The sequence below is a fragment of the Amyelois transitella genome, chromosome 4, assembly GCF_032362555.1.
Source record: "Amyelois transitella isolate CPQ chromosome 4, ilAmyTran1.1, whole genome shotgun sequence".
Taxonomy (NCBI): Eukaryota; Metazoa; Arthropoda; class Insecta; order Lepidoptera; family Pyralidae; genus Amyelois; species Amyelois transitella.
Window position 1 is genome coordinate 4,532,852 of NC_083507.1, and position 115,815 is coordinate 4,648,666.

The 115,815-nt window shown below is 35.9% G+C and overlaps 17 protein-coding genes and 1 long non-coding RNA gene across 25 annotated transcripts in view; 9 read left to right on the forward strand and 9 right to left on the reverse strand.

Moving 5' to 3' along the window:
* The window catches only part of LOC106129332 (probable ATP-dependent RNA helicase CG8611), an 11,120-nt gene extending 2,908 nt beyond the window's left edge, over positions 1-8,212 (reverse strand). Inside the window, exons 1-8 of the mRNA XM_013327862.2 lie at positions 8,076-8,212; positions 7,479-8,005; positions 7,117-7,285; positions 6,362-6,519; positions 5,964-6,237; positions 5,642-5,885; positions 5,024-5,550; positions 4,592-4,765 (exon numbers count right to left, since the gene is read on the reverse strand). Coding sequence (XP_013183316.2) covers positions 4,592-4,765; positions 5,024-5,550; positions 5,642-5,885; positions 5,964-6,237; positions 6,362-6,519; positions 7,117-7,285; positions 7,479-8,005; positions 8,076-8,114 — 2,112 coding nt within the window. The 5' untranslated portion in view covers positions 8,115-8,212. The remainder of the gene's footprint in view (positions 1-4,591; positions 4,766-5,023; positions 5,551-5,641; positions 5,886-5,963; positions 6,238-6,361; positions 6,520-7,116; positions 7,286-7,478; positions 8,006-8,075) is intronic.
* A 2,026-nt stretch (positions 8,213-10,238) lies between these two features.
* Positions 10,239-13,112, forward strand: LOC106129360 (dynein axonemal light chain 1-like). The gene is made up of 4 exons (XM_013327894.2): positions 10,239-10,393; positions 11,105-11,216; positions 12,038-12,184; positions 12,969-13,112. The coding sequence occupies exons 1-4, from the start codon at positions 10,239-10,241 to the stop codon at positions 13,110-13,112; spliced, it is 558 nt and encodes a 185-aa protein (XP_013183348.1).
* A 12,107-nt stretch (positions 13,113-25,219) lies between these two features.
* On the reverse strand, positions 25,220-36,610 carry LOC106129440 (ATP-binding cassette sub-family F member 1). Of its 2 annotated transcripts, XM_060954475.1 has the most exons (18): positions 36,279-36,610; positions 34,542-34,652; positions 33,751-33,849; positions 33,281-33,406; positions 32,451-32,549; positions 32,110-32,210; positions 31,290-31,370; positions 30,998-31,184; positions 30,415-30,702; positions 30,138-30,214; positions 29,650-29,798; positions 29,262-29,345; positions 28,889-29,126; positions 28,312-28,492; positions 27,665-27,843; positions 27,052-27,285; positions 26,362-26,520; positions 25,220-25,995 (listed from the first exon to the last, which is right to left on the reverse strand). In XM_060954475.1, the coding sequence occupies exons 1-18, from the start codon at positions 36,505-36,507 to the stop codon at positions 25,894-25,896; spliced, it is 2,724 nt and encodes a 907-aa protein (XP_060810458.1). In that variant the 5' UTR covers positions 36,508-36,610; the 3' UTR covers positions 25,220-25,893. The 2 variants fall into 2 exon arrangements, with proteins under 2 accessions (XP_060810458.1, XP_060810459.1); XM_060954476.1 differs by lacking the exon at positions 34,542-34,652.
* Positions 36,611-37,592: 982 nt separating this feature from the next.
* On the forward strand, positions 37,593-39,149 carry LOC106129321 (TNF receptor-associated factor family protein DDB_G0272098). The gene is made up of 2 exons (XM_060954709.1): positions 37,593-38,625; positions 39,124-39,149. Exons 1-2 carry the CDS (start codon positions 37,602-37,604, stop codon positions 39,147-39,149), a joined length of 1,050 nt encoding a protein of 349 aa, XP_060810692.1. The 5' UTR covers positions 37,593-37,601.
* A 492-nt stretch (positions 39,150-39,641) lies between these two features.
* Positions 39,642-45,957, forward strand: LOC106129448 (uncharacterized). Of its 4 annotated transcripts, none has more exons than XM_013328010.2 (7): positions 39,642-39,719; positions 40,834-41,024; positions 42,749-42,868; positions 43,509-43,924; positions 44,479-44,613; positions 45,196-45,447; positions 45,690-45,957. In XM_013328010.2, exons 2-7 carry the CDS (start codon positions 40,915-40,917, stop codon positions 45,818-45,820), a joined length of 1,164 nt encoding a protein of 387 aa, XP_013183464.2. In that variant the 5' UTR covers positions 39,642-39,719; positions 40,834-40,914; the 3' UTR covers positions 45,821-45,957. The 4 variants fall into 4 exon arrangements, with proteins under 4 accessions (XP_013183464.2, XP_013183463.2, XP_013183461.2 ...); XM_013328009.2 differs by having other exon boundaries at positions 39,690-39,774; XM_013328007.2 differs by lacking the exon at positions 39,642-39,719 and adding an exon at positions 39,726-39,952.
* Positions 45,958-46,052: 95 nt separating this feature from the next.
* LOC106129322 (uncharacterized) lies at positions 46,053-50,971 on the reverse strand. 2 transcript variants are annotated; one of them, XM_060954398.1, is made up of 4 exons: positions 50,828-50,971; positions 48,011-48,164; positions 47,061-47,713; positions 46,053-46,510 (listed from the first exon to the last, which is right to left on the reverse strand). In XM_060954398.1, exons 2-4 carry the CDS (start codon positions 48,144-48,146, stop codon positions 46,262-46,264), a joined length of 1,038 nt encoding a protein of 345 aa, XP_060810381.1. In that variant the 5' UTR covers positions 48,147-48,164; positions 50,828-50,971; the 3' UTR covers positions 46,053-46,261. The 2 variants fall into 2 exon arrangements, with proteins under 2 accessions (XP_060810381.1, XP_060810379.1); XM_060954396.1 differs by lacking the exon at positions 50,828-50,971 and adding an exon at positions 48,837-49,189.
* A 26-nt stretch (positions 50,972-50,997) lies between these two features.
* Positions 50,998-52,959, forward strand: LOC106129395 (anaphase-promoting complex subunit 15B). Its single transcript, XM_013327948.2, has 3 exons — positions 50,998-51,304; positions 51,566-51,662; positions 52,021-52,959. Exons 1-3 carry the CDS (start codon positions 51,185-51,187, stop codon positions 52,194-52,196), a joined length of 393 nt encoding a protein of 130 aa, XP_013183402.1. The 5' UTR covers positions 50,998-51,184; the 3' UTR covers positions 52,197-52,959.
* Positions 52,960-53,741: 782 nt separating this feature from the next.
* Positions 53,742-54,388, reverse strand: LOC106129397 (DNA-3-methyladenine glycosylase 1-like). The gene has a single exon (XM_013327952.2). The coding sequence runs from the start codon at positions 54,351-54,353 to the stop codon at positions 53,781-53,783; it is 573 nt and encodes a 190-aa protein (XP_013183406.2). The 5' UTR covers positions 54,354-54,388; the 3' UTR covers positions 53,742-53,780.
* Positions 54,389-56,169: 1,781 nt separating this feature from the next.
* Positions 56,170-56,849, forward strand: LOC106129398 (nucleoside diphosphate kinase). The gene has a single exon (XM_013327953.2). It carries the CDS (start codon positions 56,199-56,201, stop codon positions 56,730-56,732), a length of 534 nt encoding a protein of 177 aa, XP_013183407.1. The 5' UTR covers positions 56,170-56,198; the 3' UTR covers positions 56,733-56,849.
* Positions 56,850-57,445: 596 nt separating this feature from the next.
* LOC106129396 (zinc finger protein 391) lies at positions 57,446-65,143 on the reverse strand. Of its 2 annotated transcripts, none has more exons than XM_013327951.2 (11): positions 64,785-64,903; positions 64,415-64,603; positions 63,725-64,034; positions 62,800-62,925; positions 62,411-62,554; positions 61,623-61,763; positions 60,797-61,100; positions 60,531-60,621; positions 59,846-59,922; positions 59,294-59,451; positions 57,446-58,787 (listed from the first exon to the last, which is right to left on the reverse strand). In XM_013327951.2, the coding sequence occupies exons 2-11, from the start codon at positions 64,556-64,558 to the stop codon at positions 58,669-58,671; spliced, it is 1,614 nt and encodes a 537-aa protein (XP_013183405.2). In that variant the 5' UTR covers positions 64,559-64,603; positions 64,785-64,903; the 3' UTR covers positions 57,446-58,668. The 2 variants fall into 2 exon arrangements, with proteins under 2 accessions (XP_013183405.2, XP_013183403.2); XM_013327949.2 differs by lacking the exon at positions 64,785-64,903 and adding an exon at positions 64,995-65,143 and having other exon boundaries at positions 57,447-58,787.
* Positions 65,144-66,227: 1,084 nt separating this feature from the next.
* On the forward strand, positions 66,228-67,625 carry LOC132903965 (uncharacterized). Its single transcript, XR_009657541.1, has 2 exons — positions 66,228-67,284; positions 67,324-67,625. It is a non-coding gene; the product is annotated as an uncharacterized LOC132903965 (long non-coding RNA).
* Positions 67,626-69,880: 2,255 nt separating this feature from the next.
* Positions 69,881-76,067, reverse strand: LOC132903962 (piggyBac transposable element-derived protein 4-like). The gene is made up of 4 exons (XM_060953719.1): positions 74,378-76,067; positions 72,883-73,017; positions 72,717-72,803; positions 69,881-72,524 (listed from the first exon to the last, which is right to left on the reverse strand). Exon 4 carries the CDS (start codon positions 71,908-71,910, stop codon positions 70,324-70,326), a length of 1,587 nt encoding a protein of 528 aa, XP_060809702.1. The 5' UTR covers positions 71,911-72,524; positions 72,717-72,803; positions 72,883-73,017; positions 74,378-76,067; the 3' UTR covers positions 69,881-70,323.
* A 47-nt stretch (positions 76,068-76,114) lies between these two features.
* Positions 76,115-78,643, forward strand: LOC132903961 (piggyBac transposable element-derived protein 3-like). 2 transcript variants are annotated; one of them, XM_060953713.1, is made up of 3 exons: positions 76,115-76,284; positions 76,540-76,820; positions 77,000-77,106. In XM_060953713.1, exons 1-3 carry the CDS (start codon positions 76,251-76,253, stop codon positions 77,042-77,044), a joined length of 360 nt encoding a protein of 119 aa, XP_060809696.1. In that variant the 5' UTR covers positions 76,115-76,250; the 3' UTR covers positions 77,045-77,106. The 2 variants fall into 2 exon arrangements, with proteins under 2 accessions (XP_060809696.1, XP_060809689.1); XM_060953706.1 differs by having other exon boundaries at positions 76,540-78,643.
* Positions 78,644-78,980: 337 nt separating this feature from the next.
* On the reverse strand, positions 78,981-81,860 carry LOC106129450 (cyclic GMP-AMP synthase-like receptor). Its single transcript, XM_013328014.2, has 2 exons — positions 81,729-81,860; positions 78,981-80,185 (listed from the first exon to the last, which is right to left on the reverse strand). The coding sequence occupies exon 2, from the start codon at positions 80,179-80,181 to the stop codon at positions 78,997-78,999; it is 1,185 nt and encodes a 394-aa protein (XP_013183468.2). The 5' UTR covers positions 80,182-80,185; positions 81,729-81,860; the 3' UTR covers positions 78,981-78,996.
* LOC106129451 (general transcription factor 3C polypeptide 6-like) lies at positions 81,738-83,677 on the reverse strand. Its single transcript, XM_013328015.2, has 3 exons — positions 83,062-83,677; positions 82,542-82,706; positions 81,738-81,920 (listed from the first exon to the last, which is right to left on the reverse strand). The coding sequence occupies exons 1-3, from the start codon at positions 83,210-83,212 to the stop codon at positions 81,751-81,753; spliced, it is 486 nt and encodes a 161-aa protein (XP_013183469.2). The 5' UTR covers positions 83,213-83,677; the 3' UTR covers positions 81,738-81,750.
* Positions 83,678-85,245: 1,568 nt separating this feature from the next.
* Positions 85,246-86,089, forward strand: LOC106129358 (endothelial differentiation-related factor 1 homolog). Its single transcript, XM_013327892.2, has one exon. The coding sequence runs from the start codon at positions 85,420-85,422 to the stop codon at positions 85,858-85,860; it is 441 nt and encodes a 146-aa protein (XP_013183346.1). The 5' UTR covers positions 85,246-85,419; the 3' UTR covers positions 85,861-86,089.
* Positions 86,090-86,235: 146 nt separating this feature from the next.
* LOC106129330 (probable nucleoporin Nup54) lies at positions 86,236-99,998 on the forward strand. The gene is made up of 13 exons (XM_013327860.2): positions 86,236-87,052; positions 87,145-87,258; positions 87,687-87,785; positions 88,423-88,667; positions 89,478-89,622; positions 90,209-90,365; positions 90,450-90,558; positions 92,231-92,414; positions 92,682-92,770; positions 93,222-93,389; positions 93,952-94,071; positions 98,609-98,696; positions 99,352-99,998. Exons 1-13 carry the CDS (start codon positions 86,989-86,991, stop codon positions 99,483-99,485), a joined length of 1,716 nt encoding a protein of 571 aa, XP_013183314.2. The 5' UTR covers positions 86,236-86,988; the 3' UTR covers positions 99,486-99,998.
* A 1,248-nt stretch (positions 99,999-101,246) lies between these two features.
* Positions 101,247-103,009, reverse strand: LOC106129347 (zinc finger protein GLIS3). The gene is made up of 4 exons (XM_013327879.2): positions 102,818-103,009; positions 102,492-102,712; positions 102,189-102,336; positions 101,247-102,006 (listed from the first exon to the last, which is right to left on the reverse strand). Exons 1-4 carry the CDS (start codon positions 102,944-102,946, stop codon positions 101,275-101,277), a joined length of 1,230 nt encoding a protein of 409 aa, XP_013183333.1. The 5' UTR covers positions 102,947-103,009; the 3' UTR covers positions 101,247-101,274.
* Between the last annotated feature and the right edge of the window lie 12,806 nt (positions 103,010-115,815).

The window sequence follows — 115,815 nt, forward strand, 5'->3', positions numbered from 1 at the left end:
ACATTCCCCTACAACAATGAATTAAATAAAAGGATAAAAACTTTATTACGCATTGTGAAAGACAGAATACTGGACAAAGATAAAGGTCCATTGTGTACGAGTAAGTTCCCGATTTTCTCTTTAATTTAACGAACTCTTTTTTTTAACTACGCTGTTACAATAATTATTTATATATTTATTATACGCTGTTAAATACATTAATAAAGCTGTGGCGAACATAAAACTAAATTAATGTTCACGAGAAACAATATTTAGATCTCCAAAATTGTAGTCCGTACAAAAAAAAAACAATTGCGGAAATTTTCATTTGACAAAATATTTAGCAACTAGCTTTACATAAAAACTTACACTTTTTATTATAAAAGTGTAGTGTAGATCAATTTGGATTATATAAATTACTAGCTGTAGCCCGCGACTTCGTCCGCGTAACCCACACTAAAATGACGAAGTTTCATACAAACTTGCAACCCCTATTTCACCCCCTTAGGAATAGAATTTCCAAAAATCCTTTCTTAGTGGATCCCTCCTAATTAAAATCTACCTTCCTGCCAAATTTCATCTTTATTGGCTCAGTAGATTTCGAGATTTCGTGATTCCCAAGTGAGTGTTTTTCGCTTTTATATATATTAAATTGTTAAACTTATCAGATTTATGATAAGTTTGAGTAAATTATTATAATCCTTTTCCCAACTTCAATAAATAAATAAACTTTCTTTAAAAATATTTTTAGTAACATAAGTATGTCTGTAATAATATCTGTACTTTTAGCGTTTTGTGGTTATGTAGTTCCCGGTAGAAAACGGATGGCGAGCGGTAGCGGCCGCCCGCTGTGACACAGATTGGTTGAGCACGGAGGCGGAGTGATTGCCTCCATGTGAACCATTGCCGATTTAATGTAATTATGGACTTAATTTACTAAAACATTAACACTTCATAAGTTCGAAATGTCTTGTCACAGTAGGTGAAACAAAAAATCAACAAAAATAGCTTTAAGAACGGGTTTTTGCCGTATTGGAAAATACGAACAAAAACCCGTTATCCTCAATCATCGGATTGTATAAATGCATATAAGATGCAACTCATCATCTAGATGTTAAATTGAGGACAAATTAAATACAACTATTTTTTCTTTGTATCAAGTGCGTCATTCGTTAATTGCAGCATGCACAGAATTAGCGCAAAAAATGATTGAAGAACGCATATTCCAACCACGCTTCTTCTTCTCTCACGCACTTTGAATTAACCAGTGCGAAAAAAACGATTCTAAAAAGACAAAGCAGAATTTAAAACCATTTAGAATCGATAGCAATGACATCAGGGGTGTATTTACCCTAGGGCCAGAAGGGCTATAGCCCGGGGCGGCAGGCCGCGAGGGGCGGCCCAGGGCTAGGGCTTTGGTTTGGAAGTTTGAAAAAATAAAAAAAATATTTTCAGACTTAAGCCTAGAACGCCCCTGAGCCACCTTTCCACATGTTGATTTAATGTCTGAAGAAATTTGAAATTCAATTAAAGTATGAAAGCCGCCCCTTGTCTTGTGCGTGGATATCATGTCTGGAGAAATTCGAAATTAATTGAAGTATGCAAGCCGCCCCTTGTTCTTTCCTGAACCGGTTGAACCGTCTATTTTTTTCCGCCTCGGTTTTTTTATTTTATGTCTGAAGCAAGTCTGAAGCAAAAAAAATAATTTTAGTATTTAGCCTAAGTCGCCTTGCGCAAGTTAATTTCTAGAAGTTCTAAAAGCAAATTAATTTCTAGAAGTTCTAAAAAGGGCAGCACCTCTTACTTATCATTTGCAACATATGAAAAAATTATTAAAATTATGGCTGACAAAGTTACCGAAACAATAATTGAGCAACTACAAAAAGCCAAATACTTTTCTTTTAGTGTTGATTCTACTCCGGACATAACCCATGAAGATCAACTTTCTTTAATTGTGCGATTTGTTCAAGATAATGCAGAACCAGTTGAACGTTTCCTTTGCTTTCTGCCAAATACTGGTCACAAAGCAGAAGACATGTTGCAAGCAATTTTGAAGACTTTTGACAAACTAAATATCGATATTGCCAATTGTAGAGGTCAGTCTAATGATAATGCAAGCAACATGTCGGGGCAGTATAACGGCCTGCAGGCAAAGATTAAAGAAAAATGCCAGTATGCAACATATATACCTTGCGCCGCACATTCCTTAAATTTGATCGGATCTTCAGCAGCTGAGTGTTGCCCAGAAGCTACAAAGTTTTTTGGAGTACTGCAAAATCTGTACGTATTTTTTACAGGATCAACGGAACGTACAAAAATATTGCAAACATTTTTAACGGAACCTGAAAATGTAACCGTTAATAGTTTGTCACATACGCGGTGGTCGGCAAGAGATGATGCTTGCTCGAGCCTGAATAAAAATTGGGAACAAATAATTAAAGCTCTGGAAGCAATAAAAAGTAACTCTTCGCAACAAAAAGCCTTAATCAAAAATGAAGCTACAGGTTTATTGGCTCAAAAAAAATTCAAAATTCAAAATTTTTTATTCATTATTATAGGATATTATTATATCGCTTAATAATTGTCGTATGGTTTAACAACTTGGTTGACGTCAAATAAATTACTTAAAAACTAAGTTTACTGCCGCTTCCAAGGCGTCAGTGCAGAAGAAGCGGTAACAAACTGCACTGCAGCATTTTCTTCAACAACGTCAACTTCACAATATTAAATTATACTTAGAATAGAATATGGACGGGAGAATACATTGCTCACGGGAGATTTATATATTTATGAGATTTAATATTGAAAAAAGAAATATATATATATATATATATATTTTATGGATTGCCAATTTTAAAAAGATTTATGTACAGAGTGTACTGAAATTTTGATATAAGTTCAAATTAAACTACTGCTCAACTGAATTCCTTAGAAACAGCGATATTATCGGAATTCTGGGGATCAGTTCTAAAACAATTTAATACCGTTTCTAAAGTTTTGCAAGGTGTGGACACAAACGTTGAGGTAGTCTCCAACCTTTACGATTCCCTGATTACTTTTGTGAAAAATCAACGCGAATTATTCGATGCATTTGAAAAAGCTGGAAAAGAAAAGTGTACTGAAGATTACAAAGATAGCCGGAAAAGGATAACAAAAAGAAAAAAACGAGACGATGAGCAACGCGAAGGAGAAGTAATTTTACAAGGACGGGACTATTTCAAAGTGAATACTTTTTTGCCAATATGCGACCAATTGTTGGGCGAGTTAAGGAGGCGTAAAACATCCTATGACGCTGTAACCGCAAAATTTGCATTTCTATCCAATTTAAGTACACTATCTGAGGCGGAAATTAAATTGAACGCATTATCACTCCAAAAGTCTTATCCTACTGATCTTGCGGATGATTTAAAGGATGAATGCATACTATTAAAGAATTTTTTGCCGTCTCAGGGACAAGAAACTGAAACAAGTTTACGCGAACTAAACTTATTAATTAATAAAAAGGATCTGAAAGTGGCGTTTCCTTACATTGAAATTGCGTTGCGCATATTTCTTTGTACTGCAGTAACGAATTGTAGTGCAGAACGCTCATTTTCGGTACTCAAACGGTTAAAAAACTATTTAAGATCGCGTCTTATCGAAGAACGGCTTAATAATTTGGCAATTTTGAACATCGAAGCCGATTTAACAAATAAAATTGATTATGACGATGTAATAAACGAATTTGTCAAAAATTTTGTCCACAGAAAAAAAATGTAAAATATAAAATCGATAACTTTTTTTTTTGTTTTCTTTCATTCCTTGATGGGGCGGAAAGCTGCAGGAGCCCGGAGCGCGCAATCTTAAAATACGCCCCTGAATGACATACATAATTACAAGTGAAACCGTGTTATTGTATGCAACTATTTAAATTACATGACCAACAATAGCAAACGAAATGTACGTGTACCGACCGCCGAAGCGGCTCCACAGATGTAATAAATACATATAATAGTGTTTAATCGAGGTGCATTGTCGGCCGTGATGTGGGAGCCGCCGACGCAAATGAATGACCAACTAATAGCCAGACAACATTAGGTATCGACATACAAAGCGAGCGATGTTGGAAGCCGCCTCTGTTGATGAATTAAGAAAGTGATGTCTGTAGGTGGCATCAATCTTCGAATGTTGTTCGAATTAGTAGCAATATAGAAAGCGGAACTGGCGGTAATAATTTTGAATGTTTGAAAACAGCGAAACATAATAGAAAGTGACGGTAATGATTATGAGTATAACGTTATGTAGTGAGACAGTTGATTAATATACATATATTATGTTGAGTTCATTTAAAAATTTATACACTTTATTCAAAAGTTGGTTATCCCACATTTGACTTATCGTCTTGATTTTTATTTAGATCTCCCTTCGATTCTTGGTGTGTTACTTGATTATTTATTCAGTTTATGTTCTCGACATAATTTACTGTGTTAATGACACAATACATGAAAGTACACAGACTTAATTCAGTGAAATCTTTAGGACACTTCGAACAATCTTTATAAATAAAAACGAGGGAGCCGCATAAATTTTTTCCATACCTTTATTGCTGGATTAGGGACAATGTGTGACTTACCGTACATATTAGAACCCCATTTCTAGCGGCCCGGAACTGCTTAAACACTTCCATTCGCTGGTCGTGTGGCATCGACCCGTGAAGCCTGAACATTTCTATATCAACCGGAACTAAACCACCCTCAGATGGTTCTTCATAGTCTACTTCGAATTCCGACTCAGATGATGACTTATCCTAAAATTAAACAAGACACTGTACAACACCATAAAAAATATACAGCCACAAACAATTCTTAGTGAGTTCTTCTACTCTTTATTTTGTAGTCTCCTTTTAAGTAAAGTACCTACAGTATATCAGAAAATCAATCTCGTCCATATACGAGTAAATCTTGAATTGTGGTTAGTTAACCACAATTCAAGATTTACTCGTATAAGTGCTAAGTGGGTAGAAATTTTATCATTGTTTGTGTTATAATTATAATGTTATAATTACCTCATCATTTTTTCCATTGACTCTCTTTTTATTTGTTTTAGATTTCTTATCCTTCTTCTTTACTCTGACATTTTTACCAGTTAGTACAGTCTCAATCAACTCTGAATGATAATCCACCATTTCTAATGTTGCCATGAAAACAATCATTTTACCACCTTTCTTGTTCAACACACAATGTTCCACAATATGAGAACAAAGCGTCACAAATCTTAGTTTCATTGGCACTATAAGGAATGTCTGATTAACTGTTGCTGGTAATATTAGTTCATCTTCAACTATGGCAGTTTTGACAGCCTCAACAAAAGTGTTGCCCGTCTCAGCGGGCTTGATTACTTCTTCCTCTTCTTCTTTAAAGTCTACTACTTTACTTTTATCATCTAAGTCATTTTGAACTTTGAAATATTCGTAATCTGAATCACTGTCACTTTCTTCATGTTTTTTAGAATTGTTCGGTACTTGAACATTTGAAGTTTTATTTTCATTTTCAAACAATTCTGGATGATTAATTCCATTGAATGATTTTAAACCTGCAAAATTACACATATTTTTAAACCTTTATTAAACAGATGTTAATGTAAAACCAAAATTATTATATTTTGGTATTAAATGAACACTCACCTCTTTTAGTTTGTTCAGATTTAGCGACTAAATCTTCTTTACCATTTTGACGAACCTCTTCCAATTTTTGAGGAACCGCTTTTATACTTTTATCTTTATTTAATGTTCTTACTGGTAAGTTTGCTTGAGCCAATAAATTTTCGCCATGATGGGGTTTAAGAGAATCAGCTACAAGTGCTCTACCTTCAGATGTATCCACAAATACAGGATCCACCAAAGTGATTCCAGCTAAATTCTCTACAGCCTAAGAAATACATACAATTATCAATTTTGAAATAGAGGAAAAAATGCACAATACTATTATAAGTACATAAAAACTTACTTTAGTAAGAGTTGCAGAAAGCAAAATAGTTTGCCTTTCTGTAGACATAAACACTTCAGTTAAATGATGTTTATAATTTGAGTTTTTCTGTTCATTAGAAACTTCTGCTTCTACAGTACTATTTTCATCGACTTTCCTGATACTCTGCTTGGCTAAAGCTAGTGGATCATATGTAGCAGCTTTTTTATGATCCTGAATAGCTTTCACTATAGCTGCTACATCTTTTTCATAGCCCATATCTAATAATCTGTCTGCCTCATCTAAAACTAGGCAACTAAAACAAAATAAAATAACTATTAGTAAGACAGCATTGTCAATATACTTAAGGGTGAGAAAGATGCACAAATGTTTTACATGATAAAAAGATAATTTTTATTAATATATAACATAAAACTTACCCAGTTTTAGCAAAGTTCAAAGATTTTGTGTGTCTCAAGTGGTCATTTATTCTGCCCGGAGTTCCAACTAATATACTGAGTCCTTTTCTGAGCCTTGCTTTTTCTGCTTTTCGTTTTTGTCCACCACTCAACAAACCAGGCACAACCCAAGTAAAAGGCTGGCAACAAAAATTTTCTTAGATGAATTCCCATACTAAATATTAGTAACCAATAAACATAAAACATACTGCAATTTATCAATCAGTCGCTCCGTGACAACAGAACGCAACATGATTATAAACTTCCGAGATATAGTAAAGTTATATGTTATGTGTGTGTTTAATGGCTCTAGTATTTATAATTAAAACTGCAATTTTTTATTTCACTCATATTCTGGTTGTTTCAGTAAAATCATTTCATTAAATACTTACAATAATTTAAATAAATAAATAAATAAATATATACGGGACAAATTACACAGATTGAGTTAGCCTCGAAGTAAGTTCGAAACTTGTGTTACGAGATACTTACTCAACAATACTATATTTTATAATAAATACGTATATAGATAAACATCCAAGACCCAGGCCAATCAGTGAAAGTTCGTTTCTCATCATGCCCTGGCTGGGATTCGAACCCGGGACCTCCGGTGACACAGACAAGCGCACTACTGCTGCGCCACAGAGGCCGTCAAATTTTGTTGTGGTAAGGCAAGTAAAAATATGTATTCTGACACAAGTACTTTTATAATAAAATGTCACACTCCTAAGCCTTACCTTTACAAGTTTTACAAATAATTCATAAGTCTGCACAGCTAACTCCCGGGTGGGCACGACAACCACCACTCTGATGCCATCATGCCTGTTTAATTTTGGTCGTATTTCTTGTAACCCTTCTACTATTGGTAAGGCATATGCGAGGGTTTTACCTGAACCAGTCTGTGATCTGTGACAAATTATCAAATATTAAAAATTGAGAATGTTAACAATGTTGAAAATTGCAAATGGTAGTTGTTTGCGGTATAATATTTATATTAAGAAAATGTTATGAGGTTAACAGAGCCAACAGTTTAAAAAAACCTGAATGGCTACATACAGGGAAAAATGTTGTCTTTATCCATTACAAGAAAAAAATTTACCTGATCAATACATCTCTTCCCTGCAATATAATCGGAACAGCGTTTTGTTGAACTGTCATCAATTCTTTCAGACTTAAATTTTGCTGCAAGTTAGCAACAGAGTGTGGATGAATATCTATATCTGCAAATGTTTTACCAGCAAATACTTTTTCTACTAAAGGCTTTACAGCTCGCTGGCCAATGCGAGGCACTTCAGGATTATTTTTAAATAATGATGAAATCCAACCTCCACTTCTAGGTTTATTTTGTTTGACTTGTAACTCATCATTGATCTCTTGATAATTTTTGCCTTCATATTTGCCTTTATTTTCACTCAAATCTCTTAAATTAGAAGCCAAGTCTGGTTTATGGGATGTCTGTTCTGAGGATTTAAAAATTTTCTTTTGAGGCCCTACTTCGTCATTTTTGTGAACTTTATCAAACATTTGAGGTCTCTTTCTGGCTATAGTTTTTCCAGTGAACTTTTGTTTAGATGTAAATTTATATTCTGAAGCATTATTAGGAGTAACACTTGGTTTCTTGTTCACCTATAAAAATAAGAAAAATTGTTTAAATCTTGATTTATTTTACTTAATATTTACCAGTTTAGGAACTTACCTTCTTAAATGATGTAATATTAAGCTGTAAATCTTCCATTTTTACTGAAAACTAAATATTTATTTCAATCTTTTTAGGTTATGTTTCGCAAAAGCAAGGAACACACAATGCACATCTGTTTATTGTCATAACAACATGTGACATTGACAGAACCTTGTTCTCAGTGCCAGTTATATTTTTCATGTAAAGACTACATACTATAAAATGAATAAATCAAGAATTTAATTGAAGAGAAATTAAATACGACCGTTACACAGCTTCCACTTCAGAAAATAATTAGATATTGCTTACTTACACAAAAGCATTTTCATTGGAATTATGGCACACTGTATTTTGCCCCCATGCAATTGAGTTTTCTGGGAATGCCCACAGAATGCAAAGGTAGCACTCCCGAAAGTTAGCATTGCTAACCGCAGATATTATGAATTTATGGTTAAGATTGATAACTTAAGAACCCTTTAACTTAGCAATCTTAACCATAAATCCCTTTAAGCTCCTCCAGTGAATCTTTGGAATTTGGATCGAAACTGAATAAAATTGGTATAAGTACCTAGAACATCGATTTTATTATAAAGATTAGCCTCTCTCTTTTTTGTATTGGTGCCGTGTGGTTCCCGGCACCAATACAAAAAAGAATAGGACCACTCCATCTCTTTCCCATGGATGTCGTAAAAGGCGACTAAGGGATATGCTTACAAACTTGAGATTCTTTTTTTAGGCGATAGGCTAGCAACTTCACTATTCGAATCTCAATTCTATCTTAAAGCCAAATAGCTGAACGTGGCCTATCAGTCCGCTCAGGACTGTTGGCTCTGTCTACCCCGCAAGGGATATAGACGTGATTATATGTATGTATGTATGTATGTATGTATTAGCCTCTAAACTTATCGTCTGTTTGTATATTGTTATGCATGGTATAGCGGTAGATTTTATGCGCACGTGCCATGGCTGCAAAATCCTATGAAAGCGTAGGCCGGCACGTGGCCACTTGAATGCTGCTTTATGATGTCTATGGGGTGGAATAAATATTTGTGATGTATTAAACAATCTTGTTTATTACATTTAAATCCCTTGTAAAAATGAGTAGATTTGTTCCCATTTCTGTTAAGGCAGCTACTAAAAAAAAATTCAATTTACCTATTAGTACATACCTATCAAATTTTCCAAAGAAAAGAACTGGCCTTTGACTGTAGCTCCGACCGCAAACATTTCAGTTATAGAGAAGAAAACCTTCATAAGCCCTTGGGGAATGTAGGGAATTTTCCTTTACTTGTTTAACTTCCTGAAAAGAAGTATCTAGTTTTTCCGAATGAAATGAAAATCACGTACAGACAACGGAATAATAAAGGTAGACTACCTAAATATTGATACCTACCTAGATATGTAAGACTTATAACACAAATAGATAACTAGTTATGTATTACTGTTTGTATGCTCCCGTGACGAAGGGCACGGGGTCGTGGCAGTCGGGCGACGTAATCACGACGCGCCCTCACGCCTACCCTCGAGGAGCCCTATCTCGGACCCTTGTAAAACCCTGTATGTATGCCGGTTGAATTTCAAGTGAGCAGATTTGGCGCCCAACAGTCACTTAATATACCTTACTGATGTACATTCACTGGCAGAGAAACCTGACCCATCTATGGTTTTGGATTCGCTGTTGATGCTTCTCTGAAATTGACTGTACAAGGGATGATGATGAGGATGAAGGTTATGCATCCTTCTAGACCAATTAGGTATATATGTATGTAGGTAGTTTATAACCATTAACACTGAGAAAAATAATAGTACGAAGTACTTTTATTTGTTAATTAACCTCATATATTTTACAACTCACACTGTTGGCAATATCCTCTTGGATGCTTTGCATGCATGTGGGCAGAGACATCTTTCCACATGCCACGATCCCTGCATACTTTTTTTGGTTCGTCTACATTCTTCTTACATAGGTCGATATTTTCTTTTTCCTTTCCCTAGAACGTCCATATACTTAGTAACTGCTATGTTCCGGTGACGGAAAAGGTTTGACTCATTACAATACTATCATCCCAAACTTGTCAAAATTTAAGTAATAAACTACAACACAAGTATCAGCTGTAAACAAATATTTGACGCTGCTACAAAACATTCCCCCAAAAAAGGCTAAAATTTTAAAAGTTTGCGATGGCGTTGAAACCGACAACTTGCAAGGAGGCTATTGCAAGGTGGGAGAAAGAAAAAGGTGAGAATGCAGCAGAGGCCACAGTCATTGAGCTGCAGTTCCAATGGCCTCCTATTGAAAAGATGGATGGTGCTCTATCTACGTTAGTCGCATGCGAGTAAGTAAAATATGTTAGAGCAATAAGCACTTTACAGACAAAGTTCTAGTTAAATAAAAATAAATAAATATAAAAATACGCGATAAATTACACAGACTGAGTTAGCCTCGAAGTAAACTTGAAACTTGTATTACGAGATACTTACTTAACAATACTATAGTTTATACTTAATACTTATAATGATACCCAGGCCGATTAGACGTTTCTTTTCTCATAACGGCTGGCCGGAATTCGAACCTCGGATGTCACAGACAAGCGTGCTATTGCTGGGCCACAGTGAGGCGTTCATGTAATTCATATTTTTAGTTAGGTATGCTATATTAGAATACTGTATATATGTCTGCAAGTAAAATCTGCCAAAAAAATCGTTGAAAAAATTCCGTAGGATCCATACTATTGTGGTAAGTACAGACAGGCTACTGCACATTTGCATGTTTGGAGTATTCCATAAATTTTTGAGAATGAAATAAGAATAGTGCAACGAGTTCAATTCGTGTAAGACATTTTTATTATTTTTATTAATTTCCTATAATTACTTCAATGAAAAGACATCAACGCGGTTGACATCAATGTTCTCTTTTATGTTGTGTAGGTATAAAGAATTAGTTAGTGCAAAAAAAAAAAAATATTTCAGAATGATTGATAGTACCTACTAGATAAAACCAATAATTGTTATTTTTCTTACCTTCTAAAGAATTTCATATCTTTCAGAAAACTAAGCCTTTCGTCGAACATGATCGACAAGATAGCTGGAATAGCAGGGATGAGGAGTCTTAAAATATTGTCTCTGGGTAGAAACTACATTAAGTCACTAGCTGGCATAGTAAGCACTTATACTTTTACCATCATATATTATAATGCGTTAATATAGCACAAAGATACCTCCAGATGCAGTTGCTTTTAGGTACATCTGCGGTTTGCTGATACTGCAGAGAATAACCTAAAGTAAATATATTTATATTTTATTATGTACCTATCGATTAAGTACGGAACTTTAAACCCTTACTAATATTATAAATACGAAAGAAGCTCTGTCTGTTAGGTATTCACGCCTTAACTACTGAACCGATTTTGATGAAATTTGGTGGTTTGATAGAGTTGACCCTGACCGACCCTATTAGCAATAAAAAAAGGGGTAGAAGGGGTTAAAATTTAGGATGAAAGATTGTCAGTTAACTTTTACAGCGAACGAAGTCGCGCGTAACAGCTAGAAATTTAATATAAAGTCTTACCTCTGTCCCCGCGGCTTATAAGGTTATTCACGAACATCTGTCTTCCTCTTATTATCCTCAGCTATATCCCTATGATAAGACACACAAACCTAGTCAACAATTGTAGGTAAATTACTCTGTTGGGACGCTGTAACCTCTCTTTACTCGAGCTCTACATAGAGTTCAAAATGGCGCTCAAAACATGAGGCTTTAAATGCAATAACCATTAAACTCGGTATAATATAACAATAAAGAAATATCACTGAAAAACAGGTGCTAAAAATTATTTAATGTTAAGTACTTTTGCTACTTTTTTTACTACTACTTACAATCTATAAGGAGTTATTATCTATAACTGACTTGGGTGGATATATGTACATATCTTAGTATTAGTAGCTATTGTCATTTATAATATGTATATTTATATTAAAAGGAAACGGTAGCAGACACTCTTGAAGAGTTGTGGATCAGCTACAACCCAATAGACAAGATGAAAGGCATAGGATCACTGAAAAACCTTCGCGTGCTCTATATGTCTAACAACTTGATAAAGGAATGGGTAGAATTCAACAGGCTACAGGTAATTATTTAGCACCTATTTGAATACGCCTATTAGAAGACGTAATATTATAATAATAAGCGTAGGACGGCCCCCCGCGAGATGAACCTATGATCTGTTGAAGTCCGTGGGGAAACGTTGGATGCAGATCGCCTCCAAGAAGTCATTGGGGGAGGCCTATGTGAACGTCCTTCGGCTGAAATGATTTCAGTCAATCCGTCTGATAGTGTCTTCTTTTATTTTCATACTAGCGACCTGCCCCGGCTTCGAACGGTAGCATTTTAGATACTTCGTCAGAAATCGCTGTTTACAATATTTCAAATAGGAACAAAATCCGTCCACAACATTCTGAAATTAGCGCATCCAGACAAAAAAAATACACTTTATATATATATTGTGATAGTGACGATGTTTATTTTTTTTATAGATATCAAGAATATAAAAGTAGGAATCTGTGTAAAAGGCCTTGCTGTCTGCCTTTTTTCTGTGCTTTTTCTTTTAATTGCGTCCCAACCCAGCTGCTGTCAGCTACTTCGATGATCGCGGTTATGAAGCCATTGAGTTTTGCTTCTATCAGGATCAAATGCAGATTTAAAGCTGAACAAAATCACCTTAGTGTTATCAGAATGTATAAATATGAAAATACAGTTTCACAAATTTTATAATATCGCTTCGAATCTACCTATACCAGTTATTGTTCTACTCCCAATATAACAGAGGTACCGAACCTTTTCTACAGCCCCGTGGAATCATACAAGTAATGTAATGGTAAAGTAATGGGGCTCATACAAGTTCTATTTTACAGGAATGTCCAGCTTTGAGGGACCTGGTGTTCATTGGAAACCCTATTTTCGATAACCAGCCCGACGTGGACACCTGGCGCAACCAAGCTGCCAATCGTTTGCAGCAAATCACCAAGCTTGACGGAATACCAATTCTGAGAGAATAAGATGTATGAACAATTTAGTTACATGTTACATCTGGAAGTAGGGGTTTTCAATTTTCTCCTTAAGCTCTATAATTATAGATTTCTGTTTTTATGTAAAGGTAGGTATGTAATATATAATCTTTACCTACGGAAATACATACATTAGTTTTAAATTTATAGACATTAACTGTATCCAGACAACGTTGGCATGTTCACGTTATTTTGTTAACCTAATTGTCATTCTGTATCCGACATATGAATAGACACAATTTTGTGTCATTATCATGATCCCAATTCATAATAAGTCAATTACAGAACTATTTCGGTCGAGAAATCGTCCCTCAAAATTTATATTCCGTAGATTATAGTCGTGATTGCGTGACACTTTCTGTAACAATGGCTGATAGATGCCCACTTGTTTAAGCTAGGAATTGAATTGACGATAATATTTGAAATAATAGTGGCGTCGCATCGCCTCACTCACTTGACATTTATGACAGATTATGATTCTGGCAACACTAATAACCGCCGCACACGCCATCTATCTATTAGGTGACGCAACTAACATATGACGGCAATAAGATTGAATTCCATTAATCGAATAATGATTGCGATGGACAGATTGAAGATTATAGTAATAAACTGACTCTATATACCGATAAATTGCCTTGTTAATTGATAAAAATCACAAGATTCACAAAATATATAGGAGTTTTTGTTGTTTTGTGATTTAAGTCAAATTAAAAACAGTGATACAGTTCAAATCCCTAAAAAAATAATCTGTCAACATTAGAATTAGCCCCCTCGGAAATTGCATCAAAAAGCCGATCTGAGCACAAATCGGCAAAATCTTCATGTGAAAGTGTATCCATTGTCCGTTCGGCTTTATGATTCGTCATACGTCTCAAAGCCGACTTAATAGCCTGCTTAATTCGTGCCAAAAGGAAATGCGAATTGGTGTGGGGGACGCTTTTGCTTAAAGAAAAGTCCCTCTCTCGATCAACGCACGGATGGCCCGGCATTGTGTTGCCACTAATAAAATTTAATGATGTAAACGGATAGCGCGAATTTATCTTACTCAGGATGGGAGCGCTTGGGGAGATGGGCGCTGAGGGGAAATCAATTAACGACAATGTATCAGTTATAACACAAATTGAGTTACTATTGTGTTACGTGATATTCTTGTAAACTTGATGATTGATAATGATTTTAAATACCTATGTCTCTTATTTATATTTTTATTTGTAAATATTAAATCATATCAAATAATAAGTCACAATCTCGTGATATGCCAAAAGGTGGACTGTTGCCTAAATAAGGACCACCTTGTAATTTATCAAGACTACATTTCACTCGATCTTCTGTATGCCAAGCCTGGTGGTTTTGGTGGTTAAGGCATATTATGTCTTATCTATTCATCCTCCTCCTTAGAGAGCTCTTGAGATGTCTATAGACGTTTTTGAAGTCTCTTAGTGATTCATGGATGTATAAAAGGCAAATAGATAGCCCCCATATAATAACAGAAGATATAGGAATATAAAAAAATATATCAGAGTATAATAATGCCACTTCATATCATAACGTATAGATATTATATAGTGGCCTTATTATACTCTGCTGGAAAACATACGACCAATATTTCATATTGTATAATATGGATAAGTCCACATTTTTATCAAAAGGCCCTAGTTTAGGAGAACATTATGTCAATCTACACCATCCGATCAAAAACTTGTCCAACTTGTCTATTAATTTAATGGATAGCTAGTCAGTGTATTGTATACTTTATGTAATGGACCGATAATTGTCCATCCAAACAGAAGTAACTCTGTTAATCACAATACAGCTCACACCTTCCCTTCATACAAATCAAGTGTATTGTATAGCCCCGTAATGCGCACATATGCGACCGCCTGCCACCTAGACCATCATTATTTAATTATTAACGCTACAATCGACCTAATTTTGATTTCTATTTGACATTTCGATTACCCACCACGTAGCCGGCGGCGAGCAGCCATTTTGTGACATCTGTCCTCGAATGTGTTACCAACTATAAAATTCAATTTCCCTCAATCGGCCAGCTCGACACATTTATTATTCATAGACCGGTACCTTCAAGCCCGGCCACTAACAGATGTGATCTTTTACGTGAAGGAATATCAAAAAAGAATTTTCTATATAAAGAGCGAACAACTTTCAGTCATGAATTTAATATAAGACCATGTTGGATCCACATGATCTTATATCTACCTACATTTATACATATGTTATTATGACGGACTTAAAATAATACATATGTATACGTATGAAATGATGAAATGGGATGCCGCCGCTGCCGTAACATGTATAATACTTAATGTCTGTAAAAACGTTATTAATTAGATTGACTTATTTTATGACGTGATAGACAAACCATAATGTTAGCGACATACCTTCTATGATTGACAACAAAAAATCATCCATGAAAAAGACAATTTTCCTCCTATTTTCTCCCTTGCAATATAATTATTTCAGTAAATTTGTTTATTCGGATTACTACATATAGACAAAATTCCTTTGGTTTTCCGTTTCATGCCTCGGATCCCTAACAGAAAATTCAATCGCGTGACAAGTGAAGGTAGTAGCAGAATATGAGTTTTGATTTCAGTTTTGATTCTGATGGGCATCAATTCTGCATTACCACTTCAGAGCTACCTGAACGTAAGCAATCTACTCCGGGTCACGCTACTGATCGCTTTTAATGTTTAAACTGCATTGACCGATGTCCATTCCCGTAATGACTGTATCGTAGCAGCTGGCCGTCGTCGCCATATTTGATTTAAATAATGTATGATTGAAATTGAAGGCTCAATATGACCAATAAATCAATCTATGTCGTCGGTAATGCACAATCCATTTGCTCGCTTGTAACCTAATTGCTGTAAGCGCCGCCCAATGGTCACATTAGCCTGAAACGTTACGCTCGCCGCCCTCGCCCCGGCTCTATACAGGGAAACTTGACTTGGCCTTTCGGCAATAATGGCTGATTTTCTAGCTCACGAGACGTAGCCTCGGCAAACGACCGCGCTTACGCCACTGAAAGGCGGAGAAAATGGCTTAAGTGCTTTCTCTATTATGCTTAAGGTCGTTCGTGAAAAGGATAATTTTCAACCTTCGAGCGCCCCGCCCTAAAGAATGCTAGATTTATATGGACATGGGCATTACTCATGAGAATCGTACTCATCCAAAATTTTCATTTCTAGATTTAAAGGGACAAACTTAAAAACTACTGGACCGATTTAACGAAATAGAAAGAAAAGAATTTCAGGAGAAATAAAGAGTATATAAAGATATATAAAAAAAAATACCTATGTTACCATACTATTGCCTTATATAGAATCTCACTAGAAGATCACTGATTTCACGATTTCAAGAGACTTGAAAATTCTGCATGTAGGTTTCGTAAAAGGTCAAAGTGTTCTAAGAGAGAATTTTCAAAAATTTCCATGGGATGATGAATTAACACGATTTACTTTTCGCTTCAAGAGGGCGGATTCGTCACCATACTCTAGTTTAAAATATCTAGACACTTTTAGAATTAATTAAACTAATTATGACATGTTCACAAGTTTCTAATGTTTACTAAGATAATATATTTTTAACTTGGGTAACCTATTGTCGCGGCAAGCGGCGAGGGTCGCAAAATAAAGCTTTCCTAACAAACAATAGTTCCGGCCCTTTGTCGCGTTCCGAGTTGAGTAAACATTAGTAGTTGGTATTGTGAAGGGCCTGCCCGCCCTGCCTGTACAGTAGGCTACGCATTTCAAGTAAAATTTGATCCCTTATCCCGGTCTTATTGCGTTAGAGTAGGAACGTCCCCAAAGACGTAGCGTTACACTTTATATTTGATAGATCTGTACTATGGTGCCATGCGTTTACAGGTCTAAAGGCCGACGCTGCTAGACCGCGTCGGTTGTAACTTGAGAGGTTACGGCTAGATAATACCCACTTGCCCTTAATTACCTTTTGTTTACTTGATATATTTGTGCCTTTACAAATTATTTATTTACATTTCGGTTTTTAACAAAATATAGGCCTACACTGTTTCAATCTGGCTTTTGAATTAATTTAATAAAATAGTTATGTATACAACTTAAAAATTGTTTAATAATTATTGTCTCTAATTAATCACAAAATACAAACTTACAAAAGCACGTGTCATATTTTCTTCCAAAAGGATAAACAATCTTAGGCAGATTGATAAATACTTACAGAAAATCCGTTTAGAAGGTTCCGTTAGTAAGTAGTATCTAGGTAGTAAGTTCATAATAAGTTCAAATAAATAAGTTAACAAAAATGTCTACTCAAATTTCTCGACAGACTAGATTCCTCCAATCTCCCAAACGAAAAACTGTATCATAATGAAAATGAGAAAACAATCATTACATGCCTATATATTTCCTATAACTTACCTATTACATATTAATAACTTTAAATAGATGCAAAGTGTAGGTATATCAGTTTTTATCAAATGTATAGGTACCTAGAGCCTATAGGTAAGCTAAATATAGTCTCTAGATGAATTATTACACAAACATAACACCCTAAATTAAAAAAATCCGTGAAACCTCACTGAAAGCAAGGAAGTCACGATCTCACCATAAATTACTATTTCAACATTAACACCTACTTTCCATAATAGCCGATAAACCAAATTTAGTTTTCATGTAACGCACCCTCGCAGCTACTTATAATAAGCAATGATCAATGAAGAATAATCCTATTGTGTCGCAGCCAGACAAAAAACCATGTCTGAATTATTCCGCTACGCTTTCGCGCTAATATCTCCATTACATTAGCAGTGTGGAACCTCATTGTTGCCGCTTCTCCACATCTACATGAAAGGATTACGCGCCAAAATGTTGACAGTTGTCGATGAGACAAAAGATACGCGAATGCATTCCGAAATACGCATAATAGCTTGTGTTTATTTAATTTAAGTCACTAGCAACACAGAATAATGGCGTATTTTAGCCAACGGCGCTCTGACTTGAGCCGGAGCGCCTCGGGGCAATAAAATTAATGAAGCGTGGAGATGGGACCATTTTACTTGTATTATTCGTCTCCTGCGGGCTGAGACTGAAGCGAATGTCCATTAGTTCTGTTTTAACATGTTAGCGAGGTTGAAACGTTGTAAATGCGATTTACTTTACAGAGAGGGTGGAAAAGTAGCCAAAGAGATTCGGTCACGATCAATAGTCAGCGATCGGAGAGATTTAAAATATTTATCGGAGCTAACGCGGGAGTCATAATATGTACATACTTACTAACCTATACATATGTATAATGAGGGGTGGTTTAGCAAAAGATACCTACTGTAGGATAAAGAATTCAAGTTGTTCCTAATAGCACAACTAAACACAACTACAGTTGCAAATAGTTGTGCCATCCCTGATAAGTATTACTAATGGTACAACTAACAAAAAAAAATACGATTTGTAATAATGTCCACCGTTTGTCATTTAAATAATTTGAAAAAAAAAAGAACCCGTCTTTTTTACAGGCTAATTCTCCGAAACCTGGACAGAGTCTGAAAAAACTGTTTTATAAAGCTACTATGTCTAGACAACATAAATGGTAGATACTTATAACTAATTGGTGTTCCAGAAGTTCTAAGTAATAAACATTCTAAGCCATGTTATAAACTAGCGTAACTACAAGAAATCTGAAAATAGCGCCCTAGCAAACATTGTTCAGCCTAACTTAATCAGCATTAACGTAAAATACATACATATATATAATAACGTCTATATCCCTTATAGGGGTAGAGTCGACAGTCTTAAAAAGCCTGACAGTCCACGTTCAGCTGTTTGGCTTAATGATAGAATTGAGATTCAAATAAGTAGTGACAGGTTGCTAGCCTGTGGCCTTAAAGAAGAATCCCAAGTTTATAAGCTTATCCTTTAGTCGCATTTTACGACATCCATGGGAAAGAGACGAAAACACAAATTCATATATTACATTATTACGGGGTAGCCTAGGCCACGTTTAGCTCGCTAGTTTACTATTAAGTATAGCTCATTCTATAACAGCTTATTTTTATTTTTTGCTACCAGAACAGCGTTTTACGAACGAGTTTACGAACTACAGATATGGAGCCCACCATTCGCTACCAATATTTAAGCGATATAACTACAAATAATGGCACAATAATAAATTAATTTGACCACTTTGCTGCGTGAAATGTTTGCCTTGCCATACTATGAAACATTGGAACAAAGACAACAATATGCGTATTATAAACGCATTAGCGGTTAGCTGATACACAGAAACTGATATAATAACTTACAATACTTACCGTTGCTGGGCGGCTGCCGCTCATCTGATAACATCTTAATCCGCGTATTTATTCGCCCCTTACTTCTAATATTAACAAAGATCTATAATAAGTAATATTAACAAAGTCCCAGGCCTTTTAATGAGTTCATTTATTGAACGCTTCAAGCTAATAATACAACTTCATATATTCGGGAAATTATTTAAATAAAACTTACTATGTGAAAAGAAAGGGCTAGTTTTCAGTTTTGGGAAATGATACTTTAACGGTTAACCTTCTTGTTTTTCGCGACCGACGCGAATAAACTACAGATTGTAATTTTTTTTTTTTTGACAAATTCAATAAATTAACTTAGTAATTTCTTGGCAAAATGTAAGGGCAGCTTCACCGAAAATGGTAAGTGCAGGCAGGCGCTAAACCGTCGTACGCTCATTACACGAACATTTGCTTCTACATTAGCATATCAAATGTTCCTTATCTGATGTTACGGCTGCTCGCCTCGCACTTTGCACTCACCACTGCAAACTACATAAGACAATAACGAGATTAGTGAAATAAATACTCTAACTGGAAGTGAACAAGGGATTTATTGATGCTTATCAAACACAAAAATAATAGGGTACTAACATTGAAAATTGAAATTATCAGCAAATGTGATCTACAACATAGGAGCCTTCGCTTTATCCCGAAATAAGCGATAACTGAATTTTTTTTAAAATCCAAGCACTTGTTCTTTTAAATTGCTCTTTTAAAATTTATATTTGGGCACCTGTGTACGCCTAATGTGGGATAGGCGTCATTAGCGAAGGTGAAAATTAGACCCCAAAATAAGCAAATAAGTTGTAAGTAACGTAAACGTAGTAGACGTAGTAGTTAACAGTTTTCCCTTGCGATTGACAGTAAACCTGCGCGATAACGGGTCTGAGGTACACACGCTCCTGTAAACTGATAAATCTTTAAAAAAAAGACAAGGAGAAAATACTTACATGTTTAGTTTGTTTTAGTCAATCTATGTCTGCGAAAACATCCGCATCTGATTTTACATGCGAATGATAAACTTTTATTAGACCGTTACATAACAACAATAGGCAGAGAGAGCCCCCGCGCCCGGGGCTTTAGTGCGTCCGATTTCCATACAAAAACTTCTATTTCCCGAGCTAAATGGCACGTGAGAGGACATAAAACTGCGGGAAAACTACGCAGCCTCGCTACGAACCACCCATTCGCTTTTATTATTTCACCCTTTGAACGAACAAAAGACTAAAAGGCAACTAAATTTTGGGCTAAATTTAAACTTATTTGTTCATTTTTGTTATTTTGCTAAGTAATCATTTTTTTTATTAGAAGGAATTGTAATATAATGGTCGTCTTGGTTGTAATAGCTAGACTCTAAACTATCGCTCTACGTGTAGGTAGATATATACACCATGGCTCTACCTTCAACATAACACAGCTAAAACTTTGTATCATGCTAAACGATTACTTTTTTACATTACTGAACTTTTTATTTAAAAACAATATTGCAACAATGCAAGAGTGCCAAAAGGCATTCGCTGCCAGTAGAAAACTTGAAATTGATTTTATTTTCATTCTTGAGATATACCTACCCCTCATTTAAAGGTACCAAATGATCGTAAAAAGTTTCAAAGACGCCGTGGTGACAGACGACGTCGGAATCGGGAAAGCAATGTATCCCGCACACGTCAAACCAACTTGAGCCCACCGACTTATGCCATCACCCGAGGAAGTGATTTGTCAGAGCCGCCCCCTCTCGATTGAATAATTCAAATAATCGAGGTATTTATATGTAAATAGCGGGCTATATCTCCATACGAAAGGGCCGATCGGTACATAAATTTGGCAAGACGACGAGAAAACTGCGACGCACCACCGATCTGATTTATTCGCCAAGTTTTGGAAAAATTGGTTCGTGTGAGGAAATATTTGTCTAATCGCGTTTATGGCTCGACCCGGAATTTTGCGCCCCGCAGCACATAGGGTGAGCGTGTCTTGCGGCGCGCTGCGGCCAAAACAAGTTTATTTTATTGTTATGTCATATTTTGGAATAACTTAGTAGCTCGTTATCATTAATGTCACAATGTTGAGGAAAAATGTCAATTAGACAAGGATTCAGCTAAACACTTATCTCATTTTATTAAATGTACTGATTTTTATAATGAAATAAAATATGATTAATATTATAAAGAGAAATAGGTACATACAATACATACAAATCCATTTACGGGTGATTTTATTTATAAATTCGTTATAAGTATAAATAACCAATTCTTAATGCTGTGTGGTTACCAGCACTATAGAATAGAACCACTCCACCTCTTTCCCATAAATGTCTTAACAGTCGACTAAGGGACAGGCAAATAAAATTGGGATTGTTTTTAGACGACGGGATAGCAACCTGTCTCTTTTTGAATCTTACTTCCATCATCTAATTACATCCACCATCATTAAGCTGTACAGCTAAACGTGGCCTTCACGTCTTGGCGAGACTGTCAGCCCTGACTACCCCGTAAGGGATAAAGACGTGAGTATGTATTTATGCCTTATGTACTTGTGTAAGTTTTTTTTATTAAAAGGCAACACAACAGACGCTAAGTAATAATATTATAAGGTTCTGCTCTGTTTTCCCCATTGCGGACCGGTAACAAAAAGTAAAATTATACCTATTTAGCTTAGAAGCTAAATACCACCCCCACTAACTCGTTGGCTCGTTCGGTTCAGACTCGCTAGCCTCTAAGTGGAACATTTCGCAGACGCAGCCTCCATTAGTGGTGTTCGCCCAGTGTTCGCCGGACTGTCACAATCATTTTTCTTTCCCGCCGCCGCTAATTCTCAGCCCCGGTTCGCTGAGCAACTACCGCGACAGACACGTTTTGATATTTTCGCATTTTAATTTAGGGCGAAAGGCCCACAAAGTAATCACGTATGCGGAACGTTTTGATTGGACAATTTCATGATTAATGGATGCGTGTAATTACAGATTTTGAAATTAGGTCTTTAAAAATTAATACCTTATAAGTCTATCATACAGAATTATCCTAAGAACGTCTATTGACGTACTTTCTGAGGCATATTTTCTTGATCAAATTTTTAAAATGATGATCAAGAACACGTTTTTCTAGTTGGACTGGTTTTTCCGAAAATTCTGCTACACCTTATTTCGACTTTATATGTTCCGCGAAAAAAGTTATACGTTTAAAATTATGCTAGAAATTAGTTTCTTGGTCCATGAGTCCCTATAAATATTGATAGGCGACGAAATTGAAATAGTATCAAGAAGCCGCAGTCGCCAAGCTCAGTTCGGGGCTGATATCGACTTTTATTACTCTAGAGGGGTTGGTCATTAGCAGGATAAAGCGACTGCCACCTGATAAAGTGCGTTTTGTTGCTCACTTATTTATTTCGCCTTGCAAATAGGTGGCTGATATTTTGAGCACTATTAAAAAAGATACAATGTAATCGACAACATTAATTTTGAAATCGACGAGATATGTATATATCCGTCTAGAACAGTGCGATTATCGAACTACCGGTATGACCTAATGGAATAAACGGAAACTTTTAATACACTAGTTCACTTATTTTTCATTCAGTATAAGTAAAATTAATTTAATTACCTGTCTAGTATTACTTGTTTAGTCGCTTCTTTTAACAAAGAGAGGGTATTAAGTTGATCATTACGAAAATGTTAGCATGCCTGCTAGTCGTTTCGCTAAAGGTCTGTAGTTTTTGAAAAGAAAGTTATATTTATTTCTATTAGATACATGAACGAACAGAGGCAGAACAGAATAGGCTATACATTAAAACCAAATTATATTCCTTAATTCGTCGGCAGCACGAAATAATGTACAATGTGGTACCGTGGCGGCATTGCGGCGATTATTAACACTTTACCTAGCGCGCTGTATGATTGATGACGACGACTCCCGGTGAGTAATAGAGTGCCACAAACATATGATATTCGTTACCGCAAACCGCCTCGGAGCTCCTCTAATTCATGATTATTGTTCCCACGAGAACGGTAAACTTCACCAATGGAATGGAATAAATGAAAGTGTTAAATTGTTGTATTACATCGAAAAACGTATAGGTGTGGTGTGGTTCTTATTTGCAGCCTGTCAAATGAATAACATTTTCCACCCTAATAATATCACTTATGGAATATTAAAAAATCACAATTCATTTAAAAAAATCTTCATATCGATTCATCTTCCTAAAACCCCATTTTCAATATAATCGACATAATTCAGACATACGAGGCCTTTATGCCGCCCGTTAAAACACTAATCTGAAGTTTGAATATGATCTTAACTGAGATAACACTATAACAGGGTGACTATCTGATGCACGTATCTGCTTAAACTCGAATAACCATTATAATGCACGAGGGCAATTTGAAACAAGTCGGCAATTGCAGGCACCACCCCTACAATACAACACTCCCCTTACAAATTAAGTGTAAAACAAACCTAATGAAATTTAAATATCTCCGGCGACGCAATAACTGTACAAATAAAATCATGTCGCGGGGGAGAGTAATCGCTTCCATTGTGTGCACATTGTACGAAATATTCTCGTCGGGGGCTTTACGACCCTGTCACAGTAAAGTAGGGCTCTTTTCTCGTGTATTTAGTGGGATGCAGCGAGGAGTGTTATTACGACAGGGTAGTAAGAGCTCGGTATAATGTAAGAGGGGCGGGGTTGCTCTCTAGACAGTAATAGGCTCTTGGGGTGATAGGTAAACCTCTCATTGTTAGCTCGTTACGTTATAATTTGCAGTAACGCGTTTAGTTAGCCGCGTATACCGAAAACAAATCAGATTGCGGTTGTGCTTGTATTTGCAATTTTATGATGTAATTGGTTTTGGATTCAGTCCAAATTGTATTTTATTTTTAGCTTTTTCAACTTAAAGCACATAACATAGAATAAGTATGTAATATGATAATCTATGTCTTTTTATCCATACTAATATTATAAAAAAAAATCCGTCTTTCACGTCAATGCCACTGAACCGATCTCCATGAAATTTTGCATAAATATCGTATGAAATACGGAGAAAGACAGGAAGAAGCGGGCGCAAGCTAGTTTGCTTATAAACAGAGTAGAAATACATTTTCGACCTAATGAATGAACTTGAAAACTTTAAAAAAAATCTACTTAATTACATTCAGCGATTTATTCAGCGGAACCATCATTATTCTAGCAGATTGAGTTGAGTATCCAAACGAACCACTTAAAGCGCGTTGCCGCCCCTCAAAGGAAGGATACTAATTTTCTTTCAACTTTAAAAGAAGCTTCCTTTCAAGAGTGGAAAAAAGTTACAATCGAAAAGGAAATTTGCGTTTTAAATCCTCTAATGAAGCTGAGAAGTTTGTAATGGAGGGGCGAAAGGCTGCGCGCAAATTGAGGAAAACTTGGGAGCCACTTCGATGTTCGCTAGGTACTAACTTAACCTGTACGTGATGTATATTCATATAAGTAAATTCTTATACTCCAGGATGGTGTTCATGGGCGGACCCTGGACTTTCTTACAGGGAGAAGACACAACAATGACTACCTAACACCAAAAAGGATGATGATTAAATAAGCTATCTGACATTCCAACGATTCTCCGAAAATTTATAATATCCTTTACCCTTCTACTGCCTTTAGTCTCGGTAAAATCCTCAGCACCATTAAGTGGAGCCCGAGGTTCAACAATGACCATAGATTCGGTAAGTAAAAATCGACGTCCATAATCGTATGAAGAAAATAAATTGATTTCATAACAAAATTTATTGTATAAATACTAATACATATTTTTTATATTACAATAATAAACATACACGGGAATTAACTATGTAAAGAAATATTATTTTCATATTAACAATAGTACAACCATATTCGAATATAATTTATTTATACTAGTGATCAGTTCGACTTGTGATCAACATAAAATGGAATAGAGGCACAATTTAATAGGTATTTGGAACAGCATGCACATTATTTGATTTCATAAAAACTTGGACAGACACGACATTTCATTATTGTGATTAACGATTTTTTTAAATGAATTGTGAATTTTTAAAATTCCACAATCAAAGGACAAATCAAAGATTCTCGCCATTTTCAATTTCTTGATTTGTACAAAGATAAAGATTTACAGAAAGGACATTGGTTAAGTACTAAGCAATATGCCAATGGGAGCCACGATCAGACCGATATTAGATCGTAAAATACCGTTAAAAATCGCGCAATCTTTATACTTGTAATAAAAAACTGTAATGTTTGCAAAATCCGGGCACAATTCGGGGACTTAAACACAAACGTTGAAGGACCATGTCTTATTATCTCTTTTTCTAGCTTTGAGGTTAACTGGAGTGGTAAAAAGAGAGCTAAGATAACACTGGTTGCCTTTAAACTCGTTCGTGGATAAGGAGGCTGGTCTCTGTATAAGAGAAGCATAAAAATGTACCGAGCGGTGATCTACTGTAGCACGGCCGCGTTGGCGATGATGGAAGGAGAGTTGATGGTCTCGCCGAGACTCTCCAGCAACTCCTTGCGGTAATCGTCGAAATCTCCGTCCACCTGCAAACAATCAACACATGTAATAAAACAAGAATAATTTTATCTATTATTTACCTGCTTCATAGATAATTTACCAACTTCATTGTAGTGTAATTCAACTTAAGTGTCACTGTCACTGCACCATGTGATTCCCTACGCAGACCATTCCATTCTTTGGTTTGTACTTCGATGCATTAACAAGCGGCAAATTGAATTAGCATCTAGTACAACAACCATAACTCCAAGCAGGATTAGGTTTTGCAAGGTCAAGATCAGACGATAGCTTCGTGTAATTATCACATTATTCCTGGTCGGACCGCGGAGTCCTCCGATCTATACTGACTTCCTAAATGATGTCCATTACCAGATATGACAAATGATGCCCACCTCATTGATAGTCTGGTCCTCGATGACATAGAGCGCGCAGTCAGTCTCTCTGATGAGGCGCTCGTCGTGGGACACGATCACCACGCCGCCCTTGTACTGGTTGATGGCTTCGGCGAGAGCGTCTATACTCTCGATGTCCAAGTTGTTTGTAGGCTCATCCTAAATCAGACAATAACAAGGTATACTTCTTTTATAAAACACTCAATGTCAATTCAATGAACTAACGCCATCTGTTGTCACTTTAATGTAATAGTTAAGATGAAAGCTAACGCCGAAAGCATGAACAAAATGTAGGAGGGGTAAAACTGCTTTCCTTATCCTACTTATTGTTTCAAATTCAAAATAAGATATACTTATATTAACACTTATATCACACTGTATCTATTAATTTGAAGGCTAACCTGAGATTCTTATAGGCGATGGGCTAGCAACCTGACACTATTTGAATCTGAATTAACCATACAGCTGATCGTCGCCTTTCATTATTTTTTATACTGTTGGCTCTGTTTACCCCGCAAGGCATCTAGACTAGATTATATATATGTATAAATTCAATTTGAAACTATTTTCCTATATTCTGAATTTATAAAGTTAAAAAAATGTAGGGCTTACCCAATCAACGCAGTATATTCTTAAAAAGCATTACAAATCTTACCAATTATATGTACTATATGATGTATGTAATCTTACCAATATAACAACATCTGGCGCCATCAGTGTCAACTCTGCCAAAGCCACTCTCGCCTTCTGCCCTCCGCTCAAGTCCTTCATCTTGATGGTGTGAGCGTGGCTCGCTAGACCGAACGTGCCCAGGGCCTTCCGCGCCTTTTCGTACTGAAGCCCGAACAAGCGCTGGAGGTACTCCGCCGGCGATTCTTCGGCTGTTAGATGTTCACCGGAATGCTGATCGAAACGACCTATTCTCTGTGTGTACCAAAATATTATTGAAAAATAATATGATAATGTAATGATGAAAAAAATAATAAGATCGTCGATATGAGATCGTAAGAGGGTTGGCTTATATATAAAATTTGATCAGATTAAGTTCTCTTTTCCACATCATAACACTTTCCGGTTGCATTCTTTTGTGATTGCTTCAAATATTGGGCTCTAATACACAAAAAATATATCTGAAAAAGACAACATTATCATAGGAAAAGTCTAGAATGACCTAGACTATCAGATAAATAATTATGTGCGCATATTTCCTGTAACCTAACCATGCTTATTATGAGATATTTACCTCTCAATAAAAATCATAAAGAAACATAACAAAAACAAAATCAACAGTAGAGCCACTTACCAATCTATGATTCCTAATTAGTTCACCACGAATGGGACTAAGTTCACCCACTAGTAGTTTGAGGAAAGTAGACTTGCCAACCCCGTTGGGGCCCACTATCGCGATACGCGAGTTCAGATCTATACCGAAGTCCACGCCTATGAACAAAGGCTTCTGGCCTGGGAAGTTGAAGTCTACATCTGTGGAAGAAAGCAAGGATTAGTACATAGTCTTGCGCGATACATGACTGTGGTAATCTATATTCCATTAACGTACAACCTATCGACTTTGGATAAAATTTGCCAGTCAAAATTAGGCATATACCGAACCCGTACTGGTGCTGCTAACCAGTACAGGACGAATTATTCCAGTTTATATTGTGGCAACTAACATAATGCACCGGTGTTGCGGGAAGATTTACTAGCTACAACTGTTTTAAACGTCCGCTATTGCTCCATAGCAATTTTGTTAAAGAAACTCCCCATGCAAGCCAAGTATATATACCCTTTCTGACGCCGCAACAAAGTCACCAATGCCGCACCGATATCTGCGTTCTTGCGAGAACTCCTAGAACTCTTACTGACTACAAATTGGTTAAATTATTCGCCATGTTTCGGGAGAAGGCATCTTTTCTAAGTTTTTTAAACCTAAGAAAAAATACGACTCACCGTGCAAGCCTAGTATAGGCGGCTGAAGAGGCGGTGGGTCGGGGAAGCTGAATTTGACGATATACTCTTTGGGCCGCTGCAACAAAGTCACCGGCGCCGCACTCTCGTCCGCCTCCTCGCGCGACGACTTGCTGCGATTCTTCTCTTGCTTGCGAGTTAACGCGTCTTTTTGTTTCTTTTCCTGCACGACAATTATCGTATATGAGCCAATATTCCGGATTAAAAATAAATTCCCTGGTGTTATTTACCTAAACGGATAAAAAATATAGCCACGATCTCCTTACTGGACCGCACCATATAAATATTACGATGTGGGTTTTTTTTTGCTGATCATGCATCAGTCTATAAGCAGATTTGTTGTAGGTAAAATTGGTGATGATGTGTGGTAACTCACATATTTTATAACGCACAGGCAAACCGCTGAATGATCAGTGAAATATAATTGACTAACACCTTCTTAACATCCAATGAAAATTGACAGCATAGAACGCTAGCATGATTCCTAGTGCAAGCAACATGTGTCCTTATTTTCAAAGATTTTCTCAACAGTTCGTGTATTTATAAAACAAAGACTTACGGCCTGTTTCTTCGACTGTCCGTGCGCCTTCAAATCTTTCAACCTCTTTTCTTGCTTCTCATATTCTTTTATCATCTCCTTCCTCTTTTGTGCGTACATTTTCTTGAACATAGAATAATTTCCTTTGTAGTAGAATAATTTCTGTTGATCTAAATGTATGATCTCATTACAAACATTGTCTAAGAAGGACTGGTCGTGAGATACAACTAATAGTGTCTTTTTCCAGCCTTGAAGATAACTAAAATAGAAAAGAAGAACATATATGTGTAAAAAAAGTTAAGATTTAACAGAACAATTAATTACAAAATGAAACCTTTAAAACGACAAGCATGCGTGTGTCGTCAATTTGACAAAAAAATAGATATTCACTTACTTGTCTAACCAAATAACGGCGTTAAGGTCCAAGTGATTTGTCGGCTCGTCGAGTAACAGAAGTGTAGGTTCTATGTATAAGGCCCTGAAAAACATTTAACATTAAAGTATTGGAAAACACAATACACTACAATTATTTTGAAACCCCAACCCCTTCTATTTTTTTCCTGTAAGTGTCTCTCAGCCGTCTCGCTTTTCACCCAGCTGTATCATTTCTAATTCCGCCGGTACACGGACGAATTACACAAAGTCCCAAAAAAATTACAAGACTTGTAGTATGGAGCTTATAGAGCGTATATAAAGATAAGTAGGTTATTTAAAAAGTCCATAAAAAATATTTAACTTCTACCGAAATTATCATCTAGTTGCATTATATCTATGATAGCTACCTGGCTAGTGAGACTCTCATGCGCCAGCCTCCAGAAAAGTTCTTAGTGGCGCGGTCCTGCATCTCGCGACTGAAGCCCAACCCGGCCAAGATGCGCCGCGCGCGGGGCTCCGCGGAGTCTGCGCCGATCGCCTTTAACTCTGCGTACACCTGAATACAGAGGTCGTATTATATAGCACAGACAAATTACTATTAATAGCTTTTGTCTGCAACGTGATATATGTATGACGTTATGGACAAAAACGAGTTAGTATTTTTTCCTTACGATGTAGTCAGTCTCAAATAATGGCTAAATTATGAAATTTAAATTCAGACTGGTTGCTCGCCCAACTCCCAAAGATAGAACCCCTCTTTTAATATAATCTCCTCTATTGATTGGTTTTTACAGTCTGCACGGGAAGAGATATTAGAATGAAATTGTTTAAAAATTCATACTTATATAAGTACTGTGTATTTTGATGATGAGAGAATGATATGACAGAGTCTTACGTCATTTAATCTGTCCTGTTTCTTGAGATCGCCTTTTTCTATTTCAGCTTCTAACTCTTTGCATTCTTTGAGTAACTCTGAAAATAAAAGAAATTAACTCAGCTTTTATGTGATGATGATAATAAAATATGTAAAATTTTATTTACATTGATATCACAGTTTGAGTAAATAAAAAGTAAAAGCACTTTATTTCACGGAAAATAAAAACACTTAGAACATAAACAGTACAACAGTGAATAGTATACAAAAGGAATCTTAATTAGTAAAAAGTACTCACCAGTCCTCTTAACATCAGATTCTAGAATAGTGTCGACCGCGCTCATATCACTAGCCGTGACCTCTTGCTCGCACAGCAGTATATCTATATGGGGTGGGAGCGGGAAAGCACGTTGTGCTAAATGTCTTAACAAGGTAGTCTTTCCGTGCCCGTTCGGACCGACGAGGCCGTAGTGACGCCCGTTCGCGATCAACAAGTTCGCGTTCACGAACAAATCTTTGCCTTTTGCTGCTATCGAGAAGTTTTCAACTTTGATGTCCACTGCGTTCTCTAGTGCTGCCATCTGACCTGATAACAATAAAATGAAAATCAATATCAAATTTCGGTACAAATTATATGTAACTAAAATAGTACTATGACAAGTATAATAAAGTTTAGGCGAATTATTTCGAATTTAAAGACAGGCATAAAACTAACCATCACACTGTAAAATGAAATTTCCCGGGATGAATATCCAAAATAAAACATTGTACTACAACCAAACTACCGATTATAATGATAGAAGATTCTTTATGCTTGCTGCTTCACTTCAAACTATGTACAAGAGAAATTCATAAAATATTAATTATAAAAATAACTTTACCAGCAGATTTTTGCGCTTGGCTAACAGTGAAATTGGCGTCCAAATCGCTGTGGCCCTGGCCTCCTTTTTTGGTCAACATCTCAACTTGCTTCTCATACTCTTGCTGTTTCTTCAACTTTTTCTTCTCTTTGTGACTTAGTTTTTTCTCAACGGTTTCAGACAACTCTTTGCTAGGAAGTTCCGTAGGCTACAAAAAAAAAGATATTGCCAGATACAATATATTCTCACTTTTATTGGTTGTGTAGATTAATAAGTCTCTCAAAATTAGAAAATATTTTTTTGTAATAGGTACCTTATCATCAGTCTCTTTGGAAGCCTCGTCATCCGACATGTCACCATCAAGATCTTCTTGTTTCACTTTACTTTTTTTATCCTAGAAAAATATCTTAGTGAGATTATTATGAAAAAATACATGATTTTTTTAAAGGGAATGCACTATGCACCAAACAATGTGTATGTGTAGTGTATGTAATTATGCAAGTGTCATTGGGATCTTCAGAGTTAGGCTGCCTGTTCATTGGCGCGGAGCGAAGCGGCGACGCGGAGAAGCGAGGAAATATTGACTAATAGGATTGCGGAGACGGCACTGTATGCAAATTGGTCCGCCGCCTCGCTACGGAGCAATGGACAGGCAGCCTTAAGAACTGACAAAGCCAGTTTGCGACATCACACCTCTCCAGAACATGTGAATTTATTTGGTCCTACATACATACATACATATGGTCACGTCTATATCCCTTGCGGGGTAGAGAGCCAACAGTCTTGAAAAGACTGAATGGCCACATTCAGCTATTTGGCTTAATGATAGAATTGAGATTCAAATAGTGACAGGTTGCTAGCCCATCGCCCATAAAAGAATCCCAAGTTTGTAAGCCTATCCCTTAGTCGCCTTTTACGACATGCATGGGAAAGAGATGGAGTGGTCCTATTATTTTAATGTCTCTATGACAATAGCTCACTCAATGTGCCAACAGACAAAATTATTTGAGCTTCTTCGTACTACCATTCTACCACCTTATCTTAAAAGTAACTTATATTTTAAATAAAGGTTAAAGACATAAAATTCCAAAAAATACCAACTATGTTGTATTTGAATCAACTTCAATACAAACCTTTGTTTTATTCTGCGATATTTCAGGTTCCTCTTCCTTTATCTCAAATTTTTTGAGTTCATTTTCAATGTCGTCTATATTGTTCTTTTTTCTGTTTTTGCCTGAAATTGTTTGAAATCAAAGTTCAATTAGAAAGAAATGGTTGTTTATGCATACATCCACATATCACATGTCATGATGTAAACAAAGCTAAGTCTCTGAAAGTACTAAGTTAAGACTAAATGTATTTGCTATTTCTTTAGTTAGCTTTTACGTCCATGGGTAAGGGAAAGAGTGGTCCTATTCTAAAGTGGTGGGAACAAACTGATACAATCATAAAACTTTTTTCACTTTTGTCTCACCTTTACTTTTAACTGGCAATGCTGGTAGCTCATCATCATCAGATGATGGCATTTTTAATTCTTTGTCGCTGTCATTATCAGGCCAGTCATTTTTCTTACCTGAAAACACCATACCTTTTATAAATGTATGTATCTTCAAGTAAAAATAACACAAAACTCTATTTTCAAACATATATGTTTCCATGTTGTAGGTAGGTAAACTTAAAAATTTGCTTGACACACGTATCCATAAAACATAACATCCTAACAAAATAAAAAATACTTTGGGATTTCAATTATTATGAAATCATACAAACATATAGTCACGTCTTTATCCTTTGCGGGGTAGACCTACAGTCTTGAAAAGACTAAAAGAGCTATGTTCATTCAATATGACTTTATGATTAAATTGAGATTCAAATTGTGACAGATTGCTAGCATCAACTACCGACTACCAGAGGAATCCCAAGTTTATAAGCCTATCTCTCAGTCGCTTTTTTCGACATCCGTGGGAAAAATATGGAATGGTTTAATTCTAATATGATGGAAACCACACAGCACACACATGGAATTACACATGATTAATATGTATGGGAAAATTTACACAGATTAAGCTAGATATCTCTTAGTATGTTGTATTTAAAGCTTACCCTTCTTTAACAAATAACACAGGTATTAAACCATAACACGTATTACGATACATGTTATGGTTTAACACCATACACCTTTACTTTTTTATCATTGTAACATTATTCGAAACCTCAGAAAAAATTAAGGTACGTTCCCTGCGCCTTTAATGCTTGTATTATTTATAAATAGAATAATGCAACGCAAAAGTTTAAATCAATTACCCTTTTTGTTCTTTGACTTTGAGACAGGTTTAGCCGTATTACTGGATACATTACTAGTAACTGATTTTGAGTCATCATGCTCATCATCAGATGATGCAGCTTCTACAGTTTTCTTTTTACTTTTAGCTGAAACAAATAAAAAAATTGTCTTGAATGTAAGAAAAGAAAATTCGTGAAAACGAAAGTGATTGTATTGCACTTTTTACCTTCATCAGAAAAATAGGTATATTATATAAATTAAAATAGACCCCTTCACAGCATTCAGGACAGAGTTATTAATCTCCAAAAGACTTAAAGCCATTATCAAAACAATCTAAGGAATAGAATTGAGATTTATAAAGACATGACATCGATCATCGACATAGCCTTAAAGAATCCAGGATAATTATTTAATTTTATTTATATTATCTGAGCAGTGCAATCATTCATCGGCTCCTATTTATTCTAACTAGTAAAGTTGAGAAAATCACCTTTCTTTTTCGAGACAGGTTTTGCAACTTCTTCTTCTGATACTTCCTGTAGTTCCACATCACTTTCATCATCTGACCAGTCGTCTTTCTTGCCTTTGCCTTAAAATTAATTATGATAATTTTAACATAAATTTCATATTAAAGACAAAGAAAGTGTTTATTTACTACTTTTGCTCACTGCTAGGGAAAAGTACCAGAGATGTCATACCATCTCCAGCACTCCACACAATACGTAAACAAAATTTTATGGATATTGGTTTTAATGTGACAAACTAACAACAAACACATTTATAATATAAAATATGGACATATTCCTTTATGCTCATGCCGTGAGTTTATTTAAATGATGATAATTTTTTTATTGGACCAATTTTCATGATATGAAGTTTAAAGGTTTTATTGAGTCAAAACAAAGCTATTGGTGACAGTTATAAGTAAATTGATCATATACATATTGGTATACTCGAATGCGAAACGGCATTAAGTCTGCCCTTTGTACAGTTTTTTGTGCAATAAAATTTTAACATAAATAAATAATTAAACAAATACATACAGGACAGAAAGAAAAAAAATAACAAATTTAATTATTAATATTCTTTTTAAATGTGTATTTATGGCATATGTTTTATCTTTCCTTTTCTTACCAATACTAATACAAAACTGTTCATTGTGAATTTTATATTTAAGGATTTTATTAGTTATTTAGTTTAAATACATTAAGATCTATTTTAGAATGGTTTGAATCTATATAAAATACATATTCGTAACAGAGGGCATCAATTGGCACTTACCCTTCTTTTTTTTGTTTCCTTTACTCACAGGTTTTGATGCGGTACTAGGATTACTTACAACTGATTTACTATCTTCATCTGAAAGTTCAGGATCTTTTTTTTTATTTTTTGCTGAAAAATGTAACTTTGTCAATATACATTTGATAAAAGACAATAGGCTATTTGACAAAGTTCTAAAAACTATCTTAGGGTATTTATTTGTTTATAAGGAGCCCTACAAAAATACTTTTCTGCCTTTATTACAGCTATTTTATTAAAAAATCGAAAAAGAAAATGAAATATTCAAATATGCCGCCAAAACGCGACTTTTAGCAATATGGCGGCCATGGCATGCAGTGACGTAAATTTCGTGTAAATATCATACAAAGCTTGTTGGTGTTTCGAAAAGTATTGATTTTCTCTTGTTTTATTTAACTTGTGCCACGTCATATGTGTGAAAATTATTAAAATGAGTTCTTATAAATGTTGTGCAGTGCCTCAATGCACTAATACAACAATAAAATCTCCTACGAAACTGTTTTTTTCTATGCCGATGGATTTGAATATTCGCAAGAAGTGGTTTCAGATCATGATCTAAGATCAGTGGTTACCAAGATATACTAACATTGATGTTTTCACATTCCTCAGTTCGGCAGCATAGAAATCTGAATTGTCTTTGAAGAAGACAATCCAGATTTCTTCTTCCAACCATTATTGCGTCCACTTTTGGTAGGTTTCGACTGTCAGCTTTCGCGGAATTGGTTTCCATTATTAAATACCTATGTTATCTGAGTAATCCTGAGCGATCAAACACTAATAAAATCTTGAAAAATAATAGCGAACACTAAGGAACGGTACGATCCACAGTCTGTTTATGGATAATTGACGTCATAATAGAAATAGCCAATCACGTTCGTTTTTAGTCACGTGACAGCTGCATATAAAAAACAAATTTTCTGAGACGGATTTTGTTTAAATAATGCAATATTTTTATCTCGCGTTATTACAAATCGCTCCAAAAAAATAATATTAGGACTGATGACATAAAAGAAATGTATATTTTTAATACAGTCAAATAGCCTATTGTATGAAAAATCTTTTTTTCTGTAATTATTAGTATCTAAGTAACTAATAATTAAAAACAATTGGATAATATGGAGTGTTGCTTTGATAATATTGATGTATAGTTGACAGACAGGAAAAACTTCACAAAATTGGTATAGTTGGAATGTGAGAAAGGGAAATGATTGTATGTCCTCTGAACTCTTTCAAGTTTATTAAGGCAGACTTGCAGGCTCCACCATATGATGTTATACAATATATCAATGAAGGATAATCAAGGACTGCCCCAAAGCAATGTAAACCATTTTTACTGTTCATATTTGGCTGTTCTACATCATGTTGTTACTTTTGGAAGTAACTTTTTGAAGATATAAATTAGCTTGTGAATTCTTTAGGCGATGGGCTAGCAACCTGTCACTATTTGAATCTCGGTTCTATCATTAAGCCAAATAGCTGAACGTGGCCATTCAGTCTTTTCAAGACTGTTGGCTCTGTCTACCCCGCAAGGGATATAGACGTGACCATATGTATGTATGTATGTATGAATTCTTCCCCCAATAATATTAACATATGTATAGTGTAATAATTTTATGTAATATTAGTATTAGTATGTTTCGAGTCATCGAGGATATAATAAAGTCAAAGGAGCATCTTGTACTCAGTTTATTTAAGTGCGAAATAAAAAGATAAAATTACCTTTCTTTTGATTCTTCTTGACTATTGAAGCAGGAACATCTTCCTCATCAGATACTTCTAATTTCTTAGGAGTGTCTTCCTCGCTATCACTCCAATCACCTTTACCTTTCTTTTTTCCTTTTACTTTTCTTTTAGAGGTTATATCGCGATTCTCATTAGACCCAATAGATTTTTCTTCAGTATCTTCATTTAGTTCGATATTCTTTTTGCTTCCCTTTTTTTTAGACATTTTTAACCAGAGTTAAAATGGAATTGAGGAAAGATTTTAATTTTCTCACAAATGATGTGCTGTAGTACGAGCTGTTATAAATTATGTATAAATTACGATGACATGACACAGACAGAGCAGATATAGACATCAGACACCACAGATAGTAAATTTGACACACAAATGTCAAAAAAAACAGGACAGTAGTGTTGCCGATCAATAGTCTGTAGCGGGAGCGATGATTCGGCTCGACCGCCACCAAAGGGAAGATCTTCCGCCAGGCTAGGTGTTATGCCTGGGGAACCGCGGCTCCGACGGTGTTGTGTCGGAGGTTGTATAATTATATAGCTCCAATCCGTGAAATCTTTGGAATCGAGATTTAGATTCTTCGCTGCTATTGGTTGAGCGCGTCAATTTCTTAGCGATGATTGACAGTTGTTGTGAGATTGGATGTTGTGACGAGTGGCGCAGAGATGTCGCCACAAGTCCACTATCGATAGTTTATCGGTTCGATTTTTACAAATAGGTAGAAAAGTGAATTTAAAAATAAATATATAAGTAACAAACGTGATAATGGTACGGGTGCGCTAGTTCGATTCGCAATGGGTCAGTTTTCTTTAATTTTAATTGTAATTGCAAAACGGGTAGTGCACTTATTTAGTTAAAAAAAAACTTTTAAAAAAATATTCAGTTATGTACCAGCAGCTGAATTGGAAACAAGCTAACGATAGTTTAGCCTGCAGAGAAAGAAACATTCTGACGATGCGTGCCGTGTCCAGAAAAAGGTACCTACTGCCTTCCGCATGTGACGCAAAACCAGCCATCTAGCGACAGCCTCTTTAGATGGTGGTCGAAACTGTAGTATTATTATTAGCAGTATTAATATTCTTTTATAAATTCACTTTCTGCTGAATCTCTCAATAAGATCTCTCAGTAATAATGGTTATTTCGTATATATGGGACCTAACAAACTTAGTTAGACATGAAAGAAAACTGGCTGTTTTTAATCTAGCAGTCAAAATTGAGATATGAAAAAATTTTAAATTGAAAACAAGTGACCCGACGTCGAAAATCTAGAATTTTTTCCTGTACTAGAAGTTAAAAAAATTATAACAATGAAATACGGGTTTACTTCATATCGCCTACTAATTTTATTAGCATTTTTGTTTGGATATATATGTCTGTGTGCTAGTGAGAATGTTAAGAAAAGCATTGATGATCTGCAAGATGAAAGTAATGAAGGTAACGATGATACAAAGGAGTCATTAGATATAATGCCAGAAAATGAGAATACTGAACAAATAAATAGTAATAGTAACAACAGCAATAACTATAACAGTAACGAAAATGACAGTAATAATAAAAACAATAATTCCACAACATGCACTAGAAGAGCAAATTCTCAGATGCACGAGATACTTACAGCAAACCACAAACAATTCCCTTTTATGGCAGCTATTATGTCCCACCAGAATGACTATTTGTGTGCTGGTTCTGTGGTATCGAATGGTGTAATCTTGACTTCTGCAGAGTGTTTACAAAAGCCTGTCAATTATGTCCTGTTGAATACTACTAAAGCTAAAAAAGAAGATACTGCTGTTATGCTGTACATTAAGAATCGCGAAAAATTTCCTTCATTTGCCGGAAGTCGTGGAAAGGATATCGGTATTATTTTCACAGAAAAACATAACAACAGTGTGGCGTCAAAAATCAAATTAAGTAACATGACAAGTTTAAAAGGTCTTACAGATTTTGAAGGTCTTGGTTACGGTTTGAATACTGAAGTTAATCAAATAAAAGAGTTACAATATATAGGGGTAGAGTATCGTCCATTTGAGGATTACCCTGATTTATTGGAGGGTTACTTTGATTGCGTTGATACCAAAATCCCTACTTGCTTTAAAGATTTCGGTGGACCAGCAATTTTTGATAATGAATTAATAGGAGTTATTAGCTCCGGTCAAAATCAATGTACTAGTGAAATGTCTTCAAAGTATGCTGTAAGCAAGAAATTGGTAAGAGTTGTGCCTACCTACTCTTTTAAAGCTTGGCTAGAGGAGAAAATTGCAAAAGTTGAAGAGAAGCAACCTGCGGCACTTGCGACATATCCCTCCCAACCTGCAGTCAATAACGTTACTAGTAAGCTGACCAGTCATTTGCACAACAAAGGAGAAGGATACAAGCCCTCTGCTTTCCTATTTATAGTTTTTATTATAACTTTAATTGATATGTAATATTTAAGATTTTCCGTTGGTAACTTAATGTCAAAATTTCATGTGATGTCCTGAATAGAGTTATTGATAATATTCTGAATTTTTTTATTGCTCAAGATAGAGAAAAGTCTAAAATAAACATACATATAATCACGTCTATAATCTAAATCCCTTGCGGGGTAGACAGAGCCAACAGTCTTAAAAAGACGTGGCCTATCACGTTCAGCTGTGCTTATTGCTACTTTTATGATAATATCATGACGGCCTCTGTGGCGTAAAATCACAATCACATTGAAGAGTAATAGATACCCAAAGCATTGCATCCTGTTATTTTCATGACCAATATAGGCATGTGCTCCATCACAACACAACACACAAATTGCATACTTGCTTAGCCATGTGTTCTGTGTTTATGTTTACCCAGAGAATACTATGTGTCATATATTATAATTTAACATATACGATACCACATAGTGACTTAATTATAGAAGATCCAATCAAAACCTAAATTTGTGTAGTACATTGTATGCATATACAATAAATCGTGTGGCCGGCGCACGCGACCAACGATTTTTCAAATCGCGTTTATTCTCAGATTACTTGATAAATGTTGATTTATGTCTGAAATTAATTAAATAAATAAAAAAAAATATGTGCCTATAGCACTTTCGAATAATGAAGCTTTTTAATGGTGGAAGTAGTTCTTAATCGGGTTAGTAGCTTTTGAGTTTATTCGTTACAAACATACAAAAATACAAATTATTATTGTGAATGAGTTAAGGAACCATCTTATTCGAGGTTGTTTAAATAATTTTAATTTACCTCTTTTAAATTAATACAAGGAAAATTAGTTCATATTTATACATTATGTTCGTGAACAAGCATGCGTTTTGGGATGTTTAATTAACAGAGGACGGATTTAGCGTCTTCTCGTCGGAAATAGTTGGCAGCACTGGTGGGAACTGGTTGTGGTTGGTGTGTCAGTGTCAAATCAAATCTGTCGAATCAAATTAAAAATAGGTATATCGTATATATTAATTTATTTACTCTTTGGGTATATCAATATGACTACTAAGTGGGTACCTCTTTTTTAAAATAATATCTGTGAAATTTATGGAAAATGGAAATGCTGGTGTGAAGTGCATGGAATCTTTAAGAAACGAGATTTTGTGGCAAACATTAATTGATTTTGCTTATCGGCAAAAATCTGTGTTTTTTATAAAATTTAAATGAATCAGGAATCCGTAAATAAAGTATGTACTTACCTATGATTTTAAAGTAAAATCAATAGATGGTTAAAAAAAGATTATTACAGAATGTCATTGTCTTTTCCAAGTATACACATGTACATGTTCAATGCACTTTAAGCAATGCAATAATTTCATTTACCTTAGTCATACTAATAAATAGTTGTGGCATTTGTAGGGGAAGGATTTTCTTTTTCATTACATTGTCTTTATTACAATACGTGTCTTTTTATCTTAAGCATGGAAGAGGGCAGTGAGGGATCTTAATATGTCGAAATTACAGCTATTATCAATAACTTAATATTGTAGTGTAGAGTTCATGTAGGAAAATTCCTTACCCTTGCTGTAAAGGGGCCTGGAATCTGGCAATATGAATTATGGCTCCCAAAACTTATCTTTTTGTACTCCTAACATAGAGAGAGAGAATATATAACCAATAGCTATTTCGATGTACTAGCCACACCAATGGATCAGATAAAATCTATACTTAATATTATAAAGCTGAAGAGTTTGTTTGTTTGAACACGCTAATCTCAGGAACTACTGGTTCGAATTGAAAAATTCTTTTTGCGTTAAATAGACCATTTATTGAGGAAGGCCTTAGGCTATATAACATCACGCTGCGACCATAAGGAGTAAAGAAATAATGGAAAATTTGTAAAAATAACGGGGAAAATTATTCATCCTTAGGCTTCAATAATGCCAAAAATAACTATTCCATACGAACAAAGTTGCGGGCACAGCTAATATTTTTATATAAAATATGTTTTATATAAAAATACTAGCTGTGTTCAATGTTCTATGTCAAAAACAAACCCTGAATATGTTCAGGGTTTGTTTATGACATAGAACATTGTGCATAAATAATATAGAATTTTATTTTGCAGTCGGGGGGGCCTTCTATAACACCATCTGCAAGAAGGAGTATTCATAGCCACAACAATTGCATTTTTGCCCATACCCCCATAATGGGCAGATATGGATTAAAAAATGAAGAAGTGGTTAGAAGGAATGAACACAATACAAAATCTCTTAAAAAAGTTGATGAGGGATTTGATGAGGTTGATAATGTAATGAGGTAATTGAATTCTTTCTATTTTAAACAGACTTTAAAAAGGAAAAATTCGCAATTCAACTATATTTATTATGAATGTTAAAAAATATCACTGGCAGTAATAATCAGATTTGAAAAAAAATTTTTGCATACAGAAGAATAGAGTCCCTGTGTGGTCACATAGAAATTTTATTATGGCTGGTAATAATATTGGAAGATATTCCAGGGAATGCCTCAAACAAAAACAGAATAAGCTCTTAGTTGAGTTGTTAATATGTTACTAATGGTGTATATGGCAAAGATCTCACAAGGAAAAGGAATGAGCATTATATGTAAATGAACCCACAATATTAAAAAAATTAAAACAGACTTAAAAAAAAATGAAATTAACACTATATGTTGTACCAAGGCGATTAGTTTTTGTAGAAGTCTGCTTCCATTGTCTTTATTATATTTTTTCATTTTTGTCATCAATTCATATTATAAAATCTATTAATAATATGTTAGGGTGAATATTGTGATTTGAAAAAGGAATTGTATGTTGCCCATGTGGGAAATTATATTATGATTATATGTATAGTTCTTGTGGGAAGGAAAATTTACAGGATTTTTCTTTTTATATGGATGTACTCTAGTATAACATGAGAAGTGTTAATTAAGTAGGAAATTTAGTTCCAAAGCAAAAATCCAACAACCGCTTCAAATAGTGCTTCTAATTAAGTGACTCTGTCTACCGTGCCGTGTGGTTCCCGGCACCAATACAAAAAAGAATAGGACCACTCAATCTCTTTCCCTCGTAATCGGATGTCGTAAAGGGCGACTAAGGGATAAGCTTACAAACTTGGGATTTTTTTAGGCAATGGGTAAGCAACCTGTCACTATTTGAATCTCAATTCTATCATTAAAGCAAATAGCTGAATGTGGCCATTCAGTTTTTTTCAAGACTTTTGGCTCTGTCTGCCCCGCAAGGGATATGGACGTGACCATATGTATGTACTGTCTACCCCACAAGAGATAGACATGTGATATACATAATTGGCATGATAACAAATTTTGTTTTGGTGTTTAAATATTTAGTTCCATAACAACTTAAACCATCACATCAATAAACAAAAAACTGCCTGAGATATAATAAAATACATATCACATTAATGCCTCATACAAAATGACACCAAGTCGTGATGTCAAAGCTGTATTTGGTTTACATCCTAAACTTAATTTTTTTTGGCAGCTGACTCAATTTAGCATTTATGGATATGGATATTGCCTTATAGTTGTTCCATATTTTTTTTAACAATGAAGGCAAAGTTATTTTTAAATAATTTTAAAAATTAACTTTGGCACCTTATTTTGTATGAATATACTATAGAGTCAAAATTTAAACTTAAAATCATGTTATGTATTTTTATTTTATTTTCCCCTCCGGGAAAGAGGCGTGATTTTATGTATGTATGTATTTTATAAATGTATTCTATCATGTATGTACTAATTTATATTGGCGACTTCGTCAACATCCTAATAATGTGGGTGTTATTTATATGTTCTTAACCTCCTTCAATTTCTTTAAGTTTGTAAGTAAAGGTAAGTAATCTTTTAAAAATTTAAGTTACATTTTTATGTCTATAAATACATTTTAAATTATTTCACTAACTTAATTTTTTAATAGAGACATTTCATGATTGTTTACTTTTATTTAATTACCTTATCAAATCGAAAATAGAATTTAAGTGAATTTGTTTTCATTTCAGCAAACTTTGCAAACCATCTTCACCATTAAGGGTGACTCAGAAAACATCACCTAGGAGGTATTCCCTTAGTGTGGAAAATAGACAGGACCCTCCTGTTTCTGATGATGAATCTGATTTGAGGTAGGTATGCAAATATTGTATCTTACTGCACTTTGAATTGTGTTTAGTAAACCTTTTTCAGACTTAACAGTAATTTGTTTTTCTCATAACTAAATCGATCACTTTGAACTGTTTCTGTGGTTAATAAAATTTTTAACCGCCAATAATGTAATAACGATATGTGGCGTCATACGTGTGAAGTCACATATCGAGCAAATTTTCGTGTTTGCGCGTTTTTCTACGACACCGACACTTCTCATTCATTCAAGAAGTATTCAAAAATTAAAAAAAATTAATTTTGATCAATAACACATACAACTTATATAAAATAACGCAATGACTTGCTAAGTAGATGACGCCAGGCTACAAAATTTAAAGGTTTTTTTTAATTATGAATGTAAAACTATAAATCACTGAAAAAGGTTTTCCAATACTATTTACTTTCGAAAAAAAATCGAAAATAAATTAAATAAAAAAAAAGAAGCCCAAGCGTCAAGCATGTCTCATTTCCTTTGTTATAACATTTTCACAAATTTCTTTGTAAAAACATGCTTTTTAGCTCATTAACCACTTCGCCAATCACAAGTCAATTCATTTGCATAGGTATACACGTCATCAAATGTGGTTGAAATATGAGCTGTTAAAGTCTGTTTCTTTGCAGCAATGTACTTGCTAAGTCATTACCTGCAACTCTTCCATCAAATTGCAGTGGTGAGTTTGGAGACTGGTCAGTACAAAGTGATTTAATTAATTATTCCAACCAACGGCGTACACCAGAGTCTTGCCGAATTAACCATCACGAAGAACGCCCAAATAGAATATGCACAAAATATAATTATGAAGAGGAAAGAAGAGAAGAAGCAAGGGTCCAAAACAGTAGGAAGCCATCCAAATCTTTTTTATTTGTGCCTGCAGCTGCAGCCTTCGGTATTATAGCAACGTTGTTCAGTGGTTTACTCAGTGAATCACAATTATCAAACATAATTGTATATGATGAGTTTGAATATTACAACGATCTGAGTGATTTGGGCAGAAAATATAAGGTTACAGATGATACAATACTACAAGTGCAAACTGGTAACATTTTTTTTGTTTGAAAATAATTAGATTTTGTTAGTAACTTTTTAGGCGTAAGAATGGGATCAAAGATTATGTAGGTAATCACTAAGTGGCAGGTTCTACTATGTTGTATCCGAATGAAGCATGACAACAACAAACTAAAGACAGAGTAACTACTTTGTAGTATGTTTGTATTGTTACCTAAATTATTGTATATTGTAAGTGCCGTGTGGTTCCCGGCACCAATACAAAAAATAATGGGACCACTTCATCTCTTTCCGATTGATTTCGTAAAAGGCGACTAAAGGATAGGCTTACAAACTTGGGATTCTTTTTCTAGGCGATGGGCTAGCAACCTGTCACTATTTGATTCTCAATAATAACATTAAGCCAAATAGCTGAACGTGGCCTATCAGTCGTTTCAGGGCTGTTGACTCTGTCTTCCCCGCAAGGGAAGACATGATTATATGTATGTATTTTTATTATCAGCAAATATACACAACAAACTCACTTTCGCCTTTATAAGTTGCGAGTGGAAGAGGCATTCTTATTTATAGGAATCATTTTTGCAGGAATCTCAACAATTTATAAAAGACAAGATGCTGGTTCATTCGTTTTTGCATATAACAGCAATTCTGATAGATTTGATCCAGATCAGTTCAACAAGTTTATGGACGACATAGCTTTAAGTACCGCACGATATTTACGTAAGTACCTCACTTACCATCCTATCATTGGTATACATTTGAAGAAAATATAGGTGATATGACTTTTCTGTTAAATAATAAATTGAAGGTAGTGATAATTTCAAATTAGAAAAATTATACCTAACGTTTTCTGATTGGCGCGGTTTTTGGTTGGCATAAATGTTTAGCAAATGTACAAGGAGAGAGTCAAGGCAAAGAAACCGTTGAGCGGAAAGGCCGAGACGAACGTGCCTTGATCAAACGGGACATCCTAGCGAAACATCAGGTAAAGAGTGCCCGAAATTAACGAGCTTGTATGAAGAGAGTTATGAATGTGGACGGAGCGATAGAAGTGTAGGTACAGGGATCGTGGCAAATGGAAACATGCAGTCTCTGTCTACTCGGAACATAGGTATGATTTTACGTATGTATTGATATTTGAAACTAGCTTTGATTTGCAGCTTCACTCGTTTTAAATACAGGCCAAGTATGTAATAGGAGCCACGTGTTCCTACAGTTACCCATCACAGTAAAACAACCTTGTGTTATGAACGGCAACTGCCCACGCAACTTTTTTGTATTAATCTGATATTCTATTTTCAGGTAATGATAGTGCATCCGTAGGTCACACAACCGTTAACAGTTTAGCTTTAAAAATGGAGTCGCACAGTGAACTCATAAAAACGTACAAAGACGATGTGGACAGATCTGGAGTAATGTTGGTGAAAGAAATTGATACAGTGCCTTCCAAACTTGCCATGGCTTTTCATTACTATTGTGATGAATACAATCCGCTGGTTAGAAGAAGTGCTATATTTTTTACACTCAACATGGCGAAATGCTCTGATATGTCAGGTACTTTTGATACTTACATAAATTTTCTTGGTTGTTACATCTTGAGGTTATAGCATTTATATATAACTCGGGTGTGATGTTGTGCTGTAAAAGCGAGAGCGGAAACGGCAGACTAAAATTTTGGAAAACAATATCTTAACTCAGGTTTATAAAATTAAAAATTTCTATACTTAGTTTAGGCTGGGCGTTGTCGCTCAGTAACGGAAGAGTTTTATATGTATAGATTTCCTTTTACTTTTCAGATTCAAGGTCCATCTTTGCTCGAATAGAAAAATGTCTCAAGAAAAAATGGAATGGCGGTGTTCCCCAGGACAATATAGGGCCTCTTCTGACTAGAGTTGTGGCAAGTGTAATCGATGTCACTAATATTTAATCTTTTTCTATTTTTTAGACTTACATGAAATAACAGGTCTAATAATTTTTTAATGTTGCAGTATTCGAAATTATATTTATATACATTATTTAAGAATAATTTAAGTATTATGAAGGAATTAAATTATGTTATTACTACTTTACTTTCGTTTTGTGATATTGATACAGTACAATTTTCGGATATACATTTACGTACATACGTGAAAACTTAATTTTTCTACGCATTGTCCTTTGATCCCATCTGCAATTATAACACATTCGAATTCACGATTATACTACTTCATAAATATTTCAGGGTTGTGTGAATACACGGGGAACGTTTTCTCTGTAAACGTTATATAACTAAGATGAAAAGTTATCCCGACAAGTTTTCAAATTTGAACTGGATTTTAACAAAACAAACTCATTTCCAGTTTTAGCATATTTTGTATGAAACATAATTTTAATCATATATGCTTGGTCCATTAATGTTTAAGTATCCTGTGCATATAAGCCATTTAGGACCACCGTAGACCCTGGCGAGCTTCGACTGGTGGTTACATCTATGTGGTTTGATGTATCGTCTAGTTTCAGGACCCGTTACTAAACTCTTCATAATTTTCATATTTCGGTCGCTGAGCGTACCCTCTGCTAATTGACGCAATAGTGGCAAATATTCTGGCTTTGACAATTCCGCCGCAATACGAGATACCTGGAATAGTAACAAATAGAAACTTTGATTCATTACAAAAAAAAAGTTAATGTCAATTGAAAATTTATATCAAGCACTGCTTCAAAACTTTGAAACAGAGGTTAATGCGATTAAATAAACGTATTTAAGAATTTCTACTTTGTTTTGCCGAAATCAATGAAGACAAGCTTCACTCGTTTATTTTAGTTACATAAAATCTCAATAGATGGCGTTAGAACTCACTACGATTATTTTTTCGCATGTAATTGTATAACAACCGGCAACTCTATTAATTTATAGATTTAGATAATTGTATTTTCCATTGGTTATGCGGGCAACAGCTATTCTGTAAAGTCGCCTATGTTCTATTTATTTTTGAGATGCATTATAAAAACGTTGCAATTAAGTGTTTATTGTTACTGCAATGACCCATTCATCAACACTGATTAAATCTGATAATAATTCGAATTTTGTGGCACTTCCCATTAAAAATAGAAAGGGGATACTGACTGCGCTGCGATTGTAAGATTCAAAACAAAAAAAGTTAAATATAAAGTATGAATATACTTACAACAAACTTTAGTTGGCCATCTGATAAGGGACTCGTTATCGGTCCCAGCAATAAAACACTACTGTTCGTTGCTAAACTATCAGGATCCACTGATATAAGTTCATCACTAACATTACTTTTGATTTCATCATTTACAATCAAAAATATGTAGTCATTAGGCGCCGTTTCCGGTTCCCTGGACTTGAAATGATATCTAGAAGGTTTTATAGGATTGCTTTTCTTACAGCATAAAGTTTTTAATTGTGATACGAGAACGTCAAAAAGCTGTCCCTTTTTGTCCATATCTTCGGTGCTTTGATCTACATTCAACGTTTGTGGGTAGTTATATAGGAAGTTGTTTAATTTTTGTAATGCATTGTAATTATGGTCATTATTACTCCCGACAGTGTCTACTGCCTTATGATCCAATTTAAAAAAAGCTCCTGGAGAGCCTTCTTTTTCAACATTTGAAACCTTGTTTCGGATTTTATACGACTTATTGTCTGACTGTAATTTTATTGGATTTATTTCAGATTTAAATTTGGTAGATTGTGTGCTATAAACTATTTTGGCAACATCATTTAAATCGTACTCTGCTTTACTGGGTTGATTATTTAGCAATTTTATCAATTCATCATCTGACAATTTTGAAATGAGATATGCTACATCATCATCTGAAAAAAAAACTAACTAAACATGCAAAGAAGATAAGAATGATTGCTTAAGTATTAAGAACAACCCGGATAAAAGAGACTTATAGGTAAATAATCATGACCCCGATGGCCATATAACTATTCTGAGTTCAGGAAAGCATTTATATGGTCATTTAAATCATTAAAACGCGAAGCTCAAGACCGAGCGGGATGGCGACGCACTGTGGATGCCCTTTGCCCCAGCTAGGGGACATAGGATCTTAAGTCAAATAAGTCAAGGTCTGCTAAATGTTCGAACCTTCATAGATGTAATCATACCTGGATCTTTAACAATTGTGTTTTTTGGCAAAGATTTTTCTTTGGGATAGTAGGATTTCGAGTATATTAAATCCGTTAAAACATTTTCAGCATTATTCTTGTCGAAAAAGAACGATCGTCTATTTAATGAAGACATAGATAGTGTCCTTTGTGACTGAAACAAAATCAATACGTTGTAAATTATTAATAACGTTATTTTGTTTCTCAGCACATCCTTGTTATATAGATGGGTTTGAGGTAGAGACTACATATATCTTTCCACTTACATAAATTGCTTCTTTATCTCCCAATGATTAGTCATATTAGATTTAAAACTAATTATAGAGTCATTCAAACCACAACTAGGCACTGAGCAGCTCATGTTTTATTTATCTGATATGATCACTTTCATCTAAAGGGGCTTCAGAAGGACTGGCCGTATACATATGACTTTTTCCTTATCTTCTTTCTCCTACCCCCGTTGATTGACACGCGCGACGCTGCTTTTATCGCTGTTTCGCTTTTTATTATGACGTAAAAAGGGACGGTCATAGTTGTCGCGAGATAAAAGCAGCGTCGCGCGTGCCATGACTACGGGCGCTGGCGTTAATCCTGATCCCACCTCACATCTCAGAGGAACCATTACTGCATGATACTGGGTAGAGTAATTCAGGTTTTTACACAAAGTGATTGCCGTCAGACCTCCGTAACCTTTGCAGGGAAACACATATTTGATCATGGTCAAGCTGCACTAGATGAATGTGATTTAAGCCTGTTAAACAGCTTTTTACCACATCCATTGGAAAAAGATTAAGTGGTCCTGATATAAATCATAATATCTACATACCGAAAAAGCCACGTATATAATACAGTAAATAGAAGACCACCTTGCAACCATGACTGACGTTTTTAATATTAAATCTCGAATTCACAGATTTTAATTTCACGGGTGAATGCTCACACAATTTCCCCAATCAAACCTAGTCTAATAGCTTTTTGCATGGTATCTTTTAGAATTAACAATGCAAGAAAGATCGTAAAATCTTTGTTTACAATCTCGCTTGATAAGATGTAGTTTAAATTCTTTTTTTCGTTTATTCTAACTGAATCATTCATTCTACGCTAAAGATTTCATCCAAATAAACGATCATATAACGCATACGGTTCTAATAAATCCATATCTAGCAATATGCCCGTACATATACCTACCTACATACATATAATTACGTCTAGACACCTAGCGGGGTAGACAGAGTCAACAGTCTTGAAAAGACTGATAGGCCTCGTTCAGCTGTTTGGCATAATGATAGAATTGAGATTGAAATAATGACAGATTGCTAGCCCATCGCCTAAAAGAAGTTTATAAGCCTACGGCAAGATGGTGGGCAATTCCTTCATCTTGATGGGGTAACATGGAAACAATAACCTGTAGTACCTGCATATAAGAAACAATGTTAAAATAAGAAAGAACGTATTTAGTAATAATTTGTAATTCAAAAGCAGTAATTGTTCCGTGACATGTTGTACAGTTGCATTCGATATGTAACATTCACACCGAAACCATCATCGATAGACATAATCCATATAAAACCAGCACTTATTAACAGACAGAACAAACCAATTTGGATGCTGCCTCTCTTCCCGTATGGATAAAAAAGCGAGAAAATTTTAATAACCTGTAGTGTAGAAAGATAGATTAAAAAAAATCTTTACTGTACCATAAGGCTGCGTTTCCACCAGAGATGTGGGATGGAAATGTGTTGTGCGAGGTTGTCCAGGTGCTGTGAAAATGTGTGGCGGTTTCCACCAAAGCTTTGCGATGAAAATGTGTTTACGAGGATGTGTAGCGGAGCTGTGAAAATGCGGATTATGTGTGGTGCGATGATGCATTGTGAAGCTGTGAAATGTGTCGACGAGGGTGCGGTGTAGTGGGAGTGGAATAACGCGAACGCCTCCCTGCCGCTGACGTTTCACTTTGCTGTCAGCGCTTGTAGTCGTACGCACTTCTACTTCCAACAAACTCCGTCTATGGACTGGCTGGTACAATATGCACAAACCTCGTAACACTTCCTTTTCAACACACATCCTTCGCACACATTCCTCGCTTGTTTTGTATGCGCAAAAATCTAGCTCCGCTTAGCCGTTTCCACCAAAGCTGTGCTGACCGACGTGAGGTAAATAAAACGATTCTATTGGTTCTTTACAAACACATCCCTCGCTATGCATCCTCCCACAACTCTGGTGGAAACGCAGCCTAAGAGTAAAACATACAAAACAGACAGAGATGGTACAAAGGCGGACTTATCGCTAATGCAATCTCTTCCAGTCAACCTTGAATGAAAGGAAATCAGTTGGTGATGTATGTTTCAAATTATCTTCTAAAACTTATTTCTTGTGTCCGTTTTCGAAAAAATAAGATAATTTACAAAAAAAAACGATTTTTTCTAAAGGAATGTATGAATATTGTTCTCGGCGGGGATCAGATGAACATGATCTTAAAATGTGAATTTGCACGTCATTAATACTATGATGGTGTTTTTTTAATATAATCCGAAAAAATATCACTTGTAATCGGCATACATAAAATCTTGCCTTTTTCCTGGAGGGGTAGGCAGAGACTACATCTTTCCACTTGCCACGATCTCTGCATTCTTCCTTCGCTTCATCCACATTCATAACTCTCTTCTTGCAAGCTTTGCCAGGACGCCCTTATTTGATCAAGATACGTTAGTCTAGGCCTTCCCACTCCGACTTTTCCCTCCACACTCTCCTTGTATATATGCTTAGTCAACCTGCCTTCACTCATCCTCTCGACATGACCAAACCATCTTAACATACCTTTTTCTATTCCTGTTAACTTCATCTTGTAATCTACACCGATACTAAATACTCGGAAGGCTAAAGGGCTTGTGTCCATAACAGTAATAACTGCTAAACGAAACCATAATGAACCAAAAATTTACTGTCAATGTCATGTCCATGCATCAATTTTAGAATCACAACACAACAAAACATTAAATTTTTATACATCACTTCATTACAAAAGATTTTTATTGATTAATTTTAATTAAACTTAAGTAGCTATTAACAATACATAAAGAAAATCAAGTACGACTGTTTGTTTGCTTATATCTAAAGTGACAGATTTTACGATAGACAAGACATTTCATTTACTTACACAAATTGAATAACAGCATGAATATACCATTTCCAATATTAACTCCACGGTTAATAGACTCAAAATGGTTTAATGCAGATAGCCCGTGCGATGAAGAACAAGAACTGTCGGCGTTAGAACAAGAACATCAGCAATGGGTAGGTGTTGTGGCGTACTTCTTACAATATTTTAGTACTAGCTTTTGCACAAAGCTTCCCGTCTGTGGGAATTTCCATTAAAAGTTCTCTTCTATCTCTGTGCTAAATTTCGACAAAATCTGCTGTATTTATTGGTTTCTAACAATAAAAAATCTTGTGACATTATCTGTAAATGGCAAACACCTTCTCTTGCCTCCTCACACTTTAAATAATTTAATAATATATTATAAAAATGACTCTTATTCAAGTTTTTGGTTGTAGCTAAATTCAATTGGGCAGCAGTATATGAAGCGTGCTCCACTTGGCAAAACTGACCCAGAACCAATGGAAGAAGAAGCAGACACTGACGAGGAGGAAGGTAAACATATGAGTGAAAATATATTTCTCATTGTGCCATAAATAAAAAGAGATGCATTAAGTTATTGCACCTGTTTGTTTAGGTTAAGGTCATAGTAAAAGGTCTATAACAGAATGTCCTGTATCCTGTACTATGATTTAAGATTGTAGAAACATTGGGTGGTTGATTCAGTAGGAATATCAGAAAAGTAACTTTTCAGGGCACATTTGTTATAATAGTAGTATTTCCAGATAGATAAATAATTTTTTTTTGGAAATGATATCCCTATCTCATCTCTGGTGTTCTCCCCCCTTCACCATAATGTTTTGGGGCCTGGAGTGCTTTTCTACATTTTTCTTCCATTTGTTTTCTTTTTAAGGAAATGATGAATCAGATGAATCGGAGGAATCCCATGATGAGGATGAAGAAGAAGAGCTCAGGACTTCATATTCCCCTGCAAGAAATAACAATGAACTTGAACCTGACAGTTTAGATGATCTCAATGATGCACCTGACCCGGACTTGATTGCATCTGACCAGAGTGCTATGTATTAGTTTCTTAAAAGTATTTAAAAAACAGACTGTGTAACGTGATACAGACTTAACTCTCACTGAAGATGTATTATTTTGATGAGTCATCCTAAATTGATATTAATTACCTATTTATTTATTTGGTCAATAGTTAAACTGAGTAAACTTTGCTTTGGACTGTTGAGGGGTTATAGAAAAACATAACTTCTGGGATTTAGTCTGCATATTGTATATACATTTATATGGAAAATAAGAAGAACCACAAGTTTATGGAAGAGATCCCACTTAGGGATAAGCTCGACTTTGTACTGTACTACTGTTTTATATTTGTAATGTAATCCTTAAGTGAACTTACTTACTTTATTAATTTCTTTTAGGATTCTATTGAGTTGTATTATCATCCACATTCCGTAAATTGATAAACTTATAGAACTCACATGTGAAATAATATGAAGCATTATCTTCATATTATTTCACCGTCTTCATCTTAAAGTATTAAACACTCACTGAATATATCTATGTAAAGCCAAACAACTTAAGAGATTGGAAATTAGATATGTAGGTTCCTAATGTGGTCCATAATGCACTAAGATAGAATATCTCAAAATACCCACAAACTTGAATTATGTAACAAAATTTTTTTTTCTTGCGGGTGGAATTTTGGGTATAGTCTTGTTCTATTATTTGCTGTTAGTCATCAATATGTTTTATTATAAAGCCCTACTACAAAATTATAAATGCTTAAGTAACTCTGTCTATTACGCTTTCACCCCTAATTCAAAATTTTTGTTCATTATTATAAGATACTTCATAGTCAAAACTTTTGGTTTTACAACATTGGTTGACGTCAAATAAATTACTTATAAACTAAGTTTACTGCTGCGTCCAAGGCGTCCTTGTAGAAGTGGTAACAAACAGCACTGCAGCATTTTCTTCAACAATGTCAACTTCACAAATATCCAAACTTAGATAGAATGTGGACGAGAGAATACATTGTTCAGATTAATATATTGATATGAGTTTTAATAATAAATATATATTTATATATTTTTTATGGATTGCCAGTTTTAAATAGATTTATATACAGAGTGTACTGAATTTTGATTTAGGTTCAAATCAAACTACAATTCATTACAAGGTTCCTGTGCCAAGCTCAAGCCAGATGTTTGAAACAATTGTGATGAAATTTGTTACAGCGATAGAGTTTACCCTGAGGAAGAATAAAGGCTACTTTTTATTGCATGAAAAGAAACCATGAATAAGCAGTCGCAGGCATAAACTAGTTTATCATTCATTCATTCATTTAGTCACATCGATATCCCTTGCAGGGTAGACAGAGCCAACAGTCTTGAAGAAACTGATAGGCCACATTCAGCTGTTTGGCTTAACAATAGAACTGAGATTCAAATAGTGGCAGGTTGCCTAAAATAAGCATCCCAAGTTATCATAAGCAAGTAAAGTTTATATAAACTTATCCGTTTGTTGCCTTTTACGAGTGGTCCTATTCTTTTTTATATTAGTGCCATGAACCACACGGCACGCCATTAGCTAGTCTGTTATATTTATGAAAAAATATTAAGAAAATTTGAAAAAAATAAAATTTATTAACTATTTTCGGCTTAAACAATATATTAAATGGTCATTTACTAAACCACAAGCTTGCATGAAAGCATAACAAGTTTTAGCACCCACAAATTTGAACCCTCTTTTTTTTAAAGCCTTGGAAAGTTCATGAGACTTAACACTTTCAGCAGGAATATCTCCTGCATGTTTCCAATGATTCAAAATAGGGTTGTAATTGACAAAACTCCAAACAAATTTTGAAAAGTCCTCTTCATCACTTTCCATTTTTAAATAACATTTGGCATTGTTAATTATGGCATTAATTTTCCCCTTGTGTCTCACAATCTCTGAATTCAACATCAGATTATTGATATCATTTTCTGTTAGGTTTATTATTTTATGAGGATCAAAATTAAAAAATAACTTTCTATAACTTTGTCTCTTTTTCAAAATAGTAATCCATGAAAGTCCTGCTTGTTGTCCTTCTAAGCAAATCATTTCAAATAAACGAAGTTTATCACGCTCAGGTTTACCCCATTCTTCATCATGGTATTTAATATAAATTGGATCTTGAGAAACCCATCCACATCTGATAAAATTCTCTTCTTTAACTTTCATCTTAGAATATAAGTCCTTGTAATCGCCTTAAAAAAATTTAAAGTTGAAGTAATGTTTCAATTTTCATCTACCATTATAAGGAACTTCAAATCTGTTGCTTCTTAAAAATATAGAAACAGGCACTTAGTTGTATAATATTGCAGATACTGGTAAATGATTTTGTATCCTTTTTATGTAAAAGTTCAAAAATATACAAAGACTAAAGTAGGTACCAAACATTCACTATTTAATTTATTATTACTTTTTCGTGTCAATCAAAATACAAGAAACAATAAGCGCATAAGGGGAAGTCAGTCGCGAAAAGTACATGAATCGTGTTTGAACATCAAGTCGATATTAAAACAAAAGTTTCGATATCGATTCCCATTTGGGGGCCGACTCGTCATATGTACCTATCTGGCTATGATCTGGCTAAACCATTTTAAGCGTAAACGATATAATTAATACTTGCTATAATCCAACCAAAGCATCAAAGAGCATTGTCAATGTCAAAAGTTTCATATCCAGCGAGCTGTTCTGTCATAACAATCGTATCAATGTTGGCAGTCCTGTCTATCAAACATGACAATAAATTTATAAATAAGTCGATACTCTCAAACTATCAATCCAAAATCAATATTAAGTTTCAATTGGTTAATTGAAACGTTATATTGATTTTGGATTCCCTTGCGTCCCTTGCCCCCTTCTCACAGGGTTCCGTGAGAAGGGGCAAGGGACGCTTGTACAGCATGCCCCCGTCTTTGTACGACCTGGGCTAGGTCGTACCGACTGACTAGCGAGCGACTGATTGTCAGCCGTACGATTCAGTGGCCGTCTATACTTAGTCGTTGGCCACGAACTTAGATCTCGCGAATACTTTAGATTTTTTAAAAATCGTGATAATCTCAAAAACTGTAACTTATTGTGATGTGATACTTCACATATTTTTAAAGTCTATTGGTGGATCCTACGCACATTTTAAATATCGAGATCAGTTCGAAGTTTGGAGACTGTTGGCTCTGTCTACCCCGCCCAGGAACGTGGACGTGATTATATGTATTTTCGCCCCAAGTTGATTGGTAGACTTCACTCGCTCGGTCGGTATATAATTGTTGAGAAGGCGAGCGAAATGTATAGCCCTGAGTAGCAGCCCCACATCACAAACACACAGACAATGCGAAATGTATTAGTCAAGATAGAACCCCTAAGGTTATGAGCATTGCATCCGCTCGCGAGTTTGCTTTGCTCAAAGGCAAAGTCCAAGGCCGAGATTCGTCCACCTGAGAGCCCCTTGAGCGCTTTTGCCGAAAAGGCTGTTGGAGGAGCGTAAAGCCCTCGCCTGAAACTGTCCCGCTGTAATAATACCTATGCCCTTAAGGCAAACTATATTCTATAGACCATAGACCAAAATAAAAGAGCAAAATATAGTGCGGTCCACGCGAGTGTAGAGCCAAGCCAACAAAAGTCCTCGTCTTTTCTCGCGTTCATCGCACCTTTGTCGCACACCAAAAATCCGACAAAAAAAACAGTGAACGCAAAGAGAAGGCTGGCAACACAAAATAATATCGATCGATAGGAGCAAGCAACGTGCCACCGATCAAGGAATACTACTAATTTGCTATCACTACGTTTGACGGTGACTAGCGAAAGCGACAAGCGGTCGGTGGCACGCTACGCTACGCCGTTATACACACGTTCATTTAGCCACATTATTTATTAATATCTGTGAATCCAGTTTTTAGTCTGTCCGAGTAGATCAGTCAGACTTAGGTCGGACGAAGTCGGCGGCACGCTTCACGGGTCCTAAGACTATCGAGTGGCAGGACAACACTAATGTGAACGCTTTCAAAAAGTCGATTTTGGCGTATGATTGCCACTTTGTCCGTTCTCATAACCTATCTCGCACGTATCATTGCTAACTCTCTGCCGGCCTTTATGATGGCGGAACCACGTGAAAGAACTTTTATCATGATAAAACCAGATGGTGTCCAACGTGGGCTGGTCGGGACTATTATCAAACGCTTTGAGAAGAAAGGCTTCAAGTTAGTAGCCCTCAAGTTCATGTGGCCATCTGAAGAACTCCTCAAGAAACACTACAGTGACTTAGCATCACGACCTTTCTTCCCCGGTCTCGTGAAATACATGAATTCTGGCCCAGTTGTTCCAATGGTATGGGAGGGACTTAACGTTGTGAAGACTGGTCGCCAAATGCTGGGCGCTACAAACCCAGCTGATTCTCAGCCAGGCACCATTCGCGGTGACCTGTGCATCCAGGTTGGTCGTAACATTATCCATGGGTCCGATAGTGTTGAAGCTGCCAATAAGGAAATCTCACTTTGGTTTACCGAGAAAGAGCTTGTTGGTTGGTCACCAGCTGATGAGAACTGGGTTTACGAATAAAGCATTTACTGAGCATATAATTTATAACCTTTTTTTATGTTATCAAATACATTATGTGTATTGCAATTTATGTAAAGCTTATGTACCTTATAAGTTTCAATAAAATTATTTTATGAAGTCTGTTTATTGATATCAACCTACACAAAAAAATTAAAGGTATCTTGTCCTTCAGGGTCTTTTTGCTGTAATTCACCCTTTACTGTAACTAAAAAACTAAACTTAAAAAGGCTCCTGATTGTACAATTATTCATATTGACTTCTTTATTAGTTATTTATTAAAATAGCAAAGAGATGATAATGATCAAATATTTGGTTAGATCAAAAGCAAACTGTCCACATTTGAAATATAAGAATAGAGAATCTGTGGGAATGTTATTAAAAAAAATGGATGTGCATATCTACTACAAATATGTATAATCCCTTTCTCATGACATAACAGACATTATTGCTGCTTGACAAAGGCCTCCACAGATTGCTTGTTCAGTTTCAAGTAGCATGCTTTGTGATTAAAATACTGCAACCTAATTAAAAGCTCTCAGCACTTTAGAACCACTCCATATGTTTCCCATGGATGACGTAATAAACTTGAGATTATTGTAGACAATGTGCTAGCAATCTGTCACTTTTTTAAATCCAAATTTTCAGTCTTTGAAAACTATTGACTCTGCCTATCCTGCATGGGATATATGTAGATGAGACTATATGTAAATAGAAAAATAAAAAGAAAAATCATTGTTTAGACAAATTTTCCTATATTTCTAGTATTTTCAGTGAGTAGTAGTAAATTCAAGTCTACCTTACAAAATTACATAATAATAGAGAATTATAGATGGGATGTACTATATTTTTTATTGAAATGTAAATAGTTTTAACCCATTCAATCTATCATTATCATAAATTAATTACCATAATTTATCATTGGATATGCCAAGATACTAAATCACATACGCTGCTAATATAAAATTCATTACATCTAATATGTACATGTGTGAAAAATTACAACATAAAGGTAGTAAATTACAGACCAAATAATCATCTACAATGTCTGTACTGTAGTAAGTTACAAGTTGGAGTTGTTCAGACAGCAAAGTGACCTTTCTACCTACTATGATAAGAAACTAGGAATTTCGTCATTAGCACAATAAAAATTAACTTCCCTTTATACAATATGTTTATAAAATCATTCCACCAATAAACTTCTTTATGGTAAAAAAATGTTCCGATCTATAATTGCAAAGTCGATTAACCAATGGTGTTTGGTCTTGAGTCTTCAAAAATAAAATTTATATGCAAAATAGCTACTTCCAAAGTCAATCAGGAGACCTTAGACAAAATGTGAAAATAAATTACAGTCAGTAAAACAAGAATATAACGGATACCTTTAAAAAAACCACATATGATTATTTAGGGAAATAAGTCCACTCTATCAAATACTGTATATTCAATTATTTCACCAACAATAAAGTAATGGCAGTGTTATGTTAACATATTCCTTTACATTTCACATTTACAGGAGAAACAAGCATTTTAACATGAGTTACACCAAGTACAGAGAATTATGTAAAAGTAACAAAAAAGCACATTTCATAAGCATTGAAGTTTAATCATTTGTGCATTATGATGGGATAAACTTGAACCGTTGTCAGAGGCAATACAATTATTTCATTACAATTCCTTACACAACTGAAACTTATGTGACAATCTGTTTAAAGAAATTTGATAAAGTTTGAAATACTTGTCTCAATGTGGACTTTATCTTTTGTAATCTCGAATAGAGAAAAATAATTGGTCTACATTCCTCCATTTAAGATTATAAATCACATATTGTGAAACTATAGCAACGTCGCGCTTTACCTCGTTGCAGCTGAGAGTGCAATTCAGTAGTCGCCCTTTTTGTGGGTGGATGTTATTAAATAACTTAAAAATAATCCTAGACTCAAAGTGTCTGTTCAGAATGATGCTCCACCTCAACTGCGGGTTGTGCGTTTTGCTGTTCACTATTTGTTTTCTGCGCAGTTTGCTCTTGAAGTCTCGAAGCTAGAGGCGTAGTTTGACCTGTATAAAGATATGGTTAGGTTAAAAACTGTTTGCTTTATCCAATAACTACTAACCCCTGTTTTTCCTGTTCTCCTCAAATATCGTGTCTCTGCAGCGCGTATATGTCTGTACGAAATAAACTCAAATACGAATTGGTTGTCCAGTGCTTTTCTCAATAGTAATTCTTGTAAAATAAAGCTAGTAAATTAAAATGGTCGAAACAGTAGGCAAAACCTTGCAGTAGCCAACAAGTGTTGCCTTGGCTTTTCTTGCACATTGATATTAATATTAGGAAGAGAGTTTATGACCTAGATACTTTTTTCCATGTATGGCAAACAGGCGACGCCCGATGTATAATACATCTAGTTACTATAAATTAAAAAGGTGTGGGACAATTTAAGCAGTCAATGTTAATTGACACTGATGTGGACGGTAAGTTTTTACAAAAGAACGGTAAGACGCGCAATGATTTTTGCGAAGCGTTACAGCTACACCATACGATAATGGTTATTAATGAAACTGACCATATTTATCGTGTATGCCTCGATGCCTCTTGAGTGCGAATCGATCCGCGAAAGCGGCCGTACATATGTCGCATTTGAAGGGCTTCTCGCCGGAGTGCACTTTGGCGTGGTTCTTCAAGTGCGCAGCTTGGCTGAACGCCGAGCCGCATGTTTCACATCTAAATAAACATTGGGATACATGAATACTCCTATTTTTTTTACAATAATACTAAAACTAAGTTACACTTAACATTAACTTTTACAGTAAAATAAGTAGAAATTAATATGAATAAATGGATTATTCTAAATTAAATTATTCTAAAATATGCCGTGTGGTTCCCGGCACCAATACAAAAAAGAATAGGACCACTCCATCTCTTTCCCATGGATGTTGTAAAAGGCGACTAAGGGATAGGCTTACAAACTTGGGATTCTTTTTTAGGCGATGGGCTAGCAACCTGTCACTATTTGAATCTCAATTATATTTTACATATATTTAAATTTCTATAGATATAGCTTTATATTCACGCGTCCCAGTTTATTATAAAACATTCTAGTTATAAGATTACTCACTTGTAAGGTTTCTCTCCTGTATGAATACGCCGGTGGTTCCATAATGTAGCGTGCCTAGCAAAGCCCTTGTCACATACCTACAAACAAACATAACTATTATCTTATGAAAAAACGTAACTTTGATTGTTTCCTGCAATGCTGCTGACTATACCTCTTTTGTTGTTGACATAACTCAAAAAAAAAATTAGCGTAACTAATTTTTATTCATTTCATGTAATATATATATAAGTTTTAAGTGTGTTTGTTGGTCCAATTTTCATGTCAAAACAACTGATACTGTAGTTATAGTATGGTGTATGGAAAAGGGTTATTGTTACGGGTGGAGCCGCGGGCGAAAGCACGTTGATAATACATTTGTTTGTTATATCTCATGAGCTTAGAGTTGGTCCTTCTAAGACGTAAGACGTCCAATCGATACACTTAAAATTCCTCTGGGGTTTGTGAGACCGGGTTTCTGTATGTCCAAGAGGTAATATTTTTCTAGATGCTTAAAGAAATAATTGTCATTTAGTATTTATGTCATAATGTCCAACAGATCATAATCGAAAACGTAGCCCGGCCTCTGATGAGCTTCAGTTGAAGAAGTAACTTTTATTGATGTTTTGACTATTGAACATTTGGACACTTCACCTAACTTGGGGAGCTTAAAATTCTGATTGCTGCTGATTGATATAAAAAAAGTTACCTCGCAAACATATGGCTTTTCTCCAGAATGAGTCCTTTCGTGATTTTTTAAATGCGGCGATTGTGAAAATTGCATCCCACATGTGTTACATCTGGAAATAAAGAATTTGAATTTTTCTTTGAATAAATTGAACTAGAGGATTTGCTGGCTCGATTATTGAATATTAGTAATAAGCAAAATTGTATCTTCCATAATTGATTTAAAGCCAAAGTCGTAGGATAGTTATAATACACAGGTAAGTAAGAAATATTTTCACGCTAGTTTACCTGTATGGTTTCTCTCCCGTATGTATTCTAGAATGATTTTTAAGATAGACCGCTTTGGCAAAAGCAATGCCACAAATGCCACATTTAAAGTTTTTCTCCCCTGAATGTAGCTTTTTATGAGACCATAAGGAGGAGTATCTCGAAAATGAACCACCGCAAATATTACAGTGGAATGGCTTGTCTGCATTGTTTTGGTTAAGTTTGTTTTTGTTACCGCCAACAAATATTATGCCCGATCCATTGCAATTTTGACACTTAGTAACTGATGCCAAGTTTCTCTTTTTTACGGGATGATGGCCAGGTACTAAAAAAATAAGATATAATTAATAATATAAGACACCATTTAGACGTAACTGTATATATGTAGAACAAAAATCAGTGCCCCATCCGTGAATGGGATATTGATTTGAAAGTGTTTAAAACATTTACATTTTGTTGAGTCTGGTTTATACCAGTAAATGATAGCTATATTGCCTGGGCTTGCACATCATTCCTTTACACCACATTTAGTGCAAGTCCCAAACTTTTTGTAATACATCGTGCAGTATGGTCGTGCTCTGGCTTATCCCCACCTTTTATCCATATTAAGAACTAGCTGTTCATTGACACTCTTTCATCCCTCTGTCCAGGGGCAAATTTCTGTACCTAATTTCGTGAAAATTGCTTTAGTAGTTTGGGTATGAAAGTGCAACAAACAGACAGAGTTACGTTCGCATTTTTATTTTTTTTAAGGATCCTTCCTTAGCATACTCAGACTAAATACCTAAAACGGCCTGTGATAAAATTGGATGTATTACAGTTTCTGGACCAAAAAAATATAACTTACAAGGTTTTTGTTGTTGCTGTTGTTGCGTTTGTTGGTTTGTTTGTGCATTCCCCAGTGGATCCGTCGGCTGCCCTCCACTAACACCACTTACTTCAAATTTCACATTCTCTTCGGACGCAACGAATATTTGGGTTGTGTTAACTGAAACATTTCACATAATATGAATAGTCTTTATTGCAGATATCAACTTAATATGTATAATATATTAATCTGTTTTATCTATGGTGTTGCATGCTAGAAGACATTGCATAGTGCAATCTCTTCCAGCCAATCACAATCCTATTTCTGCACAAAATACGTATTTACTGCACTGTGAAAGAGGACTAGATTTTGATTCGCATGCACATCTTAATTAAATAGGTGTATGAAGTGTCACCCAAATATTCATACATCTCACTTTGGATCCCTTGTTTAAAACAAGAGCAAACCATCTATTTCTGTAGTCGTCGTAAAAGGCGACAAAGAAAACGTTCATTCAGATTGTAATCGATAGTGTTAATGTAAGAAACATGTTGAGGGAAATTGTATCATGTAATTCAAGAAAAATAAAGCTGGCAACTTCAAACCACAATCTGTGTTTCCAACTCTAGAATTAAACTGTTACCAATAGTCAAAAGAATGGAAAAATATATTATGAAATACATTAAACATATTAATTATTCAATTCAATGGGTCACTGGAAGAGATCACTGAAAGGGATAAGTCCGCCATTGTATATTTTGTCTAAAAAATGTACTGCATTTTGTGTTCTTTGGTACAATAAAGATATGACAAACAAATATACTTACTTTGATTATTCCTCTGTTCCACATTGTCTTGAGCAATACAATTCTCACAGCGGATTAGTTTTGGTCCTTTTCTCTTAGGGTTATTTGCAATGGGCCCGCCACATGTAATGCACTTCTGTATTTTGTCTAGAATAACTGGTTTAGCTGCGAACAAAGTACAAATTTGTGTACTAGTGGAGATTATTTTTCATGTGTATCAAAATAAAAAAAGCACAATAGCTAGAAAATAAGTCATATTTCATTGTAAAATATAATAATGAGTAAAAACAAGTTTTACAATTTTTTTTAAAGAATACATAATATATTAATAGAATATTTTCATGAACCAAACCATTTAAGGTATTTACTTATTTCAAAAGTAAAATACTATATATTATGTTGCTACTCACTGTCCTGAATCTGTACATGGTGTTGCTGTTGTTCATTGGGGTCTGATGACATAATCTGAATGTGGGGGGGCATTGTCACTTCATTGTTAGTGCTCACTCCCGTAGCCACTACAGTGATGTTGCTATCTAAAATCAACCATTTATTGCACTTATTGATTGTCAAGTTTACAATGATGATTACTATATTACCATATTACATACATAAAGTCACACCTCTTAAAGCAGAGTCTACATCCCTGCATACTCTTTATAAATCCACATTTATAATTCTTTTCAAGCGCATTATACAATCAATTTACATCAAAGTGTGCTTTGATTTCAGTTGACGGGCCACCTGCCTGATGACAGCCCTCTTAGGGAGTTCTCCATTTGCACTAAGTCAGAGTGCATATTCTCTTAGTCGCCTTTTACGACATCCACAGGAAAGAAATTTAGTGGTCTTAAAGTTCGGGAAACCACACAGCACATCAAGTAAATACTTCTATATATTATAAACCAACAGGGGAGAGGTGAAGCACAAATATTGACATATAGGTAATACAAAAATTCAATACAAGAGCAACAAACATATCAAAGATCCTATCTCATTTATTTAAATTGAAATAATTTTCTCCATTTGCCACTAGTAACTCTTTATGAAACTTTAACATACATACAAATAATCACATCTATATCCCTTGCAGGGTAGACAGAGCCAACAGTCTTGCAAAGACTGAATGGCCAGGTTCAGCTATTTGGCCTAATGATAGAATTGAGATTCAAATACCTAATAACCTGTCACAGGTTGCTAACCCATCACCTAAAAAAGAATCCCAAGTTTGTAAGCCTATCCCTTAGTCGCCTTTTACGAAATCCATGGGAGAGAGATGGAGTGGTCCTTTAAAATATTTTAACTTCTTTTTAAAAAGGATAATATTTAAATTACCTGTATCTTGTGCATGTATCCGTTTATGAGCATTAAGTAAACTGAGATGACCAAACATAAGTCCACAAACATCACACTTGAAACTGATATTGGATATAGTATTTTGTATGCCATTTGGGGCTATCTGCATTTGGTTTACTAGGGCATAGTTGTAAGAGAATGGTTGAGCGATGTAGCAAGTCTTATCATCACTTGTTGTCAATTGTGCAATGTTTACACTTCCAGCTACTCCGCCGGCTCCACTAGTTGCACCAGTGCCGATCTTGCTGAGCATATTAACGTTTGTTGTGTAGCAAAATGTAGGAAACTCCTGAAAAATATAAAAAAAATAATATAAACTCAAAGCAAATACAATAATTTAGGCTATTATTTAAAAATAGACTAGTGGGTAGGTAAATCAAAAGTAGTGGTAAAAAATCAAGATTACATACTTTCATACATATGGACACATCTATATCCCTTGAAAAGACTGATAGGCCACGCTCAGCTATTTGGCTTAATGATAGAATTGAGATTCAAATAGTGACAGGTTGCTAGCACATCGCCTAAAAAAATTAATCCCAATTTTGTAAGCCTATCCCTTAGTCGCCTTTTACGACATCCATAGGAAAGAGATGGAGTGGTCCTATTCTTTTTTGTACCTGGTGCCGGGAACCACACGGCACAAAATCAAGATTGCAGTCAACTTACCTGCTGCTGCTGGCCTTGTTGAGTTTGCTGTGCATTTTTCTGCTGAACAGTCTCGATGGTTTTAGCCTGAACTTTTTGAGCTGGATGCTCTTGGTACTGCAGTGTCGGCACTGTGCCGGTCTGCACGGCATTGGTAGTGAACATCTTTCTATCACAATTTCACATAACCTTTCCCTTCATAATAGAAATCTACGAACAGAAAATACACTTTATAACGAAACAATACATCTTTGAGTACATACCTACCTATCCTAAATTATTTTCCCAGTTTAACTTAATATTTTAGCGCGCCTAATCACAGACGAAAGAGAAATACAAAACAAAGTGCGAGGGCAACGGGATATATTTTCTTATCAGCTACTCTACATACTCAGAAGATCATAGCTGCGAAAGCTGTGTGCCTTCAGAATAGTCGATATAGGTATGTAAGAAAAGGATGACGGAATATAATTAGACGCGCTTCGAGTAAACGGACGCCATTGCACTCTTCATTTTAGTAGACGCGATGTCAGAAGAAATATGCAACATTCATTGTTTCACTTGAGGTTTTCATCACATCATATAATAAACAATAACATACCAACATTAAATCAGGCGTTAGTAAACTTAATTACAACAATGTTTTACTATTAATATTAAAAAATCTTAATTATTTTATTTCTATCTCACTTTACAACTTTACAAATTCTCCATCTCATGACAGAAATGAAATGGCGATAGAAATAAAATGGCGGCCAACAAACTTAATTTATCTTTATACCGGCGTGGCTACTGGGTTTTTTGCTACTTCTGAAACCATAGGTATGAGCTATGGAAAACGGTTTAATAATTTTCGAGATGGGCGAAGAGATTTTTTTAATGCTTTACTAACGTGGCGGCGTGAAGCTATAACCAGCGGAGGATCAAGAGGCTTCTAACGTCAGCTCATTTATCTAGTTATATAATAGTGATAACTAGTTAAATAAACAAGTCAATTATAACCCTCATTTTTGCTTCGCCTTAGTCGGGTAAAACATGTATGAAATGGGCTTTTCTCAAGGCTCTCAGTTGGGTTGTATAAGTATGTACATAATTTTCTCATAAAAAAAAATGTTAAAAAAATTTATTGTGACGAGAATCTAAGACACGATTTCAAAGATTTCACGGATTAGAGCTATATATACAACCTCCGACACAACATCGTCGGAGCCGCGGTTCCCCAGGCATAACACCTAGCCTGGCGGAAGATCTTCCCTTTGGTGGCGGTCGAGCCGAATCATCGCTCCCGCTACATACTAATTATGTAAAAGTAGTTAAAAAGTTACTTTTAAAATGTAAATAAATTAAAATACAAAAAAAAACCTAAACCTGAATCCTGATAATGCAAATGACAATGTATATGTATGTAGTGTTGCCGATCGATAGTCTAACGATAGGCTATCGATAGTGAGTAAAAGCAACAGTATCCATAGCTCAGTTACCGTCAATACTATTGACACACAACAATTATCAAAAGCATTATTAATGTTATCGATAATATTGCTGCTGACTATTGCAACTAGCGATATTATCGTTAATAACTGCAATTATTTATACTACAGCAGGAATCTATATTTAAATTAAGGATAATATCTTTGTCTGTGCCTATGATTGAACCACATTGCCGGCGTAGTGTGCGTAGCTAACAAGTGACTGGAAAAAGAGAAAACCAATTGTTTATTTTTAGATTTTTATTTGAACATTATTAAGCAGTTTTGATTTTCTTAAAACCTTTTGTTTCTTATAGAGTACAATAAAAATCTGTATGTATGTACAATAAATAAGTTAAGGCGATACATCATAGATTTTGGGTCATTTTCACTTGGTTTTTTCTCATAAAATATAACTTGCATCGTTTCAATATTTTTGGATATGAAAGTAAATATATTCAATTATATTTGTGGAAGATGAAAACACGATTGGAACAAAAATCCTCGATCAAAAAAATTCAGGAACACAAGTCTAGATTTCGATTATTTATCTCAAACTATAAGGATTTAAAATTTGAATTTTGTACCAAATTGAAGATCATTAAAAAATAATAACTTCTGGAAGATGAAATTTCGATTGGATGTTTTGTTTAGACGTAATTAAACTAAATAGATGAAAACAGGAATTAAAATTGTTGCGACAATAGTACTGGACAGTAGAGTGTTGACACTTTATCTCTGTCTCATTCCTACACGACCGGGTGGGATAAAGCGCTATCCTTTGTAAGCGTGCCTTCACTCCGCGGATCACATTCTCCGACGCAGGACCTGTGCCAATCGCTCCGAGCGTCGTTGAAAAATATTCTGCGAAGTATTTAATTTCCCACATTCATTTTGTTTGAATTTATTTCTGTACATAATTGTCAGCTCAGCTTATTGAATTGTGTCGTTGATCTCTGAATCTTACGCGTCGCTTTTCCGCCGGACGGGGTGATATTACGTAGGTATTTAGGATCGTGGATTTTGATACTTTTTTTTTTTTGGTACTTTCTGAAATATACCTATTATAGATAGTTTAGGTTAGTTTTTAATACAGTTTTTTTGTTTCGTTTAGTGTAAATAGGTGTATAATTTTACGTCATGATAGCATGTTAAATGTTAGCATGTTAAAAAAAAACCTTGAAAGAGCTTCCCATATGGGACAATTAAGATGGTGGGTACTAATTACACTTACTAATAGATAGACATATAGATGCCTACTGAGATTTTCTCCGCAAACACTGAAGGTGAAAAATATTTCATTTGATACCGGCTTGTGGCGGGGCGGCAGTAGGTAGATAGATAGATAAAATAACAACAAACAACAGCCGCCGTCGGTTATACTGTCACTAGTTGTTGCCCTGGTCTTTGCCTACGGAAACAGTACTTTTTACTGGATGATTGTTCTGTCTTTTTCTATAGGTACTTACTCCTAGGTAACTGTATTATTCAGGGTATCTCCTCAGCTGCAAGACGTCGCAGGGTTTATTTTTCTTCGCTTTCTTCATTTGGCACGATCACAGTCATTATCCCATTATTTGATTGTTATTAATTTTTAGGAAAAATAAATTGTCTCCGATATCGTCGTTGACAATGTCCGAACAGAGAAGTGCGGATGGTGTGGAGTCGACAGTTGATATTATGGACTTAGATAGTCATGGCATTATTCCGACGCCGACATCAACGACAACCCAAGATAGAAAACCATATATAGAAAACCATAGGTTCCGTAGCCATTTGGCTACGGAACCCTAAAAATATATGATATACATTACTATGTAAATTACCTTTGATTGAACGAAATCGAATAAGTAATTACGAGTAGTTTTTTTAAAACCATTACAAACTTATTCATTTTATACAAAATTTTTGCATACATCCGCAACTATATCATTGCTTATAATGTAATTTAATATATGTATGTTTTTTTGTAAAATTATTTTATTGTATCAAAAACAATAAAATATTCTGATGCGGACTCCATTGCATTCGCAAACTTTATTCGGGTTACGTGAGGTCACGCGCCAGCGGCTACGGTGCGGCGGCGATCTAGCGGGGCAAGCTGGTCGGGGGTGAGCCCCGCGCGGGGTGAGCCTCTCGCCCGCATCGAGGTACATGTCATCTGAATGTAGCGCCTTAACCCTTCAGCTGCGGCGGCTATACGCAAACTGCGCACCTCGTCTGCGGCGTTCAAGCGCCGCGGCGGACGGGCGCGCAGTGTCTTAGATTTTGTTGTATATCTGTATATAATTATTTGGGACCTACCCAAAAATTTATTTTTTTTTAAAGATATATAAATGAAGAATCATATGCAATAAATTTTGATGCGAAAAAACACTTGCGTTTATTATATTTAGGTCACTGAATTCAAAACTTACCGAAAAATTATCCATTGTAAATATTTTACTGATTTTGCAATTTACATCTTTCATATATTCTGTTTTTGTTTACTATTCCACAAAGTCCAATAATTGAGGAATTTAATGGTGCCAAAAAGTTATTATGTCCCAAGTAAAATTCTCTAAAATCGTCTTCACAAATAATCCAGTAAGAATCACGATTTCGCCATTTTGCAACTTCTACAACGCAAACTTTATACTTCTATTACCATGAAAATATTGAAATGTAGATTTATTTGAGGCATTGTAATCGTAAATAATGTATTTGGCTTCACAAAACAACAAGTAAAATGTATCTAAATGTCTTAAAATAGTATATTTCTACTAAAAACTGAAAACTTACCTAGAAAACTATCATTTTTTCAATTGGCTCGTTCATTCACTTACATTTGTCTTTGCTCAACTGTAAGGGCAGTGTGGCAAACACGAAAAATTGTAGTTTCGTTTTTATATCAGACATATATAGCTTGCCTAGAGAAAATGAGCGAAAAACCATAGCCAAAAACTAGAAAAATGTATGTCTGTGTGCGTGACTTGTTTGCCTTGCTTGTCTGCTGATGGCCGTATCTGGACAAAATGGCGGCATGTGGTTAACGCCTAACTGCTGATGGCCGTATCCGTCCACTGTCAATGTTTGTCTAACTGCTTTAGGTCGGATCTGGGCATATCTACAGGATGTTTGTTTTTAGTTGTGCACGTTAGTAATTTGGAAAAGAGTGTCTTGTAAAAATAAAAATAAAATGTTGATTAAAATGTTTCTTTTATTGGAATACAAAAATGTACAATGTTTATTGGTTTCCACTACTCTAAACCTATTCAATTCATAGTACATACTAGTAATTATTTTTACCAATGATTCATAGTACATACTAGGAATTATTTTTACCAATGAAAAAATAAAAATAAAATTACAATTTTGTAAAAATAATTACTGAACTGTTTTTGATAAGTTTTTTTTTTCAATAAATCTATAATGATAAGAACTATGTAATATATAAAGACTTATTGAAAAAAAATACTTTCATCAAAATCGGTTCAGTAATTTTTGAGATAGGGAATAGTGTTGAAGTCGGTTGTTTTGTAAAAAAAAATACTTATTTTTAATGAATTATGAATTCAAATTAAACAAAAAAATTTTGCGTAGGAATCGAAATTTTAGATTCCCATCATTTCACTTTACTGATAACAACAACGTTTTAAAAGGGTGTTATTTAAACAGTCTGCAGAATATTCATATGCAAAAAAGTTTACACAAATTCAGAAGCGCAAGTGAAGAATAGGATAACAGAAGAATAGGCACCAAACTGCACTGCAGCAGTGTCTCTAAATGACGTCAACTTAAATTTTAAACAAAGCATGTTTGGACTCAAAACACGCATGCGTTCGATCGAGCTCAAGCCGACTGTAACCAAACTCAAACGTTTATTCAGAAAATAGGCCTTTGTAGGCACTTTTTTACGTCAAATTACATGTAAAAATTATCGATTTAGATAAATTAAATAGATATGTATTCAAAACTCAAATTTAAAATTATTAATTCTTTCAAAGCTAAAGACTACTAGCGCTTCGTAACCGACCACTGCAAGAGAAGAAACGCCGAAAGAAACTCTTTTCAACAGTATTGGTCGCCTACTCGCCTGAAGGGCTTTGAATTTTTTTTTTTTTTATTTTATTTGTATATTCATTCTATGTATCTTATAACCCGTAGACCAAACCAGTGCAGTCCTAAGAAAGAAGGGATCAAAGAGAAAAAAGTATTTTTAAACAATAATCCTAATATTAATATTTAAAAATAAAATAATGTATACATAAATAGATAAACACCCAAGATCAGAAGTCAATATGAAAAAGATAATTTACCAACTTGACCTGACTGGGGATCGAACCCGAGACCTGGAAGTAGCAGTCTGGTGTGTTGACTACTACATCACACATTTTATATAAATATATAACTAATATAAATAAATAGATAATATTTAATTATATATTTTATATATATGTAACTACAGAAGTAATTTACAAACTATAGATTTTCTAAAGTATGATACTCAAGCCAACATTGGCCAACACAAATATACACCGTGCAATGACTGCACGCGATGTTACATTTTTGCCTGCATCTAACACAACGTCCCCTCTTAAATTTATCTTGTTTTTTGGTTCGCTCCTCGGTCACCTCATTATGAACAGGGAAATGATTAAAATCCCTGTTCAGCCTGCTACAGGTGGGGATGGGGACCTGGCGCGAACGTGAGGAGACGTTTTGTCCGAATTCTAAGCAGAGCTCTTCAGCAAGCTTGAAACGAAATTGGCGGTGAGTCATTTTTTTATGCTGGCCAATGTTAGCACAATATATAATATATGCATTTAAAATAGATATATTTAAAAGACGTCTAAAAACTTTAATATACCATTTGATTCCCCTCTTTCTTTCTAATAAATACATGCTTAGCTTTTGATCTTTGAGATCGACGCCTCCCATGTATTTATTATATTCATGGACCACGACTGGTTTGGAGCAGGGTTGGCCAGCCCTGTGCCCTGGAGCCATATCTGTTTTGTGGTAAGTAGATACAGTGGTGACAAGCTTCACATCTTTCCATGCTATGACGGATACATCACCACAGTGTCTACTTACCACACTACCCCTAGCCATCCTTTTATCCTGCAAATTTTGGATTTCTACGGGCGTGTCTTTTCGGCGACGGTTCAGAGTACCGACTACGTCAGTTTTATGTTTTTTTAGAAATTGGGTCAGAGGAACAGAATTATAAAAATTGTCCATGAACAGGGTATATCCCTTGCCTAAATAGTTCTTGAAAAGCTCAAGGACTATTTTGGCAGTGGATGTAGTAAACCCGTAAACCGTTTCTGCAGTTGTCGTGCCTTTGCCGGCATACAAAATTAAATTTACTACGTATCCAGTTACGGCCTCACAGAGTTCATAACTTTTGATACCGAATCGAGCTGCTTTGGAACGAATGCATTGTTTCCAGCTTAAATGACCCTTCCAAAGCAGCAACGATTCGTCTATCGATACTTCTCTGTGAGGCACGTAAATGGACTGGAATTTTTTATTTAAATAATCTATAATAGGTTTTATTTTAGCTATTTTCTTATCACGCCCCTGTACATGTATGTTGTTGTTATCAGTAAAGTGCAAAAATTTTAAGAGCATTACGTAATGATCCCTTGACATCAGTTTTCGAAACTCCGGCATACCCATCACACCCGTCATCCAATATTCCTCTAACCTACTTCTTACACATATTGACATAAATATCATCACACCTATAAGCCTATATAGTTCGGAAACCGAAGTTTCCACCCAGTCGTTCATGCGAGATTTACTTGGCATGGAGTCTCCGGTTTCAAAGAAACCGGTTATTGTTTCCCAAGCGTAATGATTCGTTTCGTGGACAATAGAATCCATCAGAGGCTGGTCCCAAATTTGAGTAAACAAGCCTAAAGGACTTGTTCCCTCAATTTTAGGACCAGCTTCTTCGTTGAAGTCCTCCCTGACCCCTCTAAATTCGTTAAAATCAGATGACCAAGTCAATGGCTCCTCACTAACTTCATCTTCAATAAAATCGTCATCTGATTCCAACATCTGCTGTAACTGATCGAGAGTCAATTCTTCCTCGGCATCCTCATCACTTCCAGAGTCGATGGCTAATTCTTCAGCCAGCTCAGGATCCAGTATGTCTTCATCCTATTAAAAAAACCAAACCCTAAACCACATGCAAGCATACACACAAACATAACAAAAGCGGGTATTGTTAGAGATGCCAACCACAATATTTTTATAAAAAGGAATAATTAGTGTATCCCAACGATGAACAGGAATAGAGATTCCTGTTCATTTTTATTCAATTAACTTTCAATATATTCATGCCATATTGCCAATTTCGCTGAATTACGTTATTGAGCATACACCAAACACCTTTATATCAATGAAGTTACAATACATTCATACCGCATTGCCAATTTTAGCAGAATTGTGTTATTGAAGCACAAACCAAACACCCTTAGTTACATTACCTTAGTTACTGGATGGACTAGATTTCTATCAGATAGTCCGGTGCACGATGAGAGCGGCAATAAATAAAAATCCCTTTCTCAATGCAAGTAATTTATACTTTCAAAGAGTGTTATGAAAATGAAACTTACAGGTTCTCGGCCAAAAAGATTACGCGGCTGACCTTTCGTACGTTCCTCTGGTACCTAAAAAATAATTATTTTGTAAATAACATTGCATGTTGTGATAATAGGTAATATTTTGTTTCGATAATCCTTACAATAGACATCAATAAGTGAGCAATAAGTTAGTATACATCTCGACATATTATTATCTTGGTAGTTAAAAAAAAGTTGAACATCTACTAAAGTTATCAAAAAAAAGAAAACCATTCTTACAGCAGCTACTTTTTCGCCGCCATGGACCAACTCATCCACGATCTCTATGGCTTCGCCTTCCACAGATAAATTTTGGGGCCGCCAAGGCTGTAATAAAATATACGAAATAATCAGTTTTTGTTTTTAAAGTAAAAGGGAAAGTTAACAAAACTGGAAAATAACATACTCTAATCCTCCCTGATCCAGATGTCTCCAAGACTACATCTCTGCCCCGAATAAGGGATCCCTGAGGAGTTCTAGTCACCTCCAAGCCGACAAACATGCTTCTGGAAGTACTTGGGGTTTGGGGTTCCATTTTAATCTGTCAATAAAATAAAATTATTAGCATGTATTCAAACCAGACATCGATGTCATCAGAAAGTGCTCACGGAGACAAAACTAACGAGCTAAAACACAGCGCGATACGAGTTACCGGAGCGTAGATCCTGTATACCACCTTCCGACTGCATCATCAGACCCTCGATGTCACTTCATCAGAAAGTGCTCACGGAGACAAAACTAACGAGCTAAAACACAGCGCGATACGAGTTACCGGAGCATAGATCCTGTATACTGTATACCACCTTCCGACTGCATCATCAGACCCTCGATGTCACTTCATCAGAAAGTGCTCACGGAGACAAAACTAACGAGCTAAAACACAGCGCGATACGAGTTACCGGAGCGTAGATCCTGTATACTGTATACCACCTTCCGACTGCATCATCAGACCCTCGATGTCACTTCATCAGAAAGTGCTCACTGAGACAAAACTGACGAGCTAAAACACAGCGCGATACGAGTTACCGGAGCGTAGATCCTGTATACCACCTTCCGACTGCATCATCAGACCCTCGATGTCACTTCATCAGAAAGTGCTCACGGAGACAAAACTAACGAGCTAAAACACAGCGCGATACGAGTTACCGGAGCATAGATCCTGTATACCACCTTCCGACTGCATCATCAGACCCTCGATGTCACTTCATCAGAAAGTGCTCACTGAGACAAAACTGACGAGCTAAAACACAGCGCGATACGAGTTACCGGAGCGTAGATCCTGTATACCACCTTCCGACTGCATCATCAGACCCTCGATGTCACTTCATCAGAAAGTGCTCACGGAGACAAAACTAACGAGCTAAAACACAGCGCGATACGAGTTACCGGAGCGTAGATCCTGTATACCATCTCCCAACTATCATGACATCATGTCATCAAAACCAAACGACATTTTGACTAAAACCAATAAAATAAATTTCGTAGATTTAGTTTCAATCAATGAATAAATCACAGAGGCTTTTGAAAGCATGCTGTATATTAGCGTCGCGATACAATACACAGACAGTGTACGACACAAGTAAGATGGCGGACATAGTGCGTATGTGTGCGTGTAACGGATTCTCAGTCTTGAAAAATATAAGATATTTACAAAATCCATGTATTTATTGTAAAAAAGTTAGTGTATTTCAATAGTATAATAAATTTACTATCTAAAACCAATTATATCCATTACAGAGGTATTGGATATAATGCATAAACTAACACGAAAGAAATATGTAACACACTCCATCTACTTTTGAAAAAGCTAAAATCCTTCTTTTTTTACTAAATCTATAAACTTTTACACGTAATTGCTTCGAAAGTAACTATATAATAACGAAATAAAAACATTTACATACCTGTTTGTAATTACAGCCAAAAAAGACGAGTTTTCTCACACGTTCTTCAGTCACTTTGCAACACAACGAAGTCACAATTTGAAATGACTTGGTTAGCTAAATGAACGGATGAAATTCATATTTGACAGTTGTCTATGACGGCTTCATTCGTTAGAAATACATTTCAAATAATAAAACACCTTATTTCTTGTTATTAGATATTATATTTGTGTAAAAACTACGACGAGTGCATTTGGACGGATCCGGAACAAAGCATTCCTAGTACATGCCCGGATACGGCCTAAAGCTTACGAAGGGTTAATTAGATAAATTTAATTATTTCTATTTATTTTATTCTCATAAATTAGTCTGTTTTATCATAAATTAGAGGTAACTCTACAAAATATGTCATCTAATTATATTTAATTAGCTGCAGAGAAACATAAACTAAATTGATATAACCATTTGCCTCATTAAATAAGGTCTTTATCCAGCTTGCTATGATTGAATAACGCAATTGCTTGATCCAATAGACTATGTTGAACCGTGATGATGGCACAGATTTGATACACCATCCAGATTGTCTGTAAAAGGTGTTTTGGATTTAACTTCGACCAAAATATGAGTTCGTTGTCTTTGTCCTGTAAGTTTTCTTGGTCTCTAATTAAAAGTGTCAAGCCGTGTACTCTTCTGTCGGACGCCAGTAATTGTAAATGCCGGCGTGGCGGCACGCTGCAAACAAACTTGTCTAGTCCAAGTTGTAATGCTCGAAGAAATCTAACAGATCTTCAACTTGCCAGGAAGCAGCTTTTTCAGTCCTGGATTTTTTGGCAAAATGTCCTAAAAATATATGCGTTATGATCTAATGGGAGCCTAATAGAGCTCATATTTGTATTAGTAAAAGTAACTACCACACACTTGTTGAGTAAGACAGGTGCTAATTTTTTAACTTCACACAGGGAACAAAGGAAGCATGCTTAATCCGTTGGTTCTGCTTCTGGATAATTAACTTTTATATTGTTATCTGATGGCCATATAAGCCAGCTAATCCATGCTGGTCGGTAAGTAGCCGAGGTGGAGTTTCTCCATGAGGCTTTTAACAACTCTATTTCAGACAGTTCATTGGACCAGCACATACCCTATCAAATGTAGGGGCAAATTTGAAACGGTCCCAAACCCCATGGGCGAATCTGGAGCTATTAGAATGTCCTGTCCTGTCCTGTTCGGCTGTTGCAGATCATGAAACACTCTAGGAATTAAGGCAGGAGCGGGAAATTTTCACCCCAGCTTGTTTTACATTTCCGAATAAAACCATTGTCTAAAAAAAAGAAATAACTTTCAAGTCTGTAGCATTCTCTGATATATAATTCGGGACTACTGCTGATCTCCGGCACTTATAAAATTGGAAAGATTTCTATCACTATTGAAGTTTTCACATGCCACTCCGGTAGATTAATTGCCCTGGCCATCTGCTATTCTATGGTCCTGGCAGGTAGTGAGCAATAAGGTTGCAATTGAATTTGCTTTCATTCGGTTGTCTGTTTGCGAAATTCCTGTTTTGTCTTTCAAGGAAGAACCGAGACGTTTCAGGGCTTCGTAAAGCGCCGGCAGCTTTTTTTTTGGTTGAAATTACAACGATGTTTTGATTAAAACAATTTAATGAAAAACAAAATTTGTTTGTTAGTGGTCCGTTAATCTCTTCCAAGGTTAATCTTAGCCCTTTACAACCGACTCAAACTAAACGTGCATCATACTTTGAAAAATTCTGGACGACGCGCGATTTCGTTTTCGTGGACGCAAACGACACTGATCGAGCGTGCAAGATCTATTCCTGCGAATAATAAATATTGCGTGACCTCGTGACCTCTCAGTCGCAGGCAGTGAGGCGTCGAACATGGCTGGGTTTTTTGGCGGAATCGGCGGCTCACGTAAGTATTATTTTTATTTACTTTTTTATGGTAAAATGAATGTGCTATTATGATTATATGTAGTAAAGGTATTAAAGTATCGAATGGAATAAGATTTTTAATAAAATGTACACGGGAATTAATAGAAATACTGCTAAAATAAAAATGTTGCACGTTCGTGTGCTTTCGGTATGAGTGCGCTGAACTTAATTTTCGCAGATTTTGTTTTGTTTTGCTTTTTATTTGCATTTATAACATAATAAATGTTTCTTTCAGGCCTGCCTCTAAATGAAAATGATATAGAGAACGTTTTGACAGCGATGGGTGATGGTAATCTCTCGGATATTGACGAATTCGAAGATTCAGACGACGATTGTGACCCAACTGCGATTGAACGGCTGGTATTAGAAGGCCTGGATTCTGGAGACGTCTTATTAGACCAGAGTTATGCTGAGCCCATCCCCGACCAAGGACAGTGTCTACCACCGCCGTCAGCTGTGTCATTTGGCGAAGATATCTCCTGTTCTTCAGCAAATACGAACAATATCCCACTTCAGGTGAGCCAATTGCCAAGTCACACAATTAATACACCAACCCCTGATAATTTCGCACAAAGATCATCTACAAGGTCGTCATCAAGTCATTCTCCTACTGTATCGTCCTCTAGAGAAAACAGGAACAGTACTAGGCGCAACACTGCTAACATTCAACCAGTTCAACCGAATTCTACTAACAGGTCTACTTTCTCCATACAAAACCAACCATCGACTTCGCGCCCTGATCTTTGGAAAGAAACACCTTTTGAAGATAAGCCACACAATTTTGAAAAACCCAGCGTAAGACCAGTTCAAGCTCCTGTAGAGTATTTCAAAGAATATTTTGATGACGAGTTTTATGAACTAATAAGTTTGTGTACAAATAATTATTTCATGCGAAAGAGTGGCAGAGAATTAAAAACATCTCGATCTGAAATAATTAAGTTATTTGGAATCCATATCATGATGGGTTGTATTCCCTATCCAAGGGTGACAATGTATTGGCGGGCTGGAATAGCATTAGAAAAAATTACGTCTAAGATGAGCAGAGATCGCTTTCAAGCACTCAGAAATGCATTGCATGTTGTTAATACAGACATTCAACCCCCTAGTCAAGAACCTAATGTACTTTGGAAGGTGCAGCCAATTATAGACCAAGTAAGAAATGGATGTTATAAACAAGAACGTACTCCCGGTTACTACTCTATCGACGAGCAGATGATACCATTTACTGGAAGATGTGCCGTCCGTCAAGTGGTAAAAAACAAACCTCGACCTGTGGGACTCAAAAACTTTGTTTTGACGACTAGTTCAGGCCTCATGTTGGATTTTGAGATTTACAAAGGCGCAAAGACAATGTTTGAAGAGACGAGGCTAGGCCTCGGACCATCTGTCATTCTTCATTTAGCTAGAAGTGTCCCAGTTGGCAGTTGCTTGTACCACGATAGGTATTTTACTACGATACCTTTGATAGAGGAGTTAAACAAGCGAGGTATCCACAGCACTGGGACTATAATGCATAATCGAATACCTGACAGGACTAGCCTTAAGTTTAAAAAGGACTCACTTATGCAACGAGGCGAAAGTCAGCAAATGGTGCGGGATTCATCAGTTCTTGTAAAATGGAAGGACAATACCACTGTAACCCTAGCGTCCAACTGTACAGGTGCCTCGACCACAGATATTGTGAAACGGTGGGATAGGAAAAACCGTCAATATATCGACGTACCAGCCCCTAAAATAGTGATGAATTATAACAAACACATGGGCGGGGTGGATGTCCTGGACCAGCAAATGGAATACTATAGAACTTTTATAAAAACTAAAAAATGGACATTGAAGGTACTTATTCATTTTTTAGATTTGTCTTTAGTTAATTCTTGGCGCGCTTACAAAAATGATTGTTTAGCTAACAAATACCCAAGAAATAAAACGTTAGATTTGTTAGATTTTCGTCTTGAAATAGCGGAGGTATTGCTAAATAGCCCTGATAAGCAGCGTCGTTCCTCTGATGAAGATACGATGGAGATTAATGTGCCAAAAAAGTTTAAAAAGGCCATAAAGCCTTCTATATCTTTAAGATATGATGGTTATAATCACTTGCCACAGTTTGATGACCTTAAGTCTCCTAGAGCATGTCAAAATGAAAATTGCAAAAGTCGTACGAAGACACGATGCATCAAATGCAATGCCTATCTTTGTATAGCTCGTAATCAGAATTGTTTCAAAGATTTTCATTCTGCCTAATGTAAAAGTAATTTTATATTTTAATTATGGAGAGTTGTTTTTTGTTTTGAGTATTTTTATAATTTTTAAGTCATGAAAAGACATTTAATTTTGTTAAACTTTTAAAAATAACTATGAAAGCTTGTTCCTATTATGAAGACTGGTAAATTTTTGAGACTGATTAAAGATAAAGCGTTTTTAAGTGTTTTCTAATAAAAAAATATTTGATTTTGTTACTTATTGGAGTTTTATTTACAAAAAATATAAAACTTGCACGATCGTGCATTTGTCAGTTATAATCTGAAGCGCACGATCGTGCACGTCATTTTCCGGGAAATGGGGCTTTTCCGATTTTTTTCTCTATTTTTCCTGTATTCTTTAGAACCATAATACAAGTCTAAGTACAGTTTTTTTCATAAACTCACAACTTTATGTGTCCGGTTGTAAAGGGTTAGATAAATAGGACCATTTATTAATTTACATTGAAAGGTTTGACTGTAAAATATTTAAATATAATGGAGGGATTGTGATATTTCTTTTGATCTATATCGTTAATAATATGGCTCAATTTATTAGACCAATTTATACAAGTTTCATGTTTAAGTTTTTCAAGCAGGTTATTCTCAGAGCACCAATAATTTTTTATTTCTTTTGAGGCCAAGTGATCTCTTAGTTTCTTAAGCATATAAATAACTAAATCTGACAAAGACTTCATCCAGAATTCGTCATTTTGGGATCTTGCTTCCCATAAAAATAATGATTTTATGTAATAACTTGCCAATTTATGAAACCTTTGAGTATCGCGTAAAAGTTTAATGAGTTTTAAAGCACTCTTAAAATTGTTTTGTTTTTTCATGCATGCCCGTTCTTGAAATGGAAATGTTAATCTCCATAAATATTCGTCTCGTGTTGGTTTAGGAACGATGAAATATCGACTGTTATATTCGAATTCTTCTCGGTGAAAATTGACAGCAGAATTTAAACATTTTATTTTGGTTTTCGATTTTTTCCCACTTGGTAAATCAAATGCGAACGTCGGTACCAAATCAACATCAATAATATTGGTATTTTTATATATAGTGATCGTATTTGCTGGTCCAGACATTTTCGCAGTAAGTTCGTAGATTATATTTTTTACTTTTAGTACGTGTCGTCCATTTGAAATAGGTAGTTTACTGAATGCTGAATCGACTACACTTTGCATCCAAGATCTAAATTTCACAACAGATAATCGATGAGTACTATCACACCAGAGTTCGGTCTTCGTAAATCCTTTTTTGGAGGTCGTTGTAGATTTACATAACCTCCGGAATTCGGATGGCAATATCACATTTGTGTAATCATATTCAGTTTTCGTGCAATCCAATTTTATATTACTGTAATTGATAGGCAATTTTAAAATAACGTTGATGTCAAATTCGGTAGGATGTCCTACTCGTAATCCGTCATAGTAGCTGCCTAAATAATCTAGTCTCGGTTTCATACTATCAAATAATGGATCACACTCTCGCATTATTTTTAATATTTCAGCGAGAACAGTTCGTAGGACAAGGTTGTTTCTTTTTGATTCTCTTTTATTGATTTTAACGTAATCATGGTTAATTTGCAAGAAAACTTCTTCTATATTTTTAAATTGCTTTTTCTTGGTAGTTTTCATTTTCCTGAAACAAATATTAACTAAAAATTTTATCTTTTTCCCTTTATTCTGAAGTATGTCTAAAATTTAAAGGTAGGTATGTAGTAGATTTGGCGTGAATGAACTTATCCTAACGTTGTATCTTTATAGATATGGACATTTGCCGGTGTAATTAAAGGCAAGGCGTCAACCGCAGTTTGCGTAGCACGGTTACCCTACGACTAAGATTACCGACATCCTACACCAATTTTAATCCCACTCTTTCACTGTACAAGCTGTCCGTTTATGAAATGCTCTCCCTGTCGATGTAAGCCCAGACTATTGATAGTTTCAAAAGTCTCGTTTGGCCTTATTATCTTTCTACTCTATCCTAAGTTTTAACATAATTATGTATTTTTGTGTATTTATATGTATTATATGTATATGGGTATATATTCTGTGTGAATTGTATTATGTTTAAACATTAATCTTGCTCTGCGCCAACGCCAATCTCCTGTTTAGTTTCTTTCCACCCAAATGTTGACTGGAAGAGATTGCATTAGCGATAAGTCCAAATTTGTATGTTTTACTCTTATGGTGCAATAAAGAGTTTTATCTATCTACGCATTAATAACGTATGGAACGTTCCCCTGCGTTTGTTTTTAATGGAACTTTATTTGTTACAACTTATCCAAATAAGTTGTCGTAATTTAACTTGTAGTTAGGATATATACACAAACAAAATGACTTTTGTACTGTTAATGTTCGTCCTTCACCAAAATAACACTCACATATGTATAACGTGATCTATTTAGAACAACAATTCAATTGACATGATAATAGCTGTATAGGAAATGACTTTTTTTATTGAGATAATGCTTGTGATGTGACGGATGTAGCTTGACTTGTTTCAGAGGAAATAGTGTCAATCCCCACTTAAGAGCTGCTGGCAAATGTTCGTGAAATCTAATCATCATATTATAAATATATATTTTAATAATGTAATTGACCGATGTCTGTACTTCGAAATGATGCCAATCGACACAGGGATCTTTATTAGCCATACATGCATACATCGTCTAGTCTAGTCTTTTCCCTTACGGGGTAAACAGAGCCAACAGTGTACTTAATCGATTCGCCCACTCTCTTTTACTCGCCCACTATTTTTTATGTTTTATAAGAGACTGGTAAAGAATGTCCAATGGCATAAGGTTCGCCTTTTGTACATTTTATTTTGTGCAATAGTTTTAAATAAATAAATAAACAGTTTCGAAAATACTGAAAGGATACATTCAGTAGGCTTTTGTTCGTCACGCAATAGATCATTAATATTGATTTTTTGGCACAATATTTTTCACATACCGTTGCCGATATATCGATAGTTGACCTCGGAAATCATATACAATATCGATAGTCTTATCAAATACTATTGATTTTACTCAACTATCGATAGCGGACTATCGACCGGCAACACTACTTACAGACGGCAGTTACAATTTTTTTATACCTATAAGGACTAAGTCCTTATAGCCAATGATGAAATGAATGAATGGATAAGGAAAATAATAAAAAGTGTGTGTATTGCCTACCTGACTTACCTAGGTAAAAATTTTAGGATGATTTTAACACTTCAGTTTCTGTATCAGGCAATTTTAGTTGAGCTTCAGCTTTCTCTAATTTAAATTCATCTCTAAATTTTTCCTGAGCAGCTTCTAAATTACTGAAGCTTACAACTTCAACAGCACTGTCATGTTCAATAGAGTCACATTGAATATCTTGGTCTGTAATGACAACCAGAAGACATAAGGTTCATTCTGCAAACATAGTCTGCAGAATCTAATGTGTTCATTATTAATTTGTAAATATTATTACAGATAAAAATGATAATCTAATAAATAAGTAATCAATTATTACTCTAAGGCTAGTTTTTGTTATCTATAGTTAACTAGGGGTGCACATATTTAGCGCCAGTCACAAGAGAGTACAGGTCAACCTGTGCGAAATAGCTCCATCTACAAAAACAGGTTCTTGTAAATTCAATGTGAGCTATATTATTTAGCAAGATAAATTTCAAGAAGATTGGTTCAAAGATAATGCATGAAGAAGTTACAAACAAATAATTCTTATTACTTTCACATTCATAATTAAGAACACCCTTACTAGAGCTTTGCATGTATGATACATACTCTTTGTCCTCTTTGTTCTCCACCAACTAACTACATATATATATATATATAGTGTGGAAAAGGTTAGAGGACTAAGTATTTATCATATTTACATATATGCCAACTTTCATAGCAAATAGTTCAGCGGTTTTGATATGAAATCAAACAGAAATAAACTCTCCTATTTATAATATTAGTATGGATGTTACTATGAATATAAAAGTTGATCAAGTGCACCTTCTTTTGCTGTTACATAAGCTTGTTTCATCTCCAGAAGTTTTCTTGTTTTGGTTACATATTTCAAGTTTTTCTTTGGCAGTCTATCTAACAGTGGATCTTCACTTTGTGCAGATAAATCTTCTTCAAAGAACATATAGGTCCCCAATGCATTTTCATATTCCCCTAAAACACAAAAACACTTTAAATTAAAAAGGTTTTAATACTTAGTTAAGTCCTATGCACCTATATATAATAAAACCATGAAGTTGCCTAAGATACAATGTTGTACTTGCAACTTCAGAGCAATAATGCTTATGGTAGAGGGCTTCTGGGCCTTAATCCACAGGTTAATGATATACAGAGACTATAAAATTTATAAATTTAGTTTTTGTTAATTATTTAGGGATTTTTTTATTTTTGGACAATCAACTTTTACCAGTCTTTGGCATGATGAGAACCAAATATGCAAATATTTTTGCCCAAACAAAAATAACATTTCTTAAAGGATGATTGGATTGTTGTGGCATGTGGTTATTACCAGTGAAAAATGTGTCATCCATTTGAATAATTGGATTGCTTTCATTTATACCCAGCACATGTATACTCCTAAAATGATTCACGTCAATACTATCATCAAAAGCGGCGTACAGTAGAATTTCTTCTTCAGCGTCAGAAGTGTTCGCGCTCATTTTAAAAAAAAAAAGAACTCAAAATCTCACTGTAATAAATATGCCACTTAAGTACCTACATTAAAAACTCAATGATAGTTTTGAGACTACGTTTATGATGGATTCAAAAATAAAAGGACTTGTCGGCCCTTGCTGTATTCGTTCCCAAGCCAGATTATAAGATTTACTGTCCATAGTTTTGTTTTCAAATAAAACGTTACGCCACGCAGCGACAAAATTTTCAACAGTTTCTTATGAGTTAAATTAAAATAAAAGATATATCAATGACACAAGTGCTTGATATGAAGTTTGTGGTTATCAATAGCACAGCTTTCATCGCAGATTAATTTATGCAGCAAACGCCATCAATACTTTATGTTAACACTTAATTCCATAATTCACGTCGTATTAAACAAGGAATAACAAAAACAATGTAACCACATACATATACAAGATATGAATGTAACGTAACCCAACCCACGGAGAACTCACGTCACGTACTTAACTGACGTGACATAACCTACCCAATTTTGGTTTTGTCAACATTTTCTTAATGTCAAGGAGCGCAAGGCAAGGGGACAAGCAAGGAGCTTAAATTAAAAATATCAGACATCTCTATCTCCAAGTCGTCGCCCAAAATCATTTCCTGAGTAAAATTTAAATTTCGTTTTATATTTTCTTTGACAGTCGAATTAAACAGTTTTATTGAATAAAGTTGACAAAATGTGATTAGTACAATTTCTAAACTATATACTAATAATAAATCTACCTAATTAAAATAAAGTTTAATTCCTAAACTAAAATCACGCCTTTTTCCCGGAGGGGTAGGTAGAGACTACATCTTCCCATTTGCCACGATCTCTGCATACTTCCTTCGGTTCATCCACATTCATACTTCCCTTGATGCAAGCTCGGCGGTTTCGGGTATTCTTGACCCTTTGCCATGACGCCCTTAATTTGATCTAGATACATTCGTCTAGGCCTTCCCACTCCGGCCTTTCCCTCCACACTCTCCTTTTATATTTGCGTAGTCAACCTGCTTTCATTCATCCTCTCCACACGACCAAACCATCTTAACGTTAACATACCTTTTTCTATCCCTGTAACTACATCTTCTTTCACATCACAATATTCCCTTTTCATACTGGGTGCGGAGACAATGATATTTTTCCCGGGTATCCGCTGCCGCTCCAGTCTCCCTTCTGGTCGCTGGTAGATAGTCTTTGCCAGTATAATAAATGCCAATAATATGACATTCTAAAGCTGGCATAAATATTAAAAAATCCCGGCACCAATAGATAAAAGAATAGGACCACTCCATCTCTTCCCCATGGGTGTCGTAAAAGTCGACGATATGCTTATAAACTTATGATTCTTCTTTTAGGCGACGGGCTAGCAACCTGTCACAATATGAATCTTGATTCTATCGTTAAGACGTTAAGCTGGCCTTTGGTCTTTTCGAGACTGTTGGCTCTGACTTCCCCGCAAGGGATATAGACGTGATTATACATACATACATAAAATCACGCCTCTTTTCCAGAGGGGTAGGCAGAGACTACCTCTTTCCACTTGCCACGATCTCTGCATATTTCCTTCGCTTCATTCACATTCATAATTCTCTTCATGCAAGCTCGGCGGTTTCGAGTACTTTTGACCTGACCCTTTATGATTATACATATGTACATATAATTGGAAAAAACTAACATACTGTGCGGACCCCAAGTAGAAAGTGGGAAAAGTTAACGACAAAGTTTGGTTTCCGGCATTTTAGAATCGAACCGCTCAATCTCTTTCTCAGGGATGTCGTATAATTCGATTGGTATCATAAATTGGGTTCGGGCTAATAAACTTGGGATTCTAAAGTCTGAGAAAAGATCAGCATTGAGCACACCTCAATACTTTTTTAATCTTTTTTTAAATAAGGGACTTTTGTCTTTATGACATGTCAGTCCCATTTTAAGGTTTGCGAAATCGCGACGCGATACCAAGGATCGTGATATTAATGATCAATGTAATGACATAGAATGTCAATGTCAAATTTTCAATCCTGTTGTCAACAGAAAAGAAGACAGATTGATTTTCTTTTCTTTTGATTGAATTCTCGGATTGAGGACATTCGACAGAGACCACAAAACAGAAAAAGAGCAAATTTTCTATACATTGAGCGGAACGTTTAGTGATTCATCTCGTAATTTATCATACCAGTGACACAAAAATACCTCGTTAAAATGTCCGACTGGGACACAGTAACAATACTTCGCAAAAAACCCCCAAAGGCATCTGCCTTGAAGACTGAACAGGCTGTTAATGCTGCACGCCGACAAGGATTACCAGTCGATACCCAGCAAAAATACGGTGCAGGAACGAATAAACAACATGTAACAACAAAAAACACGGCGAAGCTGGACCGAGAGACTGAAGAATTGCGACATGAGAAAGTGCCGTTAGATCTAGGGAAACTTATAATGCAAGGTCGACAAGCAAAAGGCATGAGCCAGAAAGATTTAGCTACAAAAATATGTGAAAAACCGCAAATTGTAAATGATTATGAGGCTGGTCGTGGTATTCCAAATAATATAGTATTGGGCAAGATAGAAAGAGCAATTGGGATAAAACTACGAGGAAAAGAAAGAGGCCAACCACTACAGCCTCCTGGAGGAAAGAAATAGCGGATTCCCTGGGAGGCGAAGACTTATTCCGATTGATTTATTGCATAATATTTTATTTCATTTTGCTATTGAAGTGTTAAAATTGTGTAATGTAAAAATAACATGCTGGAAAATGATGTAAGCAAATGTTTTTTTTCTCTGGAATGTTCCGTTGTGTTACCATTGTGAAAAATCAAAAAATTCAATGAAAATGGATGTGATATGCAATAAACAACATAGTTATTACATACATTTTTCGTTTGAATTAAATGTCTCTTTAATGTTGAATATGCTCGAAAAATAGATACGCTTTTTGTTTGCTAGGTTAACTTCCCCCGTTTTCGCCTCATTTTTAATTCGACGGGATTCTGACAGCTGTCAATTTTTGACACTTGAGAGTTCTCCAAAGAAATGTAAGTTCAGGGATGACAAAATTTTATTGGGATTTTTAAATCGATCCGGATCGTTGGCGGATGTATCGATTTTTTCTAGATTGTATTTATAATGAAAAAATAAATACATTATATGAAATGAAGATAAAAATCATAACTGGGCTCTCACCAGTAAAATCAGCTTTTTTGTTCAGGGAATTTGCTAATAATAATCATTTTATTACTGTATCAGAGTCAGCTCAGGTGTGAAATAAGCATTTTTTTTTTCAAAATGTTTGCTTGCAATGCTTCATAAATAGGGATAGGCTTACAAACTTGGGATTATTTTTAAGGCGATGGGCTAGCAACCTGTCACTATTTGAATCTCAATTCTATCATTAAGCCAAATAGCTGAACGTGGCCATTCAGTCTTTTCAAAACTGTTGGCTCGTGACCACGTATGTATGTATGCTTCATAAATAAACTTTTAAATAAATCGAAAGACGATTTTCAAGGGTGAAGCATTGATTTCCTGGATCGATTCAGAACTGCATATATGATTGATTTAAGAAATCGATCTTTTGGGACAGAAAAATCGACTCTTCGATTAATCGATCTCCGATCACATCCCTAGTTTTCTCAATCAAGCAAAGAACAATTCTTTTAGGTTAATATTTTTGTATAAATGAAAATAAAAATGTTTTTATTTCTCTAGTACTAAAGTTTGATTGGATAAATTTAAATATTTTACATACCTTGAAAAATTTAAAGCTTAGGAATGTCGTTTTCATTTGGAGCCAATCTTTCTACACAAAGTACAGGGTTTGGATCTGCCGCCAAACGTAAGTTTTTAACTCCTGTTGTTTTAATGAATGTTTGTTATTCAAGTAGTTATAGTTAAATCATATAAATTTTAAAACTTTTGGTTTTACAGCTTCTTTTTCATTTGGAAGTACAAACACTGCCACCACTAGTACTGCTGGTTTTGGGGGATTTGGTACCAGTACCACTTCGTCGGGCTTTGGTAGTTTTGCACCAACAAGTACAGGTATTTCAAAAGTAATGTTTATTAAATGTAGGTCAAAGATACTTTATAATAAATATTTATATAGATAAGCATCCAAGCCAATGAGGTAATGTTTCTTGTTAAGCTCTGGCCTGGATTTGAACCCGGACCCAACTGTGTCACAGACAAGTTTACTATTGCTTTATCACAGAGGCTTGCAGAAATTAAATTATGTACACAACAATAGGTGACAACAATGTTCATTAAGTTCATATTTAGGGATGTAGGTGATTTGAATATTGTCTGTTACAATATATGTCACAATATTTAAATGTAAATGTTAAGATTCATGCAGGTTATAATCTTTGTTGAAACCATCAAAACTCTTAGTTAACAAAAGTGTCAGCTAATTTGTCATTTTTAGAAATAGAATGTAATCCCGTTTTTAACAGTTCTTTTTTGTTGTCCAGCTACTCCATTTGGCGGACTAGGCACAACCCCAGCTTCAACTGCTCCATCTCTATTTGGTGGGACGGGGTTTGGTGCAACTGCTGCTAAGCCTTCTACAGGTATGTGTATAAGAATTCCTAGAGCACCTTTATTTAATTTGGTGTCAGTGTGTCCATTTTTTTATGTACATTTATATTTCTAAGTAGAAGAAGTATTTCAATCTGTAATATCTTGGCGTCTTGACATTTTGATAGACTAGAGGGATGCAGGGAATCAGATCCCTCAAAAAAATAAGGTGCACCCTGAACTCCTCTCTAGGCCTCCCTAGAGAGTAGCCCAGGGTGGAGGAGAGGGTCAACAAACATCAGAAAGAAGAAGAAATCTGAATATATATTTTGAAAACAATTTACATGTTATATCACTATTGCCGTAGGTACATTTCTTCAGTGCGCTTGCCAGACATGTACATTTGATCAACTTTGCGGGATGAGCTATCATGGAGAGTAGAAAACATAAAAGTTAATTACTTTTATGCCAAATTTGAAGTGTAGACCCAGTGATATGGTTCAGGGTGCGCCTTATTTTTTTTGAGGGATCTGATTTATCCTATTGTCTTGAGCTTATTTAAGACTTAACTTTCTAGATTCCATAAAGATAAAGATATGTGTTATAACAAATACGGCATATATATTTCAAACAAGTGTATTATAGTAAAATAATTTATGATGTAACTTGCATTGTTCAAATTTATTTCAGGCTTTGGTACTGGAGGGTTTGGTACCAATACATTTGGAACAGGAACTTCTACATTTGGAAGTGCTGCACCAACATTTGGCACTAATACCCTTGGTGCTAATACATTTGGAGCAACTGGGGGAAGTTCATTGTTCAGTGGAGGCACTACATTCGGGTCAACTTTTGGATCTAAGCCAGCTACAACTGGATTTGGTGGATTCGGTACTGGCCTTGGAACTACAACTGCCTTTGGACAACCTCAACAGGTTTGTTAATGAGAATGTGTATCAAAAATAGAAAATAAAATATACTGATTTATCTACCTGCTTCAGCTGTTTGTCCCTGTAACTCAGGCTTAAAAAGTTCATTTCATTATAAGGTGATAAATATTATTCAAATATAACTTTTAAGTTTTAAAACTAAAAGATTATTACAAAAGCAGTACACATAACTAATTCCTATACTATATTTACTATAAGTATAACTCTATTCCTATATGATAATAGTTAAAAGGGCCCAATAGTGGGTTTTCTGACGTCATAGATTTTTATTTTAGCCAAGACCTCCATAGGTTCTTTTCTATACTTGTTTTAAAGTTTAAACACATTAAGCCAGTGAAGGCCAACAAATGGTTCTTTTTGCGGTCATAGGTTTTGATTGGATGGCTTAGCAAACGAAAACGCTTACATATGACGACAAACGGTCGTGCCGTGAGTGCCAATGTGTGCTGGTATGGTTGGTACTCGGCTTTAGTAGCTATTTATAGGTTACTAGATGGTGCAAAGGTGTTTGAATTTGTATAGAACCCGGCAACAATAGAAAAATAAAAGAAAAAGCGATGGACTCTTTTCCATGGATGTCGTTAAAGGCGACTAAGGGATAGGCCTATAAACTTGGAATTCTTTCTTTAAACGATGGGCTAGCAACCTGTCACTATTTGAATCTCAATTCTATCATTACACCAAACAGCTGAACACGGCCTATCAGTCTTTTCCAGGCTCTGTCTACGCCGAAAGGGATATAGATGGGATTATATGTATGTATGTGCTTCAAGAATTTGTATTGTTCACATTTAGCAACAAGCTCAACAGCCGCAACAGCAAGGTCCAACTAATGCGCACGAGGCACTGGTGGCTGCTGTCTTCAACTGTAACGTATTTGGTGACGAGAGGGACCAAGTGTTGGCCAAATGGAACTTGCTGCAAGCACAGTGGGGGACAGGTGGGACTGTTACATTATTTTCTTGTTACTCAATGTCTTTATAATAAGCACTGTTTATAATCTACAAGCTTTTGCCCGCAGCTTCGCCAGTGCAAATTTAGCGCTGCCTACAAATGAATAGTACAGGTTTTCGGAAATTCTATGCGAACTATAGTTTTTACCGGGTTCAAAGTAACCCTATATATGGTTCGATAGATAATGCATGAAGAGGTAACAACCTTAGGACTAGCTTTTGACTGCGACTTTGTTTGCGTGGTTTTTTTTCGCAATAAAGCCTATGTTCTTTCTCAGGGTCAACTCTATCTCCATACCAAATGTGATTAAATTCGGTTCAGTGGTTTAAGCGTCAAAGCGTAGCAGGCAGATAAAGTTATATTTAGTACAAAGGCGCTACTTATTTCCATTAAAATAAATTTATTTTTAGTTTAAGTCTTATGCTATGCTTATCTATAAATATTTAAATAAAATAAAGTTACTTTCGTTTTTATATTATTAGTAAGGAAGTAGGAATAAACAAAGAAATATCATAAATGCGATATGGGTTATTGTAAATAGGAGGGTTAATTAGAATATTGTCATGTTACAGGACAGGCTTATTACAGCCGTAATGCACCTGCTTTGGAGTTAAATGAACAGAATCCACTATGCCGGTTCAAAGCTGTTGGCTACTCCAGAATAAGTGGGCAAGAAGATAAGGATGGTCTTGTGTCTTTGCAGTTCAACAAGCCTGAACAGGAAATAAAGTAAGAAGGAATTATATAAATTTAATGGTTGATAGGAAATCACGACGACAAATTTCTAACCAAGTTTTTATTATTTGTTTTCAGAACCAATCAGCAAGGTTTGACAACCTCCTTGTCCAGCTTACTTGGTAACAAACCCAATTTAGCAGTCAATATTGAATCCATGAAGGCCATTTCAGAGGATAAGACACAGGTATCTAGATCGAAATTATAATGTTATCATATATGTACAGGTACTACAAAGAATTACAACGTCGCTATCTAGTGCCAGTTACTATCAAAAAGGTGGGAAGGTTATAATTCGATTAATTGTACTTAGTACAGAAAGGTACCACTCTAGACGCTCCAGTTGTAACACACAGCAAATATTGTCAAAGTTCCTCTAGTACTACCTTCTTACAAAAGTAAAACGGGAACCCCCTACTCATCGGTTTTTACATGATAGTGTACAGATCATTACAGGCTTCAATGTATAACTTGATCTAGAATTATGTAGGTACTAGATTCACAGATAAGAACAAACAACATACATACATACATAAACTCACGCCTCTTTCCCGGAGGGGTAGGCAGAGACTACCTCTTTCCACTTGCCACGATCCCTGCATACTTCCTTTGCTTCATCCACATTCATAACTCTCTTCATGCAAGCTCGGCGGTTTCGGGCACTTTTGACCTGACCCTTCACCAGGACGTCCTTAATTTGATCAAGATATGTTCGTCTAGGTCTTCCCACCCCGACCTTTCCCTCCACACTCTCCTTGTATATCTGCTTAGTCAACCTGTTTTCATTCATCCTCTCCACATGACCGAACCATCTCAACATACCCTTTTCTATTCCTGTAACTACATCTTCTTTCACATCACAACATTCCCTTATCACGCTGTTCCTTATCCGGTCACTCAATTTCACACCCAACATACTCCTTAACGCTCTCATTTCCACTGCATTTATTCTGCTTTCGTGCTTCTTTTGCCATACCCAACTTTCACTCCCATACATTAATGTCGGGACCAACACGCTCCTGTGCACAGCCAGTCGAGCCTTTTTGGATAGTTTCTGACTGCTCATAAAGGCATGCAAAGCTCCATTCACCATGTTCCCCGCGTTCACTCTCCTTTCAATATCACTATCACACTTGCCATCTGATGTAAACTTTGATCCTAGATATACAAACTCTTTCACTTGCTCAACTTTTTCTCCTCCAATCAAAATATTACATGCTGTCATTTCTTTCTCCATTTCAAAAACCAGTGTTTTAGTTTTACTTACGTTCACTTTCATTCCTTTCTCTTTTAAAGCTTCATGCATACAGTTTACCATCTCCTGTAACTCCTCCGCTGATGACGCCAGTATAACCTGATCGTCGGCATAGAGCAGACATTTGACGAGTAATTCATTCATCCTTAATCCACTTTCAGACTCTTTCAAATCTGTCAAACAACTATCCATAAATAGGTTGAACAGCCACGGTGACGCAACACATCCCTGTCTAACACCTTAACAAGAACACAACCTTAAGAACAAACAAAACAAAAAATATCTTTATTTTCGTACGACATTTCCTCACAAAGCCATACAGCCTGAACGTGGCCTCTCAGTATTTTTAAGACTAGCTGACATTCCAACATTTTGACATTCTGACTAGCTAACAGAATTCCTTATATGACTTATAGGATATAGACGTGAGCATGTATGTCATTTTACGTATAAATTCCATTCAAAGATCGATCTTAGAGTATTGCAATAAAGTATACATTTCTCAATTATAAAACTGCAACTCAAAGTCGTCGACGGACACGGTCGTCTGAAATTTCTTTTATAGCAGGATTGTGAGTCTATAAATGTACGTCTATTGTTACAGGTGATAATATACGTAGTTGACAAGAACGCGAACGGGTCTCGCATATCGGCGAGCGAGCTGTCGAACTTCCTGAACTCGGGGGCCGCCCGCACGTCCCTCTCCGGGGCCGGCTGCTCCGCCGTGGCGCCCGTCACGGCGCCCTCGCAGCAGATGCTCAAGCAGTACTTGCAGACTCCGCCGCCTGGTATATACACAGACACACAAACACACGCGCACAAGCGCACACACCCCTCACTCCGCACACACATGACTCAGCGAGTGGTAAACTTCCTGAACACGGAAGCACAAAGTATACTTTAACCAGGTTACTCATGAGTTATTTTTGTGCCTGGTGTCATCAAAATTTTCCTATGTGATATTGAATTTATTAGATTCGTAATGAAATTGCAAATATTGCATCACTTTTTTTTATAGGTTGAATAATATTGAGTTGTTTTTGTTCTGTGTTCAGGTATGGACATGAGACTGTGGAAGCAAGCTCAAGCAGACAACCCAGATCCTGAAAACTACATTCCAGTACCCATCATCGGATTCACACAGGTACCTAATTTTTTTCTGCCGTAAGTAACCGGGGCGACTGCCGGGAGGAAGTATAATCCTCCCGGCAGTCGCCCCGGTTACTTTTTCACCTCTTTAAAGAGGGGCTCGGAGTGCGTCCTTTGGCCTTGATCTTAGATTTGGTAGGTGAAGTTTATACACGAAGCCACATCCGTCTAAGCTCCGCAACCTAACTGGGAACTTATATTTGATCGTGGAAAAAGTTGCACAAAATGAATGCTCCCTTTCCCTTAATCTACAACCATGAGCTAGAGATGAAGTGGCCCTATTCTTAAATGTCGGCAACCACACGGCTATCGATGTATGATAGAGGTTAAGGTTTAAGGAATCTACTTGCATTAGACCAATATTAACTTACTTCGAGGCTAACTCGAACTGTTTAATCTGTCTCGTATATACAATATATTTATTAGTGTTTTGCCCGTATCGCCAGATCAAGTTCCGCGCTCGCTGCCAGTCGGAGGAGGCGGGCCTGCAGGCGCGCTGGCTGGCGGCGTGCGCGGACGAGCTGGGCTCGCTGCGCACGCGCCGCGCCGCCGCCGCCGCGCGCCTGGCGCACCTCGCCGCCACGCTGCACGCGCGCAAGCACCTCACGCTGCAGGTCACGCTCACATCGCCCCCTCACTTGCAAGCTGCCTTCAAAGAGAATGCGCCGATTCGGTCTTTAGCATTCGCTAGATTGCGAACACTCATGCTCGGCTACTAACAGAGTCAACAACCCACAGTTATAAATCATTAACTGTAGTATAAACATTTTGAATTAAAAACTACAGCTCAAATAACATGATAATGACACTGCGCCTCATGCGCACCGTCGTTAAATAGAGTTCCGCTGGCTTTCGTAGTACGTGACGATATAATGGCAAATAATGCGTTCAAAGAAATTGTATTGAACTCTCGAGAAGCAATAATCTTCAATATATAGTGGAAAACGCAATAACAAAGCTTCCACTACCGCCTTAAAATGCCATCCAGTAGTTTCAAAGTGGCATTGTAAATCATAAAATGCGTTGCTCCCATCATACAAACATTGGCATATGAATAGCATCATCTACAAAATATTTAATTGGCAATAATTCCAATTCATCTTTCCAGCCAATTCACATTTCGTGTTGCACCGTTTTTAGGCACCATTTGAATTTTTTTTTCATTTTTTTATCTAGGTGATAGCTCGTCAGGAGCAGAAAGGCAGAGTAGGGGCAGCCCTAACCCCGGAAGAGGAAGCCACGCGTGCGCGACTACATTCGCTGGCTGAGCAGTTGGCAGCACCTCCGCTATACAACGTGAGTTATATATACCCCATATGCCTGTTGCCCACACGCAGATAAGGGATTTCGACTTGCTACGATCTATGCATTTTTTTCGCTTCCTCCACTCTTATTATTTTTATACATTCTTGACGATTGCGAGTACTCCAACAACTGCCTTTTTAAGACATCGCGTTTGGTCACTAAAAATTAGATGAGGTCAAATATTGTACTGCACAACTCAATGTTTACACATTTATGCCAATAGGTGAGGGTTTTTGTTATCAATGTCATCAGTACCAAATACTAAAAGAAGAAAATTCGTTATATTAAACATTTAAAAACGTCAAACGTTGTGTCGTAGGTCGGATGGAGAAAATGTGGTAATTTATGTGTGTGTGTTTTAGTTAGTAACATTTGATTTCAATTTACCTGATGGTAATGCCTATTTTCCCTTGTATTAAAAATCTATAAAGTTTTAGATATCTAGGAACAGGGAAGCGGGGATTGAATTACATATCCTGGATAGTTTGCATAATAAAAGATTTGGCTAATTGAAAGGTGTTCAGTTGGAATCCATGACGTCTGCATTACGCCATGACGTCCGTTTATGGAATGAAATGAATGTTTGAAACGGATTTCGGCTTAAAGCGATACTCCACTGATTGCACGTAAACGACATAATCACGAAAATTCTGAAGGGCAAACAGAAAGTTTGATACCGTGTGAACAGTAAGGATTTTTAATTCCATCGCAACAGATGTTCGACATGTATTTTGTACATCTTCTTTCCTTGTCATTTAATTATCATCAACTTTCGGGCTCAAGATTTTTGAAATGTTTTGTAATGTGTTGTTTTAGTGAAGTAGAAATAAGAATACCAATAATACCTAAATCAAGATTTTAACAGATTATAAAACCAATAAAGGGCCTATCGATAGCTTTAACTCTACTATCGAAATCCTACCGATAGATTTTGGATAGATCAACGATAGTGGACTATGTGACATTCATTTAATTTTGACTATTGGGTCTGTTTACCAATAAAAAACTATGGAATCGAATGTGAAGTATTTTTTATAGATTGATTCACCCGTTTTAGATAGTACTTCATATTTTTGGGGATAGTAGTTTATATAAATTCAAACACTTATAAAAAATGTCGTATACTTGTTGGTATATTTATAAGTATAGCAATAATGCTCGTGTGCGTCGCGTATTAGTGCTTAAAATAATATATCGTCCCACTCACTAGACACAATTAGTCAGCAGATCGTTATTATCAGAGATAGCTAGCCGACGACCTTGTCTAAAACACTCGCCCTTCGCGTGATAGTTATCTCTCGTAACCTTATCATTAGACGGACCTAAAATGTAGGTAGTCTGACACTCGTAAAGATTATACTAATTTGGCGGTGAAGGGATGACGTCTAGTCTAGGTTGTGCCGGCGAAATTACACTTTGGACATCATTAAGAACGGTATCATTCTCGTCGATGACGATCGATATTGTATTTATCGAAATATATTAGGAATTAGTAACTTATCATATGCCATTAGAGTACCTCGGCAATAAAAGTAAGACCTTCTCTTCTTATCCTATGCATCCTAAGCCGTTGAGATTGTGTCTAAACTGAAATGACTAACAGTAAATGATTTTAAAAATTGCATTAAACAAAATGAAAGTAATTTATAAAGATGAATGCGTTATAGTGGTCGCTAATCCGACAACACACGTGTATCAGCGTAAAGACGAAGTAATTTTTTTTCCTGATTTATTAATTCAAATTTTTTATATCCTTCTAAACACGCTAAACACACACAAAGGATTTGTGTCCACGTTGCCCATTAGGATCAACAAAAATATCTGAATACTCAATATTAAGATATCGTCAGGAGAAAGAACACGAACAAGACTGAAAACAATATACTATATTCTGATTTATTTGGCAATATGGCATTTTCAAACTATTGCATTCAGTTTTACTGCAACTGTAGTGCAGCTTTGTATGTTAGTAGATTAAGATTCGCATTCAATTTAATTTGTTCAATGATTGAAAAAAAGCGGAAACCATAAAAGCGTTTTCCTCGCAGCTTATACAGTGTACATATTGGTTTGATATTAGTATTGAATTGGTGGAATAGTTATTTTGGGTATCATTGAAGCCCTCAAGGATGTTTTTTTTTCACATTTTCCATTATTTCTTCGCTCCTTATAGTATACGTTGCAGCGTGATGTTATATAGCCTAAAGTCTTCGTCGATAAATGATCTATTCAACACAAAAATAATTTTTCAATTCGAACCAGTAGTTCCTCAGATTAGTGCGTTCAAACAAACAAACTCTTCATTTTTATAATATTAGTATTGATTATAGTATAACTTAATGTAATAATTTTATTTTAAAGAATATAACATTTTGCGACAAAATATACATAAAAGTACATAAAAAATAAATCGGTAAATATTCTGGAGAGATCACAATCACGTCGTGTTGTAATAATAAAAATAAATATTTGAAAGTAATACGTGTAAAATATACACCAGCGATCTATCACGGTAACAACACGTTACGTTTATCAGAATTTTATTACATTCTCTGTTTCTCAACTTATCTACCATAATCCTTCCAAAAGTTTGATATCGCGGGCTGCACGTCTGTTATAAGCTGGTTATAACCGGTTTCGTGTGTGTGATTGGAACACACTATGTACACATAACTTGCCATGATCGGGACGAGTGGGCATCGTTACATATTTTATAGATAACTTCACCCAATATTAATGTTCTAAGTCCCGGTCTAAGGATCGGGCGAATTCATTACTAAATTACCTTGAGAACTAAATTTCCCTTTCATTTCAAGTAATTGGAAAGAAAGTTAAGGTATTACTTGGCATAAACTTAAAAATATTTGAATTTAGACTTCTAATTATCTATATCTTAGCTTACTACTTTTTGGTTTCAAGTGTAAATTTTTCTGTATACATACATAAATTAATCTGTTTTAACAAATATTCTTGTGTAGGATGAAATTTCAACAATCTTTATTGACACACACTGTTCCAAGTCACTTGATATAACAATTACGTGGAACTTTTCCTAGACGTCTGCCTGCCTAGTGTCTTTGTCTTACAAATCCCGAAGTGAAGATAAATTGCTTTGACATTATATGTATTTGTTAGAGGCAAACATAATTGTAATGCACTGTAATATAATGATACTATGTAGATTTTAATAATTTTGAAATTTGTGAGGAAGTACGGTTACAGATTAAATGTTTACTAAAATAAACGTAAACATTCATACTTCACTACATAATATAAAGGCTATTTGGATTATATTACTCTTTATGTATGGATTATGTACCTGTTTGAAATGTTGGACAGAGGGGTTTCCAGGGCAGGTTTGTAGCAAGAAAATTAAATGCTACCAGTGTGAAGCTGGGTCGCCAGTAGATAAATAAAAGTACCTAATTAATAAGTTTTATTACTTTTACAGCAGAGTCGCGCTGAACTGTGTAGTGTTGTGTATTTTTGTGATTGAATTTTATATTTGAAATTAAATCTATTTGTGTTACCGACTTATGAGAAGTCAATTCGTAATATTATATTTTCCACCGGTTATAAAAAATTATATGTTTGTTACCACTAAACTATATGGCGCTGCAGACTGAATCTCATTAGACACTTGTTATAATTTACAGCTGCAATAACATATTTTGACATATATTTAAAGCTTGTATTTATATATATTTTTGATTAAGTATAAATATATACCGGACAAATTGCTCAGATTGAAGTAGCCTCGCAGTAAGTTCGAAACTAGAGATGCTAACTAAACAATACTCTATAATATAAAGATAAACATTTGAACCCGGGACCTCCAGTGTCACAGACAAGCGCACTACCGCTGCGCCACAGCGGCCGTCAAAATTACTGGAATTTAGTCGGATAACGGTTGCACTAGTTATGTGTATTTATTAGTCCGGTTTAAACTAGTTATTAACTTGTTAATGAATTTGCTTGTGGTTGTAAGAAATAATTTAATACTAACGACCAATCGGGGAATCATTTGGAAATCATTTTTATAAATGAATAATTAACTTTTTATGTACAGTTAGATCTGCAGGTCAACATTTTAAAATTTAATTAATGAACATGGCCTTTCAGTAATTTCAATACTGTTGGCTCTATCTACCTCGCAAGGGACATGGACGTGGTTGTGTGTATGTATGTATTTATTTAAAAATTTATTGCACGTAAATAATGGACCAAGTAAATGTGTGTTCTTATACTATTTATATGCGAAAGTTTTGTAGTATGTTACTCTTTTGGGCAAAACTTATTGAACGTTGCTTATTCGTCAGAATAACGCGTAGGCGCGTACAATATACATGCGAGAAGAGCCGTGGGTGGAACTTAGTTGTAATCTACGTAACTAATTCAGTTTCAAATTTGCTACTGATGTTTAGACTCAGTTTTTTACAATTGAAATGGCCTTGTACATATATTTTAAGAAAATAATGTAATTTTAGATACTTTTACAAAATTAAAATTTCGCCACGTGTTCTTTCAGGGGCGTCTGAATGAGTTACTGTGCGCGGTGAGGTTGCAGCGAAGCGCTAGTGCCGGCACCGCACAGGAGCGCTACCAACTTGATCCAGGTAATTTTCGGAAAGAAAAAAATTAAAATAAAAGTTATGAAAGTTATTTTACATCATGCGTCGTCAAATGCTTGCAGAATATATTATAACACACTTTAGCCTTGTGTTTAGATCTTAAATACAGGTAAGTTTTTTATTTCTATACGTTTCCCGTGGATGTATAAAGGGAGTTAACAGTTTTAAACTTAAACACAATTAGTATCGAGCGTTATTCATTTGCACACTACTGGATGTGGTCATTTTTAGGGGAAAGCAACCGCAAGCGGCAGAAGAATGTTTGAAAAACAAATTAGAAATCATGTGGATCGGCATTAGGCATGAAGACTAATTTTTGTTTTGGAGTTTTTTAATTACGTTTCACATCAATTAAGGCATTGGTGAAATAATCGCATCAATAAACAAAAATCTGCCTTAGTAATAAGGAACCACATAACACATTATTTGGGCGAGTCCAAAACGCCTTTACAAAACGCTACTAAAGTATGACGTCACGCCTGAGTTTCTTGTTCGCGTAATGAACCTTATTTGTTTGGCGTTTTTACTGTTACGCACTTTTCTAGCGTTTATAGGCGGACCATATGTTCTTCCTAGAATGACATGTTGTCACAAAAATCAGGAGGTTGCTGATAATAAATTTTTTTTCGTTTTTATCCAGGTGCACAAGAAGACGTGAAACAGTTCTTAACCCTCCAGCAGAAAGGCATGGCACACCTCATGGAGACTGCGAAGAAGGACTTGGAAGCTCTCAACGTAATCGCAGACGGCATGGCTCGCCTTGTCAGAGCATAGTTAGTTATTTTCTTTTAATATTTCAAGAGTTAGTTGCAGTTTTGGTTTAAGAACCATTTTGTAAACTGTCAATATGTGTATGAGGCGATACCTCTACGCCACAGGTCGCACACATCACACGTCACAAGAATTCAAAGCTTATTTAAGGCCTATCCCTTAGTCGTCTTTTACGACATCCATGAGGAAGAGATGGTGTGGGGAAGTGCCGGGCGGAGAAATAAACGGTAGCTTTTAAAATAAAATAAATTTACTATCGCTAGGATGCTGATACCGAAATAATTAGGTTTGGGACTCTCCGGTTATGTGTACCTGCGGAGGCCCTTACACGTAAAATTGCAGCTATCTCTTATTCTATAAATGAGCTTCAAGACATTGATCTTTACTTGACAGAATTTACCTACATTTTTACTATTAAGTTAATTGTTAGTGCTACGTTTGTTATGAATGATTTTTGTATGATTAAGTTGTAAATTTAAACAATTATACTGAATATAATTAATTATGTAATAACGACTTAGTTTTTTATTTTACTTCTAGTCTTTTGTTGATGACGTTGTTATTTCGGGTGAAATAAATAAGCTCTTTGTTTAGCTGACTGCATCCGTTACTTTGCAACAAAGATAATCACGTATTTGTATGTAATTTTCATTAGATAAAAATATTGTTGACATCGTATGCTTGATGGTATTAATGGATAAAGTAAGTACATATCTGGCAGCACATTGTCGTTCTTTAAATATTTACGACTTACAAGAGTTACCAAAATAGAATATCATGTTAATCGTGCTTATTAATCTTGTTTTATTTTTAGATTGTGTTATTTCACGTTTCATATATATATTCAACATAACAACAAAAAACAAAGCTGTAAAATTTCATGAACATTCTTATTTTCATTTTTTCATATAAGACTCATAGATACAGAATTAAGTTATACCATTCCTTTCAAAAAGATAGACCCAGACAGTAAATCTGCACTTGTGTGATAGCACAAAACAAATATAGTCTAACGTGACTGATAACAATACGAGTTTATCTAATCCAATAGAATTGGACGCTTCATCTATTATTATCCTAACGGGACGTGTCACATTTTCATTTCGATTTTTATTTCAGAGAGAAAAGGTAAATTTATTACTGTAAGTTTGACGATAAATATTTGGTATTTAACATCAACTGAAACTGATGAACTATCGTTGATACTCCATATATACATACATGTAAACACGTCTTTATGCGTTACGGACGGAATGAATCGACCCAACTGTCTTAAACGGACTGAAAGGCCTAATTCAGCTGTATTTTTGATTACACTGGGCCACACTGATTTATACTTTTTTTGTGGCCCAGTACTACACAGTAATAGTAAGACTACAATGCAGTATGAGACGCTAAGAAATAAAAATAAACTTGACCTAAAATGTTATTTATAAAATATTTTTGTTTTCCTTAACAAAGAAGAGATCATTCTCGCCTTGTTTACATTTATTCAAGTTTTTAATCTATAAAATTCCAGTTGCCTTATTGATCTTTGGCATGAATAATATTCCTTTTATTGGGGGAGTTCTTTTTATCACTGGTCTGTCATCATTAAAAATAAAAGTCCCTGATCTTATTGGTAACGTGTCGCGTAGGTAGTTAGGCGGGGACACGTCTTAGTATATTTAGTGATAAGAATGTGCTGAATCTCGACCGTAAATATTTGTCTTCATTCTGTATATTTACCAGAGTAGTGATAAAGTTATGAAATAAAATAATATGCTCTTAAAATTAATTTAATGATTATTAATCAGCTCTTAGTACTTAAATCTAAGGGTAAGTCTGTACGTCTAACTATATTTTCGATGGGTTTGCACTCGCTGCGTTTAGTGCACATTAAATTTAATGGCATTTCTTCCACCTCAAAGGCTAAGTCTTTTCTCTCCTTTATTTCTTGCATTGCGACGTCATGAAACTGAGGCTGCTCCTCATAAGTGAATATCTTCTCGCCGACATTCTGCCTTAATACTGGGTACGGTAAGCTGCTCGTGTAGTAATTTCTATACGCGTGTTCGTACATCTGTGAGTACTCTAAATATGACATTTCGTGTGACGGGACCCTCACGGGGTACAAAGGTTCAAGAGGTCTGACGTATGTGAGAGAGTCGATCATCGGCGTGTATCTTATTGCTGGCGTCTCTGTCAAGGGCAACACAGGGTTGTATGGGGATATGCTGCTTCTAGGAGGGCTGTATGTAATATGCGGGTGTAAAGGTGACGTGGACTCAATCTTGCCGTATGTCGTAAAGCCCTCTCTTGGTGGTGAATATGTCTGCGGACTCGGGGCTTCATCGGAAGACCCTCTTCGTTGGTTCTCTTCAGTGGTAAAGTGTTTGTAAGTCTTGACATGCTTCCTCAAACTGGACGGATCGGTGTATCTTTTGTTGCAGCCAGGGACCTTGCAGCAGTAGGGCTTGTCCACTGTGTGGGTCCGAGTGTGCTTGAAGCGGTCGCTTGAATTGGAATAAGCTTTTCCACAACCCTGTGAACAATAATACATACATTTATTAATAAATTAAGTTCCGTTATGTCATTAAATCGTTTAATGTGCTCGTTAGATGTGAAAACTGGTGTTTACATTAGTGAAATTACAGTTACAACATTTGTAATTGCTATTATTATCATCCGTAAATTATAATTTTTAAGAGATGTTTTACTACTCACCTCATATGGGCAGACATAGGGTTTCTCTCCAGAATGCGACCTGAGGTGAATTTTCAAATTCTCTGCCCTGGAGAAACTTTTGTGGCATTGGTTACAGGTGTGAGGCCGCTCATTTGTGTGCGTTCTCACGTGCACCAACATCTTATATCTGTGAATCAAAGAAAAATTATGTCAATAATAATTCACTGATAAGTGCTCGTACATTCCTAATTTTTACACATTGTCCTGATTCTTAATAATAAATTATATTAAAAATACATGTCTGATTTGTTATCACATATGAAAAACAAATAATATATTTACCTAGCATTAAACCCTTTGTGGGGTCGCGAGCAACCCTTCCACCCGCAGTAGAAGAGCCCATCGCTGTGTGCGTGTGCGTGAGTACGGGCGACGTGCGCGGACAAGCGCGCCACGCTCGGGAACCGCGCCCCGCACCCCCGCCACCCGCACACCCCTTCCATATCACTAGAATCGGCATTGCGTTCTGGGGAAGAACCGCCTGAGGAATCTTCATCTTCCACCTGTTAAACAAAAAAATAAAATAAGTTCTCCAATCATGCCAAAAAAAAATAAAAAAGCCTAGGTATTTATTTACTGTTATTTCAAAATAAATAAAAAATCCGCACCCGTGGAGGCAGTGGAGGGAGGATGAAAGGTCTCGCCAAATAGGGCGCAAATCTTTCTGCAGGCGTCCAGCGCTGCACTCTACACCCCTCGCTGGGCAGCTCAGGTCTCCATTGCGGAAACACCAACATTTTAGCACTATCACTCAAATCGTACTGGTCACCGCGCGTTCGCAACGGACAATGATGGCGGGCGGGCGCCTCGCTTACTTATAAAACATCTCGGAGTGACAACGCGCTGATAAGCGGCCGACTCCCCCGCGAACTTACTGTCTAGACTTTCATCACGTTCTTATGAACATTATTATCGTGGAAGACTGTTTTGCATTATAGTCATAAAAATTTTATTTCGCTTATTTTTCATTTTAATATTGAGTTATGTCGTTAAGGTTGAATTTGCTATGGCAGAGTTGAGCTGAACGTTTATTTTGTGTGGTATAATGTGGAAGCGTTATCACAAGCCGCCTGCTGCGGCCGCTGTCCAGTTATTACCGGTATGATAGGCCGCGGTTCAAAAGGTGACTGATAGTTGCGCTCGGTACAGACTGACCTCTTACTGGTTAGCTTCATGAGTTCTCCTCGGGCCTCGTGGAACGTTTAGTACTTCATTAAGGTTATGTAGTTATTGTTTGCTACCGCGAATATGACGATACACCTTTACCATGTGACAACTGTAACATATGGCCATCTGGGCTATCAACAAGTGTCGTGTTAAAAATCTGTAAATGTTATCAATAAACTGTGTTTGATATCGATTGCCTTCGATTGTACAGCCAAATACAAACTTCAATACACATCTTCATCAAATAATATTTTTTTATAAGTAATTTAAGGGATAGGGGCAGATATTTCTAGCTCTGTATGTCTTAGAATGATCGGCACAGGTCTTCCGGGTAGAAAGGCTTGCCGTAAATACTTTTTTGTCTATATAGGTAAAGACGTGATTGTTTATCACAAATTTTACCTATTACATCCTTTCTCATATTTTTCTATTTTCCAGACAGCATATTTGTATAACTTTTTTGTGTTAGCAAAAAAATTTTAAGTCGTTTCCTTTATCCTTTCCTTTCAAGGGCCAATGTATAACTCACTACCGCTTCATAGATAAATCTGAGTTGTTCCAATCGCACAGTTCGATTATTTATCAATCACACGGAACTTTGGAACTCACCTTCGATGGATAAGAGCTGTTAAAATAGCAACAGCATGTCGTCATACTGTATATCTTTGCAGTAAAGAAAGAGATAAAGTTGCAGATACCTCCTGTAGGGATAATGAAATGCTTTGTTTTCAACAAAACATCTAGAAATTAATTAAGACGATGATAGGCGAACCCAAAGACGTACAAAAAATATAGCTTACGGCATAGAATTAAAAATAATAGTGTCAGATATAAGTTAAGAGTAATTCAAGTAATTTTGATTCAAGAAGAAGAAGAATCTATTACACCAGTAATTATTTAGAAAGTTATTAAAAGAATTTATTAATAGTACGTACCTATACGTAAGTATACTAAATATTAGATTTATTACATTGATTATTGGCGAAAAGATGGAAATATTGGAATGGGGAAAGCAAATATTTACAAGGTTCTTGAACGAATTTATAGAGTTCAGTTATATGGTGATGGACAATTGATTATATCTATACATGTGTTTTGTCTTTGTGGGGAGGCTATTGTACCCATAATCCGAACTCCATTCAGTTTTAGTGGTATCGGTCAAAACCGTTTTCATATTTACTCAAAGGCAATTTAATAGCCTGATAATGTTCAACGTTTCGTGTGGTCACGTGCTTTGAATCGTTTTTTCACAATTTAAATCCATTTATCATCTTAATCTGTCGAGCAGTGAAATAAAACTGTTCTCCTAATATTTGACAAGTAGGTAAGTTATGTTGATATCGTGAAATAATGGGATTATTATTTCTTTGCTTCTGGCTCCTTCTCATTTTTATATATTCCCTTTACTGTCCTCTCCCGATTCCTTCAGTCTAGTTAAAATTTGACAAGACAAAGACGTTGCCACCTTAAAAGTATTGTGAAATTACGAACTTTGTTCAAGGAGTGGCATGATTCAGTGAAATGCTTTGAAATTTTAAACGAATAGCCAGACACTACGTCATTGTCGTAGTCTCCTCAACGCGGATCTAGATGTGATAAGGGCACAATATCGGCGAGAACTGATAAGTAATTGCGCAGTTCAGGTTTAATGCACAGCGATTAGGTTTACCTAAATTACCAGTCGAATAGGCTAGACAGTCATTATAGATAAAATATACGATCTGAAATGATACTTTCAGCCTGTGTAACCTATTCTGCACCACCAATCGGCTTGATTTTTTGATTCTAAAGTGATTGGGAGACAGCTGATTGTAAAAATTTTGCCTATTTTTTGCTGCAAATATCGCGAGCGCACTATCGTGCACGCCTTCTGCCTCAATATGCCGTCAAGTCTCTGGAGCGGAAGTCAGCCAGCAAATAACTAGCTGTCCACAATGACAAGACAGCCGGGTGCAAGAGGGCATATGGAATGCAATGCCATAGTGTCCTCAAAATTCGCCGCTTCGAAGGTTTTAGTTGGGTAACGCCATCGAACACACTACTGTATAAAATATCTCGGCATTATGATAGATAAAAATTTAAATTTCAAAACTCATATAAACCTTTTATCATCTCGCGTTCGTAAACTCATTTTTATGTCTTTAAACAGTTAAGGCACGTTGCAGACGTTAACACTATTAAAATGGTATATTTTGCGTTATGTCAATCTATATTAACGTACTGCATCACCTCATGGGGCGGAGCTGCAAAAACGTACTTTTTGCGAGTTGAAAGAGCCCAAAGGTCTTTACTTAAGGTATCATTATTTAAGCCTTTTAGATTTCCAACTCAAGAACTTTATAAAGTTGCTCATTTATTGACCGTGCGGCAACTGTTTATACTTCACACCGTAATGAAACAACATAGATTGACCCCCTTTATTGGCGAAAATCGAAGACGCAATCATGTAGTAGCAAAATCAAACCAATATAAAACAAAATTTAGTCACAGATTTCTTGGTTTTCAAGGTCCTTTTCTTTACAACAAGCTTCACAAAGCGCTATCCATTCACCACCTAAACACATTTAAAGTTAAAAAAATTCTTACGGAATGGTTGCTTAAACAAAATTACGAAGATACAGAAAATTTACTTCAAGTTTTACAATAAATAAGTCGCAATCATACACCCACGTTTTTATTTATACAGGAACTAAGCATGACACCTCATACACACACCACGTTTATGGAAGTAACTATTTCTTTTAAATATATATATTTCTCTAAATTCAATACTTAGGTTTGTAAGATATTTTTTCTCGTACTAAGTACCTACTCTTATTATGTTTGGAAAATTAATCAAGAGGCGGGGCCTGATGACTTGTAATACAGGTGCATTCCTAGTACAGGCGTCAGCTCCCACAAATTCAAGTGGTTAATTTGATACTTTAATTTAATGTATTAGTATTAAGATTTCTTGTTTTTTGGAGAGAAATAAACATTTATTATTATTATTATTATGTTTCTCCTCTTAGATTTCACGGGTCTATACACCCCGGATTTTTGAGAGGCTTGCGTGGGGATATAAATCCAACACGTAGAGGCCCTTTGGAGAAGTTGATGTTATGTTGTTCTCCTGTCAAAACCCGTCCCCGGCCATATCAATAGATGATATGCCATGAACAGGTCTCGGCAGGAGGTGGAGCTATTACAAAATAAGGAAAAGGATTATGGGTTATGGAGTTGACGTTTGGATGGATTTAAACTGGGCTGTTGCTGGAGAAGTTCGGACACCTGCCATAATCATGATTACGTGACTATTATGTGGCAGGTGGTGACTCGCCACTCACTAAATGGGCCCCTCAAATCAGTCACCATGATAAGCAACAAAGGGGCAACATCGGCGTGGGTGGCTAAGGATGTCGAGAGGTGAGACTGCGGGGCGTGAAATCGTGGTGATCCAGTCAGGCACCCCCGGCGTTATGACATTTTACACTTCCATCCTTCGAGCGTATAGCTCTCGCGACTCCACTCTGACCGGCCGGTTAAGGCAAGCCAGAGGTAGGGGTCCTGTCCCTCATCGGTTTCCACTCCGACCTTGGCGAAGGAAGATCGGAGGCGAGGAACAGGGGCCTCCCCTGGGAGCACTCAGGTCCGTGGGGTCGCTACTCCCCAACAGCTCGCCACAAGCTGCCCTGCGGAGACTGATTGCACTGGGAAGGTGACCCAGGGGGCGATGGGGTCGTCACGTCCCGACGCCTTTATTATTATTATGTTTCTCCTCTTGGATTTCACGGGTCTATACACCCCGGATTTTTGAGAGGCTTGCGTGGGGATATAAATCCAACACGTAGAGGCCCTTTGGAGAAGTTGATGTTATGTTGTTCTCCCGCCAAAACCCGTTCCCGGGCATATCAATAGACGATATGTCCATGAACAGGTCTCAGCAGGAGGTGGAGCTATTACAAATTAAGGAAAAGGATGATGGGTTATGGAGTTGACGTTTGGATGGACCTAAACTGGGCTATTGCTGGAGAGGTTCGGACACCTGCCATAATCATGAATACGTGACTATTATGTGGCAGGTGGTGACTCGCCACTCACTAAATGGGCCCCTCAAATCAGTCACCATGATTGGCAACAAAGGGGCAACATCGGCGTGGGTGGCTAAGGATGTCGAGAGGTGAGACTGCGGGGCGTGAAATCGTGGTGATCCAGTCAGGCACCCCCGGCGTTATGACATTTTACACTTCCATCCTTCGAGCGTATAGCTCTCGCGACTCCACTCTGACCGGCCGGTTAAGGCAAGCCAGAGGTAGGGGTCCTGTCCCTCATCGGTTTCCACTCCGACCTTGGCGAAGGAAGATCGGAGGCGAGGAACAGGGGCCTCCCCTGGGAGCACTCAGGTCCGTGGGGTCGCTGCTCCCCAACAGCTCGCCACAAGCTGCCCTGCGGAGACTGACTGCACTGGGAAGGTGACCCAGGGGGCGATGGGGTCGTCACGTCCCTACGCCTTTATTATTATTATTATTAATCCGAGGGATCACTCGTAAAACGAAAGAATATGATGAAACCTGTGCCTACCTGTGCATCACGCTTGTTTATTTTCTGTTATGAAAACGTAAAAAAATCTCTTATTGGTCTAGGATAGAAAAAGAAGAATCACTTCTCTAATGTGCAGATTTTTTAATAGAGCAGTCAACCCATACGATGTATGCAGTTCGTATGAACTCTTGATTCTGTGATTTCGTAGAACGAAACCGTTTATTTTATCCCATACGAGTACACAGCACGGCGACCTTTGGACCTGTATTTTCTAGAATTAAATAAGTACCTATTAAATTATTGGTTTTCATTTTAATCGTTATCTATGAATCTAGGTAAGTATTGAAAATACAGTATTTTTTTATGCAATAGCGCTAGGAAAAAGTTGATTTTGATGTGATGAATGATGTAATTTGGAGAAATTTCAGTAATATCTGATGAAAACAAAGTGATTCAAGTTGAAATCCAGTGTATAGTTCAATTGCGTTTACGTAAGCGTTCAGAGTCCAACAATGATATAGTCCAAAGTCCAAATATGTCCAAAATACAAAATTATATATATATATTATTAAGCGTATAAAATTTATCTTTTTTATGTTTTAGTGAATACAGTTTAATAATATTAAACTGTAACTGAAGAATTATCATACTTAGATACCTACTTTTCACCAACCTAAATTTGCATAAAAATATTAATTTAGGACAACATTTCTCATGATTTATTCCGTGTGGTTTCCGGCACTTCAGAATAGAACCACTCCCATATCTTTCCCATGGATGTCGTCAAAAGCGACTAAGGGATATTCTTATAAATTTGGGACTTATTTAGTAGGTATTAGGTTCCTATGAACGGTAGACTTAAATATCTATACTACTCGTAATATTATAAAGCTGTAGAGTTTGTTTGTTTGTTTGAACGTGCTAATCTCAGGAACTACTGGTTCGAATTGAAACATTCTTTTTGTTTGAAAAGACCATTTATCGAGGAAGTCTTTAGGATATATAACATCACGCTGCAACTATTAGGACTGAAGAAATAAAAGAAAATGTGAAAAAACGGGGAAAATTATTCATCCTTGAGAGCTTCCGTTGCGTGCGCTGCGAGAACGGTTCAAGTTACCAAAAATATAAGAGTTATTCCTCTTAAAATAATCTAAAAAAATGTCCAAGACAGTATATGTCTATCTTTTAAGATTAATTCACTAGAACCGTTTTTATGGTAATCTAATTTGGTCGAAATTAATGCAATATTTGTTAAGAGTTGTATCAACGTAATATAATTTTAATCCAAATAAATGTGTTGTTGATTAAGAGTATTTAATTGTGAAAAAAATTGTCTTTGACTTAACTTTATTTTAATGAACATCTTAGAAGATATAACAATTTAAAAATAACACCGATAATTTTGTAAATTCACCCGCGCCGCATGATGTGCAAAACATGGTTGCAAGGAAGAGAGGCGTGGCTCAGATATTTTATATTTTCTGTTATGGTTATTCTACTTTTTTTTGTTTTGTGATCCCAACTAAGTAATATTATAAATGCAAAAGTTTGTTTGTTTGTTATCTCTTCACGCGTTATCTACTGAAGCAATATTCTTGAAATTTTGTGTATAGATAGATATATAACTTTCTTTAGGGCGGGGCTTCATTTCCGTGAAAATTCTAGAAAAAATGTCTATGTCACTTTCGGAGTTCTATTATATATATGCTCAACCACTAGCAGCGAAGAATCTAAATCTCGATTCCAAAGATTGGAGCTATATATACAACCTTCGACACAACATCGTCGGAGCCGCGGTTCCCCAGGCATAATACCTAGCCTGGCGGAAGATCTTCCCTTTGGTGGCGGTCGAGCCGAATCATCGCTCCCGCTACATTGGTGACCCCGACGTGATTGGAAGCAACCTTCTCCATCATTATCAACTCTAATCCTCAGCATCACTCTTCATTCTGCAAGCAGTCTCACAGCAAGCCAGCAACTGGGTATCGCAGCAGGTCCATCGCAGCCAACGCAACGAGCTACCTGGTCCTGTCTCCACCCACACTCGCTCTCATCGACTCGGTCTCATCGAATCGGTCGCTGACCGACGCATCTACCGCAGCCCACGCCTGGATCACTTCGACGGCCGCTTTTCTCTCCAGCGTGGCAGCTCTGCACGATATCTACCGGCGCCAACAAGTCGACTTCGCTCTCTACTGTCTCGACTCACCGCAGACTACGAGCAACGCAACGACTCACTCCTGACTCACTAGGACTTTGAGCAACTTCCGACTCACTGGAAGACAACTGGCACTTGCAAGCTACAACTGAAGCACAGATTGCACAGCAAGATCAAGACTTCAGACCTCCGGTCTTGGGGGGGAGTCTTGTGGCGACATCTCTACGCCACTCGTCAAAACATCAAATCACACAACAACTGTCAATCATCGCGAAGAAATTGACGCGCTCAACCAATAGCAGCGAAGAATTTAAATCTCGATTCCAAAGATTTCACGGATTGGAGCTATATATACAACCTCCGACACAACATCGTCGGAGCCGCGGTTCCCCAGGCATAACACCTAGCCTGGCGGAAGATCTTCCCTTTGGTTGCGGTCGAGCCGAATCATCGCTCCCGCTACAAACGCTTTCCTACTGTGCTTCGGGGTCTACCCCCATAAAATATCGCTGTCCCGTTTCATATCATAATAAAAAGCGAAAAACCGATAGTTTGTCGCGCGATAAATACGACGTCGCGCGTGGCATTCTACAGGGGCTGGACTGCGCTTTCTGACAATTTTATTTAATATTTAACGTACCTATCAAAATTAAACTCAGCAATTAATATTTTTGGGCACTGTTTGTTATCATATCCCAAAAAAAATTTTATACAGCGTGTCCAAATTGTCAGGCACAATGCTATTGTTTAACAGTACCCTGACTTTTTTATATCATTGCTAATTTAAATCAAATAAATTATTGAATTTTAATAACCATTCAACTTTACACTTGCAGCTAAAATTTTTAATGTGATGCGAAAAGGACAACCGTCTTAGATAAGACGGTTGTCCTCTTCTAAAAGCTAAGCGTTAAAAGCTAAAATTTAAAAAATGAAATAATGTGAATTGCATTCGTATTAACGGTTCCACTGCACAGCTGGACGTAGTAATTATAAAAAACCCTTGTAGCTGCAATAACACTAGTCTACAAGGTTCGGGCAACAGAACACTGACCTATATCACGATGTAGCACTAGCATTACTGATTACAAATATGCTTACCAAAATCTGTCTAGACGTCTGGTTTTTTTTTAAATATTTTTTTTTTATAATTTACCCGCATACAGGCTAAGATAAAAATGTAGATGATAGTCAACTATTTATTTGAGGGTATCTTTATAATTCATATGATATGATAGATAGACAAGTATAAAATGAGGGTATCTTTATTTTTCTTATGACACTACTACACAACAAATACTGGCTTTGCGTATTTTCTGTAATAACTTGGTTATATTTAAAATTTGTTATTAAAATGAGTGAAAATTCTGATAAAATAAGTTGTGTGAATTCCCCTGATACGTTTTGCTTCATTTGTGGCAATTTTACACCCGTAACTCAAAGGAGACCAGTAAGTGAGAATGTTAAAGTGATGTACGAAGCGTATTTCGGTTTTACAATTGGTCACCAAAATAAAAAATGGGCTCCTCATATTTGCTGCATTACTTGTGTTGCTAGTCTGAGAAAATGGATGACTGGCAAGCGTTCTTCGATGCCGTTTGCAATGCCAATGATGTGGCGTGAGCCTACTGATCACAGCTTGGACTGCTACTTTTGCTTAACTAAGACCAGTGGACATTCCAGGAAGACGAAAATCAATATTGTCTATCCTGATACTTCTTCATCTACAAGACCTGTTCCGCATGGCCAAGAATTTCCAATACCGGTTCCACCACTCGATATTGCTTCCACTAGTGCAGATTGTATCAGTAGTGCACCTTCAGCATTTGATCCAAATTTTGTGATAAGTACTAATGAACCCCACTTGATAAATCAAGCTGAACTTAACGATTTAGCCCGAGACCTTAACCTTACAAAAGAAAACGCTGAACTTTTGGGCTCCAGGTTACAACAATGGAATTTATTAGCAAAAGAAACAAAAATAAGTGTGTTTAGAGATCGTAACAAACATTTGTCTACGTTTTTTACTTCTGAAAACAATGTCTGCTTTTGTACAGATCCAGATAAACTAATAGAAAATTTAAATATTTCTCATCAGCCCAATGAGTGGAGATTGTTTATAGATTCCTCTAAATCGAGTCTTAAGGCGGTTTTGTTGCACAACGGAAATACAAAACCATCGATTCCTGTAGCTTACGCTTATAATATGAAGGAAACTTACGAAAATATGTCCCTTATCCTTAGATCTATAAACTATGATCGTTATAAATGGCAGCTATGTGGAGATTTAAAGGTCATAGCTTTGTTACTGGGTCTTCAGGGAGGTTTTACCAAATTTTGTTGCTTCCTTTGTCTCTGGGACAGCAGAGCAACTCAAAAGCATTACATTGTCAAAGAATGGCCTAATAGAGATTCTTTTGAACCAGGAAAAGAAAATATAAAATTTGTGCCACTTGTTGATCCCAAAAATGTTCTTCTGCCCCCTCTTCATATCAAGTTGGGACTAATAAAAATTTTTGTAAAAGCTCTGAACAAAGAAAGTACTGCTTTTCTATATTTAAAAAGCGTTTTTCCTAAATTGAGTGACGCTAAACTGAAAGAGGGTATTTTTGTGGGTCCGCAAATAAGAAAACTGATGAAAGATGAAGACTTCGAGAAAAAGTTAAATGACACCGAATTACAAGCTTGGAAGTCATTTCAAAATGTGGTCACAAACTTCTTAGGGAATAGAAAAGCAGAAAACTATAAAGAACTTATAGAAAATCTGCTGAAAAGCTACCAAAAAATGGGCTGTAGAATGTCGCTGAAAATTCATTTTTTGCACTCACATCTAAGTTTCTTCCCCGAAAATTTGGGAGCTGTGAGTGATGAGATGGGTGAAAGATTTCATCAAGACATTCTTACGATGGAAAAAAGATATCAGGGTCGATGGGACTCCGCAATGATGGGCGATTACTGTTGGTTCCTTACAAGAGAATCAGATTGCGAATATAAAAGAAAATCTCCACATTCAAAGGGAAAAACAACTTTAGAATAGATTATATACATTATTAATAATTTTATGTGTTTATTTTTTATTAATTACAATGATTTCTTGCTATTTTATATCTCGGTTTTTTATTTTTTCTGTAACAAATTGTACAATTAATAAAAAAAAAAAAAAAAAAAACCTGACGTCTAGGCAAAATTCTAAGCTCAGATTCGAATTAAGCGTGGTCGTTTTACCTAGAATATCATACTCTGGTCTCTGTTGCTCTCCTTAACTTCAATTTTGTTGGGTAGTGTAATTATTTTGTTGTTAATAAACTTAATAAAAGTAGTAGATACCTATAATCAGTGGTGTTACTCAATTTGCATTTTCATTCCATTGTCAACCTTGTGCAAATGTAAAAAGAAATGAACTGGCATAGAAGAAATATATACCTTACTATAAATTATGTACATTACTTTTGAATCTAACAAAGTATAAACTTGGTTTCGCAGTTGGCTTTAGTACATTCGCACTACACCTTCCCCACAAAAGTTTTATTTTAAATCACTACTGGCAGCATAATATTTTATATGGCACCAAGGTAACGTGAAATAGTGCGTCATTTAATACTTGTGTAAACGGGTACACGACGGTGTTATCATGTATGGCTGTTGTGTGAGTGACGGTGTGTGATATTGATAAGCCGAATGCGTGTGTGCGCGCGCTCGGCCCCCTGCGGACGACGCGCGGCGCGTGCGCCGGTTATAGGCGGTTCGCTTATCACCGCCTTGTTGTTGTCTCAACGCTGCTAAATTATCAGCTGTTATGTACCAAATAAGACCCAATAAGGCAAGGTTTTTTTCTTTACTTGTGTTCATGATTGAATATGGAGTTAATTAAAAACAACGTAACCTAAGATTTAACGTTTAATGTAACATAAATACCATGCATATGTATTGTGCACGATACATGTGCACAATAAATATGTATGAAAGAAAGAAAAAAAATATCTTGCCATGTAGACGATGGCTAGATATATTTTTGTTTGTGTGCATACATTATTGGGAACTTTTGTTTACTCGGTCAGAACGGAGTAAAACTATTTTTTTGATGACTTTGTCTAGACGACCAGATTTTATGACCACTTTTATTTTGCGATAAAAATGTATACGTTTACCTAACCTAAACAAACAAGGAAGCAACTGAGTTCAGAGCGTGATAAAGTCGTGAATTTCAGCTAAGGAGTAAGACATATACATACATATGGTCACGTCTATATCCCTTGTGGGCTAGACAGAGCCAACAGTCTTGAAAAGACTGAATGGCCACGTTCAGCTATTTGGCTTAATGATAGAATTGAGATTCAAATAGTGATAGGTTGCTAGCCCATCGCCTAAAAAAGAATTCCAAGTTTGTAAGCCTATCCCTTAGTCGCCTTTTACAACACACATGGGAAAGAGATGGAGTGGTCCTATTCTTTTTTTGTTGGTGCCGGGAATCACACGGCATAAGGAGGAAGAAGCTGCTAGCAGGTAATATTTTAGTTAATCTGTCAAGGAATTGAATAAAGGCCATGTATATTTTCCGTTGTATTATCCGTAGGTATACCGAATACCACCCAAGGTTTTGCCGTACTGATATAATTCCGTGATAAATGCTATTAACTTATTGTCATATAAATATGTTATTGCTTTAATTCTTTATCTTGTGTATTAATGACTTGATTTAAAACTTTTGTGCAGAAGGTGCAGTATGCGCATGTACTGAATCCGACTAGGCAAAATCATGTATATAGTTTGTTAGGTTCACTAGTAATGTACTGTACATATATATGTACCTACTTATATAGTAATGTACTTTTTTTGTAGTTAAGTACGTTACCCCATATATATTTCTTTTATGCCAGTTGATTTGTTTACAAAGATTGAAAATGGGATGAAAATGCAAATAGAGTAACACCACTGAATCTAGGTAGGTACTGCCTATGAGATATGGGGACTAGACTGCGCGTTCCGACATTCTTTTTGAAATTTGTTCGGCCTGCAGTATTCCATTTGCATCGGCAGCCAGATTCTACAGTATACCTACTTATTATAAATAATATATAAGAAAATACAAAGTTCTCTTTGTAGCTGCATTACAGTATGATAACTCTAAACCGGCGCAAACCGGCTGATATGAACTCGCCAGTTTGCACTCCGTCGATAAGGCGAGCAAACACGGCCATTTCAAAACTAGTGCAATACATACCAGATTATACATAATTTTTCCTATTAATTTTGGTATAAGGACATTAGGAACTGATTGATAGGTACTACAAAAGTATATTGATATCACATCGATGTCACTGGATGGCCTGTGATACCTGACCACGAAAAGTGTAACTTGCTTTCATATATCAGGGAAATTTTTGTATTGGTGTCGTGTGGCTCCCGGCACCAATACAAAAAAGAATAGGACCACTCCATATCTTTCCCATGGATGTCGTAAAAGGCGACTAAGGGATAGGCTTACAAACTTGGGATTCTTTTTTAGGCGATGGGCTAGCAACCTGTCACTAGTTGAATCTCAATTCTATCGTTAAGCCGAATAGCTGAACGTGGCCATTCAGTCTTTTGAAGGCTGTTGGCTCTGTCTACCCCGCAAGGGACATAGACGTGACCATATGTATGTATGTATCAGGGAAACTTACTTCAGCACGGATTGTTTTTTGAATATAGATTCGCATATAGACGCGACAATGACATTCTTTGGTTATCCTTGGCGCTAGCTAGTCCTGATTTGTT

What these genes read in the sequence shown, in the direction of transcription:
- LOC106129360 (XM_013327894.2), top strand. Translation starts at nt 10,239, where the DNA reads ATGGCGTTGAAACCGACAACTTGCAAGGAGGCTATTGCAAGGTGGGAG. An exon ending in TCTACGTTAGTCGCATGCGA is followed by an intron (nt 10,394 to 11,104) that starts GTAAGTAAAATA and finishes CATATCTTTCAG; the next exon opens with AAAACTAAGCCTTTCGTCGA. An exon ending in TTAAGTCACTAGCTGGCATA is followed by an intron (nt 11,217 to 12,037) that starts GTAAGCACTTAT and finishes TTATATTAAAAG; the next exon opens with GAAACGGTAGCAGACACTCT.
- LOC106129440 (XM_060954475.1), bottom strand. Translation starts at nt 36,507, where the DNA reads ATGTCTAAAAAAAAGGGAAGCAAAAAGAATATCGAACTAAATGAAGAT. An exon ending in TATCGCAGAATAAAACAAAG is followed by an intron (nt 31,371 to 32,109) that starts GTTTGTATTGAA and finishes ATATTTTTCTAG; the next exon opens with GATAAAAAAAGTAAAGTGAA. An exon ending in CCAAAGAGACTGATGATAAG is followed by an intron (nt 31,185 to 31,289) that starts GTACCTATTACA and finishes TTTTTTTTGTAG; the next exon opens with CCTACGGAACTTCCTAGCAA.
- LOC106129321 (XM_060954709.1), top strand. Translation starts at nt 37,602, where the DNA reads ATGAAATACGGGTTTACTTCATATCGCCTACTAATTTTATTAGCATTT. An exon ending in TGCAGTCAATAACGTTACTA is followed by an intron (nt 38,626 to 39,123) that starts GTAAGCTGACCA and finishes ATGTTTACCCAG; the next exon opens with AGAATACTATGTGTCATATA.
- LOC106129448 (XM_013328007.2), top strand. Translation starts at nt 39,929, where the DNA reads ATGAATCAGGAATCCGTAAATAAA. An exon ending in AATACTACAAGTGCAAACTG is followed by an intron (nt 43,925 to 44,478) that starts GTAACATTTTTT and finishes TCATTTTTGCAG; the next exon opens with GAATCTCAACAATTTATAAA. An exon ending in AAGTACCGCACGATATTTAC is followed by an intron (nt 44,614 to 45,195) that starts GTAAGTACCTCA and finishes TTCTATTTTCAG; the next exon opens with GTAATGATAGTGCATCCGTA.
- LOC106129322 (XM_060954396.1), bottom strand. Translation starts at nt 48,887, where the DNA reads ATGGTTGCAAGGTGGTCTTCTATTTACTGTATTATATACGTGGCTTTT. An exon ending in TTATATACGTGGCTTTTTCG is followed by an intron (nt 48,165 to 48,836) that starts GTATGTAGATAT and finishes ATTTTGTTTCAG; the next exon opens with TCACAAAGGACACTATCTAT. An exon ending in CACAATTGTTAAAGATCCAG is followed by an intron (nt 47,714 to 48,010) that starts GTATGATTACAT and finishes TTTTTTTTTCAG; the next exon opens with ATGATGATGTAGCATATCTC.
- LOC106129395 (XM_013327948.2), top strand. Translation starts at nt 51,185, where the DNA reads ATGAATATACCATTTCCAATATTAACTCCACGGTTAATAGACTCAAAA. An exon ending in AACAAGAACATCAGCAATGG is followed by an intron (nt 51,305 to 51,565) that starts GTAGGTGTTGTG and finishes TTTTGGTTGTAG; the next exon opens with CTAAATTCAATTGGGCAGCA. An exon ending in AGACACTGACGAGGAGGAAG is followed by an intron (nt 51,663 to 52,020) that starts GTAAACATATGA and finishes TTTCTTTTTAAG; the next exon opens with GAAATGATGAATCAGATGAA.
- LOC106129397 (XM_013327952.2), bottom strand. Translation starts at nt 54,353, where the DNA reads ATGAAAGTTAAAGAAGAGAATTTTATCAGATGTGGATGGGTTTCTCAA.
- LOC106129398 (XM_013327953.2), top strand. Translation starts at nt 56,199, where the DNA reads ATGATTGCCACTTTGTCCGTTCTCATAACCTATCTCGCACGTATCATT.
- LOC106129396 (XM_013327951.2), bottom strand. Translation starts at nt 64,558, where the DNA reads ATGTTCACTACCAATGCCGTGCAGACCGGCACAGTGCCGACACTGCAG. An exon ending in AACAAGGCCAGCAGCAGCAG is followed by an intron (nt 64,035 to 64,414) that starts GTAAGTTGACTG and finishes TATATTTTTCAG; the next exon opens with GAGTTTCCTACATTTTGCTA. An exon ending in GGAACAGAGGAATAATCAAA is followed by an intron (nt 61,764 to 62,410) that starts GTAAGTATATTT and finishes GAAATGTTTCAG; the next exon opens with TTAACACAACCCAAATATTC.
- LOC132903962 (XM_060953719.1), bottom strand. Translation starts at nt 71,910, where the DNA reads ATGTTGGAATCAGATGACGATTTTATTGAAGATGAAGTTAGTGAGGAG.
- LOC132903961 (XM_060953706.1), top strand. Translation starts at nt 76,251, where the DNA reads ATGGCTGGGTTTTTTGGCGGAATCGGCGGCTCAC. An exon ending in TGGCGGAATCGGCGGCTCAC is followed by an intron (nt 76,285 to 76,539) that starts GTAAGTATTATT and finishes TGTTTCTTTCAG; the next exon opens with GCCTGCCTCTAAATGAAAAT.
- LOC106129450 (XM_013328014.2), bottom strand. Translation starts at nt 80,181, where the DNA reads ATGAAAACTACCAAGAAAAAGCAATTTAAAAATATAGAAGAAGTTTTC.
- LOC106129451 (XM_013328015.2), bottom strand. Translation starts at nt 83,212, where the DNA reads ATGAGCGCGAACACTTCTGACGCTGAAGAAGAAATTCTACTGTACGCC. An exon ending in GGATGACACATTTTTCACTG is followed by an intron (nt 82,707 to 83,061) that starts GTAATAACCACA and finishes TTTGTGTTTTAG; the next exon opens with GGGAATATGAAAATGCATTG. An exon ending in TTATGTAACAGCAAAAGAAG is followed by an intron (nt 81,921 to 82,541) that starts GTGCACTTGATC and finishes TTGTCATTACAG; the next exon opens with ACCAAGATATTCAATGTGAC.
- LOC106129358 (XM_013327892.2), top strand. Translation starts at nt 85,420, where the DNA reads ATGTCCGACTGGGACACAGTAACAATACTTCGCAAAAAACCCCCAAAG.
- LOC106129330 (XM_013327860.2), top strand. Translation starts at nt 86,989, where the DNA reads ATGTCGTTTTCATTTGGAGCCAATCTTTCTACACAAAGTACAGGGTTT. An exon ending in TGCTGCTAAGCCTTCTACAG is followed by an intron (nt 87,786 to 88,422) that starts GTATGTGTATAA and finishes AATTTATTTCAG; the next exon opens with GCTTTGGTACTGGAGGGTTT. An exon ending in GCAAGCACCTCACGCTGCAG is followed by an intron (nt 93,390 to 93,951) that starts GTCACGCTCACA and finishes TTTTTTATCTAG; the next exon opens with GTGATAGCTCGTCAGGAGCA.
- LOC106129347 (XM_013327879.2), bottom strand. Translation starts at nt 102,946, where the DNA reads ATGTTGGTGTTTCCGCAATGGAGACCTGAGCTGCCCAGCGAGGGGTGT. An exon ending in TCCCTCCACTGCCTCCACGG is followed by an intron (nt 102,713 to 102,817) that starts GTGCGGATTTTT and finishes TTTGTTTAACAG; the next exon opens with GTGGAAGATGAAGATTCCTC. An exon ending in CCTATGTCTGCCCATATGAG is followed by an intron (nt 102,007 to 102,188) that starts GTGAGTAGTAAA and finishes TATTGTTCACAG; the next exon opens with GGTTGTGGAAAAGCTTATTC.